General features: G+C 41.5%; 3 protein-coding genes and 1 long non-coding RNA gene across 7 annotated transcripts; 2 read left to right on the forward strand and 2 right to left on the reverse strand.

The window, feature by feature from the left end:
- Positions 1-365: 365 nt before the first annotated feature.
- Positions 366-26,621, reverse strand: CUL4B (cullin 4B). The gene is made up of 21 exons (XM_075107131.1): positions 26,529-26,621; positions 25,216-25,734; positions 22,358-22,473; positions 17,610-17,713; positions 16,615-16,684; positions 16,020-16,093; positions 14,868-15,030; positions 14,678-14,767; positions 14,306-14,388; positions 13,121-13,188; positions 11,906-12,024; positions 10,892-11,084; positions 9,675-9,779; positions 9,255-9,365; positions 8,430-8,515; positions 7,544-7,651; positions 7,161-7,274; positions 6,113-6,218; positions 5,853-6,025; positions 5,159-5,311; positions 366-3,952 (listed from the first exon to the last, which is right to left on the reverse strand). The coding sequence occupies exons 1-21, from the start codon at positions 26,539-26,541 to the stop codon at positions 3,857-3,859; spliced, it is 2,664 nt and encodes an 887-aa protein (XP_074963232.1). The 5' UTR covers positions 26,542-26,621; the 3' UTR covers positions 366-3,856.
- A 4,280-nt stretch (positions 26,622-30,901) lies between these two features.
- Positions 30,902-37,365, forward strand: MCTS1 (MCTS1 re-initiation and release factor). Its single transcript, XM_075107155.1, has 6 exons — positions 30,902-31,036; positions 31,722-31,874; positions 32,593-32,690; positions 33,768-33,901; positions 34,935-35,002; positions 37,141-37,365. Exons 1-6 carry the CDS (start codon positions 31,026-31,028, stop codon positions 37,220-37,222), a joined length of 546 nt encoding a protein of 181 aa, XP_074963256.1. The 5' UTR covers positions 30,902-31,025; the 3' UTR covers positions 37,223-37,365.
- Positions 37,366-39,929: 2,564 nt separating this feature from the next.
- C1GALT1C1 (C1GALT1 specific chaperone 1) lies at positions 39,930-42,199 on the reverse strand. 3 transcript variants are annotated; one of them, XM_075107152.1, is made up of 2 exons: positions 42,154-42,199; positions 39,930-41,647 (listed from the first exon to the last, which is right to left on the reverse strand). In XM_075107152.1, exon 2 carries the CDS (start codon positions 41,640-41,642, stop codon positions 40,686-40,688), a length of 957 nt encoding a protein of 318 aa, XP_074963253.1. In that variant the 5' UTR covers positions 41,643-41,647; positions 42,154-42,199; the 3' UTR covers positions 39,930-40,685. The 3 variants fall into 3 exon arrangements, with proteins under 3 accessions (XP_074963253.1, XP_074963252.1, XP_074963254.1); XM_075107151.1 differs by having other exon boundaries at positions 42,131-42,199; XM_075107153.1 differs by lacking the exon at positions 42,154-42,199 and adding an exon at positions 42,062-42,134.
- A 234-nt stretch (positions 42,200-42,433) lies between these two features.
- On the forward strand, positions 42,434-46,446 carry LOC142063414 (uncharacterized). Of its 2 annotated transcripts, none has more exons than XR_012662753.1 (4): positions 42,434-42,612; positions 43,226-43,342; positions 44,754-44,893; positions 45,428-46,446. It is a non-coding gene; the product is annotated as an uncharacterized LOC142063414 (long non-coding RNA). The 2 variants fall into 2 exon arrangements; XR_012662754.1 differs by lacking the exon at positions 42,434-42,612 and adding an exon at positions 42,858-42,927.
- The last annotated feature ends 97,335 nt before the right edge of the window (positions 46,447-143,781 follow it).

Raw genomic sequence — 143,781 nt, forward strand, 5'->3', positions numbered from 1 at the left:
GCACTGGGAGACAAGGAGTAAGGGTACAGCAGGAGAGTAGCTTCCTCTGCTAGTAACAAGCCACCACCTCTGGTATATTTGTACCATTTCTGGCACTTCTACATATTTAATCCTCATTCAGAGTTTGTGAGGATGCTTATCTCCTTCCCCTCCAATAACCTTGTAGAAGATTTAGTAAAAAAAATTCAGGAATGGAAGCCACTTAGAAAACTCAAGGGATTTTAATGACTGAAAGAACTAATTATTATATTTAAGTAGCAAACAAGTATTTTGCTATCAAAGCACAAGCTAAAGAACTTAAGCCACAAACATTAGTAAGCCCAACATACAGAACTTTGAGTAAGAAGGCATTTTACACACAAGAGTTTATCAACACAAAACTGTTTAATATTTATTAAATGACACAAAATACCTAGATAACAGACTCACTCTCTGAAAGGACATGTATTTACATTATTTACCAACTTAAGAAAGACTCTCTGTACCCATATCAGACTTATGAAACATAAAAAAAGGTTTTGCTGCTTTTTGCATCGAAGGATGCAACAGTGATACATGCCCTGTTTGCAAGTCTGCATAAACTGTAACTTTTTGATGCAGTGAAAAAGCACAATTTTCTATTCGGGTAGCCGAGTGAAGAGGCTTCTGAAAAGTAACAGGGTTAGTTTTTTTTTTCCCCCACTCCAGACATACTCTGAAGAACTGTTATACAAAAAGTATATTACATTTTTGAATGCTGCTGTACTCTTACAATTTTAGTGTAACATTTCAAAGAAAATATTCTTCCTACTATATGAAACTGCTAAAAAAAAAAGTGGTATTTGAACATTTCTTTAGATGCACTTTTTTTAAAAGAAAGCTTTAGGGCAAATGATATGTCTAGGAAAAAATAAAAGACTGACAAAAAAAAGCAGAGACCAAAATATGAAGGACAGCTAAAGCAACTTAACAGTTTGCTAGGGTTTGGTTTTTTTTTTATTAACTATTTACTTTGGCACCTTTGTGTAAACTATAGAACAAAACAACGTTTACAACACATTTGCAATTACAGCATTTAAACAAAATGGTCACTTTTTAAACCAGCCAAGACAAAAAAATAGTCCATTTATGGGTATAAAGATTAAAAAACCTAAAATATATATTTCTAAGAATAAACTGCAATTTCTTATGAACAAGGTGCTATAAACTGCATGCAAGAGTCAAGATTAAAAATGTGTGGCCAAACAGACAAGCTGTGTTATAGCCAGATGAGTTGTGGTCCAAGCCCACTTTAATTTTTTTCTTACAGAGATATATATGGCTCAATAGGCAGGCACATGATCCCAGCAAGAACTTGCAGTTTTACGGCTGGACGATAGATCTCGGCTGCAGCTTTGTCATTTACCAGGAATAAGCGGGACTTTAGCAGAAGAGATGAGCAAGTTCTTAGGGAAAGCCCATGAAGATACAAGAAGCCTTCTCCCCTCCTCTCTCTCACCCCCTCTCTCGGCCTAGCCAGGGTCCTCGGAGTCCATTCTTTGGGTTGCTTTAACTAGATTGCTGCTTAGGGTCTGCCTCAGATTGTGGAAGTCTGATGCAATTTGAGATTTGCTATATAGTATTTTCTGCATTTAACTGACTGAAATGGATGGGATAAAAATTAAATAAACCTTCAGACCTTTCAGGTTAGTTTGACTGAATGCAACACACTTGTCTGATGAGGGAGGATTGTACCAGAATAGGTATTTTAAACATATAGTGGAGTTAGATTTATATGCTACAACAGACTGAATGGAACCAGTTCAATACTGATATTCACCATCTCCTGTCTCCCAAAGAGTTATGTTTTATGCTACTTCTCCAAAACACCTTTTTAGAAGGAATCTTTTATTGGCTAAAGATACAAAACACATGCAAGAAAAAGGAACATTGAATGCAAAACACAGAAGGGCGTTTTTTTGGGGGACACACACACACACGTTCTTTCCTCCCCAGCGGATCTCTATTTGAACTAGTACTTAAAGATTTGCAGGAGCAGTCTTCAAGTTTCTTACCAGATAACTCTATTGTTAGTATTTTTCTTAAAGAGGCAAGGGTGGTCCTGGATGTCTACCAGTGGTTATGCTGCAATAGTGTCAAAGGGTAAGGAAGATTTTCTGCAGATCAAAGAGCTGTATGACAGTAGAGGATGACAGCAAATAATTTAGTAGGAGAAAACCACATCTGCTTCATCTGTCAGCTGAGGACTGCATATAAAAGAGCTTGAGAGAAAATACAGCTGGAGAAAATACGGAATTAAAACAGTAGGTCAAAAAAGCAGTAAGGATGGGATGTGTCAGATACAAAATACACACATACACACACACTCCCTCTCTCACACATGCACATCCCTGAACGTGGGATCACAGTGATAAAAGTTATAGATCATAGAGAGCCAAGTTACACTGCCAGTAAACAAAAGTAACATCTTGCTTTCAAGAAATATCTGGTATTCCCCAGGACTATCAGTGCCTGAAAGAGGATGAGGTTTTTCATTGTGCTCTGCAACACAGCTCATCATAGGTCTAAAGCCTGACTGGGTAAGGAAGAACTGTTACGTGGAGGAGTTACCTTTTCTGCTGACATCCCCCCCCCCCCCCCCCCCCAATATATTCCTGGCACATGCTGCTTCAGCCATTTAAAAAAAATGCATTTTGTTGAAACAAAGCTCTACATTCAAGTGACTTATTCTCCCATGTCGTATAAAGATGCAAAGAATGCTCTCTGGTCATCTAAGAAAATATATTTTAGATGCCTTGTAGCAATACTTAACTTGCTATATGAGAGGTAGGCTTCTGGGTTCTAGGAGGCCTGCCACATCTAGGGCCGAGTTCTTAAAGCTTTAAGTTAAAGCAATCCAAAGCAGGGCAGTCTTAGAAGAGCTGCCCTGTCTAAACCTTGAGGTTAGTTCAAGTTTAGAACGTTGCAAAGCAAAACAAGTATGAAAATCCATTTGTAATTTTTGTTCTTACAGCTTTGCCACGAGAACAGTGTGGCTTTTCATAGATACCTGTAAATAGATTTTCTTTTCTAGAGTATTGCTGCCAAGAGGTGAAGGCCTCCTACCCATGACTAGTAAAAACTGTCACTTTTTCCATTATGGCTGTTTTATGCTTATTATTCCCAAAGGTGAACAAAGGTCTTATAGGCAAGCCATGTAAATCTAATCTGAACTTGTTTTGTTGTAGCAATTATTTAAGAATGGTGTTTGTATATACAGTATATATGCCCACACTGCAAGCTTTATACATCGTTTTATATTGGTACCATTTTGTCTTAATTGCAACCAAGAATATTTTCCACTAGATCAGCAATAAGCATAGCTTGGCTTATTCCCCATATTCCCTCCCTCAGGGGAAAAATCCAAGTGTGGGCATCAACCAAACCAATGGTATGTTACTAACTGAAATGCATTCTGTACAGTAAATTAAAAGTTTGCATGCAGTTTATGCATTTTAAAGGCTATTTTCTTATATTAATTAACCTTCTGTTTCCATTTAAAGGTGTTAAAGACATCTGTCATATACCAAGGGACTCCTTTTCAGACCCAGAGACAAATGGAATCACAAAGACCAGGTACTTTCTTTCAGCTTTCTGCACATCCTACTAAATAACATGCAAAGAGTTCAACAGCATTCTTCTTAAAATGTAAATAGTACTCTTTAAATGGGCATGTTAACCACTGAAAGAAGTCCACTCTACTATACTTTTCCATTACACTGCTTTCATTCAATCATCGGTAGTATAAAAAGTCAATTAACAGGATCAACAGGCTAGTTTATCCACTGGCAACTGTGCATGACACCAAGTGTGCAGTAAAACAAAGGCCAACATATGTTTATGCAATATAGTTGTACTGATTCGGGTTTTCTTTATCTCTTTCCATGTAGTCCCTGTCAATTAAGGATTCTATTCTCTTCTTGAGGTCAGCAGGCTGTAAAATAAAGCAGATGTCAGCATTATTACTTTGCAGTCTATGTTTCTCAGTCTCAATGTTTCTCTTTCTTTCTACTTAAGGCAAATACCCATACTGTTTAAGGTGGCTGAGGAAACAGAAATCAATTTTTAAAAAATCCCTTGCAGACATCAGAAGCTTTGATGCTTTAACTTAGAGTTGATTGAAGAGAAAGTTACAAAATTAGCTGGTCGCCTGCAGCTAAGCATAGACTTTTACAGCAGGGAAAGATATTTGCTGCTGTTTTAACTGAACTCTGAAGAGCTGCAATTTGTGCATTACATGCCAGAGTGTTTCTATTTCTGACTTTTACTTGGTAAAAGATGGTACAAGTTTTGTTTTATCTTGACGTGAGTTGAGTTTGGCAACAGTTTGGGTGCCCTATGATTTTGTTGGGTGAAGGACTTTATCATGAGGCATTTTTACAGAAGAATGAGGAAAAGCACTTAAATCATCTGTTATAACCCTGCAGAGCCCAACTGCAGTTTATGCAATGCTTACAGGCCTGCTTGAACTTAACATGGTGACAAAACAGAAAAAGATGGCAGTACCTTTTATTTTATATTTCAATTGATAGAAACCACTGTATATTTGAATTCAAACAGATGCCTCACCGTCTATTTGAAAATCTATTTCCATTAGCACATAACAAGTAAGCTATTCATTCTATATAGCAACTGTGGGCTTCTTTAGCTTTGAGTCATTCACCAATAACTAGTTTTAATTCCATATATATGTGTGTATATATATATTAACCAATATAATCTGTCTGGTAAAGCCACTGTACATTTATTGGTTACTAATTGATTAAAAAAGTATAAACCAAATTAAGAATCAAAACCAATTCTGCATTACATATCTGAATCATTTTTCACTCATCCCCAAGAACGCATTGCCAGAACACTTAAATACAAGAACAACAGCGTAGGAGAACTAGCTTCACATTACTGCTAACACACTGTTCTGAAAGCCTTTGGTAGTAAGTTTTATTAACTTACTAAAAGCTGGAGGTAGTATTCAGATAAGTGAATGCAACTTGCACTTCAAAAATCCCTGAAAGTAAGTATTTGTCCTTCCTACTAGTAAAAAGATGCATGTTTTAGATAGAAGCACTGTTTAACTGAGGACATGCCAGGGAATATAAAAAGTAATAAAGTTTTACAAGAAGAAAAAGCAGTACTACACCTTAACTGGGAATTTGAGCTGGTTGTAGACCTCTGACACAAGCAGGTTATGACTCAGTGTCTTGCGCATCTTCATGATTCGTACAATTGCAGCGTCAATCTGGTATTGCCGGTCCTGGAATACTCTCTCTGTAGTGCTTGCCTGTTCCTCTACCTGAAGGATCCATTTAGAAAAGTTTTAACAAGAACACTAGAACTGTTAAAACAATTCTTCTTTGTATTTCTAAGATGATGCTCAGTGTAAGACAGTAAAATGTCTGCTGCCAAATGTTTGACATAAATCCCTTAAATATGAGGCTGATTATTAAAAAACCACTTGCACAAGAATTAAAATTTTTGCACAGATTTTTACATTGGATGGCTGTCAGGGAAAATTCAGTGTGAACTTGTTTCTATGTTCACAAACCATTCAGTAGAGCTCCGGGGAATGATCAAGGGTGAAAAGAACATTCATTAATTGGAACTTCTCTTAAACAACCTTAGAGACATCTAGCATCACTGGTGCCTAAGTTAGTATGGAAGCACACATTTAAGTCTGCATTGTTAGGTATGTGCTATCATCCAAATTATACGTGTAACTTTTACAAAGGTATCTGTATGTATGTTACAACTGAGAGGAAAAAAGCTTGTAAACAGGCAGGCAACAAGGTACTTAACCCAAGGACCTAAACCCCAGAGGATTAAAAAGAATATACCGTTTCTTTCATCTGAATTTGGTTGATCTTTATCCTGAAGAGCTTATGTCTGAAATCATCATTACATGTGAATTTATCACCGTCCTCCACATCTTTGCCTTTGGGGCTTTTAGTCAGTACTCTGGCTTTGCCACAAGCCAGAGATTGAAGTGTCCTTCTCAGCTCTCCGTCCTCTAAAGAAGAAATGAGTTGTTCAGGTTTGTTTTTTTTTTTTTTTTAATAAGAACACTTGGAAGTTATCAGCTGTTTTCAGTACCAACCTATCCCAGTGGCTTGCTTTATCTCCTCTAAACTGAACTCCTCTCCTTCATTAAACATGAGCAGCACCAGTGTCTGGAACAAGGAGACCTGAAGTTCTTTTTTGCCCTGTCACAAGGGAAATTAACAGACATCATTAGGCTGTTTTGGGGGGGGGGGGGGCTTTTTTTTTGGGAGGGGGAACAAGTCACACTTGTGTATCAATTATTTCACTTAAAGGATGCGATTGTTGTTTTATTCGTTTGGGAATGTGAAAGAATAGAAATTACTGGTCACCATGTGTTTAATATAAAATGTAGAATAAACTAGAGGTCAGAAGGCTAGACCATTATATCCAGTGACAACACTCACCCAAGATATGCATCAACTTACTCAAGACAAATCTCAAAGCACCGAGTGCTTAAAATGACAATTTGGGAGACCTTTAAGTCAAAGCCTAACACAAACATTAGTTTAAGAAACACAGTATTGGGAACTACAGGATCTTTGAAATAACCAAGTATGATAATACTTTGCTGAAAAACACAGCTGACATTTCTGTTCCAAGAGAAATTTTCTTGACATAGATCTTTGCCCATGAAGAAATACTGAAGAGGAATAACTGGAAGCCCTTTAAAAAAAGTTGTGTTCTTGTACAATCCAAAACTTCTCTATTTCAGTAGTGAAAAGGTTACTGTAAAGATGCTTAATGCTGTCAGATGAAGTAAGGTCATCTATGGAACATGGACCCCCTTTTTTTTCTCCCCAATATAAAAATTAGTGCCATTTTTAAGATGGAACTAAACACACTGGATATTTTTGCCAAGCAGTAACCATCAACCTCCCCGCCCCCGATACAGAAAACAGATGCATCTTCTTAGACCTTAATACAATTATTTAGGAAACTACCAACTCTGGAAATAATAGCAAGAGGTCAAAAGTTAAAAGTAATTGCAAACACAGTGCTAAGTTTTCCACCACAGTGCAAAAAAGCTTCCCCACATATCTCTAAGGTACAACGCAGGCTTGCAATAAGCAAAGCAGGAGGAATAAGAGAAACAATACACTCACCTCTTTAAATTCTGCTTTTAGTACACAGTGTCCTAGTGTTGACTGCCATTGAAGTTTCCTACCACTGTGTTTTCCTAAATAGAAGGTCTTGAAAATCTCCTGCAGTTTCACCATCTAAAAAAAACCCCAAAGAAACCCAAAAGACTAAAACACAATTTCTATTTTAAAAGCATCCTTCCCTCCTCCACAATCAAGTAAGCCTTAAATAAAGGCTTAGAAAAATAAAGGGAACTGCAAGAAAAGAAAACTAACTTTGTTTAAAAAAAAGACACTTCTGCATTTCTTTCTAGAGATGAATCGTATATTTAAAACCAAGTTGCGGTTGATATCAAGATGCGTTACTGATAGGCTGGTACTTGGTATCATACGTCTATATTCATTACCTCTGGGGGCAAATGGACCTCCATAGGCACGTAGGTTGGCCAATAACCCATAGTCAGAATATTCACTGTTAGTTCAATGTTGCCAGGTACATTCTGATTTTGCATATACTGCAGAAGAAAACAAAGTAAATGGAAATAAAGCAAAGTTTAAACATACTTCACTTAGAACCTAGAAGTTAGCTAGAAAATGCATTGTGAGAGCACAGACAAGTGACCTTATGATGACTTTGCTCTATTGACCGTGAGTTACATAAAATAAGGATAAGAAGCAGCATTTTTCTGAAGCTCTAAGGCACTTCCGTACAATAAGAAGCCAGCAAAAGAAGTGTTTTAGCAGGCTGAGGTGAAGATGTAGCCAATTATGTGTGAATGGAGGGAAGAATGTTAAAATTTGCTTGTAATCAGAACGTTACACAACTGCTGGAACTAATGGGCAAAAACTTACAATCCAGTACATCAGAATATAGTGGTGTTAAAATGTTTTACAAGTTTATAATTATTTAAAGAAAAAAAATTGCAGTAATAAAAGAGTCTTGTTTCAGGTTTTTTGCTTTGTTCTTCAGGAAAACCATTAGTAACTTAAGTAAGATTTTGAAAAGCACAGGCAGCACAAAATTAAGAAATAGATTCCAGCTGATTTTCAGTAGAGACACTTTTCCCAGTTGGGCTTTTGCCCACTCCTTTTGAAGGCAATAATCTACAAAGTCCTTTTCTCTGTAGTGAAAAACACATTACAGACAACTGGAATAATTCTAAAGGAGTTTAACTCAATTACAATAGAAATGTTCACAACTGAAGACGTCCTGCACCCTCTCAGTAGGCTTTGAGAATAACTCATTCAAAAAGCAAGTAAATGAAGGAGCCACGGTAGGTTTTCCTGCAGTACCTGTTTAAATTGTATCATTATGTCTTTCGAAAGCTCCATATCTTTAAACATTCCTTCAAGTTTGCTGGTGAAAGCAGCTCCACATTCTATAAAAGAAAATGTAAATCTTAAAAATTAATCCTGTTTATTTTCAAGAGCATAGAGTAATTATTCTAAATATCAGACTGTACTTTGAAGCAAGACTACCTATTTCAGCATACATTCTTACATAAAGACCTGGATTCTAATTAAGATACAGAATAAGGTTATAGACAAAGAGGGGGAAAATCTTTTCATGTGGCAGCTATTTTGCACCCCTATTATTTTTCCACGTGGACATGACTGTTCATCCTAGGACTCCATTGGCAACCTGTCACTTGGACAACAACTCTAATCCCTATCAGCTGCCTGCCAAACCATCTCTTGATGATAGAACAGGATCAAGTTCTAACTACTCTTACCACCCAAAGACTCCATCCTATGAAACAATAAAGACCAGACGAGAAGACTCTACCTGGCAGCTTCATGTTTCAAGACCTTACACGGAATGAATAAGAAGCAGAAGTCATCCTCAAGTTCTCTGAGCACATCACTGATTTATTCAGCAGCAAACCTCAACTCTACCCCGCAGGCCAAGACACACCGTGCACTTTTAAGTCTGTTTTTTTTGGTATTGCTGCTATAATTACGAAACTAAAAGCAAATGGGTCTTCTCAACACCCACCAGTCATTCAAGACTTGCATATGAGGTTTTTGCCCTCTGTGAAGGGGAAATACAAACAGCACTTCTGGGAAGGCCTGTTAAAAGAACTATTTTTAAAATAAAGCAAGCAGATAGATATTTACCATGTTTGAGTTTGGAAAGCATAGATTTTTCAGCATCTACTGATGCACTCTTCCCAACTAATAGTCTCTTTGCTAGATCTTTTTTATAAAAGGCCTCAAAGACGTCTTTTCCTGTAAGAGACGAGATTTGATGGTGATCACAAATCATTGTTTGTTTTAAACGAACACTGCCTACAAGAGGCCCAGTTCAAAGCTCTGTGAAGCTAACAAGGGCCCTCACATTAAGATTTCCACAGATTTTGAGTCAGGCCTTCTTACCAGCATTTTAAAACATGCAAACTAGTTAAACAGCACTATACCAGCAAAGTGCATCTGCAGAGATTGAACACCTGAAAATGCAGACAGGCTGCAAAAATTATTTCAAAGTACTGTTACGTTACTGATCAAAAATCTATCACCACAAAACACCCCAGTACTTACCATATATGAATCTAAATATGATCATAATTTTATCCAGCATTTTTTCAAGTTCTTCATCTGTAGCTTCTTTATTGCCTGCACGAAGCTTTGAATCTACATATTTAGCTAAAAGAGTGTTGAGGAATAAAAGGTTTAGCATATGCTTGGTATCACAATGAAACAATAATTTTTAATAAAAAAATATATCTAATATCGTGAAATCTTTTGGAAGAGTAAAGGATCCTGAAATTACCTTTAAATCAGTTTCACCACAACAAGCTTGATATATTTTCACAGAGGCTAGAGTTATAAAAACATTATAGCCTAACCTCTTTCTTCAGATAAGCAGTTACTGCATCTTAACTTTGTTAGGATACATAATGTTAAAAAAAGATGTTTGCCTATGTAAAAAATGCTGGGCCATATTATGATCTCAAAGTAAAGAGTTACTACTGCTATAGATTGACATGGCTATAGTAGAAGGAAATAGATGAGAATAAAAATATGTATACCAGTTATGTAAATGTGTTGACTATACTGCTGAACTTCTCCAGCAGATTACTGTTTGTTTTAATTTCAAATGGTTTGTTAAGCACATTACAGTTGGTGATTTAAAAAAAAAAAAAAAAAAAGGAGGGCAGAATGCATTACCTCACAAGCCTAACAGCACAACAGATTGCAAAGCAGGTATTATTCACCATGTGGGGAAATGATTATGGTATCCAAAGCGCAGAGAGCCAGGCTTGTAATGCACAAATCTGTAAATGATGTTCTTTGCAAACTACAGAGTCTCTGTCCCCATAACACAAGAGGTACAGTGCACCCTCCTCCCTTCACTTTTATTTATTAACACACAGATATCTACATAGACCCCCTAATGGCTCCATGCACCTGTGTTGGTGTCACAGTTATATGAACCTCTGAAAAAGTCAAATTATTAGCAGTACTTTCATCTCTGGACACCAGTCAATTGCTGGAATGCCTAAGCGCTAATGTTCCTCACTGTCCTATAGCCTAGCCAGTGAACTGATGAACAGAACTTGTTCTTAATGTTTAATGCTACCCTATCAAATAATTTACTTGCATAATAAGGCACAGTAGATCCCCAGTTTGACAATGTGTTGTGCACAATGTCTTTTAGTGCCTAATTCCACCACATCCCACCTGTAAGCTGCATCAGCAACTCCTTCTTGTCTCCCACCCAAATTCTCACATGGGAAGAAACTGAAGAAAAATACCTATGAGTTCAGCTGGCTTATTTGGTCTTTTGTTAATGAAGGTTTCAAAGGCTTCTTTCATGGCATTTACAAACTTCTCATTCTTGAGAAAGCAAACATCGATAATATGGTCAACTTTGTCCTTAAAATCAAGTAGTTCTTGGACCATAGTTTTGTCTTTTTCTGGATTAATTACTATGGTGCTACCAAATGCCTGCAAAACAAAAGATATCTTTCAGTTAGCCTGAATAATGAATTTAAATGACAAGACTTCTAAAAGCTGAAGTTAACTTTGTAATGTCTTGTCGCTGATATTCATATTAGTTCCACTAACAGGGTAGAAGTAATAGCATTATGAAATATGTACTATGCAATCATTCCTAGACCTCATATTGTTTCAAAAGCAATCTACGAATAAGTGAACAGATTAAAAAAATCTTTGTCTGAAGAAATGAACTTAAGCATGACAAAATTAACACATCCTTTCTAAATATCTATATCCTCAGGTTTTAGACAGGTAAAGCTCCCATTAAACATGATTTTATGTAACAGTACTCCATTACAAAGCTTTCCTTCACGACTACTTTCCGTGACAACATTTTCACTAAGTAGTAAGCTGAAACAGCTTCAGTGATACTCAAGTGCTTTTCAAACTTCAGTTGGTTGATAACTTAAGCTACCACTCATTCTGACAAGAAATTTTAGCAGGGAGAGGACACAAACGTTCTGCCATTACCAGAATGTCTATTGGAGAAATATAGTTGTCCCCCAAACTAGCTGACAAAGATAAAAACTCCAAATTTATTTGGAGTTCAATAATTCAACTGAGCATTGAATATTTTCTTTGATAGGGCTAGAACAGTTACTGCACTTTTCCTCGTACAGTTTCCAAAGCTGACCATTAAATATACGTTTACAAGCAAGTAGTCTTTAATTTTTACAAAATGCAATAGTTTATAAAGATGACTCAAATATCTCTGTATAAACCCCATTGATACAATAGTGGTATCTCTTCCAGAGTTCTTGAAATAGTACCTTTATGTACTCAATCCAGTGTTGCAATAGAACCTGTACTCCACCTCTCACACGACTGAACAACTGATACAGAAGAGACAGGTCTTGAATTCGGTTTTCATCAAGAAGGTGGTTTAAACCTGCAAATGAGAAAATTTCAATAGATATTAAAAACAGAGTAATCCAAAGAAAGTGCAGCATATTATTACAGTAAGGGACCTCTTCAAACCTAGTATTGTTTATGAAGAAATTAGGGGTGGATTTTTTTTTAAACTACCAAATTTAACAGTGAAACACAGAATGGCTACCTGAACTGGCTCGAACCTTAAAAATCCTGCTAACGCACCGGCTATCTTAGGCTACAAGTACATGACATACTTATCAAAACACCTTTGCTTAGTTCTGCTTTACTATTCCCTAGATTTGAAAAGTTTACGCTCTACTGATCTGCAGGAAAGGTTCCCCGGCAAGACAGAGCTCTGAGTCCCAATTCCAGCTGTAAAATAAATTTTACAGATGTTTGAAGGCAGGAAGCTTCAAGAAATATCTTCACCTTCCACTTGCTGGCAAAGGCCTGATGCTCCACAGCAAGGTTCTAAGAAAGTAGATGGGTAAATATTGCAAACTTTATACTCCTCTAATAAAGAGTCTGTAACAGATGTGCAGGAAGATGCTCACATACCTGTTTCATCCAGAATCTGGCTAGAAAGGACTTGATAATTTTATTATTCAACTCTTGCTGCACCCACAGCTATTTCCAGACTATCCCTCAGAGCAACAGAGGGTCACTTGACTCCAGATAGACTGTTGCAGAACTGAGGTAACATACTTCATTATCCAAATTATACTAAATACTTAGAACAAGCTGCTTTTTGCAAGCAGTGAGTAATTGTTGTTTCCCCTATTGTAGCCATAATTCAAAGGCTACTCCTTTACTTCTGAGTCTTCAAAATGCTATTTAACACACTGAACTCAGGAGTCCCCTATTCTAGTTTTCCTTTTGCTTTGCTGTGTATCTAAGGACAGCATGCGTCTCCTTACCTCTGACAAGGAGAATGGCACTTGCCCTCTTGCAAAATGGTCAATGCTATTTCATGAACTGAGTAGCAAAGGGCATTAAAGAATGATGTATCTTGTGTCCTCCCCCAGCACCTGAATGTCACTTTCTTTTTCAGCACAGGAATTGAAAGCCCCGAAGCAGTAATTAGAAACATTTCTATAAAGAAGAAAGATTACCTTTCTGAAGAATGGCTGTTAAATGTTCACCTAGAAGTTGCTTTTCTACAGTAGCAATTAGTGGCTTCCTATAGAAAAAATGTTTAGAATTACTTTTCCTTTTTCCATTATTGACAGTTTTAAATCTTTTTCGAGATTGTGTTAACTATGCTTGTCACCGGGAGCTCTAATTATCTGTGGCCAAGGACCTAAAATGATTATACACATATTTAGCCTTTTTCCTCCCAGTAAGCAATTTTTTTCTGTTTGCTGACTGAGGATTTAATTCACACAAGCAGCCTGTTGTACATGATCTCTGTGCAGCGGGACAATGATTCCACCAGTGAAGAACTTGGGCAAAAGTTAGTCAAAGCATATACCTTCTCTTGCTTTGTGGGAGGAGATTCATGTCTTGGGAGACAAACCAAGAAGAAAAAACACACACCTCACAAGTCAAGAGGTATTAAAACAAAATGGGGAGTTGGCCACTAATAATGGTGTGGAAGAAGGAAGCCACTAAACAAGCTAAATGTTTTTAACAGCTGAAGGAGGAAGGAAAAAAAAAAGTATGGTGGTAGCAATAAAACACCTTCCTCTCCGAGAGATCCTCTGTACTTGCTCTTTAAGAAGTTGCTACCACTTGCCTGAAGAGTTTCGTTATATTAGTGACCTACATTTTCTCTCAGACATAACAGCTGTGGCTTTATGTTAGGAGAAATGTTCTATCCTACTAGTCATGATCTCCACTTGATTGTATTTGAGGAAATCCTGCCTCTAAGCAGAAAAGACTGAAGAGTGACATTAGTCAATAATTTCCCAGACTCCATAAAGAATATGCAAATATTTTAATGTAAATATTCAGAGCCTTTAGCTTGAGAATTCTCTATCCGGGGTCTTATCTTTTTCAGGTAGGACAACAGCTGATTAATTGCATTTCAGCAAGAAAGAGACGTTTGGACTGGGGGTGGCAGCCTGTTTTTCTCCGACAAAATGCCAACAACATATATGTCAAAATAACTAGTGGCTTAAAAGAAAAGGATATTAGCTGTGTGAGCCAAGACAGTGCTTCACTGTAAATAAGGAATTGTGGGAAGTGAGAAGCAGTTGATGGTCAGTCAATAACTGAAATAAATTGTAGCTATTCGATAGCCCTCAACAGAAGAGCTGAACAGCTAACAATACCAATCAAAGAGAGATTGCACTTACTGTGTGCTCTGATCTAAGTAAGTGATTATCCTGTCTGCTTCTTCTTCCAAGCGCTTGTTGACATGGTGAAGATATTCTGGAACCTGAAAATGCCAGAGTATTTTTGTATGTTTGTTTTTTTTTTTTAAAAAACAAGCAGAAAAAAGCCCCAAAACAATACTGGTCTGACAGCAGCAGCAGCTCCAGTTTTAAACAGAAATCATTAGTGCTGTGACTGAAAGCAACTGCATGTGAATTTGCTTTTTCAGAGTACTATCAAACGTAAAGGTCACATTATTGTCCTGTATGCTGGCTAAGGTAGCAGAATAGTTTCTCTCCCTGACAAATGCTTCATCACTAGGTGTAACAAATATTGTTAAACATTCAGAATACCTCTCGTTCTTGCATAAGCCTCTGTCCCTCTGCTGCATAGAGGCGGTTAGTCTCTTCCAAGAATCTATGTTCAAAAGAGTCTTGATAAATCTAGGGGAACAACACAATAGTGGTCAAGGATAAAGCTTACTGAGCACTAGATAAGAATCTGAGCTGTTTATTGGTTTAAAGGTGAAACAAGTTTACTCACCTGCAAGTCAGAAAGCATGCTTAGAAGGCTTCGCAGTAAACTCCTATCAATAGCCTCACCATTTCTTTCCCTCTCAATCAGCAGAAGAATGCCATCAATAGTTTTGTTCTGAACCTTCTGATCACTGATTATATGAGTTCTGAACAGTTCTAGCCCCATATCCCTAAAAAGAAAGACTGTTCAATAAATTGCAGAAAAAACCCTCAAATATTCTCTATTAATAAAATTTGATCTAATCAAAGAAAGGCCAATACATACTAACATTCTTTAAATTCCTCATTCCTCTGCCCCCAAATCACTCAAGACCAATACACACAAACACTAAAATAAATCATCACAAAGCATCGACAGTAAGCTACAGATTTTAAAGACCAAAACATGTATTTTTTCCTAAATAGCCACCTAACTTCTGCAGCATCTTTATTTTTCACTTGGTTGGTAGGATGATGGAAACTGCCTTCACAAGAAAAGGATAATGTCATCCTGGGTCCCAATTGCATGGTTGAGCTGTTGGACAATATTCTTTTTTGTCCGTCACTTCCTAATCTGTAATTCTTAGGCAGAGTTTAGAAGAACTCAGTGATGTGGAAGACAAGGATCTCTGCTTTGGGCATCCCAGTTAAAGCCTTCTGTGGATTTGAAACTGTAGGTCTGGACACTTCTAGGAAAAGCCAGGCCCTCCATCCACCACTCTTTCAGTCTCTGGCAAAGTAATTCAGGTAGAGTCAAAGGCACTGTAGTACATTTGCTAATTATGAAAATATTGGCAGGGGCACGAGGGACGGGTGGGTGCTGTGTTAAAGTCCAAAAGAGAGTAACTTGCTTTTTTTAGGTAACTTTCCTTCAAAATACTTGCAGAACTTCGAACACAATGCCTCACACTTCAGTTGTTGAACAGGCCCTTTCCTTTTACTGTGCAAACTGGAGGCTGATATCTACCTAGCTGTAATTTGCTATTACAGCTATTCTAGGAGAATCCTGGAATTCACGGCAAATAAATTAAAAGTGAAATCTCCCTTTGCAACATGCATGTATGCATTCACCATCTAATTTACAGGTCACTGTAAAGGTTATATTAAAAAGCTCTGAAAATCAGCAAGATATATACAATAATTTAAATATGTCCAATAATTTTATTCTTTGTGCCCTTACCAAATAGATGGCAGCATTGAATTCTGAAGTACGTAAGTTCGATCCAAGAACAAAAAGATACTTCTAATCATAATCTGTTACAAGAAGGAATAAAAAAAAAGCCACAATCACTTTACTCCTGAAATCGAAGAGCAGCACAAATTATGTTCAACAACAACAAAAAAAATCCCACTGACAGATTTCAGGTAGCGCTTTCTTAGACAGCATTGATTTGTTTAAAACATTCTGCCAATCTCAGTGAGATGATGATGCAACATTTAGCATCTTTCTGTATAAAAGAATAGGTCCTTTCATAATAGGTATAAAAGGAGAAAGGTCTGCATTGAAACAACAGTTAGGAGTTGGGTGTGTGCATGGGGGTGTTTGTGTGCCTGTGTCCAAGATCAGACCAATGTGTCAAGAAACACACTACAGAAAATATTTTCAGGGTTCAATTTCTAACCAAGTAGATACTGTTGTATGTCATGAAGAAGCCTTATATAAATTTAAGACAACATTTCAGAAGCACAGCATGTTTGCAAAGTAACAAAGTTAAGCAAAACATAGGCTGACTAGGCAACTGGTTTTCTTTAAAAAAAAGAGTTAAAAAACTTACCATTTGTCTGCAGTGATCTTGCCAACATTTGTCTATTTTCTTTAGAAAAAGGACACTATCCAATGAATCCATGAAGAAATTATTAAGAAAATTATGATTAAGAGGTCATGTTAGCAATGAAATGAATGACTTTTTTTTAAAGACACTTAACAGAGAGCATGAACTCACCTACTCCCGAAAAGAACCAGTTAACTTCTTGCAACACCTTTATTTTTATTTTTTAATGAGGGTCCTTGTATTAATAATGAGAAATAAAAATTATTTGAATGATTAAAAAAGGGATCTAAATATTTTGAATGTTTTTTCTAATCCCCCATTCCTGGGGAGTAGAACAAACATACATATCCCCACACCTGAAAAACCAACAAGCCACAATACATGTAAGAGCCCACCGCTACACAGATACTATAATTTCAGCTCATGATAGGAGAGAACCTTAAGAGATAAATTTTGTTCTTGAAATTCAACTTGTATTCAGTTCACTGCACAGTTCTGGTACTAATTAATATCCACTTAACAGGATCTCGATCTGATGCAACTCAAAACTTTTGAAACTGAAACATTTTGATCCTCAGAACCACTAACATTTTACCCTGCCAGACCACTAGCACTTTTCAAAACGAAAACAAGAACTACTTTTTGGAAGACCTTTGTTTACCTGAGCATGGCAAGATCAGCACATAAACAAGGCTGAAGTGATACAGCCAATACAGCCTTTTTAAGCCTTGCTCTAAGTCCAATATGAACTTCTGTAAGATGTCAGTGTTTCACAAATACCACTGAAACTTTCTCACAAACTTTGCAAATGGTTAGACATAAGGAATCAGTAGTGTTCTCTGAGGTCCCACAAAAAAAAAAAGAAAACAGACTAAATTATGCAAAAACTAGGAATTCAGATTACCACAGCCTACTGTCACGAACTAGTCAAAGAAATCCATCACTACACACTGGCAGGTAAAAACGTTTTGGCTTGTCAACAGCTAAAAAAAGGATATTCTCTGAATTGGTGAATTTGTGCTTTAATGTGGTCTTCACAGATCTGTCTCAATTGTTTGTACAAGTTTGCAGAAATCTTGTAGGAGCAGAGATTTTCAACAGCCTGAAGTAAAGAGAAATAGATACTAAGAAATTTGTTTATATTCTTATATGTGTTTTTACAAGGAAAAGGGGGGAAAACCCCCAAAACAACCATGGAATAATTCTGCTTCTCACTCAAAAATCTACCTGCTTTTAATTGTAGCATAATTAACAGCTGCATGCAAAACACCAGAGAGAGACATAGCATTATATATGGCACTATAATGGTAGTAAGAGACAAAGGAAGGCCATGCCCTGAACAACTTAGTTTATTAATTTCAGATGGAGTATCAATTTCTCATAAGGAACTGCAGGACTTGAATCTCTAAGAAGAGGGATCTCAGTTTAATATGTTCCAGCAGCTTGCTGGGTTTCATACTTCAAAGCAGACACTTAAGGTCTTAATTTTATTAACTGCTGTGCTCGGCAAGTCACACCGATATTAGCGGAAAGTCACTGCTAGTGTTATTTCCTTTTGCAGTTCTTTCCTTGATTAAGCTTCCTTCATACCCAAAAGTACATGCGTATATGTGTTTTTATATATCCATCAACCCCTTGCCTGAATAAGTTTAGTTATAATCCTGAACAATTTTTAGTATCATGACTACATTCCAGATGTTTACAGTGACAAATCTCAGATTTCTAAATTATAGTCAAGTATTAGAAGAATTGTCCCTGTGCTTCACAGCAAGAAGTGAAAAGAAGTTTAATGGGGGCATATCTTGGAGACTGATCAAGCAAACAAGCATTCTTAAGTCCGTAAGTGTGACTCAAGACACTTCAAAGCAACTGAGCAACTTTATCTCTTTGTGATTGGTGAAAGACACAACATGATTATTCTGTAAAGTGTCTGTAGAAGCTAGAGAGGGCGTATACGTGACTTTCAACCAATGCCTCTTGATTTTATTTAATGGAAAATACTTCAGTTGCCAGTACAACCAACTCATAGGCAAAAAGTACTGGAAGATCAAGTTTGTTCCCCAGCAACCGCAGGCAACCATGCATGGACAGCGTAGTTCAGAAGTACACAGAGCAGATTACTCCACTACACTGAAGTCCGCCAGAATATTTCCCAAAAGTCCAAGTAGAAGCCACCAGCAAATAGTAAGCAGCCACCACTAAAAGCACAGCAACAATCACAACAGCTAAACAAGGAGTTCCTCGGTTTATCCTAGAATATAAACAGTACTCATTCTCAGAATCAACAGTAAACAACTTCTAGAGCAAGTACACTACAGCTAATACTGGCTCTAGGACATGGAGTTTAAAAAAAAACCACAAAAAACAAGCCACCACAAAACTCAAAACCCCACAACAAAAATATTCTACAGAACAATACCAAAAGAAAACCAAACCTGTACAAGCCTACTGTCAGAAACAAACAGGTACAGCGAATGAGTGTGCCAATTAAGATTAAAACAGGTCTGAATGAAGATTATTAGGAAAGCCAGAATTATCACTTAAGTGTACATATATCTTAATATTTGGAAATAGCAACCAATTAAACTTCCAACCTTAACATTTAAGAAGCCCCAAACAAATGCAATGATGTGATAGGAAAACCTGTTCAACAGTTCACTGTTCAGAACAGGTTACGGACACTGCTCAACTATTCTGGTACTGTACCCACAGGGTCAGGCCCTAAAGGAAACAGCAGCAAAACAGGAAATAAGCACTAATTTGATTTCAGAAGAGAAAGGAGATTGAAAACACTAAGCTTGAAGAGCCTTATTAGACCTTCAGCAAGTGCAATAAATGGTCTGTTCCTGTTCTCCCACTTCCTTCAGAGAAGCCAACTGAGAGCTGGGCAGACGAATGTTTTAGAACTTGCTGGTCACCTGCATAACCACAGTTAACCTTGCTGCTACCTACCAGCCTAGGACACCAGCAGCCATTTTGCTGTACTTCTGGTCAGTTCATCCATCTCAACTACCAACATTTTAATTAACTGCTATCAAAACAAGTACTATTTAACCATGCTGCTCCAAATTCTTAAAAGAATTGGCCTTTGCACTGTAGATGGACAAATGCATACCATTAACTCTTAATACATGTTAACTATTTCATTAATACAGACTTTTATGTAGTGTTGATGTAAAGCTGCGCTTTTGCACTTATGTATCAGAAACTTTAAAGCGTTAAACATGTCTGCTAGCATCGAGTGTTTGAACATCAAGTGCAAAACTCCTGCATCTTCATTGAAACATCCATAGAAATATTTTAAATGTAATTTGTGAATTCTGCTAAAGTGAACTTTCTAAGCGCATGAATACAAAACCTTTTAATAATTTTTGCCCTGTGGAACATAACACCGCTACTGCAATTTATGCTTTACAAATTTAATTACTGATGTTACACAACAATAATCGTAACATATCAAAAATTACCAACCCCTTTAGGGGCTCTAGATCACACAATTATCTTGTTCTGAATTAGCGGAATAAAGCTTGCTGATCAGGGAATCTGTGCCGCGAAGGTGGTCAGAACATCCGAAGGCAAAGCCTCATATTTCCTTCATGTAACATATATTCTGGGGTGTTGTGGTTTTTTTGTTTGTTTGCTTTTGGGTTTTTTTTTTTTTTTAATTGCAGCAGCCACACCTGGGTTTGTGTACTGGGCAAAGGCAGGAAAAAGAACTGAACACAGCTCTGATGAGAAAAAAATCAGAACTTTCCACAACTATTTAACTCTGATTTAAAAAAAATTAACTAGAGGTCTGGTACCAAAGATCTAGATCTCTATTTTCTGGTACTAACCTAAGGAAAGTTATTCTAATAAAGAAGCTTTCAATCTTGTTGCACTCAAAGATGTGTATCCTTTCTCTTGCTGGGGAGGAACAAAGCTAGTAGGAAGCTAGCATCCCACAAAGAAATAAAAGCCTCGAATGTTCGCTCAGTGGGATTTTCCAACACAGGCAAGAGTTAAACCAAACCCAAGAGGTTTGACTCCTTTAAAAAAGCTAGTATCTTATTTTGAGGTGTGCGGCAGAACTTTTGCAGGCTCTTTTGCAACTCCCCTCTATGCTTGGATAATGGTGTCTGCCAATGCATATTTAGCCTCAGATCCATTTACCAAACAGCTGTTCAGAAATGACATTAGTTTAGTTAGCATTTGAAAACACTAGTGATTCCTATTATTATTTTTAAATCAAGACATTTGGTTTTAGATTTATTAAAAAAGAAAAATTTCATACTGGATTGCACTGTTTCAGTGGAAAGTAAGTTATTGCAATGTTAAAACTGAGTTTTAGAAGAAAAAAGTGTATTTTTAGTTTGCTGATCACAAGCAATATTAAATTAAGCTGTGGTAAGAGTAAGCAGGAATTTAAGTGATAACTGAAGCAGAAGCAAGGCTTTCAATAGAACTTTGTATTTCTAAACAATTTTGGATATCCTTCAAGTATTTAATTATTTGCTCTGCTGTTCAGTCTAGAGAAAGTAATTTCCAATATCAGCCAATACAGTGGACTGTAATTTGTTATTAGTTTCACCAAGTTTTGCAAAGTAACCATATTATTATTAGTTTAACAATACTATATATTATCCTGACAAACTCTTTAAAAAGCTATTTTTAGACTAACTGAACATTATAACGAGCTTAACTGGACTGAGGAACTTGGCCCATGAGGTTCTTGGTTCCATGAGCAATGACAATTTTTCCTTCCCGTAATCTGTCCCCAAACCCTGTACATACAGGATTTTTTGCCCCAACTTTTCACAGAAAGTCATATCCAAACACAACTTTTATTGAGAAGGGGAGGGCAGGGGAAAAAGGGACACCAAGAAAAGATGGAGAGAAGGCTATATGCACACAGAGGAACAAATCAAACAAACTAGGTAATAAAGGCTTTAAAAGTAGAGTAAAAAGTGCTTTTTAATACCTAGCTAAAGCTAGTACTGTTGCTAGGCCGCTAAAACCGCAAGGACCACAATGTTAGTAGGGAAAAGGTGAGGAGGGGCAGAAGTCTCCCTAATGTATTCAGCTGAAAAAGCAGAAGTGGAGGTTATTAAAAAAGTTAGGAAATGCAGTTCAAGTCTGATCACTTCCTAAAACATTTAGGGCAAAACAATCAGAGCTGTTGCTGGGAACAAGTTTTGATTCTCAGTTGTTAGAATAGACATAATGCTGAATGATAAAAGATTAGTCAAACCAAAATAATACAATTAATGAAGAAAAATGGTATGCTATTTACGTTTAAGAAGAAGTTTCAGTTTTCAAATGATTTATCATCCTCTATCACAAACAGATATTGCCTTCAGAAAAAGGATTATATTTTAATATAAATAGTCTTTTTCTTACCTAGACACCAACATTTTAGGATTTTACATTTCTCCTTTAGCAGCTACACACCACAAACCCCAAAACAGTAAAGGGAATACAGCTTCTTGCCTTACTTAATTCTTGCCAACTTTTGCAATGGAAACCATACCATGGATTATGTTGTGGCAAGTAAAAACAAATTTCCAAGTTCAATGTTAGGCCTTGTGAAATTTTTACTGATGATATAAAAATTTGAGAAACTATTTGATGAAAAGTTTTTCAATGGCAAGAGCAGCTATCAAGCAAAATGTTATATTCTTACCACTGGCTCAAATGCGTTTTAAGCAAAAAAATTCAACAGCAAAACAAACCCCCCTACCCCATTACTTGTACTTAAAGCGCTTACCTGATAGAGCTCCTCTAAATTGTACTTAATTGAAGTACTGTTCTGGATAGCTTCTACAGCTTCTTTCAGTTTTTGCCAGGTTTCATCTGTGTAGTTTTCAGGCAATTTGGGTTTATCTTTAAAAGAAATGATACAGAGTTTGAGAAAGTGTTTAGGAAAATCAGAACATTACCTTTTATGGAAATGAAAAAGGTAGCTTTGAGAGGAAAGAGGTATGGGCTGATGCTCTAGATTTTAATTCATACTTACATGAAAAGAAAGCATTAGTGTAAAAGCAGTATCTTATTTACACCTGAAATAGTAACACATTGTAAGAACACAGCATTGCTCTTCACATACAGATCACAGCATCTGTAGCCCAAACTGTATGTGTGATTTATAAAAAATCACAATAATGGGTCTGAGCAGCTGAAAAGAGGATAAAAGGCTAAAAACCAGCAAGAATGATCCTCATCTTCATTACACACTTTTTCACTAGCAGGACAGCAAAGCTAAAGAAAGTGAACATAAAAGCCAAAAATGATGGATTAAAAGATAAAGTTGCATATAGCTTATTTTTGTAATTTACTGCTCATTAACTCTACTCTATTAGCAGCTGGAAAGAAACCCTTAAGAAACATGCATGGAAATACTGTAATTATAATACAGGCTTTACGGTTGCAAGGAAAGCCTTCCTATTTTAAAGTAATCCATTTATGTCTCTCTTGGCTTTGGCCAGTGCACATTTGTTAGAGTTAAGCCCTCTTTTAATGTTCAAATAGCTCAACCTTTGCAGATTTGACTCTTTCTGTTATTTTTTTCAGACTCTTATCTATAGATGCCCCTGCTATACAGCATCTTCAACAAGACTAAAGCATTTACAACGGGCTACGAAAGATTTCCCCAAATCACATCCTCAGAATACCAGGACTATTTAAAAATTCTGTGTTCTCATAACTAGCCAAAATGACTGTTTCTGTTCTAATAAGTGCATTCCCAAATGGAGATGGAAGGAGGAGAAAAATTAGGGAGGAAGTCACATGCATGTCCATGCCACCAACAGGTGAAACTGGCCCAGAGTTTATACTCCGTTGAATTTTACATATCTAAAGGTAAAAAACAAATTGTAAAGCTGTATAATATCTCTAGAAATAACAAACAGAAGTATTTTTTTATCCTCCCAAGCATTCCCCTACAATGTTCCAACATGACCTGTATTGTAAGAATCTAGTGAGACAACTAACTACAAGTGAGACTTGCCCGTTTTCACTAGCAATTAATGAATGTGCTACTCAGCAGTAAATACCAAGATTCTGGATTTGAGAAAGTTATTTACATTGTAAAGTATGTTACTGCTATCATGCTAAGATAAACACAGTAATCTTAAGATTATTATTCAGTTTTGCATCTGAGAGTAAATAAAAAGCAAAGCTGGCAGCTCCTTGAGACATCCTTTTTAGGCCAGTGATACAAATACCAATCCGTAAGCAACGATGATCACAGCACCATGCAATCCATGACATTTAATGTATATTTTAAACATAAAAAGTTGACTTCCCTTAAAGATAACAGTATACAAGGAACAGAAGAGTGGCACTTATTTCTCACTATCATGCATCATAAGCATAAATTTTAAAATAATCAGTCAAATTAAGTGATGACGACATGATGGGTGGGGAACATTTTTGAGAATTAGAAGGACCTTAAAGCAAAAAGTTACACTGTGATCCTGAATTGCTGTAAAACATTACAGTGGCTAAAATAATCCTAATCCTTACCTCCTGTGATATGTCTATAGGACATACATATCAATTATGCATCTAGAAATTAATTTTTATTTCAGTAATATCTTTTACCCCTCCCCCCAACACGTCGGGAAAAAGACAAACCACTCAAGAGAGCAAGCTATTAGACTATTTTAGAAGATAGCAGGAGGCAGGAAAAAAGAAAATCCCTCGATTTCCCCATCTTGGGGGGGGGGGGGGCGGGAAGGAGGGGGGACAGGGGGCAGGAAGTGATAGAATTGTAGCTAAACTTTCTTTCTACACATATTTGTATTTCTGTTTACTAGAAAATGAAGCAGCATCACAGCATAAAAGTTCCATTTCTCTGCTTCGGTTGGTCTCTAGGAACAACACTCGAGGATCTCAAAAGCATCTTTTGAGAGATTTTATAAAATAACATAAATTTGTGAAGTGAGAGCATGTTAAGACAGAGAAAAGACATTAAGGAGTTAAATAATAAAAATTACAGCAAGGGTATTGCAAGGAAACCACTCAGCAGAAATCCGAACTACCTACTTTAAAGACAAGTAGGGAAACCAGAAAGGAAATCCGCCATAATAGCCTGATAATCACCTTAGTTTCAACATTTAAAACTAAGCACAGGCAGATTAACCTATAAACAGACAACGCGGACAGAGGCAAGTCACACCATATAAATTCAGGCCCAATTTAAAAAGACACTTTCTGTGAAAAGGCTTATCATGAACTGAACTAAAATATATACTAAGCCCTGAATCACAATAACTAGGAAATAGACCTCAAACGTTGAAAGTTTGAAGAAAGCTGATTTACACACTTATGCAGTAAAACCTTCTGTCTAACGTACAAGTTCAGTTCTTCTCAACAGACAGAGTGAAAGGAGTCTGAAAAATAATCCCAAGCAGCAAAGCGCAGCTCAAGATGTGTACATGACTGGGCAAGTATGCATCATAAAACATTATTCCCCCTTTACGTAAGCATAGAAAGGTTTGCCACAGAAAACCATTTCCTGTAAAACTTGGAGCTATTTGAAAGCCAGTTAGTTTTCATGTTGAAAACAAAACAAAAAGTTGAGCGTCATCTCCCCATAGGTTGTGACAAATATTGGCCTGTTACCTTTAAAGTTCTTGATCACTAATTTCTTAGCAGAGCCAGGTTTACTGTTGGCGAAACTGGAAACAGTAGAGGAGGCAGCTTTGGTCAGGCCATTTGCATGGTGCCCCACAGCCACTGACGAAATTAAAAGGCTTTTATTTTTGAGCTGTTGTTGGTGCTGCTGTTGAGAAGAGGCAGCAGGAGAGGAGGAGGAAGAAGACTCTTCAGCCATCTTCACATCGAGTCCAATAAAATCCACGGAGTCCTCAAAACGCAGCTTCTTCTGGAGGTGATGGTTAGAGGAGGCAACCCCTGAGGAGGAGCACGAGGAGGTGGTGATGATGGAGGAAGATGACGATGAGGTGTTTTTGGAAGGAGAAGAGGCGCAGGAAGAAATGGAATCAAATTCTTCTCTTTCTGAATTGCTGTTGCTGCTGTTATTTAACTTTCTCTTCTTGCAGGAGGCGCTGCTGCTGGTATTACCATCAGTGGCAGGTCTGACCTCCTGGGCTGCAGCTGGGGGGTTGGGGGAAGAGAAACCTGTGGGAAACATGAACACACAGAAGTGAACAGGCTGAGGGGCATCAAATCCTTGTGGTGTGACAAAGAGAGAGAGAGAGTTTTAGAGTCGGTCTGTTTGGTGTCTCTGGGGGGGTTGTCTTTCAACTCCTCTCTCTCATCAGTGGAGTCCTTCAGTATTCCCTCTCCTTCGCTTTCTTCTTTCTCGGAGGAATCGCTTTGTCTCCTCTTCCCCTTTTCTTTATTACTTTGTTTCTTCGCGCAATTTGTCTCTGCTTTCCTGCTTTTACTCCTTTCTCAGCGGAGCGTCTCCGTTCCTGCCTCTCGCCACCCACTAGTTTCTTTCAATTCTTCTCTCCGACACCAGTCCTTCCCCACAGTTGCCCGCTCCTCCAGCTTCTCCTTCCGCTCCCCTCCTACTCCGGCCGCCTCGTCTCCGCCGAGCAGCAGCGGGGAAGGCTGAGCGCGGCTCCCTCACGCCTCGGCTCCGGCCCCTGGCCCCACACACGCCTCCCGCTCCCTCGCCGCCGCCCGACCCGCTCTCCCGCCGCGGCCCCGCTCTCCTCGGCCTCCCGCCTCCCCCCTCTCTGCCTCCCGCTCTCGCTCCCTGAGGGGGGACGGCCCGGCCCGGGGCTTGTTATTGTCAATACACGGCAGAGAGGGAGCCTAAAGATGGCGGTACATCCGCTCGCCGTGCATGCTGGGGCGCGGCCTCCCGGAAGCGCGGCCGGGCAAGCCCGGCCCGCTGGGCCCCACCCCCGGTGCGGCGGGTCCCGCCGACGTCCCCCGCTCCTTCCCGCTACCCTCCGACCTACCGGAAGTGATCATTCTTGCCGCCCGCTCCTAACGGGCGCCGTCCTTAACTCCCCCCTACGCGCGCCGGCGCAGGGCGCGTGGTGCGGGAAGGGGGCGTGGCCGCCACCCTCCGCGTGGCGGGAGCGCGGAGGGGCGGGGCTAGGGGCGGGGCCCGGGCAGGGGGGCGCCGGAACTGTCCCTCGTCGCGGCTCGTACCGGCAGGGCGGCGGGAGCGCAGCCGCCCTCCGCGGCCGGTGCTGGTGCAGGCCCCGCCGGGACGCCCGGAAGGCCAAGTCCGACTTTGCGCTTGCCGGCTGAGGTAAACGTGGTGTAAAACCGGGTTTAACTGGACTCAGATGCGCCGCTCTGGGCCGGCTGTCGAGCCGAAGGCTTGGGCCCGTTACCTTATTTGGGAACGGTCTTCCTTAGATTGATTTGTAAACAGTCATTCACTGACAACTTTTTAATATGACTTTAATATATATGGACTTTCATTGGGCTCAAGTCTAGTGCTTGGACTTTTTTTCTTGGTTTGGGTTTTTTTTCCCTTTTTTTGGGTTGGTTTTGTTTTTTTTTCTTGTGTTTTTTGTTTTTTTCGTTGTTTTTCTTCCCTTTTTTTTGGATTTGGTTGTTGTCTTTTTTTTCCCTTTTTAAACATTCGGAAGCAAAACCAGAAATCGTGGCCCTACAGTGGCTCCTTTTTGATGCTGGTGTATCTGTTACCAAAGGAAATGTGCAGTCTCCACGGGCACCATTAGGATTCCATCACTGTTGAGAAATAGCAGCAGAAACAGTAACAAAACAAGCGACAAGTTTTTCTTCCAGAAGAGACTCTCCAAGGACTTCAGCCAAGAGCTTACACCTGCCTCCCTGACAGCGCAGCTCCTCGGGGAAGGCTGTTGGCACTTCTGTGTTTGATAGAAAAAGATAATGCTAACTTGTCTTGACAGAAACTGTGGCCCAGATTGATACGAATGTAATTATACTGAGGTTTTTCTGGAGTGTGTTTTCTGTCCGAGTAACTGCCAGGTAGCTCCTGAGGCCTGAAACCTAATGCTACTCTGGTGTAGAAAAGTAGTTTTTCCAGATTAAAAAAACCCAGAGCTTCAGTCTGTTTTTGACTGGCTTTAGATCAGATTGTGTAGTTCCCAAGCACTGGGAAGCTACCTTCCAAATCAAATGCAACAGAAATAAACAGGTTTGCTAAGTAAATAAAAATTATATGATTATGCTGTCAAGTTCTCCCCTGTTCCCAGTAACTGTCATGTTCACTTAAGCCAAATTCGGTAAGAGGTGTAGAGATGTAAGAGATCTTACATTTCTGCAGAGCCTTGATTTGGATTTATAATGGAGGAGATGTAAGTGTTCCGTTTCTTGGAGAAGCAGGAGGGTTATCCTGTCCATGTAGTCATTCTGGTGGGGAAGAGTCGGTGGCTGTGTCCCACCAGTCAGGATACGCAGCTCCAGACCGGTCATGGTCTGGGATATGTGGGAGAGCAGGTGAAGGTGAGGTGAAGCGCTGGGGACCTGGGAGGAAGCCAGGTACGATAGATTTTGCCCTTTTCCCACTGAAACATACGGTGGGAAGCGATTCCAAATCCTTTCTATTTAGCGTATGATCCTGAAGGGTGGTTTCGGAGCTGGAGGGTTTGTAAAGCCATTTGCTGTATGTGCTTCTTGCTTTGGTGGTTTTACCCAGGTACCATGCTTTTAAAATTCTGTTACTTCACAGTGACACTGCAACCATAGCAAAGACTTTTTGTGATGAGGCTGAACAATAATGACAGCTATATTACAAAATTCCAGTCTAGGTGCTTGGAATCTTCTTCAAAAATCTTCTGTACAAGCAAATTTAGATTGGGCAAGCAGTTAGCTGGCCTTGGAAGTCATTGTAGCTACACCAGCAAAAAGCATTTGGAAGAGAAGACAGAGATGTTGAGACTCAAGGTTAGCTCCGCCCTGAAGGCAGCCAGTGGTGCCCGTGCTTTCAGGTAGCAGAAGAATGGAGATAAGAGCTTCCTGTTAATGAAAAGCCATTCCTGAAAATTAGGAGCAAATCTTGCTGTTTGAGGCTAGTGTGGAAGCGGTGATTCGGATGTTTTCAGTGAGATGTGCCATGTTTATCGGGAGTCACTGAGGGTAAAAGTTTACGTTCGAGGTGAGAGTATGATGAATTTTTCACTACAGTTTTTAAAAATGTGAGCACACCTGCAAGGATTGTTTACTTGGCAAAGTGTTATTTAATAGAAGTTATTCTGAGGAGCACAAAAAAATGTGTGGAATAGTTTGTCAGTTTGATAAACTCCTGTTCTCACTTTCTAATCTGGGCATGTGCAATGTTGCTGTGTTTCAGTTAAAATCAAATTCCTGATTATAGCTTAGTATTTTTAGTGATGCCACAAAGTTGGTGGAGGTGGTGTTCATAAGTTAAATGCCTGAAGATTTATATAATGCCATAGTTCATTTGTATCCTTTTAAAAAGTTACTAGTGTGTTCCTTACTCTCTGTTTCACTATTTGAATAAATGATACCACGTGTAAAGACTTGATTTTACTTTGTGTGACTGATGTAACTCTGTAATATTTAATTCGTTGTTACAGTAGTGAAGCTGATTAATTTATTCTGTATGGAAAAAAGAGCTTGGTAGTTAGCATAAATGATGACTTGGTCTTTTATGTCCTCTCCCTTCTCTCCTTTATGCTAGTGGTAACATTTCCATTACCCTAAAAAGAAATAGGGCAGTCGCCCATACATGGGCTTCTCTAGCAGCTACCTGCCTAAAAATGATGCCTGCCTGCTCTTCAAAGAGTGAAGAAGCAGCATAGTGAATTCCCTCTATCTATGTTTGTCTATTAATATCCACAATTACTGCAGTCATCACCAAGCAAAACCTAATTTGATTTTAATAAACACCATGTAGCATAATAGTCTTCAGCAGAACCCATCTCTCTCTCTGGCAGTTGAGATCGTCACTGGAAGCAGGTTTCTTCTGCTCCTTCTCCACCTTGAAGGACATGGCACCGTCACCTCTGACCGATTCCCTGGCTGACTCAAGCATTTGACAAGAAACCCAACTTTTTTCATTATCCCATAGACAGGATCTTGTGTCCTGTTCTGAAACTGGGGGGCAGGTAGCATCTGCTTTGCTTATTAGAAGGTTGCCACATTTTTCCTTGTGAGACATATTTTGTATTTAAATGATGTTAGCAGTTACTGGCACTTTTTCTTTCAAAGGATTTACATTAACGAAAAGCGATGGATTACTTGGGAAAACAGCGCCATATCTGCAAGTAACAAGCACCTGGTTCTTGTGAAAGCTTGAGGAAGCCATGCATGTGCCTTGGGCGGAATGGCCCACGGCAGGAGGGCGTCCAGCGGAGCCCAACACCCTGCCATCTCTTGCCCCATGCCTTGGCCGTACTTGTGCTGTGGCTGATGGGTTTCCATGTGTGCCTTGGGAAGCTACAGGGAAAGCTGCCTGCCTCAGTGTGAATGCTTTGAACTGCTGTGATGATGGACAGCAAAGTGACCCTGAGCCAGCACCGTGCCCTTGGGGCCAAGTAAGCCAATGGTGTCCTGGGGTGCATTAAAAGGAGTGTGGCCAGCAGGGCGAGGGAGGTTATCCTCCCCCTCTACTCTGCCCTAGTGAGGCCACATCTGGAGTGCTGTGTCCAGTTTTGGGCTCCCCACTTCCAGACAGACAGGGAAATACTGGAGAGGGTCCAGCAGAGAGCAGTGGAGATGATCAGGGGACTGGAGCATCTCCCTTAGGAGGAAAGGCTGAGGAGACCCTGGTTTGTTCAGCCTGGAGAAGGCTGAGGGTGGCTCTTATAAATGCTTATGAATATCTAGAGGGTGGGTGTCAAGAGGATGGGGCCAGACTCTTTTAAGTGGTGCCCAATGCCAGGCCAAGGGTCAACGGGCACAAGTTGGAACACAGGAAGTTCTACCTGAATATGAGAAAAAACCCCTTTGCTGTGCGGGTGCCAGAGCAGGGGCACAGGCTGCCCAGAGAGGCTGTGGGGTCCCTTCCCTGGAGACATTCACACCCTGCCTGGACGCGGTCCTGTGCCCCTGCTCTGGGGGTGCCTGCTCAAGCAGGGGGTTGGATGAAGTGATCTCCAGTGGTCCCTTCCAGCCCCTGCCGTTCTGTGATTCTGGGAATCTTAAGAAAGGACCGATTTTAAGGTTGGCGCTTCCCCTCGCTGGCGGTTTCGTAGGCCGGAGCGAAGCCACGCTCTTCCGAACGAGGGAACGGCGATCCTGGGTCAAATCGTGGGGCCGACGGTGGGACGGGCTCCGTCCCGGCCGCCGCTTGTGCGCATGCGTCGGGGCGCCACCCCGCCCTCGCCCCGGTGCCGCTGGGCGCGTTCCGTTGTCACGGAGCGGCGCGACAGGCCGTAAAGCTCGCGGCGCTTCCGGTTTGGCGTGGAGGGGTGGTCCGGGAGCCTCGTGTGAGGGAGCGCGGAGGCCCCGGGTGCCCCCGCCGCCGCCCCCCGGCGCCCGCTGCCCCCAGGATGTTCAAGAAGTGAGTGGGGCCCAACCCGCCCGCTCCTGGGCTCGGGGGGCGGCTGGAGGGTGGGGAAGGAGGGGGGCCGGGGCGGACCCGGTGCCCCCCGCCTCGGCCCTGGGCCTCGGCACTGCCCTCCTGGGCTCAGCGTTGCGCCCGCGGGGCCGGGCCCTGCTCCGGGGGCCGGGGCTAGGGCAGGGCGGGCTGGCCTCACCTGGGCTGCTCGGGCACTTGCTTGTTTAAGCCAAAAAAAAAAAAACCCAAAAAATCTAAAGAGCGAGCTGAGTCATGAAGTTGTCTGAACTCAGGGGTGGGACAAAGCACAGCTCGTACTGTAAAGGTGAAGAGCTTTCCTGAGCGCATCTGCACGGGGCTGTTGGCGTTACCAGTAAAGCCTGCCAGGCGGATGGGATAACGCTGTGCGCCAAGGTGCGTCCGTGAGGCTAAAAACGTGTTTCATGGACGTACGCAAAGTTCAGGCACAGAGGCAGCCTGCTGGTGGGCGCCTCCCTGTCTTCCCCGGCCCGGTGTTCCCGGGGACAAATTCAAGCCTCGTGACATCCTAGATTTGAGGGTTGGACGGATGCAGTGCTGCTGAGGTGTTACAGAGAATTTATAGGCGTTTCTGAAGAATGCTGCTGAGGTGTGGCGTCTGTGGGGCAGAAAATTGTGCGTTTCTGAAATACTCTCACTCACTTGACAGATTTGATGAAAAGGAGAATGTATCAAACTGCATCCAGCTGAAGACTTCAGTTATTAAAGGTATTAAGAATCAGCTGATAGACCAGTTTCCTGTTATTGAACCATGGCTAAACCAAATTATGCCAAAGAAAGACCCAGTCAAAATAGTAAGATGGTAAGTTCCTTTTCTCTTAACCCTGGCTTCCGAGGAGATAGGATTGCGTCCTTTATAAGTTAATTTTGTATAGTAGATGAACCTGGTGGTTTTGAAAAGTGTTTATAATTTCTTAACAGATAATAGCCTATGATATGGCCAAACCAGAAAGTTTGCATTTGCTTGTCCCGTTCTTGAAGGGGTGCTAGGAGGATGTTTGAGGAAAACAAAAATGTTGCCTGGTAGTGAATGTGCAACATACTCGAGGGCTCTCCATGGATCAGGCTGTTGTTGGAGGGAAGCATTCAGCTTCATGGATATGGAAGCTCAAACTTGCTTTGATAGTTCCCAGTAGTTTTGGTTTTTTTTTTACTATTTTTGGGCTTCCATATATTTTATGGGTTATTGTCTTTTTTTTTTTTTTAGTAGAGGGTAGTATGTTTTTGCCGATTCCTTCTCCTTTTCCACTCTTTCTATTGCATTTTAAAAAAGCCAGAGAAATACAGTTTGTGAGCAGCTTGATGCTTGTAGATTTTTTTTTTTTAAAGGGGAAGGAAGTGTGCAGGCCAGTGTTGAAGAACAAGCCATAAAAAAAATTTTTAGTTTTAAATTTTCTTGCTAATTGGCTGTCTTAATTCTCAGATGACAAGATAGACCAGAATCTGTGAAGTGAAATATTTCATTTAAACTATAAAAGGGTTAAGTGTCTGTTGGAATAATTTTTTTTTTAATCTTGCAGTCATGAACACATAGAAATCCTCACTGTGAATGGGGAGTTGCTGTTCTTCAGACAGAGAGAAGGGATTTTTTACCCGACACTAAGGTTGCTTCACAAATGTAAGTGTCCTGAGGATGGTGGTAGTAGGGGGAGAGGGGCAAGCACTTGATGCCACAGGACTTCTGTAGAACTGAACTAAAAAGAACATACTACTTTCTATGCATATATCTATTGCAGAATAGATCCTAAAGATATATTATACTGTCTCAACTGTAATTTATTGCTTTGCTATTTCAGGTGCCTATATGGATTGCTTCACCCATAATTGTTATAATGCTATATGTTAAGCAATCTAAACTTTGATTTCTAAGAATTAAGTTGTGTAAAGCTCTGCAAAAAAACCTTGAGAGATATTTCCCTAGGGCAGAGATCTAAATTTCCTGTTGTTAGTCCCTATCTTTGTTCTTTCGAGTCCTCCTTTAAATCCCTTTTGCTCCCTTGTAAATACTTGTAGGTTCTTACTAGAAAAATATTCTTTAATTATGAGTTTAATGATGTAATGTATGTTTGTCGCCCATAAGAATTTATATTGCATACTTTCTCCTTTTTACAACTTATCCTCTTGCATTATTTTTCTTCCTCTCACTGTACTGCTTGATTTTGTTACTCTGATTTGGAGGAGCATGAGTGTCCCTAAAAATGTTATTCGGTCAAATCTCAGTGTTTGAAATACTTCAGGAAGGTTGAAGGATGTCTTGGAGAGCTGGCAGCCTTTATGAATTTTGTCCACCTTTACCTTTTTTGTCCTGTTAACATTAAACTGTTCTTTTTCATGTAAGAGGTTGTACATGTAATTTGAGGGATTTAAGACCTCAGTATATGGGCACTTGCGTGATTGATTTCTCTGGGGCAACTTCTTAAAATTGTTACTCAGTGTGTGGGCATATGAGTACGCAGGAGGTGTAGAACTAGTGTTGGATTATCCTTTGGTTCTCAGACAAAGGATGTGGTCTGGAGGAACAGCACTTGTGTCCTTTCGGGACAGTACAGTCCAGCAGGAGTTCTGGGAATTGTTTCTCAAACTTCTTACCCATAGTGCACTATGTATCTAATTGTCCCTAAACTGACTTGATAATGAGTTTTTCATGTTGTCATCTTACTGTGTTAACGGTAATGCTGTATCTTTCCCCTCCTAGACCCATTTATTCTACCACATCAGCAGGTTGATAAAGGCGCCATTAAATTTGTACTAAGCGGAGCTAATATAATGTGCCCTGGCCTGACGTCTCCTGGAGCAAAGCTTTACCCTGCTGCCGTTGATACAGTTGTTGTATCCTTCTTTAACTGTGAATTACTGCTTGCTGTGAGATGAGTTAAATTTCTGTACTTGTGTTCTCAGCTGATTGTAATCTGAATTACTTTGGATTTTAATGGTATAAAGAGCTGCAGAGGTTCAGATATTATTTGGCAAGGTTAAAGTTGTTAAATTTTTTTACTTACTGTGATATTCCAAACCAAATAACTATTCCTGCTGTGCTGTTGGCTGGGATGCTCTTCCATTAATCTAATCAATAAGTGGAGCTCCTTTGTGATTTTTATGCAGAACTGTAAAATTAGATGAGGTGCAGTATAGTTTGTCCCCTGTCTCCTATAACTAAAGGAGATCCAAGGTTGGTTAAGAAGAATTTGCTCCTGTTCCTAGGGAATTTGGAAAGATGTTTAGGATCAGCTTTGCTGTAGTCAGGACTTGCTCTGTGTATCTGATAAAATTAGCATATGTAAAATGAGGACAGTATGCTAATTCACTCCTGCTTATTATTACTGAGAAAGGACCCCTGAGCAAATACAGCATTAATAATACCAAGCTGTGCTGCTTTTGTTGTTTGTTAGGTGCTGTAGGAAAAGATCAGCAGTTAGCATCACATGTTGCTAAGCTTTGAGAAGGACATGTCTGATTTCAGTACTTCTGGTTTTTGGGATGTTAGTGTCTCAATTCTGCTGTACCTTGGAATCTAAAATGGCCCCAAAATGTGTGCAGTTTTGTTCAGAAAGGATGAGGCCGTCATCTCTGTGTTAGGCACAAAGGAGGAAATGGAGTGTAGTGCTGGGAGATCTCTTTTTGTAATTGCTGTTCCAAGTTCATAAGTACATGCTTTGTTCTACACACTGATTCAATTGTTAAATGCAGTGCATTGTTTTGCTTATCTTTAAGAGCTAGCGCTCTAGAATTACTGAAAGGGTAACAGTTAAACAAGGGATTTTGAAACTTCTTGGAAAGCTGTTTCCTCACGTTGCTTTTACTTTTCTGAAACTGGTTTGTTTTTTTTAAAAAAATAATCGTTTTCCTTAGCGGTAATTTGTAGGCAATAATGGCAGAGGGAAAACAACATGCATTATGTGTGGGAGTAATGAAGATGTCAGCTGAGGACATGTAAGTGTTTTAAAAATTGAAATATAACCTGTACCATGTTATTCCTATGTTAGTTTGGAATATAAGCACCACTGTCAAGGTTACTGCAGCACTGTTGCAGCGTATGTCGTTCAAGTACAGAATTTCTTAAGATTTCATTTTGTTGATTAATATTCGGGGAAGGAAGGAGAGTCAGGGAGTATCTTTGCTACTTAACTGTTTACCAAATGGAATCAAATAGTTCTTTTCGTTTGAACATGGGTTTTAAGATGCACAACATTAGTACTACTGCTGAATGTTAGTACTTGTTGTTCTCTGATCATACTTTCTCAAAGATCTTGCTGGACAAAGAAATACTCATATTGAGTACTTACTACCTGGGCTGGGCAAGAGATGTAATTTGGATTTGAAGGGACTGAAAACGTTGAAGTGATTTTTGTCTGCAGGGACAGCAGAGACTAAAGCCCTGCTGGTACTTGGTTGACCAGCTGGCCTTCCCACTGTGGCTTTCTCTTTGTCTTTACCTTGTGCCCACATGCAGCATTCCTTCTTGATGTGCTTGCTGGCTTAGCTGAGCTTCTTGTGAAATGTAGAGGTCTGTTCAGGGGATAAACATCAACTGAAAACTATTTGAGAAGGAAGTGAGACAGAAAATGGAAATGGATGTTAGTTGTTCTTAGCATTCAGATAGTGCTAAATTGTAAGTAGCTAAACTGTTCTGTCATTTTAAGTCCTGTAATATCTTACAGCAGGAGGTAAGAACCGCCCAGCAGGTTTAGGCTGTGTTTGTTCCAGCCCTGTCTAGGCCTTCTGTGAGTGAGGAAGCTGATTTTCATGAAAACAAGTTGCTCTTTCTTGTGGGGATAATTCTCTGCAGGATCATGTTCTGTACTGTGTTGCTCTGCGGACCTAAGTCACAATGGTAGCACAAGGGAAAGAGGTGGGAATGTGTTACAGAGGACAGTGACAGAGTGGGACTGCAGCAACCTGGATTTGGACCTGCTGTAGCTGACGAGGAATTATATTCCTCAGGATTCTTTGTAGTGCCTTCAGAAGTCTCCAAGAGTAGATGGAAAGAACAGCTACTTTTGTCCCAGTCATACATCTGCAGTGATCTGCTGTGATTGCTGCAAACCAAGATTATCTTATTCCTAATCCTCACTTCAAGTTCAGCAGCCTTGCAGCTGAATATAGTGCTCCTCTGAGAAGCAGCATGAACTGGAGAGGAAAATGAAATGATACTGATCTATGCAGCCTGTTAGCATGATTTTTTGTGTGATGTTGTTTAAACCGGAAAACTGTGAAACAGTATGATATCAGTCACTTGGTGTGATTATGATACATGATGTGTAATGCAATTAGCACAGCATTATTTTCCTTCCTGATTACTTTTGGACAAGTTGTATAAGTAATGGAACGCTTAGTGTAAATACACTAACTTATATTCTCCAGGGGAATGAAAATTATCAGTCCTAGATCGATGAGATTTGTTTATTGTGACAAAACTAGATTTTTTTCCATGGAATAACGTACTGGAAAAAAGAACATCAGTCCAATGCAGACATACAAACCAATCCTTTTTTTAAAGGATTGCGTGACGCAAAAAATACAGGATTGTATGTCTGTAATATGCTGCATGTCCTTGGCATATGAATTTAGAATTTATAACTCTTACTAAGTGGGTAGATGTCCCGCAACTAGCAGCGAAGCAGCTCACCTGCATTTGACTGTGTCAGTGGCACACTTGGAACCAGAATTTGTCACATTCCACGTTCCAGCCAGGTTATACCACCTCCTGTGCTGGAGGGAGAGGGTCACAACTGCTGTGCTACTTTGACAAAGAAATGCTAAAATTAAGGAAAGTAACAAAAGTGTTGTCTGAAGAACTACCTCCCACAAAGAAGTAGTTAAAAATATTGTGGAAGGTTGTTGACAAAATGTGGAAGGCAAATATTGTCCTCTTATCATTGAGCACTGTGGGTACATGTAATAACAAATACTGTTTCTTGTCCACCTGCTTTTGAAGGTTATGACTCTGGGTGATAGCTTCTCTGCTTCCAGTTGACAAATGTTGCATTTTCTACTTCAAATATTGTATTTTGTACTGCTTGAACACTTAACCTAGCTAATACTTCTGTGCCTTTTTCCTTCTTCTACAGTGAGAAGGTCAACAAAGGGATTGGTATCGAAAATATCCACTATTTAAATGATGGCCTTTGGCATATGAAGACATACAAGTGAAACAAAAGGAACTGTGTTACTCCAAAGGAATGCACTTAGATTAAATGTGGACTGCTTTGTAATTCCTTGTTTTTAACGTGACTGAATGTACAAATTATTTTGTTCTGTGGCTATGCTAAATAAATCAAGTGAATGCGAAAGTATCGTTAGGCTACAATAGTTTTCTAGATTTCTTTTTCTTACAGTTCTTTTGTCTTAAACACAAGTCTTCAGTGACTGAAGATATCTGATGGAAACATCCTGCATGGACTGTGAGTAGACTATTTCAGACAAAAAGGAGGAAAAAGCCAAGAAATGTTTACATTTTTGCACTCTTCTTTTAAAAGAGTAATATAAAGTGTATGTGAAACGTAATTAATACGGTTTATAAAACCTCTGAAACATTTCAGATTTTTTCTTCTGATTAACATCTTGTAAGTCTACCTGTTTCTTGAATGTGGAGAAGTCATTTTTTTGACATTTATTTTTTAACTTAATTTATTAACAGCATTAACTTCAGTATTTTACTTCAAGATTTTCTTTTGAATATCCATTTATCTGTATAGGATTTATGAACTTAAACTGGTATGTGGACTAGAAATTCCTCTATGCTAGTTCATATCTGAAGAATATATATATATATATATGTTCAAATTTCTACCTGCCAACACTGTTTGATACGACTCTCCTTATAGTGGAGTTTATAGTAGTGGTGGGCATACCCCAAATGGAGCGTGTGCCAGCTTGGTGCCTGATGCTTTACTCCGTTTGCCTTCTTATTTTAGGAGCAGAAACAAAATCACTGTTTATAAAAGGCACGATAGCAAAACAATGTTATCAGTGTAGCCAGGAGCAGCTTCTTCAGGTGGAACTTCAAAGGAGTTCTCAGCTTGTGCACACTGCCATGTGTATGTACATCTACAGAACAGGTTAAAGAGCACCGTGTGTTCGTCGGGGTAATCCAACTTCGTTCAGCGACGCATACCCAACCCAAAGCTGTGGCTATGGAGAACAGCCTGTGCCATGGGATCATTTAATAAACTAAGGAAAGTTTAAGATCTACCACTCGTAACTCTGTCTCTGGAAGCATTTATTAATATTTCAAGTCTCTGTTCTAACACCTGTCTTTTACAATGGCAGAATGTAATTTTGTATGCAAGTGCCTTGTCTTGGTGCTGTTCTGCATGTTTGTTTCCCCACCCCGGGACCTTTACAGGAGATAGTGGCAGAGGTGTTCTCCATCGGATTCTAAAGTCACACTAAGACATGGGAGATGCAGTGTGTTACCTAATAATGTGCAACGTCTAAGTTTTTCCTGTAAAACTATTTACAAGGGCGTACTTTTGAAAATGACAAGGTAAATCTGAAACTGATGTAGGAAGACAAAGGTGAAGGTGATTATTACAGCAGTGTAACAGAAGAAAGTGTGGTCAAACCTCAGACCTTAACTTCAGAATGCATTTTAATGCATCTTAAAGACTCTCGTATAAATGGACTAATTTCTTGTTAATGTGATGGGGAATCGGTTTGTGCTTCAGTGGTTCTTTTTTGCATAAAATAAGCTTGTCTTTTGAGTTCTGTGGCTTGCTTTTTTCCCCTTCCATCTTGTCTCCCCCTGTTGTGTTACAGTACCTCTCATATCTGTGATAAATGAAATGTATTCTGGTTTGGATTGCTAGCTCCCATTTTTCTTCCTCGACTTGCCCTGTGACTGCTGTTGTTGCAGCAGGGTCAGAGCTCTCTTTGATATCAGAGACACCACTGAAATCAAAATTATACTTTCTTCGTCTGGCTTTGTCAATATTCCCAACTGTGGATCTAACATTTTATAAATGATTCTGTAAGAAGATGCAAGTTAAATCGTGCTTAAATTAATTTGTATACCAATTTAGCAAAAAGTTGTCAAAATACTAAAGTTTTATCTAAGTTTTGGCAGAAATTGTGTACGTTTGTCTTGCTATGTCAGCTGAGGTCTGAACTGGAGGAGGAGAATGCGCAGAAGGCGAGACAAGGTGCACCTTCTGAAAGCTGAGCTGCACTAGCTTGCTTGGGGCTCTGAGCAGCTGTCTTGCCGTTCTTGTCAACAATGGAGGACCTGTTGCTTGAAACAAAAAAAGATGTGGATATTCCCATCAGCTCTGAAGCAGCTGTTTCAGTTCCCCACCTGTCCCCTTGCAGCTCAGGATAGGATTAGATATTACAAATGCTCTATTAAAGAAAGGTGAGATAACATACTCTCTTCTCAGGTCTTTTATGGATATCCTAGTACCACCACAGCCTGTGATAGTCATAGGTGTAGCAGACAGATGTAGTACCTTAAGTCTTGAAACATGCAGGTCGGCTCAGTGAATTCTAAATGGAGTAAATATTGAAGTGCTGTTTATTCCCACTTGCTAAGACAGGAAGGGAGTGTGATCTGGTGGTACCTTGTATAAAACTGATTTCAAGTGTGCACAATCTTTAAAACACACACACCCCCCAAAAACAAAACACCCCAAACAACCCAACCCACTGCACACCACCACCCCCAAACCGTGGAGTTCTGCATATTGCTTTGTTGTGCCTGTAACCAATTCTGCATAACATTCAAAGACAGGCTGGGGCTGTGGACATGTGTTGGGCTTTCTGCATCCTGGTGTTAAAAATACCCGTAAATACATCTACACTACATTTGTATTGACAGTTAACCAACTTATTCCTTGTCTTTGCTATTAACACCACTAACAACTGAAAAATAATACTGGACTTTTATTCTAATACACTCTATAGATGAAGTGACATTTAAAATGAGAAATTATTCTTGTGCTAACAGGCTACCTGACCATGTTAATACTTACTCAGATAATGTTTGTTCTTTTGTCTGCTTAAATACATCAGTCCAAAGGTCATTTAATATTATTCTGCTGCAACTTCCTAACAGATCTCTTATCAGTTTGCTTCCTGCCAATTAATTACTGGGTTAGGAGGATGTACATAAAGCGACAGGTGCTGGACACGCAGCATAGCTTAGGCTTTTCTGTAGTTCAGTGTAAAGAAGTAGCTTAAAGTTAGTCTTTGAGACTGAATCTGTTGTCAGTTTTATTGGTACATCTTAGAAAGATATAAAGACATTCTAGAAATGCCTGGAAGGATTGAAAGAATCAAAGTCTTGCAAAAATATATTTGTAACAGTAGGCTAAAGTTAATTTGAATTTTCATTAATAAATACTTACATGTACAAACCCCCCATATAAACTTAATTTCCTTTTATCATAAACATTAACTTCTTTTTCATTTCAGCACTGTCAAAAGCCAGAAGCATTTCTGTATAAAAGATTTAGAAAAAAGTTCTCCTTCCACTTTTAAAATTAAGAGCTTCACCAAGCCTCAATGTGCAAAAAAAATTGTACACCAGTACCACCAGATACAAAATCGAATCTGTCAGTACAAATGCGTGTCATGAAAAAAGCTGACTCCATGGTTCCAGGTCTTCTCTGAAGAGGCATCAGTCATTGTCCGAGCCCGCAGGCGGAAGGAAGATAAGTGCATCGTTGTATGTGTGGCCATAGGGTCTCAGCCTGTAAACGCCGTACATCATCACGTGCATGTGGTTTGGGGCCAGTCCGCTGAACGTGATGGCCGTGTCAGAGCAGCAGCCGTCCACCACCTGCTGAGGGTGAGTAGACATTGCTTCCTTAATGAGAGCACCGACTGATTTAGTGTTAAAGACGTCTTTTCCTTCTGAATCTTCTGCGTTTTCGGCAAACACTCCTGTATACTTCAGGCAGATGGCTAGCTGTTTATCCTCAGCAAGCTTCCAGATCATGCCTCCTTGCTCTGGACACTTGTCAGAGTCTTCAAGAACATGGGAGAGTCGTCTTAGTGATTCGATGCTTAAGACAATTCCTCCCTCACCATCTACATACTCAAGGTCACCAGATTTCACAGTATGGCCTATATAAAAAGGCTGCGAGGGGTCTTTTTTCAGTAAGAAATACTTGAGATTTTCAATAATAGCAAATGTTGTTGGGTATGCAAGAAAGAACCAGTTGAATTCATCTTTGTAGCGTTCATATGTTATCTTGTAAGCTTTTCTCATCATCACCCACATATCATTTGTGTTGAGGGTTACAGAATCAAACACTTTGACGTTTTCAGAGCTGTAGAATTCTGCCTTGTCGCAGTGCTTGCTCCACGTCTCTCTCGCCGCAGCCCAGTGCCCCAGATCTTTTGGTTTCACAAGGACGATACAATAAACGCGGATGCTTTTACTGAGCTCCACACGTTCACCTTCCGAAAGGTTTAAGACATCTTCTTTGTTGGGAGCCTGGATGTGATGGTGCTCGTGGTGATGCGCTTTGGTCCCATGGCCCACCTTTATGTGTCCGAGAAGTGTCACCAACATGCAGAAGGCTCCTCCCAGCACCACACCCTTCACGAAGGAGCTGCTTTCGGAAATCATTTTTCCTAGAAAGGAGACACACTGTAAGAGCTTACAGGAATAAGAAGAGTATGTATAGTCTATGGATAATATGTAGGGTTTTAAGACGTTCCTCAATTTCTAAATCCGGCTGCAGTTCCCTTAACCTATGCATCAGGATGGTGAAAAGGAGATGGCACACGGAACATTCCTCATCTTGGCTCTCGTTACCGGTAACGGTACAACGGACCCCGCGAGGGGTGTGTGTGCGCCTTGTACCCCGGTCCCGCTCCACCGCCGAGATCGCAAGGCCCCCGCCCGGCCCCTGCCCCGCAGCACCGAGACGCCGCGGTGCCGGCCGCCTCCCGGCCCGTGTGCGGCGGCAGAGCCCGACCGTCCCGCTCCGGGACCCTGCCCGTGGCGCGGCCTGGCCCACCCGACGCACCGGGGGGAAGCCTTACAACCGCGGAGGCCGGTGCCATGACCCGCAGCACTGCAGGACCCGCTCCCGCCCATCCGCCGCCGCTTACCGGTGCCGCCCGCGCCCGGGTACCTGCAGCCCCGCCCCGCCCCGGAAGCGTTTCGCCCCGCCCCTTCCTTTTCCCCGCCGGAAGCGGTCGGCGGGGCCCTTCTAGGCACCGCCCGCCGGTCGCTCGCTGGCACGGACGCCATCTCGCGGTGTGGTCCCGGCCCCGCCGTCGCCCCCTCCCCCTTCACGGCGCCCTGTCCCTTTGGAGGTCTCTCCCCGCGCCCTGCCTTGGCGGCAGCGGCTCCGCACGGCGGCGGGCGTCCCGTCGGGGCAGGAGGGCGGCGCAGGGCGCCGTCGCGGGGCGGGGGGGGAGGGCCTGCCTTGGCCGGGCCGGTGGGGGCAGGAGCGCCGTGCCGGCGGAGCCCGGTTGGCGGCATGTTTGTTCCCTGCATCCATCCGAACCTCTCTTTGTGAGCCTATCTGCGTGACTAACGGGGAAAGCAGTTAAAGTTCAGCGCAAACGCGCCGCTTTTAAGTTCGCAGGTGTGTGAGCGGGGACGGGATGGCGACGGAAAGTTAGAACCGGCCTTGACTCACACCCGGGATCAAACCTGCTGACGCCGTTTCATACGCTGCCCTAAGTTTCCCGACCGACACAATGGTGCTGGAAGCGCGTTTCACTTGTCTTCCCCCAGCACGGAGCGCGAAGCCCGCACAAGATCAGTTAATATTCAGAGAGTAAAGCCGAAACATTTTTCTACTGCTGTAACTCTTTCTTTCCTTTAGTAGTAATTATTCCTGAGCCCCAGGTGGAAAGAAGTGTGTCAGAATCACTTTCTACACATCATCTCTCAAGAGGTTAGGATTGACATCTGATTTGAAGGAGCGTCACTGAACTATGGTTTTTCTCCCTTTTTCTAACAGCCTCTTGGAAAAAAAACGGGGGGTTTACATGTTTTATCTCTTTATTATCTGATTATAGCGTACCCTTAGGCCAACATAGTGTTTAGGATAAAGTCCTGCATAGGTTTCCCTATATTGTAAGGTATGCCCTGGTTGGCTGAACTTAGTGGGGTTTTTTTAAGTCCATTTAGAGCTGAGCTGCTCTGGATTCTCTAACAGCTGGCTGGTTATTCAGGTATGATTTTTCTTTTAGGCTTGTGGCTGTACTGCAGACATCAAAGCTTAATGATGTTATCTTTGGCAAAAAGATCTGTTCGAACATTGATTGCTTGACTCTTCTGGGCCTGGGGAACCATTGCCAGTGGTTCAGGTAAAAATGTTACAAAATAGTGATCTTGGTTGGATCAGTGTATGTCCAGAAGGGACCAGTGAATGTCCATTCAGTGGAACTAAAACGTAATTACACACTGTGATAGGAAAATATTGTCAGTCTGTATGCTTGGGTAGTTCTGTTACTACACTAAGGGAATATCACTCATCCTATCTTTTCCCACCTGGATGCTTTTAAGGTATAACTAGGTGGACACTCAGGTTGTTATCACATACCAGAGACTGGAGGTAATTTTAAAGTTTGTGTTACATATCTCCTGTTTGCAGAATGAATTGTGGCTTTCAGGGCTTCAGCAGTTGCTTGATCATGTACTTCAGAGAGATTTGAATGAGTTGCGACTCACTGCTTCAGCTGATGCTTCAACAAATTGTTTTCCTGCTTGACTTCAGTGAGGTTCTTTCCAAGGCTCTGACAGAATGACTAATGTAGCTATAGATCTTGGCTGTCACTTTAATATATTTTCAACATTGCTTTTATCTAGCAGCAGATCAGTGAAGAGAAAGTTTAAGCAGCATGTAAAGCATGTTATAAACCTGAAGAGACTTTTCTGGCTTCTGTGTTGCTTGAAAGTGTTGCTTGGCGCTAAAAGGACTAAAATGGCATATTAATGCATAAGATCTCACAACAGCCGTTGTTAAGTATTCTGGAGCTATATTAGAGCTCATTTAGACACACACGTACTCCTGTAACTCTCCATCTCAAATTACTACAAGAAACTCTTTAAGAACTGCAGGAGATAAGTGTTTCAAGTAAGTCTGCCATGGGCTGGGAACCAGTCAAAAGTCATAACCAAGGAAGGGCCAGCCTTAAGATGGAAGTTAAGTGAGGAAAGCCAAGGGAGATGCTGAGTCACACGGGAGGAATGAACCAGAAGAGCCGGCTTCTCTAAGATCACTGCAAATGGCTGTGCATTCATTTTGTGTTAAAACATAGTCCCTGTATGCACGCAGAATACCGGCCAGATTTCAGCTTTGAGTACTGACTTGCTGTCCATTGAGATGTTCTTTAGCTGCTCCTTCCCCCCTTACTTGCTACCGATCATTTGTAGTATTTCCACCATGCTCTCAAACAGTAGCAGCTTTTGAAACACACAGACCTGTACCAGGATCTAAACTGCTGACAGAGCTGAAGAGCTCCACGGCTAGTTGCTTGTCTTGATGGACAGCTGATCCCCTGCTGTGTTCTGTTTGTCTTTCCTTGCTGGTTGCAGCTGCATTTGCCTTCTGATGCTCTTTCTTGCCTCCAAGGAAAGAGATCAAACATTGTGTTCTCATCGTGTGGTCCAAAATGTCCATGAGAGATTGGCTATTATCAAAACATATTTGATAGGAACTTTGTTCCAATTAATGTGAAATGTTTCAGCTGACATATGAGTTGTCATCTTTTACAGTGACTGCTTGTTAATGATCAGAAGTGAATGTCCACTCTCTTGGAAACAGGCTCATCTGTCTCTCTGTTACGTAAGTGTGCAGCGGAGAGGCTGAGCCAGGGCAGTGCAGTAACATTCTGAGCGGGTAGCCAAAGCTAGAGGTGAGCTATCGCAAACGTTTCTGGGCAGTTAAAACACCAGTTGTGCTATTGGCCATATAGAAACAGCCCCCTATGAGAAGACACTGTTGAAATTACGAGAAATGCAAAGGTGTGGTTGGACTGGGACAGCTGACCTTGCTGTCACATCACCCATATATTTATAATGCTGAAACTATTGGAAAACACACAAGTTTCTACTTGTCTACCTGACTCTATCAGAAGAGGGGCTCAAGTGTGGTCTGAAAGCTAAAAATTCTCATCTTGAATAGCTGAGGCTCCCACTGAAGCCAGCAGAGACAGTGCAGGAAAAGGGCTTTTATGAAGAGGCCACCTGTTACTGATCTGTTACATACCTGATACTTCCATTGTTTCATTCAGCCTGTAAAGCACATAATTGAACAAATGTGTCTGCTGGGGTCTTCAATCCTATTGTTGGAAAAGGTTTGGGAATCCCTGTTCCAAAGTCATAAAACAGTGAAGTGGAGATTCTCGTTCTCAGGTTGGTAAAGCTGAATTTCTTCATTCACTTCACAGGCAGCTGCTCAGCTCAGCATCTCTTCTGGAGGAGGATGGATTCTGGAGCCAAACTTTAGCCACCTCTTCTGAAAATTTTGCCCTGCATCCTCTTCACTTTAGCTTCACGGTCAAAAACTGGAATCTGGAAAGACATGGACTCTTTGTAGGTCATGTGCATCTTGAGCAAATGTGCGCAGCCAGATAGGACACCAAGACCTTGTCACGGGTGGGCGCTGGACAAAGGAAGAAAGTTTTAAAGCCAACAAGAGAGTGTTATAATTTTAGTGCTAATTTCAAATCTCAGGTTGAAGTATTTACCTCTGAAAAAGTGTTCTCTCCAGTTGTTGGACAAGACGCTGGAATTACAGGATGAACTTATATAGCCCACATTTTGTAGGAGATAATGCATAATACGATCTTTTAGCCTTGAAATCTATTAAATTGATTAACTATGTTAATAGTTTTAAATCACTTTTCTCTCCTTTTTCATCCATGCGCACTGTCAAGGAAGGGCTTGGCATTGAAATAGCCATTATTTAAATGATGCCCTCAGCACAGGAAGATACATGAGAAGCAAAAGATGCGTGACTCCAAAAGAACTTACCAACTTCGGACCGCTTTATAATTTCTTTGGTTTTTTATGTGTGTAGCTGAACGCAAAACCCATCTTATTCTCTGGCTATGCTAAATCAATCAAGTGAATGCTAATGTTGTGCTAGCTCCAGCAATTCAGCTGGAATTGAACTAGCAGAGACAATGCCCAGAGCTGAGCTGACATCATTGTGAATGGCTCTGATGCACAAATACAACAGAAGGAGAAAAGGAACTAGCCATTTTAATGTCAACTCTCTTAGAAGTACAGGATAAAAAGAATCATCATTGATCAAATAGAAACAGACAGGGAAAAAAAAGGCAGAGATGGAGAAATCTTATTTTTCAAGCTCCCAAAGGAAAAAAATAGTGGAGATGAAAATAGAATTCTATCAGAAAGAATAGGTTCTTAATAGTCCTTTAAAATAAAGTTCATGAAACAGTGATGAAGTGATTTTGCTGCATCTTTAAGGAGCTTGCTTTTGTCAGTCTGAGGTTATTTGTAGAAGGGCCTCTGCAGAAAATTATAGTTTCAAATTATGATTTTCAGGCTCAAATTGCGTAGGTAAGAAGCACCGTTGTGAGCAGCAGTGACAAAGACAGCCCCATGGCACACAGACAAGCCAGAAGGGGAACCTTGCTCTTCGAGCACTGCCTTGTGGAGCCCGAGCAGAGGACTAGGTCTGTTTTGGTTTACAGGGGTTCTGGTCAGTGTCTGAGAAAATCTTTAGACATTGCCCCGGTTTGGTTACCTGCAACCTGGAGACACACAAAAGCTTCTGGCATGGTATTTATTGTAAAAGGGACTATGATGAGTAAATAGCTATTGTTACTAGATGGAAAGATCTGTGAAGTTCTGTTGATGTTAGCCCACTAAGGGAAGAGGAAGGATGGAAGTCGCAGAGCATTTGACAGGCCTGATCATCAGTAGTTTCCATGAGATTCTTTCTTGTACCAGATATTGACATCCCTTAATTTCACCAAGGAAACGGAGGTTTTGAAGTATCAGATTCTCCAAGCAGACCTTTGCTTTCCTATACTGATATTGAAATAGGAGAATCCTGAGCTGTATGTGCAGAGGCAAAACAAAAAAGTCTGGTAGATATGTGTTTGCAACAAACTGAAATTATTAACGAAGTTAAAGCAGCAGCTCAGAGCTGTGTACTGCAAGTGTAAATCTGTGATTTAGCAGAGAGATGTACCATTAACATTATATGTCAGGTCCTGGTATGGGAAGGAACTGCTTCATCTTTACCTGCTAGCTGAAGACCCATGAAAGAGCGAGGTTGTTCTGTGTAGGAGGGGATGCTGTCACTCTGGCACTGTGATCAGCTGTAGAAGCTTTGTGCTCTCTGGTGAAACAGGGATGTAAGCAGTGCTAATAGCGTGGGCATGTGAGCAGGGGGTAGCATAGACTGCAGGCAAAAGAGGAGAGTGCATAGGGTCTGAGATTGCTGCGTTTGAGATTAGTGGATGTGTCAGATTTTAGCCTCTTTCAAACAGACGTTGACAGTGGTGTATTGTCTCACAGGGGCTCAGTTTGGCCAGTCCTAGCGAGCTGTCTGATTTCTTTATTTGGTTTGTAAATAGTGGGCTGTATTTAGACTCCTGATTTTCACAGCCTTCTGTTACTGGAGCTACTGTGCTGCAGTCTTTAGCAGAGGCAATGCTGTCGACAACTAAACCACAGTGCTCCTGTGCTCTGCCTTTTTTTGGCCTTTAGCATATACAAAAATGCAAAGGTGCCACTGCTCCTTTGCACTATGGTAATATCTATAGTGTGCCAGAGGCTTAATCGTATGGGAGGTGGCACCGGGAGAAAGGCACCTGGGGGATCCCTGACCCTACAATGCTCAGTGTTGCCCCTGGCTCCCTTGGTGGCAGGGAGCAAGCCGCTGTCACTGCTGCTTTGGGCAGCGGCTACAGATAAGATGTCACATTTCCCAATTCCCGAGGGAAAGAGGTGCCAGGCGGTAAATACAGTGGGGTCTGTTGAGGGGCAAGGGTGGGGATGGTATGTGCTGCATCTTTTCTTCCCTCATTCCTATAGAGCTTCCATGTACTTTATACTCTCTATGGGGGACTTATTTTTTTTAATATGTGCAATATCTAGCATGCTCATAATTCTGAGAGTATCAAATACTTTCAAATGTTGATATGCTGATACATGGATAATGGTGCCCTAGTTACCACTCATATCTGAACATCTACCTTAAGGTAAGAATAAAGCAGTAGATGATTGTTACATCCTCTTTCATCTGGGCTTAATTTTGGTATCTCATTATACTGAGGAATTTTTCTTGAGAAAAGAATTACACAGGTTTGGGTCAGTTATATCAGCACAAGGGGCTGTGAAGCTGCTATGAAGGAATAGAAAAATCCCTTTAGGGGTGTGAATTGTCAGTGATGTACAGTATCTATTCACACTCTAAAAGATTGAATTAAAAGTGATAATTATGTGCTGTTTTTGCTGCTTAAGTGGTTTAATGCCATTATGACTGTGCTACTTAATGGAAAAGCTCAGAATTAGACTAGCATGGGAATACTAAAAATTTTAATGGATTTCTGCTCAAGTCATTCTTCCTATTAGGAAACAAACCCACCAAAATGTATAACTAGGTCTTTGGATTCAATTATTAATCCTCTCTCCTAATTTGAAGAGCAAAATTAGCACTTAACAGCAGTTCTCTGAAATAGAATTTTAACGATACTAGTCATCTTGTAGTTGAACGTGATTTTTCCTGATCAGAACAAAGTTAGATTCTCAGTGCTGAATCAGTTTTAATTATTAATCTTAAGCAGTTAAAAAATATAGTGTCAACAGCATGTCTTGAACATCTGTCAAAGAAGCTGTCAGAATTGTTTGCAGTGGGTTCTCATGTGTTACCTGGCTTCTCTGCATGCGGAAAAGGCTTTTGGAACGTGGTAACTGGAATGGGATTGTAGAAATAATGTATAGGAAGAGAACTACACCATATACTTGGAAGGATTCTTATGGGCTGATCCTGACATTTTATAGTTCTAAACCAAATCTGATGGGCTGCTTCATAATGCGATGCTGCCTCCCCAAGGAAATTTGCAGTAGTTTAGGTGAAGTGCTTGTTTTGACGATGAAATGAGAAAAGGAAACAGGTAGAAGACTGAACAGTTATGGGTCATACTTTCACAGGCTGGTGCTCAATACCTCAAATCCATTTGAGGTATTGAGGTGGTGTAACTTGTGCTCCTTGAACGTGGATGGAGGTATTCATGGTTTAGAGGGAGGTGCTATTGGTTATAACTGCTACTGCAAATTCAAAATCAGAAATAATCTCTTGTAGAAGCTCTGCAAAACTTCTCTAGGAGGAATACAGATAAAGGTGGGAAGACCAAGTTCAAAAAACCCTTCCCTTCTCATGATTAGCTGCATATTTCCAGCTGTTTGTGCATCTGATTATTTACATTCCTCTGAAGACTATATAAGCTATATAAACTCAGGGGATAATTTTCCTCTGTGGTGTTAACTACCAAAGCTGCTTTGTTCCCAGTGTCTCATGACAACTGTGCTTTTTGATTACTATTCTGGAAAACTAAAGTTAGCAATTATTCTACAGAATGCATGTTATTTGGGACAGTGGGAATTTGCCAGGAGCAACTTCCTGACACATCTGAAAACCAAGTCACCTCTTAAGGCCAGCCCTTTCTCCCTGCTAGTGTTTTGTTGCTTTATACAATGTGAGTCAAGTTTATACTGACCAAGAGGCTTGTTTGGCCTGTTAGTAGTAGTAAACCTCTGGGCATTCATGGCAGAATACCCAGTGTTACAGCTTGCCAATCTGTTTAGATTACTGCATATTTTTCCTTTTCCATGTATAGATATTTTGTTTTGCCTCTCCCCATGCTTTAATTACAAATGAAAAAATGGAACAGACTCGTATGTTCCCAAGGCCTTTCTGATGGAAGCATAGGGATCTTCCATCAGAATACAATCTTTACAGTTGTACTCTGTTTTCCTGACTTACAGTAGGACAACAGAGTCTTACAACTATGAACAAATCCTGTGAGGTTGAATTTCTTTTCCTTTGAAATTGAGAAATCTATACAAGTTGGCAGAAATGCTCATATACAAATTAATGTCTTGAAAGGCTGACTCTGAGGTTCACAGTTGCTGTTGGGATCAACGGAAATATTGCTGCTTCATTTTCTGCTATGATCCCAAATTGTCTGTCAGCAGTAGCTAGGCTAATTGTGGGAGTTTTCCGGTGTTTCTTCTGGTTGGAAGTCCATCAGGAATGCCACCAGGATCAACATTAATATAGCTCTTAATACTGCTCCCACCCTCAGTTTGAAGTGAAAGGGAAGTTGGAGTGCAGGATCAAGCCCTTAATTTGTAACTTACATTTGATTTGAAGCTCAGTGTCCAAGGTCAAGCTAAAAGGGTAACAGAATCACTCAGGTCTGTGAACAACTCATCATGTTAGACAGAAAGCAATTTGGTCCAAGGCGTAACGTGTTGGAAGATTGCCACTTCCTTTCTCTTTCAGTACTGTTGCGCATTCTCACTCTTGTAAACAGTCTCTTCATCTGTTTCTGTGGGTATCTGGGCTTCCTTCCTGAAACCTTCCCAAATTCAAACTGCATTTGGCGATAATTTTGTATTTATGTTTGATGCAAAAACTTTCAAAGGAGCTTCACAGACACTAATCAGGGTAAAAATGCAAATCTAAAATCTGTCTTATTCTAATGTTTCCTTTGGAAACCATTTAATTTCTTACAAGCACACTTTGGCAGATGATGTGGCCCTTATAGTAATAAATCACAGGAACATAAGACACTACTTCACTGCAGCTGCAACATGGCTAGTTAGGATCCTATTCAAGAAAAAGGCTTAGGCAGTGTATTTTCTTTCCTATACTCTGCTGTACCATTTCTCCCCCTTATAGATCAAGTGAAAAGACTCTCAGAATGCTCTTATAATTGTCTCCTTAGAGTTATAATCTGCAAATGCTTTTTTTCTAAAAGATAAAAATACCCAAATCTTAATGGAGCCTTTCTAAATGGCACATCATTAACTCTCCAACCTCCTTCACGGTTTTGTAAATCTCTTTAATAAGGGTGAGAAGAAGCTTAGAGAGGTCTCTTTGATTAAAGGTTTGACCTGGAATTACTTTGAATTTGTATTATGGAGTCAGCAGGTTTACTGTGGTAGTCTTAACAGAGAATCTTTTGAAGTACTTTGCAGGTAGAGCTGTAAAGACAGTAAGTATTATATAAAACTTGCTAAAAACGCAGCAGAACCAGTTAAGCGTCGGGGCACTATGTTGAAAAGCCATATCCGTAGAGCACTGGGAACAAGCTACCTTGCTAGTTTAAAGCCTGAATTTGCAAGTCTTGTGAGTGGGATTATATGGCAGAATTTCAAGAAATGGAGGCTGGATTCAGTGATCCATGAGGTCCCTTCAGTCCTATGCCCAGGGTTCCTGCAAGATTGTAATCACTGAAAAATAACTACTAAGGAACGACTCAAATCAACAAGAATAGGACAGTGAGTTTCACCAGACTTAATATGCTCAGTGCTTCATTGCCATGCCTGACTTGGCCCAGAGGAAGCGACCAAGGACACAAAAGCTGGTGAGGCCTTTTAACCCCACTAATTTTGAGTCTTATGGGTACAAGTTTCTTACGTGATGTTCCCCTCAAGGTTACCTAGCTCTCTGCTAGCAGATTTGCTGTATTTGTTAGTGGTGGCCCTATAATTCTGATCAATGGAAATGCTTCTCTGTAGGATGGGTAGCCTTGCTTCTCCCTGCTATATTCTCCCTGCTATAACTTTTTGTAGGATCTCTAAAGCTTCAGCAAAAGTTTCAGTATGGGGCAGTGAGTCTACACTGGATTTATTGTATAATGTTTAATGTCTGACTTCAGGAGTATTTAGGAGCAGAACCATCCAACATCTACAGTACTCATGATATGTTAGAGTCTCAGAAAGGACATTTGGCAATGTCCTTTTTCTTTACTTTTTGCTTTCATGGTTGGACTTCTTGGCATGAATATACTGACAACATGCCTGTAACTGCCAACTAAGGACAGGAAAGTGCAGCGTACAGAAATCAGCTTTGCAGTCTAGGTAGCCTTTGCTTTGCAGAGGCTGCTTGCTAGGCCCATATGTCACACATATGTCACATATGTCACATATGTCACACCCATATGTCACAGCATGATGGAGCATACCTTGTACGTAGACAAATTTGCAAGACCTGTAGCAGAGCCATAATGTTGACAATACCATTATGAGGTCAATAAGGAAGGTCAATCTTAATTTCCCTTGCTTGCCTGTTCTTCCTGGTTTTCATACTCTGCAGAAATGCAAAAAGTGTATGTAGAGCAACAAGTATGTGCATATTTGAGCTACCCATTCACTGCATGATGACAGGTGGTGTCAGCTGAACTTCCCACAAAAGCAACACCATCTCACTAGCAGTGATGATATTTTTCAACCTTTCAGACCGGGTGTCAGGACTTTCCCTCCCAGCTGCACTCAGCCCGTGCTGCTCTGCTTTTGCCAAGGAGTCAGGACATGTTTTTGGAGACATGTCTTGTGCTGGAGGTAGGGGTGTGAAGCAGCCCGAGGGAGCACTGGTACTCCTATTGTCTCTCCCACCTACCCAAGGTACAGGACATGCCGTCCAGAGCAGCTCTTCACCCTGACACACAAGCAGCTCCACACTGGCAATTTGCTGGGCAGAGAGGGAAGCACTGCTGGTGGGGAAGAGGAAAAGATTAAGAAGAGAGGAGGGTGTTTTTCCTCTCCTAACTGCAAGAGCAGAAAGGCTGTTCAAAGAGGACCCAGATCTGTAGAAGGGAAGCAGGGAGGACCCCCAGAAGGGGTAGGCAGAGCAGAGATGGTGAAAAATAGGACATGAAAGTAGCACTGCAGAAGAAAGCTCTTTTAGCCTTAAAGAAAAATGAAAAGCCTTTGTGGCTCCTGAAGGAAAACCTTTTCAGTGACTGTGGGTAGGGTTTTTTGTCATTTCTCAGGCAGTGTTAAGAAAGACGACTTCTCTTGCTCTGATAAAATGTTCTTTCCCCCCTGCAATATAGCATTAAAGACATTGCAAGTGAATTATTAGGCTCTTGTGTATGACACATGTGCATCCTACCCCGGAACTTGGTGGCTGAATGTAGACAGATTTCTCTGCAAGATGTTCAATGGTTTTAATCCCTCCTGAGGTCGATGACAGAGGAGGCTTCAGCTCTTATCAGAAGCCCTTAGCATTCTCTTAGAATAAGCCCCATTTCTACAGACTTTGGGGAAACTGAGTGGTTACCTGTTTAGTCTGATGAGGTGGCAGCAAGACTGAAATACTGTTGAGGGGAGCATTGCTGCCAGAGTTGCTTGAACAAGAAAAATATCCAAGGTGATCCCAGAAGTAGCTGGTGTTCAAAGCACAGCTCAGGTGGGTACATCCAACACATCTGATGGGACAGGGCAGAGGACATGGTAGAGCACTAGCAGTGCTGCTGCATTCAGAGAGCAGTGCCAGACACACTGTAGGCTTCCTGAATGCCTCAGAGGTTTTGGATATTTGAAGTTTTGTTACTGTTCCTTTTGAAGAAAGGTGGTAGATACAAATTCCTTAAAGAGCAGTGGCATAGTACCTGCGTCCCTATGTGGCCAAATAGGATGGTTCAACAGCAAGTTGAACAAAGTAAAGCATTTCACTGATTTTGCTGTAGTTCTGAGATGCATTTCCATTATGGCTCCCCAGCAATCTGCATGCATCCTCCTGGAGAGAGAGAAGTGATTATTCGTGCCTGTGACAGCCTAGCCATTTCTGGAAATAATGCTGCAGTATTTAAGTCTGCTGAAATGCTGGATGACAGGAGCCAGGACAAAACCTTAGTCTCTGTGCAGTGCTGATGTAACTAGTGGGATGGTCTGATGGTAATGAGATGAAAGGGCTCCAGGTCACTGTTGGCCTTTGTCTCCATAGGGAATGCTGTCCTTCACCCTGGGTTTGATCCTGCTCCAATTAATATGATGCAAAAATGCCCACAACTTTTCTATTATAATATATATTTCTATAAAGAAAGATCAGATCCTTAGTGTTTGTTGCTGAAGTACGGGGTGCTGCTTGTGCGGTGTCTTCACAAACATCAGCAAGAGCAGAAGACGGTCACATCTTATTAGGAAAAATTCAATGTCTGGAGAAATGTATATTCTGTGACTTACGCTCGAAATCCCTAACGTATTTCTTGTGTGGACCAGCCGAAGGCTGCTCAAGCCATCCTGTAGCCCCCAGCTACCTGAGAGATCAGGCCTTTGTAAGAAGGAATATGTGGACCCATGGATGTGGCACCGCTGCAGGGCATTACGAGTGTATGATGGCAGACTGGGGCTAAGCATGCGCTGCTTTTCCCATGCTGCACACAGGGGAGAGCGCTTGTCCTAAGCTTTTATTTTTGTTATGGAGTGTCAAAACAGTAGCAGTGTAGCTAAAGGACTAGTGCTGAGGCAAGTCCAGCTGCTGTCCACGTGAGGGGATTATTCACCCCTTCCCTGTTTTAGGCACATAATTTTTTGGTCTTCTGAATCACCACCTCTGTTGGAACCACCCCCTTCTTTCACCTTGTATTCTCCTGGGGGGAAGGAATACAAGCTGCTGTATTTGGATACTGTGTTGAAAACCAAAGCAGACTCTGTGTGTGCCCCTTCATGCACACAAAGCTGGAATAAGAAAAATAAAAATATTACCTTCTATTCCTTGAAACTCTGACATCTGTCTCCTATTCTCTGATTTTCATACTATGCCATTTCCTCATCTATTTTACTGGGTGCGTAGGAGCCTTTATTGCTTCCAGTATTTAGATAGAATGAAAACTATTGCTTAAATGAATAGCTCCTGAAATTGTTTCCTTGCTGGGAATTGTTAATATGCCATATAGATTCAACTCATGTATCTGAGCTAATATTGCACCCAGAATTGCTAAAACTATTTCTTTTGAACCCTTAACCCTTTATTGGATAGGAGGGGATGATTTTTTTTCTTTTAGTAGCTGAGGTTTCAAATGTGTACGTGCTGCAATCATTCAAGATGTCGCATTTAGGCCTCTTCTTCTCCCGGAGTGTTATATATCTTACTCTCTCACCAAGGATCTCAGGATGTTTTGCAAAGTTACTCTCAATTCCGATGTGAGGAAACAGAGGCATAAGAAATACTAAAATGTCTCTTGCAGAGCTGAGAATAGAGCTGCCCTCTGGCTTCCTAGGACACCGGGCAAGCCTCTTCACCTCCCTGTGCTGGTGGTCCAGAAACCTGTGTTGCTTAGGAATACATCTCTCCCCAGCGCTCAGAGGTCAGTGGGAAATTCAGCAGGAACTAGCTGGAGTAGCCAGTGTCAGGAGAGTTAGAAAAGGCTGAAATGAAAATGTGGAGTAAGGACAAGAGATAGCAGTTGATAGAGATTTGAAGGCAAGTGGTTGTAAGTGGTTGACAAGTGCTCTCTCAGCCTACTGCAAATGCAGAATTAAACATACTGGCTTTAATCACCATCCTCAAGCCTTTCTGATGTTTACCTGCTACATGCAAGGAAATAGTCACTCTGTCTCAGCTGACAAATGGTAGTTCATTAGGATATGGTAATTTCATTGCTTGTGATTGTCTTTCTGTGCTCTTAGTATCTGAGAAAGAAGAGTATTCTAAATCGTAAGGGAAATAATCTGTCCTGATTTATGCCACCAAAAAAAAAACCAACCCCAAAAAACCAAAAAACCCAGAGGAAGATTAATTCCAAGAAACAAAAGTGTCTATTAACATAAATGACTGTTAGCTATAGTGAGCATTAAACTTAAATGTATCTATTCTCTCCATGTGGCGCCACAGTTTTTAGCGTAGAGGCTTGAGTGCTACATTAAGCTGAATGAGGAATAGTGGAAGCTTTATAGCTCAGCTAGGCATTGAAATGATACTGGTTCGGAAAGCTTGACAGATGAGACAGGCTTGAGAAAAATAGGTGAATCAAAGCTGTAGTTAGAAAACCAACTCAGCCCCATTACACCCATTTCTCCTATGGTTTAGTAACGATACTTCTGTTGATTTACTTGCCTCACCTTGTCTCAGGAGATGAGATCTATAACAATGGTAGAGAGCTCCCTTTTGAACTTACATGAACTCGCTCAACAAGGGGATTAAAATTGGATTTCAGCTTAGTAGCTGTCACGTTGTCTAGCATCAGAAAGCGTGTTGCTAGCACGATAGATACCTTGCCTGGTGTATTCCTGTGTGTCCTTGAGTATTAATGTGCCACATAGATGCCTCTTGCTTTTAGGGCAGGGTTGCTCAGACTGCAGCTTGAAGGCCTGTTGTGGCTGAGACCACTCCTCTGTGAGCTGTTCTCAGACCAAATGGGCTGTGCTGGTACCAGCCCGCTCCTACCCTCTGCCTTCGCTGTGTGACTGCCATCTCAGCCGTGGGAGGACAGTGCTGTGCATTTGCAGTCGCTGTTCTGCGTGCTGGCAGGCAGCCACAGAATTTGCGCCTGTCTGCACTACTTCAGCTCTGCAGTAAGCCCAGCACGTTTTCCTCAGCTAAAGAAGCTACCTTTCTGCATCTGCAGAGCGAAGCACATTTGCTTAGGAGGTGTCAGGGCTGTGTGTATGTACAGTCAGCCCAGCATGGGGGAGGAGATGTCACTGTGGTCTCTGGCCCTTATCAGGCTGAAACTAGGGAACTGACCCAGCTAACCGAGATGGGGTAGTTGTGTCCATGCTGCAAGGTGGAACACTCTTGTAATGGGGCTTTGCATGGTGGGCTCTGTTCCTTGCATTTACATTGTTCCAATGTGTTGCACTCACGCTGTGGCTGATGAGTACTGAGTCAGGCTTGAGGGATTATTGCCCAGTTGCAGTGCTATCAGTGATGTTAAAAGAAATGGGAAAAGCAACTAAAGTACTTGAAATAAGCAGATGCAATAATGCAACACTAATCGAGACAATGCCAAAAGAAGTGGTGACATCCACAATCAGCCAACCTCTATTTTTAAGGGGGAGGGAGTCAAAACGTTTCGCAGATCTCTTCTGGAAAGGATGCTGGAGAGGCAAGGATATGAAGGTGTTGGTACAAGGAAGTTAAGGTCTGGTAGAAGAATCTGAACCCTACTGCAGCTGATAACAGACAGCTATTGGAGGAAACGGAATGCTGGGGAGTGTTTCTGATCTGATGAAATAGATCCTTCCTTCAGGATTGTGGAGGCAAGCAGGGCAGTGACTGCCTCCTCCTCTGGGTGCTATAGAATCTTCAGCTAGATGGGTTTAGAGGGGAAGCTGTACAAGGAGTGGCCAAACTCCCTTCGTTTGTTCAGCCTGGAGCAGAGGAGGCTGAGGGCAGCCCTCATCACGGTCTGCAGCTTCCTCACACGGGAGGAGGAGGGGCAGGCGCTGATCTCTGCTCTCTGGTCACCAACGACAGGACCTGAGGGAATGGCAGGGAGATGTGCCAGGGGAGGGTTAGGTTGGGTATTAGGAAAAGGTTCTTCCTCTGGAGGGTGGTGGAGCCCTGGAACAGGCTCCCCAGGGAGGCATCACAGCACCAGCCTGGCGATATTCCAAGCACTTGGACAAGGCCCTCAGAGACATGGTGTGAGTTTGGGGATGTCCTGTGCAGGGACAGGAGTTGGACTCGATGATTCTTGAGGGTCCCTTCCAACTCAGGACATTCTGTGATTCTGTGGTTACCTTAGTTGTCAATCCTGGACCAAATAAGAGGCCTGATTTTTTTTTTTAATCTGAAGTGTCCTTTGTCTTCATATGAAAGACATGTGAGAATAGCCCTTGAAGTATTATCTTGGAAGATAACTATTTCTAATAACATTTTCAGAAAGGAATAGAGTTTTACTCTATCTGCCAAAGATCCTAGCACCAGCCCTTGCTTGTTTATTACTGTTGGAATACTGAATCAGAGTAAATAAAAGCTCAGATCATTTGGTAGTTCAACATCATCCTGATAGAGAAAAAACTAGATGAGGCTGCAGAAGAGATAGCAGTGTTGCTATCAGAAAGCACCTCAAAGCAGACTATACATCTTCACCACAGCTGGCAGAACTTAAGGAACAGAAGTTCCTTGGCTTGAAGGTGGTCGCTATAGTACTGAAACATAGAAAAGTATGGTAGAAAACAGACGGCCAAACAGTATATTCATGAGGCTATTCTATCCTTTGTACCAGCAGTTCTCTGGATTGGACGTAGCTGATTCTGAGAGCTGTTTGCTTCTGATTCTCTCCACTGGAAGATAAAGTAGATTTGTGGAAGAGTTGCTACTGGATCTGCTTTTAGATAGACTTAGAAATTTAAGAAAATGAAACTTTTCCTTAAATTGAGGTGGAAAGGCTAATGTGCTGGGAGATTGCTTGCTAAAGCTGAGTTGCTTTCCATCTGACAGACTGGTCAGTCTTGATTGTGTTTGTTTTTAAGCAAACATCTTTCTGAAGGGGCAAAGTAAAATAAGACCCAGCCAGCTTCACTTCAGTAAGAAGAGTGCTGCTTTTCCCAAGCTTGCAGTCAACACCATCTCTTGTTCTCAGCCAGCCTCAAGGGCTGGATTAGTACACCGTTACAAGTCTTTACAACATACAGGCAAAGCAGACCCCAGAGGAGCTGACTGTGTTTTCAGAGAGAAAGAACTGTCTGAAAACTTCATCCTTTGCTAAGGTGTAATGCCTGCTGTATTTTAACTCCAGTTGCTCTTCAAGCACACATCTAAACTCTTGCCAGTAAGAGATCTTGTAAACCATTTCATTCTGACTGCTTGATATCTGCTGTTGAAAGACTGGTGATAAAATCCCATACATTAAATGACACTGGAAATCTAGCAGCAGGGTACAGAATAAACTGCAGTGTTGTATGCATATGGCTCTTGGCACAATATTGGTCTTGGTCTATGAGGAGGATTCCCACAAAGTAAATTTAAAAAATGCACAAAATTTCCCTATGCAAAGCATTTATTCTACCTCTGTCAGCTCTGCAGCACTTTCTAAAAGACCCCAAACCAGATCTGTACATGGCACTGGTGAACAAAAGCAAATGGGGCGAGACCTCTTATTAAAGAAAACACTGGCTCTGTTAAGCCTTTGCTTTAGTGCTTGACTGCAAAATAGATAAAAGGTTTGGGAGTAAAAGAAATGTTTTCCCATTTGTCTGCTTTTTCCTGTATGATCACTAGAGGCAGAAGTGCATGCCAGATCCACCCTTCAGAGTGGTGAGGCACAAACAGGTAAGGGCTAACTCCTAGTTAGTGCTTCTGTCCCTTCTGAAGGAGACTATACTGCTGTACTGCAGGAAGGGAAGAACTCCTCCTGCTCCGAAGGACCGGTGCTACTCCTCCCATTTCCTAATCATGCGATTAGAAAGAGCTAGTATTGGACTACAGTCCCTGAGCCTGGCCTCTACATCTTGGAATGATGGCTTGGAAGCGGAAAGGAGCAGGGCTGGTTTCCTTGCTGTAAGACATTTCTCTTAACTCTAGAGGCCGAGTTGCAAGTTGCATAGATAGAGGGGCTGTGTGTGACAAAGGATGACTGTTGGTGGGGCTGTACAAGGGTTTGGCAAGCAGCTCCTACAGCAATTAACCTGGGGTCCTGCTGGCTCCCACTGGTCTGGTTTGCTCTGGGTGCATTGGGGGGGTGGTAGAAATTATTTTAAGAACAAAAGTAAAATTTTTGTAATGGACCACATGTTTGATGTAGAGCCTACACAGGTCACTCAGTAAAGCTGAAATAACATAATGAGCCTTAACCCTTAACAGCTTCATGGTTCAGTAGCAGCTCTGGAAATGAAAATCTGCCTTTTTGACTTCTAGTGAGTGCCAGGCAGCATGCTGTGTGCTCCTGCAGCACCCTAGTACCAGAACAAGTGCTCTTTGGGGTGTTAGGCAGTGAAGAGGATGGGTAGGAAACCACCCTTGGCCCTTGCTTCCTTTCTTCTTGCCAGATCAAACAAGTGATCCTGAGGCTTGGGAACACTGTACAGAAAATAGCAGGTGTGTATGGGTCAAACCTAACTATTCTAGATGGAGTGGGGACTATCATGTGTTTGACTCATTTCCTCCCTTCCTTCCTTCCTTCCTTCCTTCCTTCCTTCCTTCCTTCCTTCCTTCCTTCCTTCCTTCCTTCCTTCCTTCCTTCCTTCCTTCCTTCCTTCCTTCCTTCCTTCCTTCCTTCCTTCCTTCCTTCCTTCCTTCCTTCCTTCCTTCCTCCCTCCCTTCCTTCCTCCCTTCCTTCCTCCCTTCCTCCCTCCCTTCCTCCCTCCCTTCCTCCCTTCCTTCCTTCCTTCCTTCCTTCCTTCCTTCCTCCCTTCCTTCCTCCCTTCCCTCCTTCCCTCCTTCCTTCCTTCCTTCCTTCCTTCCTTCCTTCCTTCCTTCCTTCCTTCCTTCCTTCCTTCCTTCCTTCCTTCCTTCCTTCCTTCCTTCCTTCCTTCCTTCCTTCCTTCCTTCCTTCCTTCCTTCCTTCCTTCCTTCCTTCCTTCCTTCCTCCCTCCCTCCCTCCCTCCCTTCCTCCCTCCCCCTCCCCTCCCTTCCTCCCTTCCTCCCTTTCCTCCCTTCCCCTCCTCTTTTCCTACAGATGGGTCATTTTGTTTCGACTCCAGATATACTGTCATCTATTTCTGAACAGAGATGTTTGTTTTTATAGCTGGGAGCTGAGGCTTTTTGTAGAAGATGAGTTAAAAAGTGCTTAATTAGGAGGGTGGAGAGCAGCTTGAAATGAAACCTACACCTTCCCAGTGAGAGTGACATTGTGCTTCTCGGCTGTAGAGGCTGTATTGATTAATTCACGCTGCCTTGAAATGCTGTTGTGCCAGTTACCTCAGCTCTAGCAAATGATGCTCTTATAATGAAGCGGAAAGGGTTTGAAATAATGAGACACAAAAATAATCACTGTGGTGGCCAACAGAAAACTCATCTTCTTAAAAAATGTACAAAGTGCCTTTTCCCGCGTGGCTGGTCAGCGCCGTGGTAGGGTGGCACATCATAGCGACTGCTCTGCTTTCTTCCGTCTGAGATGGTGGGGAGAAGGCAATTTCTGAAATGAAAATGGGAATGCAGTGGAGGTACTTAAACTACTCCAGACTCCTTGATCGATGTGATGAGTAAACTCAGGCAAGGAGCAGTATATCAGAAATGCATACAGATTGTGCTCTGCTTGAAGAGGGATGAGAAGGGACCCCTCCCTTATGCCCCAAAAATCACACACCAAAACCAAGCCCAAAATACCTTTCAGGCTATTTCTTGGCTGTTTTGAAAGCAAGTAATCTAGCATGAATCTAGCTCTAATAGGCTGTTTTCTAAGAAGAAACCAAGTAACTTGATATTAGTGGAATGGTACCATGGGCACCTCTATTTTGTGGCATATTTGTTGTAGGAAGAAACTGGGGGGAGAGGAAAAACAGGAAGGAGACTCTTGCCCTTGACAATATTCTGGTTGTCTATAGAAAATAAGTTTGTGATTGAAAATATTTTTTTGAACAGAATGCGAGAGGATCAAAACTATTTTATCACACCCTGTGAATAAAGGGGGTGAAGGAAGTGTGTTTAACTACAAAGATTTAATTGCCTTTGCAACAGCACTTCCTGTAGCAGCAGAAATTGTCAGCTGCTAGCCAGAATTATTTGCTTTTATATAAAAGAGACAAAAACATCTCTACCACTTTAATGGTTCTCAGCATTTATGTATCATCCTCTATTTCATACCCACCAAGTACTTCTACAAGCTCTGAGTAACTTCAGCTGGCAAAATACCAAAAAGGAGTTAGTAATATTTGCTTCTTAAAAATGGGATGGTCTCAAGCACAGTTAATTGTGAACTGTAATCCTCAGAGCTGTTGCCTTCTTATAGTGCCCTTTGAAGACAAGGGTAGCTGGAGAAGCTTCTTGTAGGAGAGGACACAACCGGATTAGGTGGGGTATGGTGCTGTGCTGACACAGGTACGGCCTTCATCAGTGGAGTTACTGGGCTGAGAGCAGGGGTAGGAGACTTCGCCTCTGCCTGTACCTGCATTTTCCAGAAAGCCCTAAATGACTTACCAGGAATAGAAACCAGGTCTGCATGGTGGTAATGATCTTTCTGCTCTCTGTGTGTATTTCTGAGATGAATACATGCTAAAACTAATCTAGTAGCCATAAAAATCAGTAAAAATTACCCTGCTTGAAATAAAAATGTCAGACCCACTTGTGATTATTTAAGAGGAAAAAGTCATCATGTGTTGCATTAGAGATGAGGTCTGTGCGGAAGAGATTTTAGGAGATTCTGTATTCTCTCTCAGTGCAGCACTGATGGCTACGCTGGAGCACAGCTACTTAAAATAATAGTTTGATGACTTCATTAAATTGTAAGTTTCTCCAATACAAAGTGTAGTCCAGAGAGAAGGTTTTTTTAGTATACTCTTATAAAGTCAACAGCCCATCCCTTCCTGATGTATATCCTCGACTGTGGGAACAAATGGTGCTGCAACTAGTCTGAATCCCATCCTTGTTCAAGAAGGCAAAGTATTTCTCAAAAAAAAAAAAAAAAAAAGGATTATTTGTCTAAACTTTTCTGTGTAACCTGAATTAGAGAACTGTGGATTTGGGTCCCAATGTAATATGGATGCAATTGCAAAAATCAATGAATAAAACAGAGCCCAGAAGAGAATTATATTTAACAGGAGACAGAAAATCAAAACAGATTCCAAACAAATTAGAAATTAAGACTGCAGTAGCTTGAGCTGAGTTTGCCTTATGGGGGAAAGCTTATTAATGTAACTAAGGTGATTTTTTTTGCCAGAACTCCCTATCAGTAGCGTTTGCCATGTCATATCTCTGTTCTGTGACTTAATACAGTGATACCGGTAGCAGATCAACAACAGTAAAATGACAAGAAGATAATTAAAGCTTTACTTTACAACATGTTTGAACTTAAACATATTGGAACGTGCTGATACAGATTCTGAGCACCTGAGCTGTAGCAATATCACAGAACAGAAGTAATATACCTTTTAGTCTAGAGAAATATCCTGTATTTCCCAGATCTAATAAAGTATATTGGATCCTTAATTTGTTTTAGAAAAAGATCCAAGTGCTTTGCATTTGTTTAACCTAATCCAATATTAACCATTTCTAAAATGAAAGGGCTCTGTCTTGCACATCACACGGAGAAAGATCTACCAAATATGTAGCTTTTGGAAGACAATGGTCACTTGTGTTTATAATAGTAGCCAGAACAATGAGAAGACCACACACTTTCATATAAGTTTATGTAGTTTAAAATAACTGGAAGTCTTATAACTATTCACTAGCTAAAATATCTGTAGGAAGAGAAGGTTCAGGGGAGACACTATTGCTGTCTGCAACTGCCTGATCGGAGAACAAGGAGGAGACAGAGCCAAACTCTTCTCACAGGTACAGAGGGATGGGATGAGAGGCAATGGGTGCAAGCTGGAACATAGGAAATTCTGGTCATTATAAGGAAAATCTTGTTTACTGCAATGGTGCCTAGAGAGGCTGTGGGATCTCTGTCTTTGGAGGTGTTCAAGCCTCAGCCGGACAGGTCCTGGAGCAACGTGCTCTAATTGACCCTGCTCTGAGCAGGACCTCAGGAGGGCCCTTCCAACCCAAATTATTCTGTGACAATATAATTTTTGAGACTGGAACTGGGCTTTTAACTCTTGAACTAATGTTTATCTATTAGTACTAATATAGACATAATTTCTTTACTGTCTGTAGCAGCTGAAATGACTTGAAGGCATTTGACTTAACAGTATGTATAGGAAAATCATTTGCACCTGGGTCAGTATGTGTCAGGCTGTTTTTCATGAAGTCTGGAGGTAAAGAAACAACCATGGGACCGTTTCTGTATTTCCCAGTGTCAACGTAGTTGAAAATAATGGGAGTCAGAATTGCTGACATATGGTGCTGAAAAATGATAGTTGGAAAGATAAAACTGTTCTAATATTAAAAAAAAAAAAAGAAAAAAGCAAAAAAAAGGAACTAATTCAGGATATGGCAGCATGATATGAAGTTGTTTATGTGTCAATGCTATGGTAAGAGTAAGAACAACTTAGATGTTACAGATCGGCAGTGGAATGTATTTTACCCTGACTTTAGACTGGATTCCAGTACAGATCCAGGTGTTTCTCCAGTGCTTTTCTTCAGGTAACCTGTGCTGTAATGGCAAGTGTTTTACGGACTGCTCTGTTCCTATGCCTAGTTCTGCTGCTCACCTTGCGATCCTGTACCGTTTCTGGGTGCTAGCGTCAATTACTGAAGAGCGTGTGCTTTATCTTTACTGTCTGAGATTGTTTTCTGTCTGAAGCAGGTGAAGGAGGTCTGCTGGTTATTTACAGCTGTCCAGTAGTCCATTACTTGTCTGGGTACCTGAGGTTCATAAGTCCATTTGGATGGATAGTTAAGAATGTATTTAGTGCACTTAAGCACCACTGTGCGTTTTCTGCCTTGAGTTACTGCAGCATTCTTTAAGCCTCCTCTTTGTTTAATTCATCTTGCAAAATAAAATGTTTAATGAGCCCCACTCATGATTTTCCAACTGTCTGGCTGGCTGCGAACTCTCATTTCCAAGAGGATATATTAATGGTGCTGTTATATCTTGATCATGTTGATGTTAATGCATGTATGTGCTGTTTCTGCCTTGTTCCCACATAATTACAAGCCTCTGTTTGGCAAATTAGGATATGTTTGCTTTTTTGATTATGAAAGTTCTAAGAAATTTTTGCATGCTTGGTAGGACATAACTTATGAAAAGAGCTAGTTTAGAGGAGAAGCCCAGCAGTAGATTCTTAGCATTTCCCTAATACTTTTCTCTGCTGGGCAGAAAGCAGTTTGTGAATGCTAATGAAATCAGCTTTGCATTACCCCAGTGAAGTAGCTATGCATTATTCCTATGAGAAGATGGAGACACAGCATGATTAAGTGACCTGTCTGAATTCATATGGCTGCTGGGATTCCAGCATTTGCTCAGGTGTTGGCTTTCAGCACTAGACCCAAGGGCCAAACTGGGATACAGTACAGGCTTGGTAAAGCAGTATTTTTTTTTTCTTTTGGAAACTTCTATTTTGTGTCCTAAAAAATAAGCTCTTGTTTAAACTAAAATGTCTCTGCTCTTTATGGTTGGGAATTTAATCTTCAAGACACAAAGTCCACGTAAACAATGCCATATTCCTGCAGTCAGCTTGAAATAATAAATATTGGAGAGAAATGGACTGCAGGTGTTTCTTCCATGATGAGTTAGTTCAGAAGTTTGTCATGAAGACTTGGATGATGCCAATGAACTGTTTTTCCTCTAGTCAAATGAGACAAGAAGGGAGCAGGGTGGGTGCCTTAATGTGCTAGAAGAGACTGTACACATTGCATCTTCTCGCATCAGAGGGAATGGATGTTGGGTTGTATGCGAATCCCCATTTCTTTCCACTCTGATCCCTGCCTTGGTCACAAAGGGAGAAGCTGTCCCTTAGAGCTGATCAGTGGTGCCCCATTGTTCCAATTCACCTGGTAGAAGCCTTCATTTAATGATTTTTTTTTTTGATGAGCCTTCCGACGTCCCTTCATAGCTCTGGCATTGTCGGGACTGCATGCTTCAGACTAGCTTCTTCTACTGTAGCATTTAAAAGGAGCCACCTTAGTATAGTCTGTCTTATTGTATACTGCTGATTATTTTTTGCTAAAGTTGTTTTAGTAGTTGTTGTAGTTTTACTACTATAACATTATAGTAATATTTGTCTGTATGGTCTTCAGAATTTTTAAGCTTCTTTGGAGGAACTGGGAAAGTTGGAAAGAGTTAGCTATGGAGGGCCCAAGCCCTTTCTTGATGTACTCAAGCACTCCAATATTTAAACTGAAATAGAGTCAGTGAATCTGGTCAGGCAGCTTTGTTGACACATGGGGATGGGAATATGTACAGGGATCTGTTGGCTAGGTCCATGTGCATTCAGGAAAGCTGCTGAGATCATCCACTGGGTGAAACAAAGCCACTCTCTTGGAATCAGTGGTGCTGCAGCTGCTTTACCAGTGCTGAATCCCAGCCAGCTTCAGCGCTGATACTCCTTTATGTGCTACCCTACAGAGAACGGCGTAAATTAGAGCCTGTGCAAGGAGGCCAATAAACAGTTTAATTTAGTAGTTGATAAGTACTCCTGATTCCCATGATCCGGCAGGATCTAATTCTCTAAGCACCTGTGTCAGTGGTATTTCTATTAACCCTCAGCTCACTAGCAGTGTTGCTGCACCTAGTAACTTGGGACTCTAGCAGCAGAGAGGTACTTGTGATCTCAGATATTTTTGAGTGGACAGAAGCAATTGGTTGAATGAGAGGCTAGATTGTAATGCAAAACGGTCTAGTGTGTGCTAAGCCCAGCATGAGAAGTGCAAGCATACTTAAAAGAACCGTCACGCCAGCAAATAGCAATAGGAGTCTGGATAATGCTGGATGGCCTGCCGTGGGACAAGGAGAGACAGTAGCCAGTCTCTTTCATTTGGTGCTGTTGTCCCCTGTGCTGACAGCAGGGTCCCTACAACCGAAATCTGAAACTGAGATGCTTTGGGAAGGATTTCTGTCTACCCAGACAAGGGGAAAGTAAACAACTTTTGTCAGAGTTAATAAAGTAGCTGTTTTAGGTCATTACTGGGGTGGTGCTCTGCAGTTTCTTGTCTCAGGACAGGAGTGCAGGTAGTGATCAGAGCCGGTGGCCCAGTGGCCCAGTGTCTGGCACGCCAGCTTCATCCATCCTGGATCTTGGGCTTCCAGGTGGCTGCACACTGTTCCACTGCCCTTCCACCTCACTAAGTCCAGTAGCTTTTGCATGAAACCGTGCCTGGAGCAGCCTGTCAATTACTGTTCATCTAAAAATGGTATTAACAGGCAAGCATGTGCTTGTGCTTGTATGTGCGTGCGTGCTGGGAACTGGAGAGTAAACAGTCCAACACTAGCCTTTGATTTAGGCTTTGGGGACTTTGGGAGGTACAAGCCTCCACTAAATGTGCTTTTTGTGACGGATAAGCAGTGAGATGCATTTGTATTGCAACTATTATGGTACGTGATAGAGGCTGGGGACAGTACTAAATTTTTTCCTTGAAAGGCAGCAAGTTCCAAGTTGCACAGAAAGAGCTGGGAAACTTATGAATAATCTTTTATGGATGTGAGTTTGTTTGTGGCATAAGCGTCTCCTCCTCTTGCCTGGTCTGCTGACCTTAAAATATTAGGTCAGTTTTTGAAGCCTCAACTAATGAGGACATGTGCACACAAAAGCATTTGACAGAAATCAGGTCATGTCAGTCTTCTCACTATTGTAAAAAAAAACAACCCCAAACCAACACCTTAGTAATATTAGTGAAAATTGATTTTTTTGTGTGTGCGTATGGCAGAAGGGAGGCAAAGAGTACTTTGCTGTCTTAACAGCCTCACCCCTGGCAGAATCAGTTAAAATGGGAAGTTATTGCAGCATGAAGATCAGAGCAAAGACTCTGACAGAGTACAGCTGGTTCAAATCAGCTTTGATTAATCCATCATCTATGATTGAAAATTGGTGGTGTAAAGTTGTCAAGGTCACTGCATACAGGACAAAGCTGATGGTGGTTATTCCTTGAGGGGCTGGGCTTTCAGCCACATTTACACCAAGCCCTAAATAATATTAAAAAATGAAGGGAGGCAGTGGTGCCTAGCAAGGGCTTATTCCCTTCTTTCTGAATTTACTTGGGCTTAGATCCTCAAGAAGGCAGATATGGGACAAGCTACTAGTTTTAGGGCCTGCAAGTCCAAAGTTAAAATCCTTGTAACTGTATTAACCCTGGAGGAGCCCATGTCTTCAGGTGTATTTGGCTTTTGGTACTCAAGTGCCACAGGTGTTTTAAATTCTGCTGCCTGGCTCACAGAGAGGTAAATCACACCTGTGCTGGGTAGCCCAGTCTCTAGCTGGGGCTGTAGTCTCCCTGTGCTTCCCAGAAGGAGGTCTCTCTGCACTTGTCTTGATTGTGGCTGCTGATCTAATAGGTATTTGTTAGGGCATATGTAGGAGAGTAGGCTCTCTGTTGCCCTGTAGAGGGGGAGGTGGTATTATGGGAGGACTAATGTTGTTTCCTTCCCTCCTTTATTTAGGAAGATTTGATCTATCTTCTGGGTGAGCACTCTGACTGCTTGACTGTGTGCCCTTTGGAGAGAGGAACAGCTGGCTGCTGAGAGAAGAAAGGGTGAGTATGATGATTTTGTTCTGCGATTTGGGGATATTGGGAGAGGGAGGAACTGGGAATCCTAAATTATATAAAATAGCAATAAATCAGGGGAGGAGGGAAGGATTGCAAGGTTGTTTTCCTCTGCTAGTGTATCTTGGGTACTGTGCTCCTCTCTGGTCTGTGACTGTGTAACTATTCAACACCAAGTAGATCTGCCTTAGTTTGTATGGGTGCAAGCATTGCTTTCTCCCCTTTGTCCCAAGTAGCCTGTTGCTAGAGCATCCTCCCTGGAGCAGTGTGCTTGAGTTTCCTCTGGTAAGGAGGGACCTGAACTTGTGTCTTTCTGTGTGCTTGATCCTGGGGTTAGATAGACTTCTTTATAGCAAAGCTTAAAGATAGCATGTTCCCAGTGTATCTGTAACTGCTATTTGTTGGCCAGCTTTTGTGTGTCAGCAGAGAATGTGTTGCAGGTAGCAATGGCAGCTGAGGGAAAGGTATTGGTTAGTACAGAGAAGGGAGGGGGGGAAAGGAGGGGTGGTGGTTCAAAGATATTTCTTTTTGTTCAAAAAGTTCAGGAGACTTTTCAAGGTATGTGGGGAGGTGCATCTCTGCTGCTGAAAGAGAAAGCACTTTGGAGAAATGAGCTTTCTGTACTCTCAGCACTTCCCGCTGACAACTTTAAGAGGCTCCTGTTGTGTTCTTGGGAATTGCCATTAATTACCACTGGAGTCAGGCTCATAACAATAGAGAGCCTTGAACATCACAGATAACTAATAAACCACAGAGGAAAGAATGCAGGAGGGAGTGGTGGTGTTATTTTTCTTTTGGGCTCCATGCTGAGTAGTGACACTGGTCCTAGTGTGCGTTACAAGTGGGTTATGATTCAGCTGAAGCCTTAAAGGGCTCCGTGTTAGTGAATGGGCCTTTGTGGTTCCCCTTCTGCAGCGCACCGTGGTGTTTGTATGGCGCACAGGGACGCTGGGAGTGTAATTCAGATGCCACAGACTCCTTTTCACAACACTAAAACATGGGCAGCTCCAAAACTCTGCTGAGACATTTTGTGGCTGCAGCTCTCATTTCTTCTAGAAACACAGGACTGTAATTAGTTGAGCCCTGTTTTTCTGATAACTGCTTAAACCTTAATGTCCTGAAAAATATGGTGTATTTCTATCAAAAAAGGAACGCTTATGGTCCATATTTCCATAGATCCTCATCTGTAAGGAGAAATGGTTCATTACATGGAATAAATTTCCTCAATGTTTTTGAGTACTTATTTGCTTTAATAGAATCATTAGTGCCATAATTAATTATAACAAAAATGCTGACTAACCAGAAAAATGAACAGCCCAAGACCTGCAAAGCCTATCTATAATGCTGCTACGTACTTTATAAGCAAGGAGATCCTTCCTTTTGCATTTATTTTGAAAGCTGGTCTCATGTTAATAAGGTGAAGGCTTCCTTTAAACAAGGCTTTAGGACAGTCAGATCTTGCTGAACTTGTAATTGCTGTTTGCTGGCAGGGTCAACAACTCTTCAGCTCTCAACAGAATACTGAATGGTTGCAAAACTATGCTATCCAAATACAGCTGCAAATATATTGCCTTCTACCTTTGCTCCACCCGCACATCATAACTAGCGAAGGGAGAAAAACTGTGGAACAAGAAGGTTCCTAAATGATAGACGTCAATAATTTAACCAATTATAATTTATTTATTCTTTCATTACTCATTGCAGTGTGGCTAAAATGAATGCTGTTGTGTTTTGCTCTCTTCTAGCAATATTGCCATAAGAGGAGGTTTCTTTTTTTATTCCTGCAGGTTCAGTGCATCTACAGGCAACAATTTATCACAGCAGAATGAACCAGTGTAGGCAAAGAATGGCAGGCTGAGAATTGGTCTGCCTACAAAAACCATAGGCAGACAATCTCTAGAGGGTTCAGGACACAGGGGGAAAATGTGCTTTTAGTTAGATAAGTAATTACTCACACTGGCCATTTGGAGTTTTATAGTGTGTTATTTTTCTTTTTAATCTAGAAGATAGCTGACCTAAGGTTTGTACCTAATTCTGAGGAGAACCTGTATAGTTTGCATTCTTCTCCTTGGAAGTGGCTACTGAGCTCAAAACTTGTCACCATAACAATTGCCATCAAGGAGAGGCAATGTGGCTTGCAGAAGTTTCTGTACTCATTAGACAGTCTGTTCATTACAGCTTAGTACTGAGTAAAATCTAATTTAGTTTGCGTCAGAAGCTAGATACTTTAACAAAAGAAAGAAACCTGAAGTTAAGGTGTTATTCAGGATGTTCAGGTTTCCGTAAGCCATTGTAATAATACTGCGTAGAGGGTTTACAAAAGCACAGGCCCCATTGTTGATATACTAACTAATGCTGTTGTAAAATAACTTAGGCTGGGAGGGACTTCTGGGGGTCATCTTTTCAGAGGTGCCCTGCTCGAAGCAGGGCCAGCTTGGATCAGGCTGCTCAGAGTTTTGTCCAGTTGAGTTTTAAATATCTCCAAGGATAAAGCTTCCCCACCCACCTGGCCACTGTCCTTGTGTTTGATCACCTGCATGGTGGGGGAAAAAATTAAACTAATGCAAATACCTAATCAGAATTTCAAGCACTGCTTTCAATTTGGTGTTGTCTGCAAACTTGATGGCAATGTTGTCTAGGTCATTTTAAAAAGACTTTAAATAGCATTGACTCTACTATCTCTCTGAGGGATGTTGCTAGTGGTACCAGCTGGACTTGCTACTGTTGATCACAAGTTTGGGGTTTTTCACTTAAGCCAGTTATGCTGTATTTATAGGATTATGATAGTAGCTGATGACTTACACATTTCACTGCGTTGCACGTAGCATGCCTGGATGTACTTCCTCTCTTGTTGGCTAATATGCCCCATTCCCTCCCCATTTTAAAAAAGAAAAGCAAATGAAGTGTTGTGACTAGTGTGCCACTTATGAGCCGTGCAATTACAACTGGTATTGATATATCTTGAGTGCAGCCTCTGGAGTTCAGTAGTGCTGGCCTGAAGAGCAGTTTCCCTTTCTTTCCTCCTTTGCAGAGCACCCATGAGAACGTGCCGTTCTGTGTGTTGCATGGCTTGTACTTCAGGAGCAGGAGACCCTCAGCACTTCGAGCTTTCATTGATTTGGGCGTAAAGTGTCACTAGGCTGCCGCTTTGTTGTGTGTACAGCACCAAGTGGGTCAGGGTGAGTGTTGGATAGGTGTGAGGCAGGCAGTGTGCCTGGAATATCAGCAGTAATATCCACCATAGCTCTCATTGTTTTGACTCATTGCCTTGACTGTCTTCTACCTGAGTTCAACTAGAAATGATGGCCGTAGGGCTAGTGTTGGTTCTAGAGCAGGATTTAGGAATAGCTTGTGTTAGCAGTAATGTACTTAGAAGTGGAGATTACTTAGCTCCTGTTAATGTGAAGCATAATTTTGAATACCAGGTGCCCTACCCCGGTGGTGGGTTATCAATTTGAGTGTCAGGGAGCAGCGAGGGCAGATTGCTCTGCAAGGGCAGGTGAGCTGGGGCCAAGGATGATGCTGAGCCTGAGCTTACAGACACCTCCCAAACCAAGGGTGAGTGGCCCTGGCTAACACCTCTCCTGTACCTCTCTTCTGCTGTGACTCTTCCCAGCAGTTGGATCCCAGGTGCTGGATCAGAGCAGGCCTTGAGCAGCCACACTCTGCCAGGGAGAGGTGGCAGAGCATCTTGGTGCACTTGGACCCTTGCGTTACAGCAGGAGAGATGAACCTCTTTAATTTGTACATCTGATACCTTGTAGGTACTACTGAAGATTAACAGTAAGGCTTGTTGTTTTATAGTGTGGGGTGTTTTCTTATAACTGATAAAGGGAATTAGGACCTGAAACTTAATGTGTTTTATCTAGCAATTTAATCAGCTGTGAGACTGGCTGTGCAAAACAGGTCATAGGCTGTTCATGAAGATTCCTCTGATACATGTGAGACCTGGGGTATATTGACAGCAGACAGAAATGAAAGGAAAGTTTGTGTATTTCAGCTACAGACTTGACAGAAGGTAAATTAGAAAGCAGTAAAAGTCAGCTGAGTGTGATGTCTAGACTATATTATATTATGGGAACCTTATTTCCAGATTAATATAATGCAAAAGAGAGGGGATAGTATTTACAAATTGAGACACTCAAATCCATAGCTGTGTGTCCCTGACTTGGGAGCATGACCATCTGTTTGCAAGTGTCAGCTTTTATTGTACTCCATCTTCCTTGCTGCTCAGAAAAATGACTTGTTAATTAACAAGGAAAACCTTCCAGGATATAATAAATATTGGGACTTTTCTTTAAACCTTTTTGGCTTTACTGAGATCTGTCCTGTCTTCATATGGCCAGCTCTTAACAGATGATGGTACATTTCATAAATAGTTGTCATATCCCCTGTGATCTTACCTACTCTGCTCAGGAGAATGGCAGCCTGTTTGGAAAGCAGGTGGCTTTAAGTCATGGTTCTGGTGCTCTGCTGGCCAAGCGGCAGGGCATCTCTTGTGCTTTTACTGCTTTCCCACTATTTTTCCTTGCCACGATGTCTTTATACTGGCTAAAAATGCTATGTTTGTTGCATTGCAAGCGGTTGTGTGGTCGTACTTTCCATTCCAACTGTCTCCTCTTTGTTCTATGCAATTACTATTCACAAATTCAATGTGCTACTTATTTGCTCTTCCAGATGCTTCAGTGGAAGTGTTATATAAAATGGAGTCTAATGTTAATCCCTGTCGAAGCTCACTTATAAATGCCTTTCTTCTTCAAAAGACTGCTGCCCAACATTGCTCTCTGCCTATGATTTCCAGTTAACTTTCAAACCATCTGACAGTGCTTCTGTCCAAACTAATTTGATTCAAACATTTTAGAGATTTTGTGAGGCAATGTAGTGGATGTTTGATGAAAGTTGAAATATTGCATCTCTGTGTTCTCTTCAGCTACTGTGTTTTGTAATTTGGTCGAACAAAGCAATCAGTCTTCCTTGGCCCAATTTGTTTTATTGGTGATAGTGCCATTGCAAGCAACAGCACACAGTGTGGGATTTTCATTGTGGATTGAAGCAGCAATATTTCGGTGACAGTTACCAGGGTTGCTATAATTTCTGCGTAGACAGACAGGCATTACAATGCAGGTGATGAAAACACAGAAGACGCATAGATGACAGAAATGCAGCCCTCTGCACTCTGTCAGGAGGAAAAGTGCTGTGTTGGTTCTGTTCCACAGTTGCCATGCAGATGCTAAGGTGGTGATACTGTGGCTCAGCACACATCCTCAGCCTCTGTATAGGCTCTTTCTGCCCATTTCTCTCCCCTGGGCATTTCATGTGCCAGTCTCTGGTCTCTGACTCGAGCTCCAGGTGCCACGCTAATGCATGCATTAAAGCACTTTTCCTAGGCAAAGAGGGCCAAAGGGGACTCTTCAGAGTTGTCTGAAAGGGCTGCGCTTCTGCAGGGCTAACAGGAATTGTCTGACTGAAAAGTAATGGCATAAGAAATTAGCGACTAAAATGCAAGATGCAACAACTTTGCAAAACCTAGTTAAGGGAGCTTGTTCTCCCTGGTTGGAATACAGTCAGAATTATAACAAACCTTGGCAAATGTCAATTCTCTAGTGCTCCTGCTCCCTGCCAGCACAGTAACGTGCTGCAGCAGGTTCTGTACTGCAACAACTGGCTCCGTTGCTGCCCGTGTAGCTTTGTGTCTTCCCAGCTAGCCTGTGAGCCATTTTTCGGAGAAACCCGTAGCTCTGAGAGTGCCCATTAGACCTGCTATGTATCCTTAGCTTCTGTGGCCTTCAGCATTAGCACAAGGGAAACGAAGAACATGCGTTTATAGTTGACTAAACGCTTAAAGCTAGGAAGAGCCCTCCTGTGTGGAAATGCTGCAAGAGGAAAGCTTTTGAATGTTATCTGCAGCTCCTAGACTGAGAAAGGGTGAGAGGAGAATTAGGTTGAGGCCAGCAGCATTCTGCTGTGCAGCCAGAGTGTGCAGGGTGCTGCTAGTGTCCAGTTGGTGCCACGTGCCAGCATGCTCTCTGCTTTCCTGGCAGTACTGCTGTGCTGACCAAGCTTCCCTTAATGGCCCTTGCATTTGGAAACTTGTCTAAAAACACTTGCTGTCGCAGCTGTTCAATGTGGTGCTTCACAGCAATGGCCAGGCTGGAGCTCTGTGCATGTGCCTGAAACGTTTCCTGCTGGGGCACAAAGCAAACTGCTTTTAGTGGTGTGGGGAATCACAGCACTGCTGAGGTGGTGTGCTAAAAGAATGTGTATGTTGGGTTTTAACTCCCTTGAAAGACAAGGATTCCTGCTTGTGCCTTGTGTGTGTGCTGCATAACAACCTGCCTGTTTGCAGCCAGCAATTTGCTGCAAGAGGACCTACATCATAAGCAGAATTTGTGTCTGCAGTTGAGGGGTGTATTGATTTTGTGCACTGTATTGCTCTTCATCTCTTTGGGGGTCAGGATCATTACAGCTGTGCTGAGAGCTCCTGATTTCTTCCCCTTGTCCCTTAACTGGCTAAAATAACCTAATATGCACAGTTTTCTGGAAAATTGGGAAATAGTGTGGAAAAAATAGCATGTGCTCAGAAGCGTGTCACCCAAATAAATGAAATGGGTAATGTTGCCCTGAGCAAATAGGATTTATAGCTATTTCAATATGTGGGTGTGGGAAAAAATACAGACAAGTGTAATAAAAGAAATATTGGTTGTTTTTTCAAGCAATCACTGTATAAAATATTGTCCTTGGGACAGAAAAGTTACCTTGATGTTGAAATAATGCACTCAGCCTCTGCCTGTCAGTGTTATATCAAAGCCTTAGTAAATTTTTCATTCCCCTAGGCATTATTTTACAGCTATTGTCCTCCATACCAAACTCCATTCATAACATGTATTTATAGCTGGAGTGATCTTTGAGATTCTTTGTAATATATAAAAATGAGGAAGCTGCCACAAAATGGCTTTTGGTTTCCTCTGAGACTTGCAAAATAGATGTTAAAAGCAAATGATTTAAAACAGCAATTTTATTAAAAATGTATTATTGCCATTTGTAGCTTTCACAGTTATTCTCCAGAACTACCCCAGGCTTCCAAGGATGAAGTGTGAAGCTTTGAATCCACAGCTTTGTTTTTAGTTTATTTTAAGCTTTGAGGCAACAAATCTGCTGGACCAAATTTGTGCCAGACTTATGCCAGCAGGGCTTCTGGTTCAGTCTGTCTCTATTTTTTTTTTTAGCTTTTGTTTCGTTTCAGTGGGAGACAGTCAAGGCAGAGAGAAACTAAGGACTAGTTATATTCAGGTACTTCGTTGTGTAGATCAATACCCAGGTGGATTTACAAATGTCTAACGAGGTGTTTCCTTGCTATTGGCTTTGGGAGTGAGCGACCTACTTAGGCCTGCCTGAAAGCTCTAGTAAATACCTAAGTACCATTTGGGAAAATCACCCATGGGCCACATATACTTTTCCAAATAGCACAGAGGCTGGGACGGAGCAGGAATTTCCAGCTGGTGCCTTCCTCTGTTTGGAGGCCAGGCTGTGGAGCTTTGCTTTGCTGATCTGGGGTCAGCATTTGCATATCGATATATGTCTCATCTAGCCTTTTACTTGCTTCCAAATGACCAGCATGTACTGGGCTGTGTTTCACTGGTCAGTCTGTTAAAGTGGTAAAAGTGATGGTGTTTAATGAAGACTGATTAAATAGGCCAGATGATGCAGTCAGCAATTAAGATACATCGTTCAAGATAAAGATCATGAATCTCTGAAAGAAGTAGGAATCTACCCAAGGTTATCAGTAAAAGGAGTGGTCAGGACTTGCACTGTTAAGTTCCCAAAGCGGCAGGAGAAGGCTGACTTTTAGCAAAATACACCTCCGTTTGAGGTGTAGGATACTTGGCAAATGGGGAACACATTGGTAAAGATGAATAATAGCTTTGAAAATTTTAAGGTTTCAGTGTTTATTATGTACCTGTGCTGGTCCGTATGCACAAATGAATTATTTCATGCAGAGAGAGTTCTTGAGCCAGAGATGAAACAGGCCTTCATCAGTGGTAGAGAAAAAGGGTTTCCTTAATCGAGAAGAACTGCAAGTAATAATGTTGTCTCCTGCCTTTGCTGGAAGCATGTGGGGTTGGGGTGAAAGCGTTGCTGTCCCACGCACCTCTCCTTTGCACGCCAGCATGAAGAACATCTGAGAAAGGTTCATCTTCGCAGGCTGCGGGAGAAAGGTTTTATGCAGTGTTTGGCTTTATGTTGGTTTAGGTAGCTCACTTTTCCTTCCTCTCTAACTATTCAAGAGCAAGACAAAATATAAGTGAAGGAAAGACTTTGACAGTTGAGTATAACCTATTGATTAAGTTGACATTTATGTCAGCAGTAGTGGAAGAAATTCAGCTCAAGTCAGAGGGTAATGTTTGTGCTGCAAACCCTGCTTTGTGAGCTTATTTAGTGAGAGAAAACTTTTTTTTTCTCTTGACAAACAATGATCTTCATTGCTACATTATGGCACCAAGAAATTACATCATAAATTGCTACATTTGTCATTAAAACTGTTAGGCATTTTTTTTAAATGTAAGCCTTCATAAACAAAATAAAATAGAGACATTAAAGCAGGTGGGATATACTTCAAGGTACTGACTAGATCACAGTTCTTCTGCCTCCTGTTTTTATTATTCTTCACTTCTGATAATAGCTTCTTTAGAGGAGGTTTTAAAAATGGATTGTCCATGATGTTCTTCAGTGTCAGATATAAATAAAGGAAAACTGCTGCACGTTATTTTGTTGAAAGCTTCTTGTAGAGCTATGTAATCAGAGCAATTATAACTTCGCCTGTAGTTTGTCTTGTGGGTTTGCTGTGCATACCAATTAAATCAGTCAAGAATTGAACATAATTGCCTGGCCTCCTTGTACATCTGGAAACTTGCTCAGAGTGTAGTGGTTTCTAAGGCTGACTCCCCTGGATCCTACATTATTTATGAAAGCAGTTTTCTTATCCCTTCAAATCTATTTTGAGGGTGTGTTTGCTTTTTTTTTTCTGCATTTCTCAGTTCTTCGGTATATGGATCACAGTCAGTGGTGAATGATGTACATCTGAAAAGCCCAGAGCTACTGCTCTTGAAGGAAGGAAGTGAGAGGAAAAAGGCAGTGGAAGCTGGCCAGAGGAGGGGACAAAAAAGGATGGTCTGCCTGGAGAAGCTGCAGAGCTCAAGACTTCCTGGAAAAGCTTAGTATTCCATCTGAGACTGCTGGCATGGGTACATGTACTTGGATTGGGAGGAATAAGACTTGGTGTCTTCAGACAGTAACTTACTCTCTGCTTTTCTCCCTTCAACCTGTTGACCATCCTAATTTTGTGAGTGCTGTCATAATCCTCTGAATCTCAGCATAATGCTGCACACAGACTGTATATCTTCCCATTTGTGCGTGTTAGCTTGGTCCTTCTTTGGACACATTTCCTTTGCCAAAAAAAAAAAATAATTTACATGCTCTCTTGGAAGCACAGTCTGTGTCATGCTCCACAGAACGGTAACTCCAATGTCCAAACGATTCACCTTAAAAAAGTGTTATTTCCCTTGTACTCTCAGGGTTTCCATTTTGATGCTAGGGAATTGGCTACTGAGCTTCAGACTGGAAGCTGCCTTCTCAGGTTGCACCTCCTGGCCACCTGCCCCGTGCTCCAACTGTCCCCATGTGCACCAGAGCACCTTGACAGATAGCATGCCAGCATCCATAGGGTGATGGCTGGTGATGGATGGGCAGTCTGAGTAATGGAGTAAATTCAGTTTTGAAAGGGATGCTTCAGGCTCTTGGTGATTATAAAATGTAATGACAGAAAAAATAAGGGAAGCCAGAATTGCATTATTGAAGGAATATTTACTTCTGAACAGAAAGCCTGAATTATTCAAGCAAACAAACAAAAATCCTGCAAAAAACAAAAAAACCCCACAACAAAAAAAACAAACCCCCAAACAAACAACACCACTTCAAAACCCACCAAAAAACCCCCACAAAAAAAAAAACCAAGAAAACCACCAAACCAAACAGAAGAATGAATGATTGTGGGCTGCAAGGAGTTCCCCATGTTCCTATCCTCTACTCTAGCACTGAGGTTGTAGGAGTAATGGAGAAAATGAGTGTCTCTGCATGTAAAATACTTATGTTATAGAATTGATTAATGATAAAGGACAAAGTCTCTCAAGAATGATTCCAATCTTGTGATATGGTAGCCAGTGAACACTGAAGTTGCCATTCATCAAGTTGATTGCTATGACTCTCAAAACAGTGGAACTTCTGCATTTTTAAATAGATAATCGATTAGTTGATTTGGCAGATTATAAACACAGCTATATTTCTGCTGGGGAGAGTGGGAATGAGTGTCTTGTTTGGTTATCTTATGAGACCTGCAAGTAGATTTCTAATCTCTTAATTCTCTTATCTTCAGTTTTATTTCCTGATTGTGGCAATTTGTTCAATAGACTATCTGAGGAAAAAATTATTTAGGTCTCAAAATGGTGGAATGGGGAAGAGCAGTTGACTTTTTTAATCATAGAAATTAATTTGATATATATTGCAGCATATGGGGATTTTGAATAACATAGTACAGTCTCTTTACTGCCAAGTGTTTTTATTTTGCTATATTGAATACTAAATACTCAAAAACTGGTTACAGTATTGCATAGGTTTTGGATGATACAGCTACAGCTCATAACACACTTATGACCTGATTATGGCTCGAAATCTAAGCAGAATCATAAAATGATGAATAACCTTAGAAATATGTAATACTTCTGCAGTTTTTCAGCCTTCAGTAATGATCAGTAGGACCAGATAATATATTGGGAAAAATAGCACATATTAGTGGGTAGGGCTTGAGGAGGAGTTAGGAGTCTTCATGTTTCTGACTGACTTCCTATTTATAAACTGTATCTTTCAGGTGTCATTCGGTCTGGGTTGTTGATGTGGTCAGTCCTCTGTACTGAAGAAAGGTGTGATGTTTCATGTGTATGTTGTCTGAGGAATCTCTTTATTGCCATTAGTAAATTCAAGAATATGCTCGAATATAAGGGATAGAGAACTCGTCTTTCAAATGGATGCAAAGATGAATGTCTGAGTCATTACATATTCCAGGGACATTTGGTAAATTTAGGGATGCAAGTGTGTTTGCTCATAACAAATTTCAAAATCATACTTAAGAAAATAATCCCTGTAAAATACTGTTGCTTTATGGTGTTTAATTGGATTTGATATGTTTATTTTATGTAATATAATAACTTAATTACTTTTACTATGAGAGGTGTTCTGAAAAGGATTTTATTTATATAAAATACTAGTGTGAGGAGAAACCAGGGAAAATGTCAGTGAACTTTCTCAGCAGATGGGGAGAGAAGAAAACCTGTGATATACAGAGGGCAGCCAGTGAGGGGAAACTACAAAATGGACTCTGAGGTGGTGAGGAAGGGTTGGTGACTTGATCCAAGGAAGACGTCTACTTGGCAGATGGCCTGTGCCCTGGGATTAACCTCTTGTAGTCAATGGAAACTCTAAAAATTGTTGCAACCTCAAAGATGTCTTTTGACTACATGTAGCAGTCATGGTGATGATAGTAATAGGGAGTACTACTGCCAAATGTGCCTGCCATTGTCTTTTAAATCCACATAAGAACTAGCAGATGAGTTTCCATTATCATGCCATTGGTTTACTGAAACTAAATGTTTAATTGAGATAGAGAAGCTATTAATGATCCATATGAATATATTAAAATACTAAGCTTTTGATGGCACTGTTAAAAAATAATTGGTCTTTTTTATACTAGGCCAAGTTAAGACTCCAATATTAGCAAAATTTTGGAGATCACTGTTGCACTTGGTGAGGTGAGCTCTAGCAGTTGTGCCTGTTGGGTGCCGCTGGTGGGAACTGGGGGGCTGTTCTGGGCAGCTCCACCAGGCAGCCCTGGGGCCACTTCCCGGGGAGAGTGGGAAGGGCTTGGGAATCTATAGAGCTCCAGTAATCTCAGTGTTTGTCTCCTGGAGTTTCAGAAAAACAATAATAGATACATTTGGTTTAAAACATTAAAAAAATGTATCCTACAGCATGCAGGCAAAGCTGGATTTTTTTTTCTCATGGCTGTTGAGCTCTGTATTTAATAAATGCTATTAGAAGAACAGTGGGATGTGAAATATCCTGTTGAGTCTTAATAGAAGTGTTATCAATCTGCTGGCAGATCATAGTGGTATGTTAATACAGTGGCTGGGATAGTTTTTGCCACACCTGTTACAAGCTTGACTATACCATCATGGGTGATGTTGCCTTCTGGGATGGTACCCTGACTACTGAGTAGACCCTTGTGCTGGATTTATGTGCTTCTAAACTTAAGTGTAGAGTGTTTCTCAGATACCCTAAGCACAAGACCCTGCCTGGCAGCCCTTCTTATGACTTGTTTTTGGGGACCAAGCCTAATGTGCTTTCCCTAAAGTATTCCCAGTGACAATAGCTTTCCTATGCATTAGATCTGTACGTGCTCTGACTGATAATGTAACCCCCAAGAGCATGCTAAAGGAAGCAATATGGAGAGACTAATAGAGCTGCTATATCAATCATTCTCTAACAAATAACAGAAGATGCATATATCTGGGCCAAATAAAGAAAGCTGCTGCATGTGTAGCAGAGGTGAATCTCCACAAGTGTGCGTTATCCACGTGAACAATCTGTGCTCTTGAAGTATCTCAGGGAGCTTATCCTAGATCTCACCCTCCAGCTCAGTCTTTTAATTTCTTTTGTTGCTAAAATAGTTGTCTTTGTTAACCAACATGCTATTCACAAATTCGATTTTTAACACCCTGTCTCTCTCCCCACCCTTCTGCTTTCAGTAGCATTCCTCCATTCACAGAACAGGACAGTTTTCTCTGGGGTCCAGGTACTGCTTCCTGAATCGCTGCAGTATTGGGGCTAGTCCAGTTAGCTGCATATCGTTGCTCCTGTCCAGCTGAGGGTGAAGTACCAGCCTTGGGAGGAAATAGCTTGCTTGGCATATGCTGAGGTACTTGGTAATAAGTCTTGCAGATGAAATGGAATTGTTAGCAGGATTTTTACCGGTAATGTTGCACCTCATTGATATGATCTGTGAAAGGACATGTTTCCTACTCCTTTGACTACTTTTTGAAGTGATACGGGAGGTGTCCATGGAGGTGCCCAGCACTGGGCAGGTGAAAAGCCCAGGGATGGGAGGAAGCCTTGTTAGTGTTAGGAAATTAAGAACCAATCAACAGAGCTGGACAAAATATGAGGGAAAAAATGAACTGTGATATAAATATAAGGCTTGAAGAACAAGTGTATGGACAATGTTGGCCAAGCTACAAATGTCCCCACAAAAAAAAAACCAATGAACCCTCTGACACTATTTCCCACCCCACCCCCGCGATCCAGCCCCACACTCAAGTGAGAGTGGAGATGCCTGCAGCGCATCCTGAGGCAGCTTGAGAATTTTTTTCTCTAAATATCAAGGCCTTTAACAAAATGTAATAAGATAATATAAACAATAGTCCTTTACCTAGCATGATTTGCTGACCTTTAGAGATTATGAAAACAATTATAATTTATGGCAACATTGGGGAAAATTCAGTTTCTAAGATCTCCTGTGAGCTTGTGTTAATTTCTGATTGAAAACTGATATTTTTGAACACACTCAATTTTTGGCAACTGTATTTGATTGACCCGCCCATTAAACTTGAAATGTAATAAAACACAAGTAGTTTGGGGCCTTTTGTCTTCTATAAACTACCTGCAAATGCTTTGCAACAAAAGCTGAAATGCCTCTTACTGGTAAGTTGGAAAACTGCTTTTTCTGGGGGAAGATGGAGAGTAGCATCAATTCTTTTGCAAGGTAAAACACTACATCCTATCTTTTTTCCTTGTTTCCATTAATGGGAACGAGTGTTTTTATGTATGACTTGATACGTTGGAAAAAATGGGAAGGGATGCAATAACAGGCTTGAGATCGCTAGTTGTGAGCAATTCGAGCTCTATAATGGTCTCTTGAAACTTACTTTGTGTATATGTTTGCTGAAGAGCAATAGTGTTGTATAATTATGACTATAAAAGTGTAAAACCTGCCATCCCTCTGAATAAATTATAGTGATATATAAACATCGAGATACATGTTTTGTTTCTTTGAGTGATGATAGAGGTAGTCCAGGGATTTGCAGTTAAGAGTTTTCCTCCTCTAATGCTTTGATTGCACTCCCTATCTACTGGCCTTAGCTGACAGTTTTTTGTTTTCAAGGAGAAGCTCTGAAAAATAGCTTTCTCTGTGAGATGATATGGTTTTGTATTAATAGTGAAAAGAACCTTGCCTTTCAGCTAGTGTTCTAGTGAGTTGCGTTATTTAATAAACTGAACCCAGCACAAATTTTTAAAGAACCAATACTTAAATAAACAAAACAGATGGCTGATTTTCATCCAAAGTGCTCCATCACTGGTAGTTTAAAAGCAGTCATCTGCTGTTCTTGCAAACCAGAAGTCTTGCATAAAACCTTTTCAAAGCTACCATAATTGGATTTTACAGGCAGCTATTTGCATCATCCTTCATTTCACATGTGGTATGCTTAGCTCCCCCTGTTTGAGGGTGAAAGGATGGGGAGGCTAAGGAACTACGGTCTTCAGGACTTTGCAGAAATGACTTCTCTTGAGGGTTTCTTTCAGTGGGAGAGGATTCGTACATGGAGACTGGGGAGTAAGGGGATCGAGGCTGGCAGTTGGGGTGAGAAACGATAATGTATTCTAAAAAAATTTGGAAGAAATGCCTTTTTAAAATTTGGTTTCTCTTTGCTTTCATCTTTCCAGTCTGTGATATTTTAGGTACGATACAAGGAAAATTAGTTAATTATTTTGTGAGGCAAAGATCTGAAAGCAGACTAAAATTTGAGCCCTATTCTGCATTCCTATTTTGAATTAATCCTGAAATACAGCACAAACAACCTGGTCTGTCTTGCTGATCTCAGGACCTGGTGTGCCCAATCCCCAGGACAACAGGTGGGAGCAACCCCGAAGCAAGGTTTAGGATTGCACCCCTGAACAACAGGAGCTGTGTAGCAAAGGTCACGGAAATGTTACATGTGTAATTATGACAGAATGGGAGAATACAGTTGTATTTCAGTGGCTTTACAGTCTTCTGCAGATCACGTCTTAACAATGCTTGCCTTGTGAACCCAGGACTCTGCAGCCATTTGCCTGGGAGCCTTCCTAACACCCCTGCTAATCACTTCTTACCATCCAAGGACTGCTGCCACATAATCCAGCTCAGATGTTACAGTGACTGGTATATAGGACAAAACCCACACAGAGCACAGTGGATGCTAACTGAATTGCAATGTTGGGATATGTGGGTGGACAGGATATAATCATCTTGGGTAACAACTGGCAAGACCTTTGGTTGTAAGAGCAAAAACCATGAATGAAAATCATTTAACTTGTGAGATGGAGTTTTCAGGCAAGGTGTTTATGAACCCAGATCTATCATCAGGTAATAAAAGTAGGATAACTGGATAAATGATGGTGAGCCCTGACAGAGGTTGCAAGTTTAAGTACTTCTGAGAAAGGGAAGAGCTGCCTCTAAACTGAAACACCTAGATATTTTTGATGCTGGTTGACCTGACTGTGACTTGCTCCACCAAGAGTGCAAATCGTCAAGAGAGCAATAGTTGTCCTGCAGCTAATCAGTGATCATAAGGGTAATGTGCAATAGCATCGTTACAGAGTAGCCTGGGATTACATGCATGAGAAGAGGCTGGTAAAAGAGGATTTCCTGACTGTTAGTCAGGAAAATCCAGTCCACCAACTGAGAGGAAATTAAGGTAATAAAACCCCCTCTGACTAGCAGGCAAGAGCAAAAACAATAAAGCTGAAGGCCTGAGAGCTGCATTTTTAATAGTACCTTACCTAATGACATGAATATTCCCTGAGAATAGATGAGTGCCCTCCAAATCAGCAGAAGTAAAGAGCTTAAGCTCTTATAGAATCATAGAATCAGAATCATTTAGTTTGGAAAAGATCTTTAAGATCAGAGTCCAACTGTAAACCATAGCACTGTTAAGTCCAATGCTAAACCATGCCCCTAAGTGCCACATCTACATGCTTTTTTTGAACACCTCCAAGGATGGTGACTCAACCACTTCCCTGGGCAGCCTGTTCCAGAGCCTGACAACCCTTTTGGTGGAGACATTTTTCCTAATGTCCAATCTAAACTCCTCTGGTTCAACTTGAGGCCATTTCGTTTTGTCCTATTACTTCTTACTTGGGAGAAGAGACCTACAGCTTCCTTTCAGGTGGTTGTAGATGTTGATAAGGTCTCCCCTTAGCTGTCTTTTCTCTAAGCTAAACAACCCCAGTTCCCTCAGCTGCTCCTCGTGAGACTTGTTCTCCAGACCCTTCACCAACTTCATTGCCCTTCTCTGGCCATGCTCCAGCACATCAATGTCGTCTCATAGTAAGAGGCCCCTTGTAACAACAGCTTTACGTCATTCTCTTCATCCACCCATCCATGTGTTTTTCTTCTCACTTGGCCTTCATGCTTATCTTTTATGTTGTGTTTCCACATAAGAACTAGTTTTGTCCTTTTCAGATAGGAAATACAGACTCTAATACATGAGGTGGGTTTTGTTCCCTTTCCCTGATAGTAACTGTAATTTTTGTGAGTGTACCCCTCTGTATGTGGCAGGGGTACCTTAACTGTTCCCCCCTGCTGTGTGTGCTGAGATTTCTCTTCAGGAGAACACTAAAGAGAGCATAATAAAGGTACCTCAGGTCACTTTGAAGGAAGTGGATCTTTGAGGATTTAAAATTATTCTTGATGCAGCTGATCCCTTCAACGTGAGTGGGCATTGACTAATAAAATCAATCTTATAGTGCGTGGATGAAGAGACGGCTTGAGTGCGTGTAGACTGTGGATGAGCAGCAGTACGGTGTCAGCTACTGGAGTTCAGCAGGAGTGAATTTCTGAGGTGTGTGATCCTTCCAGTAGTGTGCTGGAGTGACAGGGCAAAGGCTGGGGGAACAGCAGCCAGTGCTCTGAGAGTGGAGTGAGGATAGTGCACAGGGTGAGCTCACGTAGCCTGGGAGTAGTTGTTGCCCTAGACTTCCTAGAGCTTTATTTTTCCTGGATACTTTAAAAATTAGAGAGCTTGCTCTGTAGCAGTTAGAACAGAAGACATGTGGCTGGGAAGGATTTGTGCAGATCCATACATCTGATCTCACCTGAGGAAAATTCAAGGCCAAACTAATGTTAATCCTCTAATTTAAATGTTCACTCTGGCTGTACATGTCTTTTTTTCTTTAGTGTGAAATGTTGTTAAACTTAGAGCTGTCATCCAGTTTTGTTTGGCAGTATGTGGCTCGGGTACTATATAAGTTATCAAATTAACTTTTTTCCCTTTTAGTTGCAATTACTGCTCTAATTAATAGTGTAATTAAAAACCCCACTGCCCATTGGGAGCAGTAGAAACTGCAAGGTGTTTCCTCCTCTTGTCAGAATGAGAGCACAGAGCAAACTTCAGCTGAAATTATGACTGTTCAAGTGGCATTGAAAAACCAAGCCTGTCTTTGAGTTCTGTGTTTATTTCCTGCCTCCTGACAGCAGTATTGTTCTTCTGCATGTGTCTATCCTTTCATTGTTAATAACAAATGGTATTCTGGCAGCTCTGATGTCACGGCATAATCCTTAATCTGCACAGCGAGTTTTGCACCCGTTAATTACGAATGGGACGTGGCTACTGGGGCATGAGTATGGGGCAATGCTTTCCAAAGGGTGCCGGTGACTCTGTTGGATCCTACTCTTGAGACAATCTTTTTCCCAAGACACGACTGTAGATGTCAGTGTTTAACTAGCGCAGCCTTACTGACTGCCCTACTGTGTTAATTTAAGTCAACATTTGATTCTGGCTTTTCACTGCAATGGGAAAAATGTGCTTTCCAAACTGGGACTTGGTATTTGAAAAGAGCGGTCTCCTTCAGTGAAATGGTGCTTGATTTAAAAGCCTTTTTTTCCTCATTCATAATGAAATTACCTCTGTGACCTTGTATCTTTCCACCAAAAAAACCCACCCTGAATTACAGACTTGTAAATATGTGCTGTTGTTTTGAAGCTCTTTTTTAATGTGTCAGCATGCCCTACAGTATTGCCAAATGGTATTCATGAGAAGCATAGAATAGTTCTGCATGTTTTTCAGTATCTCCTGAGTTTGTAAATAAGTGATTTTACCAAGAACTTGTATAGTTTAATTAGTATGTTTCTTAATGGGCAACTGAAGATATTGAAGGCTCCTATTGACAGCGGAAGACTGTAACAATAGAACATGGCAATCTTCGTACAATATATGCTGGGTTTAGCATCTTTAATTGTATAATCTCATTAAGTCCTGTTTTTTGTTAAGCCTGACTTGAAGGGCACCGAGCATTTTAATTAGACTCCTTTTTGCCAATCCCAAAATATCTTTTGAAGATGAAGGTGGGGTAAAATTATCACATTTTGGATCATCTGCTGAACTGTGGAGTTGAATTTTGTGTTATGTGAATCTGCTGGTTAAAACAAATGTAACAAGTATATATTGTTTCCAAATTGGGTATGCTGTGTGTATTACAGTATGAAACACAGTTAACTTATACGCCTGTGTCTGCCTTTCAGGATAACAGGCTTGCATATTATAATGGGCTTCCAGGCAACTGCATCCATCACTACCCAGTGAAATCTTTCAGCTAATAGAACAATGTGCAAATAGGACTTGAATTCAATGCGCTGTGACTGTCCAGTGCCAGATATAAAACCTGCAGAGTGCTTGTTGCTACATGGTTGTTTTAGAGTGCTGCTTCAGTGTTCTAGTTAAGACTTAAACAGGTGAATAATACCAGCTCCAGTTGTAATCAAAAGAGATGAGGGATTTCAATAAAAATCAAAGGGAAGATTTTTTTCTGTGAAAGAAATAAGATGGTAATCTTCTGGATAAGAAACTCTAGAAATGTTATAGGTAGGACTGGTAGGGCAGTCCTTTAACCTGTCTTGGTATTTCTGTGCTGGGGGGATGGGGGTGGCAAAAAAAAGAATCAATCTGGTTGCAATTTTTGTGTCAGTGTTCCTAGCTGAGGAAAATTTGGCCTGGCTGTGCTCTCAAACATTGCAAAATTCCAGCTGAGACAGGACTTTGCCACCTGTGTCCTGTCCAATGTCCCCAGCTATTGCAGGATGGGGAATGCTGGCTGAGTCTTGCCTCCCTCGAGAATGTCACTTTGCTCTCCAGAGACCTGTGCCTTGGGTGTGGAAGTGGTGGCTGTTGGCTTTGCATTCACGGGGACAGGAGTGAAGAAAATGAGACCGGAGAGCCTGCAGGAGACTGAGAGTTGGAAGTGGAGAGAATTAGAATGAATGTATTGGTGAGAGCTGCTTCCAGTGGAGAGCATAAATGCTACTTAACAAGAACCTGAATTGATCTCTTCTGGAATATTGTGTACAGTTCTAATGACCCATGTCCAAGCAAAATAAACTGGTGCAAAGAAAGTTTGCTAGTGTGATAAGGAAAATAGAGGGCTAGCTTTGAGAGGAGACTAGAAGAGGTTGGCTTGCTTGCTCAGCAGAGTATAAGGAAGGCCAAGAGGGGATATGTTTGCCTATATATGTACCAAGGAGATAAATATCAGGCAGGGAGAAGGCTCTAGCTGGAGGCCAGCTAAAACTTGGTTCCTAGTGAAGGGTGTGGCTGGCATGAGGACGAGGGGTTTTAAAAAAAACTTACTCTTTTGCTGGCTGTGAAAGTGAAGGCTGTGGTGCTGCTGTCTGGTGCCTGGTGCTTGGAGTGGTGGGACTGTTGAAGGTGGTGATTAATCAGCAAAGGACTGGCAAATGAAGGGTCCCATAATCCCTCAGAGCAAGTTTCAGGGGAAGGGAGCAGGCCAGCACTTTGGCCAGGCTGGTTATGATGCACAAGGACCTTCCAGTCTCTGACAAATGGGAATCTTATGACTTGATCCTGCACACATGTTTCTGTAAATATTTGTGGGCTTCAAGACAGCTTGCCACAGGCAGGAGTGTTTGTCCATGTAGGTGTCAGACTAAAGCTTGTCCAGAACCTTTTAACAGGAAGATTTTTTTTTTTCAATGTTTACTTCATGGCAGCCTGCCATTTCTAATTAAATTTAAACTTTGTGGGTTTTCTGGAGTATGGGAAAGCTTTGGGGTAAAGCTTGGAAATAACAGTCCAGTTGTTAAGGCACTGATTTGGCATGCTTACAGGTTCAGTTCTCAATCTGCCTGAACTGGACTTGAGAATTTTAACTTGGCATCTTTTATCTTTGGATGGGTGTATTTAGTCCCAGTGGAGTTCTTCCTATTTTTCCTCTCTCCTAATGAGTTAAAATTTTTTTTTTAGGAAATGTATGTGTAGACCTGTGTTGGAAATGGGGATATCCTAACCAGGGTCTTTTAGGAAAGTGTGTTACAGGCAGGAACTGAGAACAGTGTGTGCTTTGGGAGCTGTGCAGCTGGATTTTCCTAGAGACCAGGTGATTATTAAAGGCTCTCAGGCTCCCACATCTATCTCCATTAATGTGAGGTGCAGAAGGGTGCAGATTGTTTCCATATCATGCAAGGTTGTATGTGTTTACTTAAAGGAGAAGGCAGTTGTTGGTGGATTTGCTGGATTAGCTAGTCTCTGAGATCCTTCAAGGTCAGTTCAAATGTCACTGTACTAGTTGGACAAAAAGCTGTATTTCAGAATTTATCAAAAACTTTACAGCATGCAGTGGGAAACAGGAACTTTTGCTGGCTGTTTAGATAACTTCAGAGGTTAATTTCTATTCTTCCTTCACTTTTTTAATTCAAATGCATGCTAGGAAATGTCACTTACATCAGTAAAAGTCTGTTGACATTTATTAATGTAAAACTCATAATTAAATCTGTTAACAGAAGAGATTTGTTATCATTTATATACCTTTATGGAAATATTTAGCCATGAAAGAATAAACTTGTAGGGCCTGGTCTTGCTGCCAAATGCGGGCAGCTCAAGGATTTCTAAAGCAGATGCCTGTCTTTCAGAATGGACCATAGAAAACCCATGGGCTTTTAACAGTGTGCAGAGGCTGTTCTCTTTCCATGCCACTAATTGCCAATAATTTAACTGGAATGGCTTTACCCTGGGAGAGGGCTGTCTGCACACAGACACTAAGCTCTGCCTGCACCAAGATTCTGTCACTGGGAGCCCTTTTAAATTGAAAGCTGACTTAGAGCTTTGTACAGAGCAGCTCCCAGGGGAAATGCTTCACAGCAAAGAGAACAACCAAGAGAAAAGGCTTCCCTCTGGGAAGATTTTCTGGATTGTATCCAAGCTTTGGACCACTGTAGATCCTGTTCCCTATAGGAAGCATGTGTCCAACTTTCCATGTTGGACTGAGATTTAATTTTAGCCTTAGGTTGAGGGTCTTGTGTACTTCAGCGCCTTGTGGAATTGATCTTTTTACTTCATAAAGACATTGCTGAAATAACTGTATTGCTGGAAGATATATCTCGATCCAAAACCACAGACTGCATCCTGTTTGCATTGAAGAATTTTTTCTGCATTTGTGAATCATCTGTGAGAGATGGTTGTGATTCAGCACCTCCTACAATCAAACCTGGTCAGGTCTCCATTTGCACGATCTCCATGGCTCTCATGCAGCTGAAAAAGGATCTCCTCTGCTGGGATCCGAGAGTTACTGTAACCCAGGAGAAATTTGTTGTGAGTCAAAATCTGTGCCTCCCAGGAGAACTTGGAGGCTCAGGAATCCCATTAGCTCTGTACTTTTCTTGTCTCTTGCGAGAATTGGTATCCAAAGTTCAGGCAGGCTGCATATTTTGTAAGCATTTGCAGCAGGGAGAGCAATTGCTCTCTACACTAGCATTTTTAGCTTGGATTAACAGTGTGGTTTTGAAACTTATCTCCAAACTGTCCTTGCTTAGAGCATCTTTGTTTGCATCATGGGGCAGTCTTGTAGTATATAACCTGGACTACTTCTGTATGAAACTGGACTGCAGAATGCAATCTAGGATTGTATCTAGTATGCTCCAATGACCAATGGGCATGTTGGTCTGCAGGACCCAACTATATTTGGTCTGAAGGGGAATCTCTCAGAAATGTGCATAATGCAAATATTGGATCTTTAGCACCACCTGTTTTACTCTGTATATCTGCTTCCACTGTGCTGAGCTACTCTTCAGAGTAGATACATAACTTGCACCCTTCAGGGCTGATGGCAAAGAACCTCTTTGAGCTAGGAATGCATTCAATGTCAAGAAGATAATCCAATGGAATACAAGAAGATTTTCAGTAGACAGCCATTCTTTATAACTCCGTGATTCACAGTTAAGACTTGGATATAGCTTGGTATTACTGACATAAGTTATGCTGCTTCACTGCCTGTAACTCGACGTAGGACCTTAATACTTCTTTAATTTGCCTGACTTAAAAAACCCCACCAAACACTCCAACAAACCTAACTTGATTTTGGAGCAGTCCCAATACAAACAGTACAAAAAGTTGTCATGGGAAGCCAGACATTTTAACTGGCGAGATGCTCAGTGAAAGGCAGACACGGACATCTCTAATGAAATGGAAATGCAGTCATGCTGAAGCACTTGCAGAAGGGTGCTTCCCTTCTGCTGACATACAGGTCTTCAGGTAGGGTTGCACTCTTCTTGAAATTAGTGATGGAATTTTTCTGGATCCCACTGAACAAGGCTCACGTATCTGTCAGCCTTTGCCTGACACAAGGCTGTGTTGCAGGGAAAGTAAAACCTTTGCCCAGGTCTCCATATGTTGCATATAGACTTGAATACTTTCCACAAATGTACTGTCCACCTTCCCTAGTTTAGATATTTTGTTTGTTTTAATTTTAGCAACGCTGAATGTTCCTGGGGACAGCGGAAACTGGCGACATACTGATTTGAGGCTTTGTGCTGCACTACTAAATGAAATAGTATCTCATGATCTGCTAGTGGCTACAGCAGGGGGAAATCTTGTGACTCACTGAATTTGTATGTGGCAAGGTCTGAATTATGATTCCTATCAGTTTATGTGGGGCTTAGGGTTGTTCTGGGCAGAGTATAACCTTTAACTTGTTTTAAATCATGTCAAATCCCTAGGGTCTGGGGAGAATAGGTGGGATTGTGTAATTGCAGAGTATTAAATCCTCAGGCAGGGTTAGTTCAGAATATGAAAACTCAATTACTTGTTCCGGCAATTACTGAGATATCACAGGCTTTCATGCTGCACACCACACAGTTTAAGAGTCAGATTCAAAGTTTGCAGCATGCTACAGCCTTAGTCATCCTAACTCACATCCAGCAGGCTGTAAGAACAGCCCTGTTTTCATTAACTGGCATAGTTTGCATTAGCATCTACCTGTAGTACCGAGATCTGAACCACAGAGGTTGCATAATGTGACACTCATAACAGAATGACCTCGTGTTTAGACCAAAGCAATTCATTGCATGCTGTAGCTTATTCCCACGTGTTTGTGTATATATTGAGTCAGCAGTGGGAGCTGTTGCAGAACAGGGCTATATGTGGTTCCAGTGTTTAATATGTCAACTTTGAGGCTTCTCTGTGGAAGGCTTGGTTGCATGGGAATTTTTAAAGGCTTCTTAGGAAAGCTTTTTTCAGTGTTTGAAGTCAGTGTTCAGAACACCTAGAAACAACATGGCTAATTCTCAGGGGTTATAAAGGATGGCAGTAGGATACTCAGCAGAATGCAACAGTTTAGCGTACAGGGTACCACCCAAGTGGGAGCTGTAAGATCTAGTTGCAAACTTTTCATTAATATGGACACCCACATGACCTCGGGCAACTTCTGCTCCTTGCTTCTGTTTCTTTTCCTATCTTTTCTGCTTCCACTGTCAGTATAGGGTGCTTTTCTGGTGAGAATTGGCTGTTTTGTGGGCTCTAGTAGGAGGAGAATTTGCTTGTGGTTTGTGCCTCTGGATGCTTCTGCAATCTAAGTGGAAATAAAAGCTTTCACAGAGCAGCATAGTTATCTTTCTAACATCCAGTTAGCTCTTTTACAGAACATTCAAGACGAGCCTCTGAGCACCTGTCTGGGAAGCGGTGGGCATGTTAAAACCTAGGAGACTGAAAAAGGTTTAAAGGGATAACCAGTGTACAGGCCATAGAGGGGCATAAGACATTTTTGTATGAGTTAAATTAAACTGTAGTGGTCTTTTCAACTTATTTGTTGAAATAGCTGAAATTTGTTGAATAGCTGATGGAGTCCCTTTTTAAGCTCCCCATGCTCTCTTGTGGCTAACTACCCACTTAAGGCCAGGGCTAAATTTGGCCCTCTGTGTTACATGGCAAAAGGGGACAATTGGTCTGCAAGTGAATTGCCCAATGTTAATTTCTAGGGGGGAGTTTCTAGTTTGACTGAGAGCTTTTCAGGGCTTCATAGCTTTGCTGCTGTATTCCCTGGTAGCAATTGGGCTTGCCTCGTAGGGGCATTGCGAAGCTTAATGATTGTCAGGTTCTCCTCCACAAAAGATCCTTGGGCAAAAGGCAGTTTGAGTACAATGCATATTTTCAGAATGGCTTCAACCTTTTGCAGTTTGGATGACAGCATGTTGAATGAGAATCTCTGTGACTGACAGTAGGGGAGTGCCTGCAAGCAGTTCTTTCTTGTTATATGCATTTTGAGTTTTCTAATCATCTGCTGGAGTATAATCAGTCCCAAAGGCAGGCAGAAGAGCCTCTGAACTCATCGTCCTCTTTTCTTTTAGTGTTCAGGTACTGCCTGTCGCAACAAGTATGCTCAAATGTCTTGGCACATATTGTGCCAGTTCTTAGCTGCTTCTGCAGTGAAATACTTCATCCTGAGAAGGTGACAGCTGCCGTGGCATGCAGGCTGTCTATTTAAACCATCCTCTTCCAGGTACCTCTGCCCTCCAAGTGGCTCAATAGATGTTTGGTTTTAGGTTGTTTATCTGCAGTAAGGAAGCTGTGCACTTGTTTGGGTCATCCTCACCCCGCAGATTTTGCTAGCGGGGGAAGATCTTGCTTCTGAAATTCTTCTCTCTGAATCCAAAGGACAATTTGCCCTTTTCAAGTGATAGGGACAGGCCTGAAATACAGCCTTAACCTGACTTACGTTCCTGGGTCAACTCTGTGGTAAGCAGGACAGCATGATGCAAAGCAGTGTTGACTTGACTTCGCGTAACATTTTTGTCTCGGCTAAGCCTGGACAGTACTCTTGAAATATTCACGTAAAATCTCCTCAGCTTTCTAAAGAACTGGAACAATAACATTAGGAGTTAAGCTAGTGGACAACTTTTAGAGATCTGATGCTGACTTCCATAAAAAGAACTGCTAATTACAGAAATAATGTGTTGATTTGACTCTGTAGACAGTAATTTCATGTGGCTTGCCCCTAGCTACCTTAGACTTTTTTCCCCTGCGTTGGACACATATTTGATAAATATTATTAGACCTGCTTGCAGTAATCCTTAGGGGTGTGTAGTCTTTCTTTCCATGAGATCAATAACACTTTTCTACTAAAGAGCTTTTTTGAAGGATAGTTATTCCAAATCTGGTACGCCCAGTATAAAACCCTGTAACTGTTAATTAAAACAGATTGAGGTTTGCACCTTCTGTTATATAGTCATATTTGGAATGGTAGAAAATAAGAAGTTCTGTAGAAAGCTTTTTGCTCAGGCATCACAAATGTTCTCACCAGCCACTGATTTCCAGAGTGATACAAGATACCTGTTTTCCTCTATGTTTGTAGCTGGCAATAGATGTGGTATGTGTCAGAAATCATTAATGTCCTAATGACTGCTGTGGTGATTGAGAACAAATGCTGATATAATCAGAGTGCAGGATGATGTGCATGCAGAAAGGTCCAGTTTAGGCATGACTGAACTGTTAATCATTTGAATGCATTCAGGTGCTTCTGAGGTCGTTGCTGGTCATTGGCCAGTAATACTGTAGTAGCAATGATAATAATGGAAAACATGGTATGTAGGGGCAAGAGTTATCAACTCACCAGGTTACTGTCACAGTAATTCTCTCCAGAAGCTCCCTACTTCATTTTTTTCCCCTCAAAGTCTCTGATCATGTAAGCTAGTAATGTATATGCATGAAAAGGATTGCTGCAAAATATCCTTTCCTGAAGACTTTTGTTTGGAAAACTTTCTGTTAATCAAACTTGAAAAGCAGGTTTGCAGTGTTACCTCATGTGTAGTACTTGAAAGAAAATAGATTTCTACTTTTTTTTTTTAGTACCAGTCTAAATGGAGGTAACTAGTTCCTGGTCAATATGCATATTCTCCAGAACTTGGGGTACTTAAAGTCCCTCAATTTCCAGTGGCTGTTTCTTGGGGGCTCTAACAAAGTACAGTGGCTGGCAGAAGAGCATGAGGAATATGGTTTCTGGGAGGCTTGGCCACAAGAGAGGCAGCCTGCAGTGGTACAGTCTCTAGCAAAAGCACTGTGATATAACTGGTATTCTGGAGGCTGAACAGAAGCGTAGAATTGTTTCACACTGTCCTGCATTAAGAAAGCTTCGTTTCATGGCAAAGTTAGAATCCTGAACTATTTCCCCTCTAATGGATTGTCCCTTCAGTTTTCAGCTTTCTGAGAATTTTTTGAGAGTTTAACTATTTTGACATAGTTGTTCTTGCTGATAAATGGGGTTTGAGTCTAGGAGTTTACCATGAAGCTGCAGGAAAGAGAAATCATTAATTCACATAACTTTCTGATCCATCTCTAGCCCTTGGAAACAATCCCCAGACCTCAGAAGGTCACGCGTGGCATAGGCAGTCTGGTAGTCTTTGCTTTCTGTCATTCTCTAATACTAAGAGTTAGAAACTCAGGCTGAGTAATTTTTCTTTTATTCAACTTTCCCCTCTAAAAGAGGGTGGTAAGTCTGTTAAAAGTAACACAATATTATTTCTCAGTGGCTTTACCACTTCACTGGTTGCATAGTTTTTTTTTGGTGCAAGTACTTATTGTAAAATCTCTTCCTTTCAACAGTACTCTGCTCTTACCCTTAGCATTTCTCTACCGTGTTTTTTTTAAAACAGGTCATCAAAATGTTCATACTATTATCTTTGCATGTTTTAGGGACCTGTAGTGTATCCTCCTGCGTCCAATTTGTGTGTTTCTCTATCGCTGCAAGGAAGTAACTTCTAAGGTTAACTGCAAAGGCTGTTGGTGAAATGAAATTTTGCATGGTGGAAAAGGAAGCACCTTATCAAGAGGCACTGCAAGGATTGAGGTAGTTAGTGTGGAGTGCCTAATAGTGCAAGCACAGCTTGACAGGTAGAATGGTCCTGCAAAAATATATTATGTAGGGCCTAACCCTGTGAATTGCAGGCTTTTCTTTGTAATAGTAAATGGAAATGGGGAATGTTCAGCATAGGTTAGGACTGAGCCCTGACTGTCACAAATGAATTCTTTAAACAAATTAAATATTTGGAAGACTTGCGATTTTGCATCTTTGTTTTTTTTCCCACCCATTTGAATTGATGATGGGTTATTTGGTTTCATGCAAAAATAACTACAGAAAGTTTTCAGAGCGTTCAATAAATGCTAGTTCTGCTTTCCATACATGCACTCATTAAATGCTTTTGTCTCTAAAATGTTTGTAATAGCTTGATTTCTATGCACTGCTCATATTACGCTTTTTTTACCAGAGTTAAGCTTCTACCTACTGCAGGGATTAAAAAAAAGGCAAGCAAAAAGGCATTTTCAGAGTTGTATAGAATGCCCCCAGATAAAGGGCAGGAAAAAACCAGCAGAGCAAACGTTCCTTCCTTGCCTGTGCACAGAGGAAGAACTCATGCTGACCTGTTTGATTGTTTTCCTTGTCTTGTTAGCTGTAGCGTGTGATAAGAACAACACAAAGCTCTTGTTTCACTTGTATACCCCATTCTGGTATCGCTGGTCTTGTGGGTGAATAGATTTTGGGATGCACTCTATGGGCCATGGCCTATACGCAGATGAGCGGGGTGTGAAGCTGGGTGGCACCCTGCTGTTGTCAGCTCGCAGCTGGACACATACCCCAGCAGATGCTTCGTATTCACTTCTGGAAGCAACAGCAGCTGGAAAGTTGATTTCTTGTTTCCTGTTTGGAGATTTTTTCCAGCATAAGACTATTTCTGGGTGACATAAAGGCAGCGCAGCTGAATGCGTGCAGGGAGCTCTCCTGCTTGCTGGCCCTGGGCATGCAGAGGGGAGAGCGGGGATGGGAAGAGTGTGACTGGAAGGCTGTTGTACTCAGAGTCCAGGCTATCGGAATAGCCCTTGAAGGTCTCTGAAGCTGAAGCAACTTGGTCAGATAGTAAATCCTTTAGGCTGTTAGGATTTTGGCCTGATGCAATTTTTCTTTGCTAAAACTGAACATAGCATTTTTATTTTTTTCCCTGCATGAGAAACGAGTTTGGACATACTTTTCTTGAGCATGGGGATCATTGGCTTATGTTGTTTGTAATAATTTTACTTGCTGAAGAGACATCTGCCCTGATGCCTGCGGTATTTTTTTCACTTAGTGAAGTGATACTGGGGGCTTGTGGGTGTGAGGGCTGTGTATCGTAAAGGACTATGGTGGTGTTCAGCACAGAGGTGTAGTCTATGAGGAAAGAGCACCCTGCTTGTCCTCTTCGTCCTCCTTTATATAAGAACTCTCTCCTATAAAGAAAGCAAATTGCAGAGGACCTAGACAAACCTGTCTTGCTCTTAGTAACATTTTTATCTTGCTCCTGGTGACCACCATGAAGGGGGAGATACACATCCTTGTAGTTACATAGCATGTCTGAGGTGTCTGATGGCATAGACCAATGAGCAGAATGTATGGTGACATGGGGCAGCCCCTTGAGTTGTGATAAATCTGTGACTTTCCAGCCTAGAGAGAGGCCAGGGTAGTTTTTTTCCCAGAAAAGCTGTGCACTTGTACAGGCACCATATGGCAGTTGCCTTCAAGCTTTTGCCTTGACATTGCCAACTGAGGGCAACTTTGTTAGTACTTAATGTACCCCTGGCCTTTGTGGGTGTTAAAATAAAAAAAAAAGGCCTAATTTGTGGAGATTGTGCACTTAAACATCAGAGGAGGTTACTGGTCTCAGCTACTTGTATTTATTTGGTGGTAAGCTCTTTCTTCGCAACCACGGCTGTGTCATGGAGGTGGAAGGGGGTTTGCAGTGTCTTGCTGCTTCTGAGTGTCTGGCTGCAGTGCACAGTTCAGCCAGTCCTTCCCCCACTGCTACAGTTCGTATCTCACAGCAGCTACTCTGCTGCGAGACCTGCATGCAACTCCCTCTGTTTAATCTGCATTCAGAGCCTTCCCCAAGACAGTACTTTGCCACTGAACAAAAAATAAAGATGATGTTTACCAGACTCTATAGTTTGCCCAGAGCTGCCGTTTACAGAACAATATTATTAATAGGTTTTTAAATGGTAAAAGCAGCATTTGTGTGCCTGGTGCCCTGACTTTGCTACCTGAATTTTGGGAAGCAAAATCAGACACCAAATATTGTTAGTTCTTTAAATATGACCACCTCAACAAAGTTTATTTTCACAGACACTGTTGAAGATGGATGGTGCTTCGCAATCTTTTGGTTCAGGTATTACAATTATTACTTTGAGAAACATGGGCATGCAGAAGCCATGGGGGAGCCTGGTGTCTGTGAGCTATGCTGGAAGGGCTTCATTCTGTGCCTTTTGTTAAGCACCTGCAAGTTCAGTGCTAACTTCCCTTTCCAGCACCCAAGGACTGTGTATACTTATCTTAGAGCAGAAATACAGCTTGCAGTGAACTAGCTTTTCCCTGTCCTGTATGTCCCTATACCTTTGGGACAAACTCCTCTCTGCTGCAAACTTTTCATGCTGAGAAGTCTGTCTAGGGATGACTCAGTGTGTGCATAATAAAAAGGTTAAAAGGGGTAAATGTTGCAAACTGGCTTCAGCCTTCTTTTGAGTTCTGGCCTTCAGCATGAAAGGCTGCCTCATGAAACACCACCTCCTGACTTGTTCCAGCATCCATCCTTGCACATGGTTACCGTGCCCTGTTGATGCAGTACTGAATTTCTTCAATGTCCAATGTATTTGCTTAGTGCTCTGCGAGGGCCAGTGCTGCACAAGAAATTCTGCTCTGACACCAGCAGTCCTTAGTGAAATAAGGATTTAAATCTGGGGCTCCCAGTAGGATAGTGCCCAAACTGTGCATATTTTCTTCCTTGCTGTGCCTCCAAATCCAGCTTTCACAGCACCACAGGTGTTTAATTATTCCTTGGTCATTGCTGACCTCAGTAGTTGTCTGGAAAACTTCTGAAAGAAAAAAGTATCTTTAAGGAGTTTAAAAAAAGTGCTTTCATTAATTATTCATTTCTCCAAGCCTCAGGGACTTCACTACCTCTTCCTTAAGAGCCTGTTGGGGATGAGTGAGGTTTTTGGGACTGTTTTAGCTTACATTGTCCCTCAGGCCCTTGTGACGTAAAGGAGGGTGCAAACATCCTGCTGTTGGGTGTTGGAATGGGTAATGTTGAAAATGCAGTTTTTAACAGGAGACAGTGCTGTTTTATGAAGGAAACATGGTATTGGAAATGTTTCTGAGCTCTTCTTGACTCAGTGATAATGGAGAGTCATTTGATCTAGGTTCAGAGACTGAGTAGTAAAACAGGTAAATGTCTCTTAGTGTAGACGTAAGTTCCTAAAATACACATCTCCTGAGGGATGTTTTTGTCTATAACAAATACTAAATAGCATACTAGCTTAACAACATCTTAATATGCTGTTCTCCTGACTGACTAAGCTCTGTGTCTTTTCCCCACTGTTGAAGTCAGGAAATTTAAACTTTATACATAAGAATCATAGAGTGGTTTGGATTGGAAGGCACCTTTAGAGGTCATCTAGTCCAACCCCCCTGCAGTGAGCAGGGACATCCTTAACTACATCAGGTTGCTCAGAGCCCCGTCCAACCTGACCTGGAATGTTTCCAGGGATGGGGCCCCCACAACCTCTCTGGGCAACCTGGGCCGGTGTTTCACCACCTTCACTGTAAAAATTTTTTTCCTTATATCCAGTCTAAATCTACCTTCCTTCAGTTTAAAACCATTACCCCTTGTCCTGTCACAAGATATATATATATATATATATATATGCTTTTTCTTTCTGAAAGGGTTTGTTGTGAGATAGTTGTGATACTAAAAGTGGTAGGAAGTTTTTGATTGTGATTACAGCATTGCTTTAATCTTTTTTTTCTGGAGGTGAATGTAGAAAAGCAACCTATTCCTTACAGTGTAGCCATGTTTCACTTAGTGTGGTGGGATTTTGACCTCTGATTGCTGTGGATCACTGATCTGCTGTACTGAGATGCCTCCTGAGGCTTCAAATGAGAATGGCTGATGAGACTTCACTGGTGAAGAAGAGTAACTGAATCCCTATGGTAGCATTAATTACTGCCTGGAGCAACTCAAGAGAGGGCAGAGAGGAGCTGGCATGTTACTGAAACGTTTCTGTTGTAGCTCAATTTCTGTGGAACTAACAGAAGAATATAGTCCTCTTTACATAACATCTCATTGTTTACTCCTGATTAGGAAGGCTCATGCTAAAATGACAGTTTATTTTCATATTTACTTTTCATTTTCCTATTCTTGAATTGCTTTAGATTTGTCATGCCTTTTAGGGATATTTTAAATGTAAGCACTCGTGTCAAAGGAAAAGAATGTGTTATTATATATGCAGTTGTTTTCATATGTTTCTGGCAATGCATGACAAATACATTGGAGAGGTCCTCTGTGCTCAGTAGTGGTGATTTGTGCAATTTGTTCTTAGAGGAATTTAATCCTTAATTTCTCTTCAGTAGTAGTTGAATATCAACTGTACTTAAATATCCTGAAGATCCAATGGAACAGAGATCCCCAAAGAGCTATGTCATTATTTATGCTCTTAAAAATAGCAGAGTCCTTGTTTAATGCCCGCTAGCTGCACCAAATCATGAGAAGTCATCATGTTCACTGAGGTGCTGACAGGATGAGGGCTCAGTCTTTATTTTGGAAGATCTATTTCTGGTTTAAAAAAAAAAAAGCCATATATTTGAAATGGTTTGTGGGGAATAAATGCCATAGTCTCCATTTAGAGCTAATCCATTTGACACACATGGCGTGTTCCAGGCTAACCAAAGACTGTAGATATTTGTGCCAATCTTCAGCTCACTGCTGAAGTCTTTCTCCTGGTCGCGCACCAAAGCAAACCTGCGACCTGCTCCAGGGTACCTTAGTGCTTTTGGCAGACTGCAAGAGGGTATGATGATGTTCTCTGATATGGGAAAAACTGCTCCCAAAACAGGCCCCTCTGTGGAGACTCAAAATCCCTCAGTGTGACACAGATGATAATACTTTGCACTTACATTGCACTGTACATGTTCAGTGTTGTACAAACATTAGCTATAATTAATCTTCACAACACCCCTGTGGGGAAGATCGGTATTATTCCTGTGACAGCGCTGGCAACTATCACAGGTGGGCTACCACTGCCTGGTTATTGTAGTCTTTATGCAGAGATCCTCAGAAGCTGGTAATTTAATTTGTAGCAGGATGTAATCAGAAATGTACTAAATATCTCTAGTCCCTATTTTTTGTGTGTCTTTTTAATCATGTGGCATCTTTGAACTTGGGTGGCCCTAGGACTGTGAATTGGTTATGTTCCTTTCCTGCTAATAGTTTCTGGGCTGATACAGTCTGCACCCTGTGTTACCCCTCTGCAGCCCACCCTCCCCTTGTGGTACCAAAAAAGTGTTAAACAGAAAACTAAAATATCTGTTGTATAGAGTCACGAACAGTGGTGATGTCCAGGTTTAGGTGGTGTTCTGGAGATGTTTCTGTATGAACTTAACATTATTTCTATATACCATATAGGTTTTAAGATTTACTTTGATAACTAAATACTTATGCTATTATAACTTCACACCAGGGTACTTAACCAAATTCTAAGCAACCCAGAGAAACAATGATCATCCTCCCAGTGATGCATCTGACCTGCACTCAGCCTTTTGCACCCCAACGTTCATGGTAGTTCTTGCTGTAGGTAGCCAGTTGTCCTTAGCAGCATATCATAGAATCATTAAGGCTGAAAAAGACCTCTAAGATCAAGTCCAACCAGCAGCCCAACACCCCCAGGCCTCCTACCCATGTCCCAAAGTGCCATGTCTACATCTTTTTTTTTTTTTAATGCCTCCAGGGATGGTGACTCCACCACCTCTCTGGGCAGCCTGTTCCAATGCCTGACAACTCTTTTGGTGAAGACAGTTTTCCTAATATTCAATCTAAACCTCCCCTGATGCAACTTGAGGCCATTTCCTCCTGTCCTATTGCTTCTTACTTGGGAGAAGAGACTGACACCCACCTCACCACAACGTCCCTTCAGGTAGTTGCAGAGAGCGATAAGGTCTCCTGTCAGCCTCCTCTTCTCCAGACGAAACCACCCCAGCTCCCTCAGCTGCTCCTCATAAGACCTGCTCTCCAGATGCTTCCCTACCTCCATTGCCCTTCTCTGGACACACTCCAGCACCTCAGTGTCCTTGTGCTGAGGGGCCCAAAACTGAACACAGGATTTGAGGTGTGGCCTCACCAGTGCCGAGCACAGGGGCACGATCATTGCCCTACTGCTGGCCACACCAGTGCTGAGACAAGCCAGGATGCTTTTGGCCTTCTTGGTCACCTGGACACGCTGCTGGGTCATGTTCAGTCAGCTGTCAGCCAGCACCTCCAGATCCTTCTCTGCTGGGCAGCTTTCCAGCCACTCTTCCCCGAGCCTGTAGCATTGCATGGGGTTATTGTGACCCAAGTGTAGGACCTGACACTTGGCCTTGTCGAGCCCCATACAGTTGACCTTGGCCCATCGATCCAGCCTGTCCAGATCCCTCTCTAGAGCCTTCCCACCCTTGAGCAGATGAACACTCCTGCCCAACTTGGTGTTGTCTGCAAACTTATCTGAGGGTGCACTCAGTCACCTCATCCAGATCATTGATAAAGATATTAAACAAGAATGGCCCTAAAACAGCCCTGGGGAACACCACATGTGACCAGCTGCCAACTGGATTTAGCCCCACTCACCACAACTCTCTGGGCCTGACCATGCAGCTGGTTTTTTTTACCCAGTGAAGAGTACACCTGTCTAAGCCATAGGCCTCCAGCTTGTCTAGGAGGGTGCTGTAGGAGCCAGTGTCAAAAGCTTTGCTAAAGTGCAGGCAGAGACAACACCCACAGCCTTTCCCTCATCCACTAGGTGGGTCACCTGGTCATAGAAGGAGATCAGGTAGGTCAAGCAGGACCTACCTTTCATGAAGCCGTGCTGGCTGGTCCTGATGCCCTGGTTGTCCTGCACTTGCCTGGTGAGCTCACTCAAGATGAACCACTCCATAATCTTCCCTGGTACTGAGGTCAGGCTGATATTTCTATATGGTTCATTCAGGGTACCTACGTGGTGTGCTTCACAAAGGTGTCTTCTTATTATGGGGCAAATTTATTTTAGAGTTGTGTTTTCAGCTCCTGCAGTTTAATCATGAATCTATTTTGGACTTACTGCCTATGGGTAAGAAACACAAAGGTATTGTGGTGTGGTGTCTTTTTTTAAAACTTTGTGCAGAAAATATTTAAAACTCATTTGAAAAAAAGTTGAAAATCCTCAAGAGGTTAAAAAACGTGCCTCTAAAAATCTGAAATTAAAAAGGAATTTTCAGGATCTCTTTTTTTCGTTGGAGGAGAGACACTTTGCCTTAGAGATTTTGTTTTGGTGCACTGAACAAGAACAGAGCTTTTGGCATTGGGAAGCTCAGTATTTCCTGCCTGTTCCCAACTTGGGAATATGCCCGCTTCCTGCTGCGAAGAGCTGGGGTTACATAATGCTCAGCCTTTACGTGGGCTGTTGTTGTTCCCTTTATTCACATTTGCTGAGGACACTGAGATTACCAGAAGAATATTAACGTATATAATATAGTGGTCAAAACAATATATTTGGTGTTTAGGGTTGGAAGAGGAGTGTGTTTTATACCAAGTAATCCTGCAGATTGAAGTGGAGGTTCCTGGTGTTTAGCAGAACCAGGACCAAGTTTTAGAATGAACTTGAAAATGTGAAGCTGTGTCAAGATTTATGTTTTAAGAGTGGAGTAGTTCAACGGGGAAGTTCTTACTGTAAAGACTTTTTATCATAAGAGCTCCTTATTCTCATTACGGTTCCTGCCCAGGTTTTAACACACTGGGCCGTATCCTCATGTTGAATGGTGTGCAATGCTCACTTTCATTCTGATCCACCTGAGGAAGAGTGTTTACATACAGATATGTGTCAATGAGTGCTGTTTCTATTGATATATCTACCTTAATAATGCAGGATTTTCAGAATCTTAGTGGCTTTAATCTAGTTTCTGCTGGTGTCACTCTTATGGCTCAAAATGAGCTTTAAAAGTGGCTTTGTCATAAAGACAATAATAGAGGGTAAAGACCAATTGCTTGTGCAAGAATGCTGCTTGTGCATGTTATTGGATCATTATATTTGCACTCAAATTAATGCAAGGATGTAAGGTGGGGTCTTTTGATCCTGCACTGTTGATTTGTATGTGCGAAGGCATGCATGCACTTGTGTACTCTTCCCATGCATGAGTCTGTCGTCTGCCTCTGAAGCTACTATGGATTTTGAAGATGGTAGTTTGTGGGGTGTGTTGTGTGGGTTTTTTTTTTTCTTCCCCTCTCACTTGCACAAATGTTTGGATGCTTGTTTCAGCTGGCTCCTTTTTTTTTTTGGTAATGTCTCCTTGGTGGCTTTGGAGATCTTGCATGAAAGAGGAGGAAGTGCTAACTGAGCTCTTCATCCAAATCAAAGTTATTTGGAAGAGTCTGTTTCTTTTAACAAATTGTGTAAATGAGAAAGAGGCCCAAAGGAAAAGACTCTGGCTAGAAGCAGAAGAAAAACATGAGCCTGACTGTAGAAGAGGGAAAGTAACTAAAATATTTATCTCTACTAGGTTGGAGAACAACATATGTTAGGCAGGCTTGACTTTTTCCAGGCATAAACTTTACTGTGACATGCTCTGCTACACACAGCAACAAACACTCCCTAAAGCAGAACATCAGATGGAGCATTCAGTAAGCACAGGGTTGCGGATGCAGGATGGTGTTTGTATAAAAAGAAGCTGGCATTTGTCAGAAGCTGTGGCAAATATGCCATTATTTTTTATTTTCTACACAACCTGTGAGATATCAGACATGTTCTAATGAGATTTTGAAATACCAAGCTTATAAATATTGATAGGGAAAGTTTGTTCTCATTCATGGAGAGAGATGGCATTTTGCAATTATACAGCTTCGCTCGTGTGAACTGTATTGCAATTTGTTCTTCTGTCTCCTTCACAGAAGAAACTGTTCAGAGTTACAGTTCAATATCTGTTTTCAATCAACCTTTTTTGCCACCTGTATTTCCTAGTTGATGAGATATTTTAAAATTGCCTGTTGTTCAGAGGATGCTGAACAGGGAGATTTCAAAGGCTTGTGTGCAAAACTTAGGAGGTGTCAGCGGTTGTTTTCTGTTAGAAGACCAGGAAAGATGGTCCCAATTTGTCATTTTAAAGAAAATTATGTATTTTTAACCAAAGCTTCTAAAAAAGTGACCTGTTAATTTTTTTTTTACAAAAGTTCTTTTATTTCGAGGTTTTATGGACAAATTCTGTGCAATATCCTATGGGAGAAGTCATGGCACATTCCAGATATTACATGTTATGTAAAACACTGCTGTAACCCAGTAGTGTGCTATGGTTATTGTATCATTTGTGGTGACAACACAGGAGGTTTTGCATCAGTCTTCAGATCATCACAGTAAAACCCATCAGAAGTTTCCAGCTCTTATTTAACTTCAGACTTAAAGCAAAACAAAAAACCAAATCCCACAAAACCCAAAGAAACCAACACAAAACTCTGATTTCCTGGCTGATAGCCCTGCTGGTGTTATTTCATCAGATGGGATTAATTTTGAAGTCTGTGAATATAAAACTTGGACTGCCTTTCATTATGGAGATGTGAGTGCGTCTCCTGAAGTCTGACTGGCGCATTGATTTGCAGCCAATATGTGACTGCAGCAATTGCTTTTCATTTTTTCAGCCTTCACTGAGATACTGTTGCTACTGCATCTAGCCAACGTCCTCTGAACGACGGCCGACGGGTACATAGCCTCTTGTATGCTGCATAAGCCGTGTACACAAACTTATGCTGCTTGTTTAGTGTCTTCGAAGCTGAAAACAATGCTTTTGAATCTGATTTGAAATAAAAGGTATATCAAGCAAATGCTTCCTGGGAAAAATGACTGACCTTGGCTACTTACATATAACCCTAGATAGGGGAACTGAGCTTTGTATTCCCTGTTTTGAAACATATACAGTAAAACTGTACAATAGCAGAGTGGGTTGTAGTATACCTCACACCCAGAAGGACATTGGTAAGGGCATGGAGGGCTGTTCAAGCTGGCTGCTGCTTGACTGTCTGTAGTGCTGCCCCCGGGTTTTGATCTTGCAGAGCTGCTGGGCAGCAAGGTCTGTGTGCTCTAGTGTCGCGTCCTGAGCATTGCTCAGGACCCTGCTGCTCTTCTCTGCCCTTCTGCACTTGCTTGACTTGGTCTTTCTTCTCTACTGCATGGAAACCCTATTTCTGTTTATTTGGGGAGCCCCCCTTTCAGGGGTCCTTGCGTGGTCCAACAGGCCAACACCATCATGGGGACTGGCTACCCTTTCAAGATAGAACAGAAAGGGGAGAATCCTTTTCAGAGGTACTGCTTTCTCGTGCTGGGCACAGGTTTCTTGCCTGGTGTTCTTGCCTGGTGTTGTATTCTTAGATCTGTTGACTGAAATTTTCTATGATTATGACTTCAGTCTTTGTTCTCTAAATAGGAAATAGGGATAGGCCATGCAGTGAATTGATCAAAGCTGCTTTAATAGTACATTTTCTGTCAAATATGCATACCCATAGCAGAGCTGTATTCAAACCAAATACAGTTAAGATTTTATTGGTATGCAGTAAGAGCATGTAAATATATAAGATATTGAAGTAAAATTACAGCCTGAAGTTCTTGCCCTCAGAATTATGCAGGCATTGATTTTTCAGTATATATTGCAGTTCTTTCAAGCAGAACTATAATATATTTACTTACTATCTGGTAGAAGGGCTTGTGAAATCACTTGCTTCTGGGAGCATGAACCTATATCAGAAATGAGCCAGGATCAAACACAAGCAAAAACCCAGGTCTCTCTAAGTGCCTGAAGCGATACTGTTCTAGGCTGTGATTTGGCAAAAGAAGCAGGGTCATCCCACTTAAGCGGTCGTATTTGAGCCCCTGTAGAAATAGGTACCTTGCTGCAGGAGGAGATGGCTCTTCAGGTGCTTCTTTTTTCCTTAGATGATAGCGTTGAGACTAGATGACATATTCGTCCTGTCATTCTGCCTAGAGACTTTTCTGGAGGTGAAGTGAGCAGCCTCATGCAACTGCCAGGGGTGAATATCACAGCTGTGTTGCAGAGGAAAAATCCTTGTGGAAGGAATGAGGCAGAGGAAGATGAGACTCACCTCCCCAGCTTAGCAGAGCATATCTGCTGGGTCACTGAAATACGAGGTGAGGTTAAAGCAACACGAACTTAGAAATTGTTTTTATGATGTGCAAACTGTGTTGATAAATGTACTGTGAGGGAGAAACCTGTGGTGGATGGGAGTTCCTCTGGGCTCCATGCCAACCAAACGTCATATGGCTGCGGCAGGTACAATGCTGAAACTGTACTAACAAATTCTGGCAAGAGGCTGAACAAATGCTTTTTGGCAAGAATCTAGAGAACTTGGATTCAGCAATGAATGAATGGATTGTATATGTTTTGGCCCTCTTGGACCTATGCTGTATCAAGTGGACATCCCCTGGATATTTTCCTGGGCTCTAGTGTATTGGTTTGGGATGAGCTTTCCCTGGAATAGTTTTCCTACCCCTGTGCAAGGCAGCACAGGATGGTGGAACAATTGTGTGGCAAGAGTTTTGCCCACCTGTGGCTCGTTAAACTGGCACAGTGGGTCTTACAAGAACAGATTCTTTCTTTTGTGTATAGTGAAATTGCTTCTCTAGGCAATTAAACACAAATATCAACGTTCTTAATTTTTTTTTCCTGTGTGTTGGCAACTGTGTGCCGTGTGTGTCTGTCCCTTCTTCATCCCTTCTGTCCCCATTACAGCTGCATTTCACTGGTGGCTGTGGTGACCTGCGGCATGTTCACTTCAAGGGTGTGTTCCCTGCTTTGAACTGTCCTTTGTGGCAGTAGTGGTTCTTTATGTAGGCAACTTCAGTATCAGGCCCAAGACTTTTAAGAAGCCTTCAGATTCACTGAATGAAAGTGTGAAGTGTAATTAGCTTGAATTTAGAGTAGACTTTAGTCCCCTTGAAGTAAATGCGTGTAAAACTTACTTTTAGCTTTTGATGGAGAAAAGACCGTGATGTTCAGTCATGGATGTAAAACTCATCAATGTTTCAGGCCAGTGCTGTGGTTTGTGGTGGTATAGATAAATGTCAAATGCAAAGCTCTACCTGGTAAAAGCAGCAGCAGCGGGGAGCTGTCTGTACTTTATAAGTCGCTTAGTATAAAGAGAGCTTTTCCAGCAGGCTGTGATAAGACTGCAGTCTTGGGATGTTCCCCTAACATGCTGCAGCATGTATGGAAAAGTTAAAGGCTTTATATTGTGTGAAATGTTAGTAGAATATATGAAAAGTTAGTAGATATCTGTAGTGAGTGTTTTCTGTTGATATTAAGGGGCAGTGACTAGGGCAGAATATGTACTAAAAAGCATTATGCTACCTCATCAGTGAAGGTTGCAAACATAGATTTCTCATTGAAATGCGATGTTACAGTACTACACTTCAAGGACACATGCAGATGTGTAGTTACCTGTGAAGATTTTTCACAAGTTGATGCATTAGCTACCTTGTATTTGTTCAAGGACAATTTGTGTGTAGAGAGAGGAACTTGAACAGCCCCAGGCGGTGCTTTTATAATTCAAAATTAGAAGGACCCCATTTTTCATAATTAGGGAGAAAAGCAGGAGCAGCTGACTGACTTTTTGTTATTAAAGAATAACTGAATATTCCTAGCAGATATGTGAACATGAACATGAATTATGCTTTGGGATTGTTAGTAATAAGGTAGTGAATCTTTCCTATTATTGCAGAAGATATTTCCCTAGAATTGTTTGCTTACTTGCAGTGCAGTTGCTGTATTCTAGGACAAGAAAAATTAACGTTGCATATCACTGTTTTCTCCCCATGTTTTTGTAGCCAATTACAACTCACAAATTCATAAATTCTGATGGATTTTTGTAGAATACAAATGGAATAGGCAGATCACCTGCTTATTTTTGCTACTGTTATTAACACCGCATCCCATGAAGACCAACACAAAGGAATGGAAAATCAATTTAACAATAACTCCTACTAAAATTGGGCAGCAAAGTTGTTGGACAGTAGGGAAGGAGAGGGAAAAATATTAGTACGTGTATTGAATGATTCCTTAAGGAATGGTGTCCTTAGTGAGGTCTTTCCTACCTTTCTCTTTGTGAGGTAAATCTGCCTGGTTTTGAATTTCAAGATTAAACTGCTACCGTTTGGTTTAAATAACAAAACCAATTTGAAATCCCCCAATGACTGTGCAGGCCACACTTCAAAACTGTTTCCTGACAGAGCTTCCTGGCATCATGTCTGTGCTGGATCCAAGAGCAGTTTAAATATTCTTGAATGCCTAGCTCAGATGTAGAGAAACAGAGCTGCAGTGTGCTGGAAGAGAGTTGAGCTCTAACCGCTGATGGTGCTAGATCTGCAGCTTGCGGGAGGGTGTGCACAGATGCAGCGTGGTTTTCCTGGTCCACACCATACAGTAAAGCTGCCAGGAGCAGTTTCTTTTGCTCATTTAGAGTTCTTCAGTGACTCTTGCGTTAGCAAAACTGTTTTGTCCACCACACACTGACCTGTTACTTCTTGCTGCCCAGGATCTGGTTGTCTCCTCCATGAGTTTTCATCAAGAGTGTTGCTTTGCCAAAGGTTAATTCTTCACCAGCCACTTCAAAATTGCATTGTGTGGTCTGAGTTGGACAGAGCGTGTTTTGCAGATGGGTGATTGAGAGGACAATCTTGCTGGCCTGGTACAGGGTATTTCAGTTACTAACACAGTATCTATTCGGTATTTGTGCTCTTTGCTCTGATTTTGAGAAGTCCCATGCAGGGATTCTTTTGGTTGCATCCCCTGAGAGGATTTGACATGCTGCTCTTCCCATCAGAGCATTTCTGCTATGGGAATAAGCATCTGTAAGCCATCAGGTGGGTGCGTCCATTAAGGACACTCCTAATGTAGCACAAGAAGCATGTATGTTCTCTACTGCCTCAGGGTCGGTTTCATAATCATGAGATTTGGTTTTATCCAGGTGAAGCTGTTGTAAAGCAGGATTAGATTTTTGGTATTTACATTCCTACGTTGGACTGTGTTTTAATTTCTTTTGAATGTCATCACTAAGATGCTATCACTAAGCATAATATCTCAATTCGCTGCACACCACAGGCCAAAATATGAATTATAAGTACATTTTAATTCTTGTTTAACCCCGTTTATCAAGCAACAGTTTTGTAGGTGGATAATACAGATAATACAGCTGGGAAGAAAATGTTACCATCATACTGGCTGCTGGGGCAAGTTTGCAGCGCAACATGCTCCATGTGCATAGAGGACTGAGGGAGGTTGAAAAATATATGTATGTCATGTTGAGGTAATGAGGCTGTAATCTGCTGGATACTTTATGGCAGTTAATTTTCACTCCTACTTTCTGATTATTGATACTGAGGCTTTGATCAGATGTATTTTCTTATTGTGTTCATCACGTATTATGTAAATGTATTCATTTACATGTTTGTAATATTCACGTATTCAGCATGTATTCAACTGGATTTAAAGCTCGTAAATAATAACAAATAGGCCTTCATCACTTTTTGCTTAGGTAGGGATAGGAAAGGCAAATTTCTAAGGTAAAACAGCTTCTGAAGAGGGACTCATATTGAATAGATTTAGGTAATACAAGAAAGGGGTAAAATATCTTTTTTCAAGAATGAAACATACAAAAGAGGGCAAGATCATTCTAAGAGGAGTTTGTGGCCATGTTCATTCGTGGGTTGCTGCTGTAACCAGTCCCTATGACTGTATAATTTTGGTAGTTTAACCAACCACTGGCTGTGAAGACGACAGTGCAACTAGGCTGGCATCAGGATGATCTCAGCAAAAGCTGGCATAGTTGCTGACTGGAGCAGCAGTTGAAATTGGCTTTACATTTATACTTTGACAAAAAAGAATCTGTCTATGCTGTTTGATTTGCATGGTGACTAGGATGTTGTCCAGGACTGGCATGGACACACTTCATCTGTGAGCACTGGCAAGCTCTTGTGTGTGAAAGGGAGAGGAGTTTCGTCCTCTCTGAGGAGAGCTTTTGCCTGCTCTGTGTGTCAGGGTTGCTCTGCACATGGGCACCATCAGTGCGCTCATCTGCAGCGCAGTCCTTGCCCTGGCTCCTGGCTGGAACAGGTGAGTGCTATGGAGTGTGCAAGTAAGGGAGTAAAGGGTCATGGTATAATTTTTCTGGAGTACTTCATCGGGGGCATAGCACAGGTGGGGGACCTAAGAAGGAGTAGGACCATCATTTGGGTAAAATCAAGTGGATGACAGCTCACTTCCGTGCCTGGAGCCAGAGGGTGGGAAGTGATGGGAGGGGGAGTAGCATGCCAAAGCTGCAATATGGGGAGAGGCACTGGTAGGGATCACGCTGTTCAGAGCGAGGGGCAGGCTGCAGCTGTGAGAGCTTTGGTCCGGTTGGAGGCTTTCCTGATTTTCCTCAAAGAGATGGTATCGGAAGGGAAACTGAGTTGGGGCGTTCTGAGGGAAACTAAGGTGGCCTGGCATGAACCTGAGGGGAGAGACTGTGTGGGTACTGCTGTCTCCTCTGCCTTCAGGTTATTGGAAGTATTAGCATAGCTCCCCCTTTAGCATGTTGGGTAGAAACAATCCCTTTAGCTGATTCCCCCTGCCTCACTAGATGCTTTGAGTCTGTATTGCTCATCCTTCCATTTTCACTGGTAAGAGGAGTAAAAAGGCTTGGTCTTGCCTGAGCTCATGCTGTATATGTACAGGCTTGCTGCAGCACACTCACCATCTTAAAGCTTCCTTGCAGTGCTGTTAGCAAAAGTATTCCCTGAGTGTATCATTTCCTTGCATAAATGACTGTTCCTTGCTTTGGTTTGTCTCTTAACATGAAGGCTTTCTTGTTGCTGCTTCTTCTGGAAGAATAAAGTTATTTTCCTTTCATATTGCTAAAATTGTGTTCTCTCTGTCTCTGCAGAGCTGTGTCCCACTCAGGTGGGAGCTGACAATCCCTGCTACCTTGCTGGCATTTGATATAAATAGATTCTGAAAAGGTGAGGCAGGTTCAGCAGTTGGAGATAAGGACAGCGAAGGGAACTCAGCCAGGATGAAATGATGATGTTGCATGACTGAGAATTTCTTGCTGTAGCAGTTATTGGCTGTGAAACGGTGAGAGTTGACAAGTATCGCATGGCATCTCTTATAGAGGAGATTTCCTAGAGATCTTTGGACAGATTTGGCTTTGCTTTTCACTGCCTGTTTAGGTAAAGAAAATTTGAAAATGGAGAAAGGGAATAATCGTGCTGATATTTTTTTTTTCCTCCTGAATACTGTTGATGAACTGTTATATTAATTTCACCAGAAGGAGAAATAAGTAATTGGTTTGGGCAGGTTTACAGCTTTACTGCTATTTTCTGATGCCTGCCTTGTATAATCTTAAATGATTGTTTAGGTTTATATTAATAATGTGACAATTCTGTCTGATTAGTTTGATGCATTGGAAATATAGCAGCTACAAACAGATTGGAAGGATAAAATAGAGGGTGCACCTGGTCATTGCAGGAGACTAGTAATAAAAGTGAACGTGTACTTGTTGCCTTTTATTTCAGATCCATTGCGGAGCATGAATACTTCCACACAGGTCTTATTTTTCCATTTAGCACAGCAGTTTGTCTCTGACTGTGGCCCAAAGAAGATGCCTAGGGAAAGAATCCATGGAACAAAGCAAATATCCTCCAGTCTTCTGCCTATTGCAAATACTCTCAGCAACCAGCAGTTTAGATTTTTGACCCTCTGGGAATGCAGAGCGTCCTTAATATATCTTAAGGAACCTGACATATTAAATCATGCTTTGGTTCACATAAAATGATTATGTTGGGGAGTGAGCCATCCAATTAGAAAATGGGCTCCAGGAAGGGATATTAGAAGTTGCGACATTCTCAGTCAAAGCTGGGGAAAGCAGGCTAATGTTTAGCAGATGGGGATGACAGATAAACAATAGCTGAAGTCTTTGAGAAATGAAAAAAACTTAAAAACCTCTATTAAGGGACTGGGTGGCTCAAAGTGCGGTAATAATGTGTCATTTGCCTGTTCAGATTCAATATAGACCTGCAAGAATGCTGTTTTCTCTGCTCGTGGCTGTTACCTAGCTGATAATGCTGCTGGACTCAGTATTGTGTATAGCTTGCTGAATATTCATTTGTTTTGTGTATGAATGAATTCTCTACTTTGTTAGAATGATGGATTATATTCAGTACAGATGGGACTGGTGTTGGCCAGGGTCCCCTCTCGTTAGCTCAGTGAGGAAATTCCCATTTATTTCAGTGGAAGCACACTTATGCCAGTGCTGGAGGGCCTTTGAAAGCTGACTTTGGCCCATGGCCACTTGCACGGCAAAGGTAGGCTTTTGTGCCAAGGCAGCAGCATGTTAAGTGTTTGCACTGTTTATGGATAAGACTTGGGTGCAAAGATACTAAACCCTCAATCCTTGTTAACGTCATTTTTTTCACTCATGACACTGGAATTTGGCATATTTCTATCCTCTATAAATGTTGCACAAAAGCACGTGGCATTGCATGGTCTGTGATGTTAGTTACCCCTTGTAGGGTGCAAAGTATTAGTGACAGTAACTTCTGGTTTTCTAACACATAAAAAACTCCCAATGCTTTGTGACACACAATAATGCTGTCCAGAAACCCTGTTCTATCTTGAAAACAGGATTGTCTAAGAAGAGCAGAGGAACGGAATTGCTTGGGAACTTGCTAGTGTTGGTACTGTGTGGTCTTTATCCATCTTTTGTTCTGTGTAGCTACTTTGCACTAAACCTGTACAGCTAAATCAGCCAAGATCTGTAACAGAAACTCCCCAGAACCCAGGAATATTGTGATATGTAGTTCTTGGCTTAAGGTCTTGATTTAGCTGTTTAATTGGGTAGGAATGAACTGTGATCTTCTGTACATCTTAATCCAGAGTTACCAGTATCTAGGAGTGTTGATTTGAGTCCCCTTTCCTGTTAGAACTGTGAAGTTTGAGTAAATATTTTGCTTCATGCATTTTGTCATAGGGGAATGTGGTTAGACACTGTCCTCTGGCTGCAATCTCAGATACTCAGTATCGAGATGGGAACTGTTTAATGGGCTTTTGCTACAAATCCCAAGCCCTTTCTTCCTGACATTCACTAACTGAGATTCTATTTTATAAGTGACTTTACTGGATGATGGACACTATGTTTTGAGGTCTCACGGCTGAGACCAAGGCTGTGCAATTTCTTCCCTAATTTAAATCTTCTCTAGATCATGTCAGTCTGAGGAGTTCCTGGCTGAGACTGGGCTCTGTCAGATTCTGTCTTGTACAAGAAAGTGGCTGAAAAAAAATTAGTACAGAGAAGGACAGAAAATGTAGTCAGATCTTCCTTTCTTGCTCGTCTTCCCACCCTGCTGTTTGGAGAGGGGTATATGACCCAGGACTACCTACAGTTGTCTAGAAGAAAGTGAATTCTTTCTCCTGTAGTCGATTCTACTTTCAACCAAGGAACATTTTTTTTTTTTTTGGTGGGGAGGGGAGCAGGGTCAGATGAACCTAAATGTGGTGGGTGTTCTTCAAGTGACAGCTATCTCATTTAGGTGGTAGGTTGACTGGTTCTTTACAAGCTTGTAGAAGTTTGGTGCTGGTTCTGCTCTTGATTTTGTTCCCAAATATTTGGATCATCTGGTAGTTAAGTGAGCATGAGATCCTGAGTGATAGAGCCACTGAACTCTCACAACTTGGAATTGACTCTGTGTTTCCTTCAGCAATTATGAAAGAATTGGTTTCCTGTGGGAGATCAGATATCTTTGCAGAGCTCAATTTGGATTTTCCAATATGTCAGGTGTTTGTGCAGCAATACGTAAGGTAAAGAGATATCTCTATAGATTGCTTAAGGTATTCTGGTAGTTGCTTTTGGAGGAGGGAAATACTTGGTGGAATATAGGACGTACTGACTTGGTAAAGAACAAAAAGCTCGTATCTCTCTTTCCCAGCCTCTTGCATTCCAGATACCTGAGCATGGGCTGAATAGATGAATCCCAGAGCTTATGACTCAACACCATCATTTAAGCTCATAGAAGCACATTCCAAAAATACATTGAAAAATAAAGCTCTTCAGCTGCTCTTTTCTAGCAGTAGATAACGAGGCTTCCTGTGATATAGCACTAGTTATTGTGTAGTGATTTAGTAAGCATTTTAAGAATCCATTTATTCAGGGCTAGAGTTAGATGTTTCTGTCCTGAGCAGCATCTTTTTTGTTGAATCCAGGCGCTGCTGACAGCAGGGGGGTACTTAGAGACTGCATGACTAATTCAGTGGTTTTATGTGAACAGTAAATATTTTTGCTTCAGCATTCATAGGGAGGAAGCTCCTATACATGTATATTGCTAATTCTAGTAATGATTTTTATTAATTAGCTGGTCAGTGGTGATATGTCTTTCCCAGTTTACCTGACCTGGAGCCTTTTACAAGCTCCTCTTACTGTCGTCTGTGAAACTCTTCTATCTGGGGCTGATTGTCTCCGCCTGCCAGTTGCTGTGTTTCAGTGAATCACTCCTCTGAGGAGATTGCTCCACACCTCTGCTTCTTATCAAATTGCCTTCTGAGCCCTCACACCGAAATGCAATTGGTTATGCTTCATTATCTCATTCAATAGAAATTCAGTCTCCTGAAGACTGCAATTAAGTTTCCTCTTTGTCTGAAAGACACAGAATTTAACTGCAATCTTGTTGGTCTTCTCTGAAGCAGGGGAAGGAGGAGAAGGCAGAAAAACACTGAACCAAACCAGAGAGCCAGCACACTCTGACAGACTGGGTTTTTTTAATTTGGTAACTTTGATTTCTTCTGTGTAACTTGGCTCTGGAACCTGGGAGAGCTGTGGATGAGACAGCTTGCCCCACAGTGAGGGAGGCAGGTGGGGCTGGTGGTTACAGCCCAGCCTGCAGCCACAAGGCTTTAGTGACTTTAGGCTACTCAGTTATCTTCAAGGCCTGATGCTTTGGCCCACATAATTCCTGCTGCCTTGTACCACCTCCAAACTCTATTCGTTAAGCAAATTCCTTGTATTTATCATTCTTTGACTTTATTAGAGGGGGCCATATAAGTATCATGTTTTCTGGCAGTAAGGATAAAGATCTGATCATAAGCTACAAAAGTAGTTCAGGCAGTCATAACTGGATGTATTTATCATTGCCCAAATGGAGGGTATATAGTTTATTGACAGTAAAAGAAATCCCTACTTTACTGTCCAGAATCCTTTTCCTGTCTTAAGATGAGCTAAATGCATGAGAGAGGTCTCTAGCCTTAATTTCTGATGCTTGAACTCCTGGTGAGACAAGGGCTGTAACTAGTAGTGGAAGGAATGACTCAGCAGTAGGAATACTTGGCCAGTCCTTTTTTTCTGTAGACTGGAAGACAGAGCAGGAGATGCCTTAAGTTTTGTGCAAAACTAGTTGTTCTGCAAAAGTCAAAAAATCTGGATCTGCAAGTTTTAGCTGCTCCTGGTCCCAACAGCTGTCCCTCTTAGTTGTTAATTTTTCAGTTCTGCCTCATTCTGCCCACTGTCCCCAGGCTTGCTGAGTTATTCCATGCCACTGGTGTGAGCTCAGTGGATTTTTCAAAGTGATGGCTTTATTTTTTCTCTGCTCTTCATAGTCCTGCCAGACTGCCCTGCAGCAAAATGCATTTCAGGTATGAGCTCTCCCCACTCCCTCTAGGAATAAGTCACTGCTTCATTTCTCATCTGTAAAAGGGAAGCAATAGCTTCCTCTGTCTCATGTGATATAGGAATAGAAAGTTCATTTGTAGGTATGGGATGTTGGGACTCTATAGACACAAAGATGTCTAGGTTTTTAGGAGAGCTGTAGATGTTTATCATCAAAGGCATTTCCTTTCTCTATTTTTTTTTTCTGTAGGGTAGTCCTGTAAAAATCATTTACTAGTCTACTATTTTGGCAGAGAAAACCAACACTGTTAAGAGAAAAAAACAGTATGAAGAACAGCCCTCCCCCCCCAACTTAGGAACTGTGGCTATTAGCTTCTGTTGGATGAAGATGAATAGTAGCTTGTACTTCCCAGCAGTAATAAGAATAAACGGTTTTCCTAGGCAGTTTAAGTTCAGCCAATTCTACCAAGATATAGTGTAATGTGGTGGCCTCACTACTTCTTAAACAACCTCCCCAAATCCCCCCAAACAACAGACATATTGGTGTTTCTGCCTGTTTTCTGTGGCTGGGGAGAGAAGGTGAAGCTCCAGGAAGCTATGGTATGCTTCCCTCCCCATTCCCACCATCTTCACTTGGGCTCAGCTGTAATACTCCCCTGCTGACTGATGCCACTTTCTTTCCTCTCTGGTCTCTCCTCTCCCCATCCTCTCTAAGATGGGAGCTGCGCTGTGGAGCTTTCGGTCTGGCTCATGACTTTGTAGATGGGTAAAGCTGGGCACAGCTGACTTGCCCAATAAAAGCAAACTGAGTCATTGCCGTCAGAGGTAAGATTCAGAAGCAAGGGACAGAAATACAGCTTGACCATGGGATGAAAGATGTGAAGGTGATTTCTAAAAGCTCCTAGAAAGCTGTGTTCAACGGGGTCTGGAGCTGGAGGACTTACCTAACAGTGGTGGTGGCATCAGGCTGGTGGCTGGTCACCACTGGGATTCCCGAGGGCTCAATTTCAGGGCCAGTCCTCTTTAATTTTTTATAAATGATCTGGATGCAGGAATCAAATGTACATTGTGTAAGTTTGTCAATGATACTAAACTCGGAGGAGCTGTGGACAACCTTGAGGGTAGAGAGGCCTTAGAGAGAGATCTGGATAGGCTAGAGAACTGGGCACACACCAACTGCATGAAATTTAACAAGAGCAAGTGTGAGATTCTTGACTTGGGATGGGGTAATCCTGGTTATACATACAAATTGTGGGGTGAGAGGCTGGAGACCAGCCCCATGGAAAGAGATCTGGAAGTTTGGGTTGGTGGCAAGTTGAATAGGAGTCAACAGTGTGCCTTGGCGGCCAAAAGGGCAAACCAGGTCCTGTGGTGCAACAAGGACAGCATAGCTGGCTGGTCAAGGGAAGTGATTGTCCCACTCTGCACTCCACTGGTTTGGCCCCACCTCAAGTATTGTGCGCAGTTTGGGGTGCCTTGATGTAAGAATGACATCAAACTATTAGAGTATGTCCAGAGGAGGGTGACCAAGGTAGTGAAAGGCCTTGAGGGCAAAACTTCTGAGAAGCAGCTGAAGTGGAGAAGAGAAGGCTGAGGGGCAAACTCATTGCAGTCTACAACTTCCTCAAGGGAGATAGCAGAAGTTGGGGGGTGTGCTGGTCTCTTCTGGTGACCAGCAATGGGACATGAGGAAATGGAATGAAGCTGCGTCAGGGGATGGTCAGATTGTACTTTAGGGAAAGGTTCTTCACTGAGAGGGTGGTTGGTCACTGGAACAGGCTCCCCAGGGAAGTGGTCATAGCACCAGGCCTGTCAGAGTTCAAGGAGTGCCTGGATGATGGTCTTAGCCAGTTTAGTTTTCTGTAGTCCTGTGAGGAACAGGGAGTTGGACTTTGATCCTTATAGATCCCTTCCAACTTGAGATATATTATGATACTATGCTTTCCTTGCTTACAGTGTCCTTGCTGAAGTTCAGGTCTAGCTTAAGTAGCAGTCAGCTAGTTTGTTCTCAAGATATTTAGATCATGTTGGTTATTTCTGTACATGGCAACGATGATATTACCTGATAGATTTCATCACTGCTAAGTGGTTCTCTTTAGACTAGGCTTTTCTCAGCCTTTTGTAGCCACCTCAGATTGTGACATATCTTTAGATTCCTGGGGGAAAAAATCTCAGATGTAATAATCCTTTGTCTCTTACATGGCCAGAAGTATCACCTACCTGAAGATGGAATGTGGCAGATGTGAATTTATCAGTTCAGGCATCTTCCCTAGTGAAAACAGCAAAATCACTTTTTTTATTGCAAGGTTGCTGATGTACGTCAGCATTAAGTGGTGTCTCTTGCTTTTCTAGGTTTGTCTGCTCCAGAGGTTCTCCCACTGTTCACTTTGTGTCTGTGTTGCTAGAGAAGCTAGGAAAGCCCTTCCAACAGACCTTGGGGCCCCAAGTGTACAATGAGCCCCAGCCACCTATTGCTGTCAGTCTGAATGTCTTGGTCTTTCCTGCAGTCTCTCCTTATTACCTGACCCTTTCGCAGATGAGGACCTGATTACAGAGAGAACTTTTGAAGTTTATCTCCTTCATTTTAGTTGACTTGAAGGGGAGTTAGATGTTTGTATCTAATGCAAGACTATGTGCTGAGATGTCTTGTTCAATGCTTTGCAGAGATCTGTGTTGGAGCAGGGCATTAAGCAAGTTCCTACTGGTGGCTTCACAGTGGATCATCCTTTCTCTCTGAAGAGGCTGTTCAGTCATGCAGGCTGTCTCTGGCCCTTGATGAGCTATTTTCTGTATTGACTTTGTTCTTGTAGAGCCAATTTTTGACTTTCTGGTTTTTGCTACTGCTTGCCCTCTGCCCTGGTTAAATTGCTGATGCATCAACAGGCTTATGGGAGGGGGTTGGGAAGCTCTTTCATCTTTTGTTATGCTGTACTGTAGAGCAGAGTGTAGACAGATAGTCTTGCATGCAGAGCTCAACCATTTAACATCCACATTGTGGAGAGCCAGATTAAAGGGAGTTCACTTTTAAGATGTGAGCGATAACTGGGGACATCTTCTCACAGCATTTTCCTTGCTCTGTTGTTAGATTCCTCTGGGTTCTCCTGTTGTTGACAGCGTGCCCCTGGGTCTCATCACCTGCTTCCATTAACATGTCTTTATTTCTTTTTCTAGATCACCAGTAAAGATTGCAAAAATACAGTCTGGTTTTTGGCAGATTTCTTGCCTTACCCTAGTGTGCTCTTCCTTGACAGATTGGGGCTTTAACTTGTAATGCTATCCTTTTTTTTTTTAATAATGTTACAGGCAACTGTCAGTAATCTTATGTCCCAGCTGTTCTTTGTTTTGAGAGTAAAATTTGAGAGATGTTGTGCAGAAACCAAATATATTCCAGCTGCTTCTGTAATAATAAACAAGTACTTTTGTGACTAGCAGAACTAATGAAAACTCATTTCCTATGGCTTTGAGTCTCATGGTTGATTGGTTTTTTAACTAAATTATTCTAAAGCTACAGTAGTGAGGTAGAGCTTTATAAGACAGAGAATTCACAAAAAGTGGGGATGAGCTGGGGGGAGAGAATTTTGGTCACGGGAAGAGCTTTAACTGAGCTCTGGAGGATTCATAGCAGCATAAAATTGTGAATAAGAAGTGGAATTTCTCATGTCTGGTAACTGCAAAGTTTGAGAGTGCCCTTTGATAAGGGCAGTCAAAGTGAGTCTTTCCCATGAAGGTTTCTTGATGATTAATAAGGACTGAGTTCACACTGATGTTTTAATTTCTCTATTCACCATAACATCTTTTTTCCTCTACAGGATTGTGTGTTTCTCATTAAATTTGAGGGATTTAATAACCTCTGTCCAAGTGGATTGCCATCAACAAATAGGTTTACATGCGGTTGTGGCAGAGTCAGAAAGACACACGTGCACAAAGATTGTGCTTTCACATAGACCTCCAAACCAACTGGCATAATTTAGAGGAAGGTTATGTGGTCTTTGGTCAATGCAGAGCTGTTCTAAAGCAGACATTTCTTGGGGAATGTATGTGTTGGGGAACTTCAGATCAGAGTCTGACCTGATACCCAGCTCATCTCATGCTTTGCTGTTACTTTTCACTAAGGCTGCTCTCTGCTCATCTTTCCAAACTTCTGCTTGAGTGTTCTTATTCCTTGTACAGTCTCTTAGTTTCAGCACTTCCACTCACAGTGTAACCACTCAGAGTCAAGGACATGCTTGTTGGAAAGGCAGCGGAATCTTGTCTAAAAGAAGTGGAACATAGTCCTGTGGACTGAGAGTCTGTGTAAAACCTCCCATATTGTCTTTTGAGGAAGATCTTTGATTTGCTGAAATATTGGGGCACTAATCGAACACTGTTTATTCTCCATGTCTAAAGTGAAGGCCACAAACTAATGTTTAGTTGACTTTTTTCTCCATTAGCCTTTAGTATGTTTGTCTAATACTTCAAGCCCGTTTTCCACATACCTTTTTTATTTTTTCTTCCTTGGCTTCTCAGTGATACCTGTCAGCGGTTACTTGCATGAAGAATTTGCTACCTGAGCTGCTTGGGCGATGAAAAGCACATTGGTTTTCGTGAAAGAGCAGCTAAGAAATAAAAAATAAAATCTGAAAATACTGATATAAAAAAATCTCAAAATCCTAGCTGCCCCAGGGATTGAAATACCCTGAAATCCCAGGGAGAGTTAAAATGCAGCACAAAATGTGCGAGTATGTCTTCCTTAACAGCAGGCAAGCTAGTGACCAGTGATGCTGGTGCTGTTTTTATTCCCTCCAGCAATTTGTGTTTTGGGGTTCTTTTTTCTGTGCATCATATGAAAAGCATTGACTTTGAGTCTCTTACCTCAAGACAGTGTGAAGTGTTATATAAACATCTTGGAGTGCCTTTTAATATCTTCTGAAAGGATTCTGGGCTCCCTGGCAGACATGCTTTGGCAGTCTGGCACCATATTTATTCAAGATAAAGAAATTGTTTCATGTAGTGGCCAGTGAAAACACTTTTTTCTTTGTTTGGCCTGAATTATCATTGCTTTGTGCTTAGCCAGGTGGGAACAGTACTTTTTACAGTTACAGATAATTACAGATGGATGTGATCTGTTTCCTATATTGAATCAAGCCACAGATGGTGTGAGGGAGACAGTAGATAAAGTGAGGCTGTGTCTGTGGCATTTCTAACAGGATTCCAGCTGTTGTTTGAGGTTGTAACAGATAAAGTTCATCCCTGTATTTAAAAGTGACTGATGGATACATCCTGTGATCTCTGTGGGCTCTAACTTTAACCTGGAAGTACATGGAGTCGGTCTCCCTTAAATACCTAGAACTGTGAAGATACTTGAGCATTGAAGTGCTGCATTAGGTACTCAGCTCCAGAATTTAGCATTTTAAAATCCTTGCCCAGCTTCTTCCTAACTGTGGAGGTGGCAGTGTTTCCTTGGGTGAAGAAATTCCTTTGGCTATTAGTTTCTGCTTTCCTACTGGCAGAGCCAGAAGTACTGAGGTCTTGACGCTGCTGCATAGTTAGGAATGTAACTTGCATCTTACTCCGTAACAGTCCATCCCAGCCCAGCTTGTATATAAAGCTCAGGCTTTCCCCCACTTGCTAATACAGCGCCTTGTGTGGCAATGCTTGCTCTGACTTATCGTCCTAGGGAATATTGAGTTATTGCATGTGAAGTGGGACAGCTTTAGCACCTCAGATTGAGTGAGAGTGTGTTGTTAGCATTGGTATCAGAACTGCCCTGTGTCTGCACACAACTCTTAAGCAGTTATCTGGTGCCTTGGGTCACAGTTAAGTAATCTGCTTGGGAACAAGAACAACTCCCTCTTTAGAAAGTTTGTAATCTTATTCTTAACTTTTTTTTGTTTTCCTTCTTCCTCTTAGTCGTCCAGCTCCCCTCCTACGCTGCATTGCCCTGCACTTGACTTAGCCTGTCTGTGTACCTGTGTAAACCCCGGTGCGCTGGTTTATTTTCAACAGTTGCCTCCTGTCTGTACGAATGCTTCCAGACAGCGTCTGATGGTTGCTTGTGGTGAGTTCACACCCACTCTGGCTGTGATTCTCCCATACTCTGACTTCCATGGGGATCTCTTCAGACGTTCAGGATATGATTACTCTTTTCAAGAGCTGCACCCCCAGCACCTTTTAAGGGAAATCATTGCTGTCATGTGTGGTAAAGGGCATCCTTTACCTCCTGCGATGCTTTGGAGACCCTTTCTTGCTTGTCATTAATGTTTGCTTTCTTTTCTTACTGATTTTCTTCCAAGATGTATCTGCCTGGATTCCTCGTGTGTCCAAAAGGTTACATTCAACTGATGACAAAACACCACCTTGCGCTTTTGGAGGGAATTTCTGCTACCTTTTCAGTCTTCAGAAATACCTGGACAATTTAATCACTTTCATCACTTGTTAGCTATATCCCCACAATGACAAAGTACTGCAGATCAGTACTTTGTAATCAGAAAGCAAGTTGCTTAACAAAGGTAGAAAATGAATGGTGGCAAACTAGTGGATGACAGAGAGAAACTCTAGGAGTTTTAGTTTGACCCTTTCTTCTTGTCCAAAGTCTTCTGTTGTTTCTGGTGGGTGACCACAGCAAGGGCAAGCATTATGGGATTGTTTTCTTATTACACCCTGCGGTTTATTCAGACGACCACAGCACTGGGTAGCTGCAGTCACTTTAGAGGTGGGGACTTGACCCTAGCATAACCATGTACGTATATGAATATGTATACACTTCTGTTCAATGCACTCCTTCTGTTCCACAAACAGCAGTCAAGAGATCAGTGTGACACTTCTGTATGCTTAAGTATAAGAACATGATTAATCAGTCTTAATGTTTAAGATCATAGAACAGTCTCACGTAAGGCTTGGCAAACCAGATGGTGTATTGCTCTCATAGGTCGTATTGCCACTTCTTGGGAGCTCACATTATTTTAAAGAACACTTCTTTGTCCTTTAGGCAACAGATTTTTAACTGAAGCAAACACTAGCTAATGTATATATATATATTTTTTAATGGTACCCTCTCAGATGGTTGGTCTGTTCAGTCTCTTTAGCAAAAGTAGCTTTATGAAAGGTGCTTAGTCACCCTTTGTAGTACTGAGTCGTGAATGATGAAGTTTTTGGCAAGCTGTGAGGGGTGCCACAATTGATACTGAGAAACTCTTGCCATGGACCAGCACAGACATGTTAATTTTGATTTATTTGTAACTTGGGGATGAGGGGGAATTCAATGTTTGCCAAAGAGAAAGAACAGAATCAATAGGGAAAGATATTTGCTTTTCAAGCCTAGTGAGAGGGTATTAAAACATGAGTAAAAAAAAAAAGAAAAAGCTATAAAAATGTCTTGACAGTGTAATTTTAATCTTAAAATTGCCAAAGCGTACAAGTGGATTATAATGTTTTGCAAAAATGGAGAAATGATTGATGACTTGGATTTTGAGTAACTTTTTGAGGTAGGGCATGGAGAATTGGGTAAATACATTTTACAGTGACAACCCATTGCTATCCTTTTTTTCTTTGTATTTTATCTCTATGGGATGTTTTTCTCCAAGAAGGAAAGACAGATTGGTGTTAGGCAAAGAGAAGTTCATCAAAAGAATTAAAGCCTAGGGCAGGCAGAGAGAAAGGTTTATGTGAGGTTGGGAGAGACCCAGCAGAGTGGAAGAAAAGAAAAAGATGAAGCGACATGCACATGCATTGTAAGAAAAGTATTCTGGGTGGCAAATTTGTTAGTTCCATTTCCACATGGTAGAAGGTGATCCAGAGTTAGGTAGGTTTTCCCACATTCCTCAGAGCCCTACGAAGTCTCTTTTCATTCTTGGAATCACATCCCCTCAACGAGTATGAGTGGAAAAAATTTCTTTTTAGAAGCTTTGCACCTTTTTAGAAATAGCACAATATATGTGCCTTACAAAGGTCTGGGCGTGCTGTTCCTTAATATCCCTATGTTTGCTGCTCTGGATTAGCTTTCTTTCTCCGGTGTTTTCCCTGCTCACTGGCAGGTTTAGTACCAAAGAACCCCATTGCTGTTACTCTGATGCAATTTGTTGTGAAAACTGTAAATTCGAAGTATTAAATTGATTTATCTCTGGGTTCTTGATCAGGGAATGGAGCACCTAATTATGGAAAACAGACCACATCCATCCCCTTGGAACGGGTCTGAGAAATGCAGCATGAAATCTTTTATTATTGGTTGTCTTGCAAGATTTTCAGCTGCTTTCAGCTTCCCAGCGCACATAGTGTGGAAACACTTGTGAGCTACATGGATGTTTCACCTGTGTTTCCTGTTGAGAAGCAATAAGCAACAGTCCTGCTGGCAATAACAACGCCTGGTCTGCAGGAAGAAGGCATTAATGGCAGTCACATCTGAAAGAGCTGGTTAAAGCAGATGGATGTGATAGCCCTTCCTACTTCAGCCGGCATGGATGGAGGCCATTTCACCCTACACGTGATGGTGGAAATATTACGAAGTTACTGCTTCAGGCCTGGGGACGTATACAGGAATGCTAATTAAATTAGACTGAGAGGACTGATGGCAGCAGCTTGGGGAGTGAATTCTGCCTGACTACAGCTAACGATGGGGAAGCTCTGAGAGGTGAGTACAGCCCTGTGAGGAGGTAGAGATGGAGCTTTTTCTGGGGCATGGGGCTCGTGGCAAAGACTGAGCGAGATAACTGAGCTAGGAAGAAGTTGGTTATTCTCATTTGTTGTGTTCATGCAAATGGGATTTTGTAGGTTCTTTGTTAATTGCAAAGAAACTCTTCACTTGCGTATAATCTATCCTTGCACTGAAACGCAAGAAACTCGGAAGACCCTGAGTGCTTACTGAATGAGTAATCAGTTTCTTAGCTTTTTGCATCTTGAAAATGATTTACAGTCTAGGCCTCTCAATCTCATTTCAAACACATGATGCAAATCTCTGCATTGTGTGATGGAAGTGGGATTCAGAGGAGAGGGGAAGCTTATGGAGATGTTTCTTTACATTTTATGTGGAGCCATGGATAGGTAGAGGAAGTGGAACAGTTTCTGTGCCACATAAAGACTGCAAATAGGATATCAGAAGTTTCTTCCTGAGGCCTAAGACCCACAGAAGAGTCTCTGGAGAGGAATGCAGACCTTCCTATATTCTTTCCACATCTCTGCTCCTCTGCTCACTGTATGAGGCACTTTGGAACGGAGGTTTAGGCCTTGAATGAGTTCACAAAGAACTACTGTGCTGTCTAGGTAATACTAACTGCACGAGCTACTAAGAAATGAGTTTGTTTCTGTTCTAGCACTGAGAACCACTCAACAAATTTTTTTTCATATCTGAACCAGAAATCTAAAATGCTAATGGCAGGAATAAGCTCCTGTAAGTTGTACAGTTGGCTCCTGTGGAACCAATGTTCCTGGGATAAAATGGAGTATTACATCATGCCTTTTCCCCATATACTGTGGTTTCCAAACATTGATGGATAATTGCCAAAATTAGGGAGTTGGTGAGTCCAGAAGATCAATAAAAAGCATGTGTTGAAAGTGCAAATAGAAAAAGAATGTATCATAGCAATTTTATACAGTTCTAATGTTGATAGTCTGGAGACCTTTAACACAGAGACTAAAATAGCTTTTAATAATTTTAATCAACTTCATTTCTAAAGAATGCTCTAGTCATGAATAAGTCTTTGCTGAGGATTGGAACTGTTCAGAAGGTTTTGTCATCCTTTAATTAGTCTTGATAATGAGGCCTCATTTTAGAGGAAAACTTAATTTAATGGCCTTGGTATTGAATGACCTTGATGTGGGTAGGATGCTTGTCTATATGTGTGTAGGAAATGCAAATAATGGAGACTGTTTTGGCTCACAGCCTGTGAGCATCAGTAAGGTACTGGATGTTACTTTAAATTTGCTTGCTTTGCAGGTCAGATTGAAGGATGCCTGAGACAAGCAATAAATTTTTTTCCTGCCGTTGGGAGGTTGAACCTGCTGATTAATGCACCTCTCACTTTTTTCAACTGCTTGAATTCACCCTCCCTTTGAATTTTCTTTGTGGTGCTAGAGGCTTCCAAGATTTTTTTCCCCCTAAATAAATGCCAAATGAGGGCTATGACTCATCAGAGTCTGATAATTGAATCCAAACATGTAATTTATTTTAACTACAGTAGTTTTGAATGTGCTGCACAAAATTTCTGTAACATGTTGCTCGTGAAAGCAAGATTGCACTTGAAATAGTAAGGGCAATTGTTAATGTTTGCCCTACTTTGTTGGACAAATGCTAAAATGTATTTATAACTGTATGTATTGGTATTTGTAATAGAAAGGTATGGGTGTTTTTCAGCTTAAGCTTATTTTTTTGTGTGCGTTTTCTCTTAGGTTTAAGATCTCAGCTGTAATTTATTTTAGCATTTGCTCCATGTTACATCTTTCTTTGCAGTCCTAAACTAGCCCTTAGCCACCTGATATGAATTGCTTTTTCAAACTTGATGAAGGCCTGGGCCAGAGCATACAACAGCAGCAACTGGAACAGGTTTGAATTGTAGAGAAAGCTCTTTATTGCATCCTGATGATAGTCTAATTTGTGAGAACATAAAGCAAGCTGCTAATTTACTGTGAGAGCAGCCTGAGAACTTAGTACCTGCGGCACTGGGAATACCAAGTTTTTATACCTAGTCTTGCTATTAGTTTGCTGGATGGTGCATGAGTCACTTTATTCTCTTGAATCTGCTTCCTCATCTCTAAACAGAGGATGACTGCCATCTGAAGCTTGGTGATCTACTGAAGGAAAGCTTTCTTCTAGAAAACTATTGTCAAAGTTTTAATTAGGCATTGCAATGAAAGTGGTAGTAAGCAAAATGTGAACGGCCTCCTAAAACTGAGCAAAAATAGTGGCAATGTGGGTGTGTCTGTGGGAGAAGGATGGGAAGTAGGAGGGAAACAGCTGGAACTATCCCGATCATGTCTATGTTCTTCTGTTTAAAGGGAGGATTACCACTTGTGGCACAGCTCCGATCATTACAGAGCTACTGGGCCTTCGCTAATTTTTCCCAGCTAAGGATAGCCTTGTATCTACCCTGTGTTTTGCTTTGCTTGAAACTGACTTTGTGCCTGTACTTTATTGCACTGGAAGACCAGAGCAAGCAGCTGGGACTCAGGGCAGAAAGTGCTGCTTGACATACCATTGGGATGAGTATGAACTCATCTGGGTCTCACTTGGCCTATTTACAAAATGGATGTAATACTGGCTTGTGAGAACACCTTGTGCTTCAGTTTGATCTATAGGAAGAATGTTTCTGTGCAGTTTGGCAGAGCTTAGTTCAGACGCAGAAGACCTGTAGCTATGCCTGGGTAGAGAGGTTTGCTGACTCAAGTGCTGAATAAGGATGGCTTCTGATTGATGGATTCTGTGATTGCACATTATTTAGTTTTGACCACTCCTCAAAGTAAGCTTATGAGGCAATATTAGCATTTGTGGTGAGTAAAATGGGCCTCAGGCAAAGGCCAAGGTCAGAGATGTACAGGGTTGATTGCTTGCTCTGGTGCCTGGTGTGAGGCCTTGAACATGTCTTCTGTGTTCTCAGTGGCTTCGAGTCTGAAACTGGGTTAGGGTTTAAACTGAAGTCAGCAGAGCACCTAAGCATCCACCCGATGCACTGAGAACTTTCTATGCCTGTTACATCTTCATGTTAGGTATGTGCTTTTGCTCTGTTTAACCAGAGCCTGTAATACCCGAGCCTTTACCATAATTCACTGCATTTCCAAGTGCATAATCATACATGTCACACCAGAAGCCAGTGGGCAATGTAGTGTTAAATTTTGCCTGTTAAGATTACTCTTACGTTCTGTTTCTCTAAACAGAAGGTACTTTTCTGCCCCACTGAAGCATGGCTGACATAGCTTTCAGCTGCTGGCACATGGAGATGCTTTGCTGAAGAACAGGCAGATAGAGCTAGGGAGGAGGGATAAAATTTGGGTACAATTAAAACTGTCCAGGTTGTACCTTTTTTTTAAGAACATGAGCTTTTGCTTTTGTATATACTTGCATGCTTCCTGGCTGTGGATGAATACTGATTAAACTTCTGCCATTATGCATTTGAGCCGCACCTGTGTTGATAGGCAGCAGAGGTATGTACAGTTATAAAGAATATAACATTGCATTTCACCAGCTGAGAGTCAGGACCCTTTCCTATGCATTCATTCTTCCTGATCCTTCTTGATAGAGAAGAAAAGTGGGGAGAAAAAGAGAAACTTACGTAATGACCAGCCAAACTAGAGCATATGTTAGGCACTGCACATGTGCTACGTGTCTGTTCTCACAGCATTTGTCTTATTGATACACACTGTTACATGCTTAGACCACTGCCTTTGAATTTGTGCAATGGAGCAACAACAATAAAGTATTTTTGGTTAGTGCTATTTTGGTGCACTATATATTTGCTTCTACTGTAGCATGTTTTGCTCATATTCTAAATATTGTAAAGTTAAAATGAATCCTTTTAAGCACCATAATTTATGGACACAAAGATTAAAATTTTGGTCCCTGCATATCCATAGCCTTAGATTTATGAACTCATAAAACACTGTTGTTTTTGTGATATGAATCTGATTGTGGGTTTTTCAGACATAATGCATAAATGGAATACAATCTTTCCCAATGACATCAGCTCTCTGGAAACCTATAAAATCGTTCTTGTGTTTAACTGACTTTACACTACTGCTGTGTAAAATTAGAATTTTATGAAGATGAATAGGAAACTTACAGATCACGTAAGGCCCTTTGGAGCTGCCATGCAAGCAGTTTACAACAGAAATGCAAAGAGCTTGATGATCTTGAGCCTTCCAGTCTGCTCTTTGCTCCATGGATTATCATGATGGTTCATTTACACTTACTTTGACAACAGTACCTGCCACTGATAAAGAGGCAAGTGTCTAGGTTTGAGGGGGAGCATTTGAATAACAGCAACATTGTATTTATAAAAATTGTCCCTTGGGGGCAGAGCATGGCTGCAGATCAGCAAAACCCAGTTTACTTCTTGTAATCCATTACTGTTAATTTGTTGTTCTCTTTAGGAGCCTTCAGCTGGCCAAATGAGAAATTATTTCTCTTGCCTGTGTATGGAGCCCTCTGAACTCCAAAATGTCAAAGGGAACAATAAAAATGGAAGGGGAAGGGGGAACCACCCCAACCTTGCTTTTGAAGTCTGCAGCTCAGCCTCTGCATTGGAAGGGCAGCTCTGGAGCTACTGCCTCCTGCTCATCTCAGTTAAGGAAAAATAGTCTGTTAAAGTGAAACCATGACAAGATATTCAGTATTTTTCTAAGCTCATTAGACAGCAAGGTGGAGGGAATCCCGATGAAGCTGATCATAGTGGAAGGCTGAGTCGCAAGTCAGGGAGCTCAGTCTGCAAGGAAGTAGGACAGTGGAGGAATTGATCCTGTAGCATTGCGAATAGCCTGGTCACCATAACTGCTGCAGAGAAGGGAATTCAGAATGCAGAAGATGGGAAAGAGAAACACAAGCCTTTTAAAAATCAAGGAGAAACCCTTACTGGATGTATTGTTAGATGTCTGTACAAGGAACAAGACCTGTCTTTAAAGATGATGGCCTCTGTCAAAATAGCATTCGTGTTCATAATACCAACACTCTTCTCAACCAGATATCCCACTGGCATGGGAATTGATTACAGGCTGCATCCCTAGTGGTCTGCGACTTCAGGGACCTAAGAGAAAAGGCAACTGTTTCCATATGAATAATCATTCTCTTATGCACCCTGTCCATGTGCAGTCCATTTGGATAAAGCTGTTTGCTCCCTGTCTAACCCAGCTTGAGTTGATGCAGACAACTTCACAGGATGACGATCCTGATGCTTCTTTTCTGATCTCTTTCCTCTTGCATCTCCTTTCGTGCAACTTGCTATTTAGAGCAGAGGACTGTAACCTTTTATGTTCAGTATATGTACTGAATGCCAACAGCTAAAGGAAGGGAGGCTGCCTGCTGAGGAGAAGCTGAGAAACAGGTTAGGTGGTCTGCAGTAAGAAACGAGCTGCATCGTGCATGTGTTACAGCCCTGATATGTTTATGGGTGTTAGTTCCAGACTGTCAGTAGTGTAGGTAGTCCAGGTTAGCCAGGTCAGTAGCAAGAGTACTGCTGGTTGTGCATGGTATGCACTAGAAGATGGGACTGGAGCACAACATGGCCCCTAAAAGCTACAGGAGAATCAGGGTAGCTGTGACTGGGGGAAAGAAAGTTTGCCAACAACCAATTCTAATGACTTATTTTCTCTGTCTCTTCAGAGAGTCCCATAAAAGGCATGATTACCTTGAGTGTGTGGATTCCAGCCACAACTGGCTTTGGCTGTAACACTGCAATAACTTCAAGTTTTTGGTGTTGTATCTGTAAAGTTTCTATTTCAAAAATTCTGGTATGTTCCAAACTACTTCATGGAGGTGAGCTCAAAGCTTGCAGGTTTCATTACTTGGTGCTTTCTGTATGACGGGGAACAGCAGTACTTCCCTTTGGAAAGAGGTTCTAAAGCTTCTTTGAGTGAGCCAGGGACAGATGGGGATAGAAGCAAGATGATCTCTATCACTTCTGGTATGTTTTAAACCGTGGACTATATAATTGTTTGGGATCATCTGACTGAACATCTTCTGTTGGTCCATCTGGTCTCTCCTTGCCTCATGATGGACTGGGTGACAGTTTTTGGATCAGCCTTCGCAGTAATCTCCTCGTGCTCTGAGCATTTGTGAAGCCTCTCTTTTGGTTTTTATTTTTTGTTAATTTGGCACAATGTTCAGTGTGCCTTTTTTACTCTGTAGTCTATAGAATTTCCTCTGCTTCAGTTTTAAGCCTGTTTGTTTTTCTGGGGTGATGACTAAACTGGTGGTCATAGATTCTTCTTGTATTTAGTGATACTGTACCCATGACATGACTACTATTTTGTAGCTCCATAATAATTAGAAAGAAGTAAATTCCACATTTCATGAGAAAGGATGGAAATTCCTAGGGTTTTGGTTTCCCCCACCCCTTAACAAAATGTTTTCTTGTACAGAATTTAGTAATGTTTCTGCAAGCTAGGCTGCAGTTTCATAGGTTTCTTGATGTGTGAATTCCTTTTTAAGTTTCAAAGTCTGAGAAATTCTTGATTCATTTACTTTACATCTTGCTCTGCTGTAGGTGGGAGGTTTATGGTTAGGATGTGAAGTTCTCTAGATCAAGCAGTGGAGACTGATGCAGGTGAAACACTCTGCACAGTGCATAGATGCCTAATTTACTGGAAAAGTGAAAACTGCAGGAGCAGAGTTCTCTCCTGCTATATTTGCAGTGGTACAGGATGGCAGAATATCTGATGGTAGTTGTTACGGTGGAGGCCAACTGTATAGGTTAGGCAAACAAATAAAAAAATTATTTCAGGCCTTCTCCTTAAACCCTAACATTTTATCCTAATGAATTATATTGTTACGCGACCATTGTGAACAAACATAAATACCTAAAAAAAGAAAAAACTTGCTGAAACTTGAATCTAAGGTTGCTTATTGATGGACTCGTCTCATTGATGTATGGACGTAACACACACGTAAATACAGGATGCAATGCTGTTTCACAAATAACATGGCTTTCTACTTTCTAATTTCTCTTTGTTCTAGGTGCTAAGCCAAGTCTGTGAAAGTCATTTATATCTGCAGTGTGTAGAATCTACTATCAATTAAACTGAACAAAGCAAGTATTTGCTGCCTTCTGTGAGAATAAAGCAAGTGTCTTGTGTTCTCAGCCAAATTAGCTTTATAGTTTAACTGCCTTTTCCCCTGGATTGTACCTTGTAAACTGCTGAAATGAATTGACAGAAAAAAATAAAAAGGGTGAGGTATTCAGTGAGGTCTTTTCTTGGTATAGTGGCTATAACTCTGACGATAGTCAGCAGCGCAGTCTTTAATCACCGAGTGTGCTCTGCTCGGAGCCTGGCTGTGAGAGGGGTGCTGCATCGAAGCGCAGGGGCACAGTCTGTCGTCATTGGCTGCTGCTTGCAGAGCTCTGCAGATGGTGTTTGCTTTCCCTATACCTTCCTCATCTTACAAGGCTGATCTGGAATGCATAGAAGACTTGGGTGACCTGGAAAGAGATGCTCTATACCTCCTCAGATAGGCAATTCTGCATCTGAGCAAATAAAACAGGGAGAAAGTTTCTTTTTCCTTGTGGCTGTCCATGGCAAGGCACAGTGAGGTTTTCCAATGCTGAGTCTCCTCTGTTTCTGCACAGATTTGCTCTTGGGTAGGAGTACCTGAAGCTCCTGTTGGTGGTGGCCATTAGGTATGACAAAACTCTTACCAGCCCCCTCAGGTCTGGACTGGACAGTCATGTTCACTTGTGAAGACAAAAACCACTGAGTACTACTGAATACGTGCGTCAGGATCTGAAAGTTTGAGGGAGAACTGGGGGAGGCATTAGCCATTTTTATCCTGTTTTAACTTCCCTGTGGCCTCTGCTTATGGCCAATGTTAGGACAGAGGAAGGATGAACATTTGACTGAACCCCATATGGCTGCTCTCATGTTGTAGTTTCACGTGTAACTCTGGAAGCCTGAAGCCTTGTCTGCTTCGGAAAGCCAGGCATCCAGTGTTTTCTCTTGGTGGTATATGTATGAGCCCAACAGATTTCATAACAAGTGGGAGCTTGTTGGCTGTTTGGGGTCTATGCTGCTAATGATCAGCTGCAGCCTTGAACTGCTCCCTCACAACAGGCTTCTTTTCCATCTGGTTTCGTGGCCCTGAGCCGAACAGCTTCATCAGACCCTCCTTGCCGTTTGTCAGTGCACCCTGAATGGGAAGGAGCAGCTGTGTGGTGCTTTCCTGCGTGGGGCTGCCTCCTGGTTTTGGCTTTTCTGGAAGCACTGGCAGGAATTTCTCCTAGACATCAGCTGTCGTGGGGTTAGATGCTCCTGGACACAAAAAAACTTGCAAAGCTGAAAAGGTCACGTGTGATGGACCACACTGATCCTGGAAGTTCTGACTTACAGGCAGTAAGAGAGATGAGCTGTCCTTGTTACCACAGAATGTATCTTTGTCAAATAAAAGGCAGTGTGTGGGTTGTTGTTGTTGTGGGGTTTTTTTGGGTGGTGGGTTTTTTTTTGATGGTGTGGTGTGTCGGAGCAGGCACAAAGGTGTCTCCGTTATCCCCAGGGAGTTGTTCTTTTTCTCCCCAACCTGCCCCCCCTTCCCAAAAGCTTTTGGCTGGTATTTTCTCTGAGACGAAAAAGCACTTGTTCAAATAATCCTGCTTCTCTAGTGTGTTGCAGGCATCGAGGCTGCTGTCACAGGCTATTCTCTGCAGTCCCAGCAGCACTAATGAGAGGTGCATGTGCTGTTTGATGCGGCATTTTATCCCTTCTGCCTGCCCTGCCTGGGGGGCTGTTCATTGTATTGCAGTGCTGTTTTTACGTAAGGTATTGCATCAGGCAGTGCAAGGGATGTGGTGCTGAATTTAAACAGCTGGAGGTTGTGTTGTGTGCTTTTCAGGCAGACTAGAAATAGCCACTGGCTTTTTTCTCCTTTTCGCTATGATTCTGCCTGTCCTAAGTGTTATGGCCGTCATATATTTCCAGCAGAGGCTGTTGAGTTAGTAGCCAGCTTTTCAGTGTGGTATTTTACCTGCAAGTCTACTGGAGTTTGGTTTGTTTTTTATCTCTACTGTACTCCGATGTGTTTTTTAGCAGGACATATTCTACCCATTTGACATACTCAAACACTCTGGTCATGGTTGGTTTTGATTGTTTTGCTAAGTTTCATGGAGGGCAAAGAAAAGAGAAGGTGTAAAGTTCTGCCTTGGGCGCACCACAGCTGCAGAGGGCGAGTTTATTGGGTCATTTTCCTCAGTTCTCTGTAAGGAAGCGATGTTAGGGTTTGTCATGCTGGTAAAGCAGTGTTTCACAGATGATTGCTCAGAGCTAACTTCCCTAGTGCTACTCTCCGTTGCAGGAATCTTGGTGAACTACTCTTATATATGTTCAGGCACCGTGTGCATCCTTTGTTTCTGGGGAAGTGAGGGATTGCCAAAGCTTTACACAGATGGCTCTGCATGCAAGTCCGTAGAACCAGCTGTGTCCTAGCTCATCCCTTTTTAATGACTGCTTCAAACTTGCCTCAAAGCTGCATTTATATAGGATGACCTTTTGGCTGGCATTTATACCCATTTCTCTCTTACGTCAAATTCTCCTTTTTTCCTGGTAGGCTGCTGCTCTTTTTAATTTCATAGTATATATTTATTTTAAATGTTGTTTTACAGTTGGTAGAGATGAAGGTATGGTTTAAAATGAAAGGTATTGTGTTATCCTTATGCAGAAGGTTAACCTTCATACAACACTTTCTTTTGTGATCTGTTTATAAGCAAAATCACCCTAGAGGGTAAAAAATGCATATCTGATAAGCTGTCATTTGGAACAGTTGGTTGCTAGTGCTGCTAATATGAAAATAAGTAATTCTAAGGCAGACTTGGTACTTGAATATGGTAAGAGCTTAGAAATTAATTGCCCTGAACTGCATCGTTACTGATCTGCATCAGGTCACGTTTGCACACATTATTTCCTGTCTCGTGCCTGTATTGCTTTCACTTTCTGGACTGCGCAAGAAAGGTCTTGACAGAAACCGATGCTCGGAACTCATCTATCAACCAAGAATATATTAAAACAGAGATGGATGTAACCTTTTCTGCATGTCCATCGGCCTTGTGAAAAGTAAGCATGGGGATGCAGGTAGGCAGCAGGAAAGCTTATGTCTTGGTAATGACACAGTGCTGCCTACAACGCAGACCCTGTGGCAAGTAGGGGGTTGAAGAGGAGCAAAGAGCAGCCTGCAACATAGGTAGTGAAGCCATTAGAAGTGAGAGATATACTGGGGAGTTTTTCACAACTTCCCAGTGCCCTTATCCCTTAAGATGGCTAGAATCACTTTCTACCATGCACATATGCTTCATCTTACTGATTTTGGTCACAGATTGTTCCATATACATTAATGCTATTTCTCCAAATTATTATTTCTCCTACTATATTTGATATCTGAGAATTTCTGTTCCAGGAGCAGTATATGTAAATGAGGAAATTATCTGAGATGCAGATTACATGCATGAATGTATACAGTATATCTGAAGTCTGCAGCACATACATCTCTAACTGGGGCAAGAGATTTGGGGAGAGGATTTTGCCTCCAAGGCAGAAAACAATTCAAACTCCCCAAGTGCATCAAGGGCCATTTTGCACCCCTATCTCTATGTCAGTATTTGTGGGGTATCTTGTCCAAATGGGGTTGTTCCATTTATATCCATGATGGTCCTTTCATGCTTGTTCAAGTTACGTGTAGGACAGACCACCCTGTTACGTGTGGCTGCGCCCAGGTGAGTCTGCATCATGGCTGGACATGCCTATGGTCAGTGGTGCCTGGTTAAGGACAACACTCAGCTGAGACTTTTGGGGTTGTGCAGAAGAAACTGAGCCAAGCTGGTACCTATATGGGATCTGGAAAATGGGCTGAAAACATAATTTCATTTTTATCTCCAGAATTCGGAGCTCTTCCCATTTGCCTCTGCGTCACTTTTGAGTAAGATTAAAACAACCAGCTGGGTTTCACCATCTCCCTGAAAGTAAACAAATAAAGCAAAACTCCCTGATACAAGAGTAATACTATTTCACATACTGTAGAAGAGGAATATTGCTTCTCTATGTGATTGGCTCAGGTTTTGAGCATAGGGTAGCTTGCAAATGTGTATATTTTCATTGTATGTCATCTCATGAATCTCAGGACTCTATTTCAGCAGTACCTTCAGAGAAAGCAATTCAACATATATGACCTCCTAAAGTCTTGGGGAGATTTTGGAAACTCTCTTTATATTGTCTCTCTGTAAACCAGCTATCTCTTGGCATTTTGTGAGAATGTGAACTCTCTATCAATTTTTCATCTAGGTATTTTTATTAGGTTTTTTTCTAATAACTTTTTGATTAAGGCTTCTTGGCAACAAGTTGACCATTTCAAGATTTGCTACTACGTTGCTATGTTTGGCAGGTAAGTATCACACTGGTGCTCACTTACGTTCAAATAAAACCATAAAATATTTTTGTTACACACCTTTTCAAAGAATTAGGGATGTTTGGGCCTGTAGGTGGACTCTGTGTTCTTGCCACATATGCTTTTACTGGTCAGTGGGTTTTTCTCAAATGGTTCAGACAATGTCCCTCTTCTCTGAATTATGCTGTTGTACGGTTCTTCCACGCTAAGCTCTGATTTATTAGGGAGTGTGTGTGAAATGTGCTAATTCATCCATAATGACATGAAGAAAACAAATTAGTACCAGAAACATTAATTTAACACCAACAAACTGTCTGCTTTGAGTTGGGACTTCTGTTGACGAGATGAGGGCTGCTGTTGATGTGACATAACAGCCAGTTATCAAACCAGTCAGTAGATGTTTGTTTCAGGATTGCCATTACATAGTTTTTTGAAATGGCACTTAAAACCAATGTTGAAAATAAGAAATAATTTATTGATAGGACCTTCCTAGTCCTCGCTCTACCAACATATTACTGCTGCTAATGCAACTTATTTGTAATTATAGCGAGGAATTTTGTTCTTTATCCTTTCTCTTTGGGGGTGTGTGTGGAATACTACTTCTCAATTTGTGCTGTGTTCTGTTCTTATAAAAGGCTGCCTCTTACCTCTTTGACAACAGTACGGCAACGGAACACTTTGAATTTTTTTTGGTATGTCTACCTATCTTCAGGTAGGCCACATATTTTATTTTGCTCAGGAATTTAGAGTCTAAAGATAAATTGTTGTATTCATGATTAGGAATATGTAGCTGCTATGATAAATTTCTCATGTCTGGCTCTTACTGCTGTTTTTTAATAATCTTTAATATTATTCTTCTTTTTACTGGAAATTCTGCAATACTTATACAGCTTATTTCTTATGCTATTGGGATAAATACAGTGCATCTCTAAATGAATTTCTGTTTCATGTTGTTCTTCCAGATAGTATGCAACTTGTTTTGTGTATTAAAAATGCAATACTAACGATTCTAAACAGCATTAGTATTCTCTTCACCTGGAGTGAAGTGTCTAATGGCATGAAAATAAACAAAACAGATGATGTATCCTCAATTCCTATTAATGACTGAATTGGACTTCCTGATGTTGCAAGTATGGCCCTATACTTTGTACAGGGGTTCTGAACTTCCTGATGAGGCAGGCAGGGTTTTGATGAGCTTTGCCTGACTTGCATTTCAGCGCTATGGTGAAAAATAGGAGTTGACTAGGAGAACTTAACTCAGCACTGCAAGCATAGCAAATAAAAATGAAAAGCTGTTACTGAAATGGAAGTAGGATGGGCAAATGGTCTTTCTGATGTGAAACCAGGCTTAAGAAAATGACAAAAATACCTGTTGCTACCTAGGTCTGTATTTTTTGGTAACCAAGAAACTTGTGCCTCTACCCCTAGTCTGGCACAGTTTTATTATGTTTTAGCTGCAACTGAAGGTTTGTATGTCTGCTAGTGTGGTGTATTTCAAAGCAATTTTTTCTCCTTTAAATGTGATTCAGTGACTTAGAGAAAATATTTTTGCAGACTGCTTCCTATGTTGGTAATGGAAAGTAAATGCACAGTGAATAAAATTTCTTACTAGCAAGAGTCATGAAGAAAACAATTTTTTTATACATTATGAGCAAGTTCTGTTCTGCATAGTAAGAAATTGTGTAATGGACTTCTGTTCCCTCGCCCGTCTTAATCTGTCCTGGGTCTTATGTAACTATAACCTAATTTCTAACAGTTTTTATACTTAAACCATTGGCTCAAGTTCTGCTGACCAGTCTCAACCTCTGCAGTTGGAGCTGTTCTTTGTGTAAGTAAATTAAAACTTTGTGGGAATGACACTGAACCTTGTAGTTTGTCATGCACTTGACTATATGTAATGACTTATCTTTGTATCTTGCCTGCAATAAATGTTTAGTTATAAAAGTAATGCAGCTCTAAAGGAGTCCTGTCCCTGCGAGGCAGTGATAATTAGGGATTATATCGCTTACTGGGTTGTGCGAGACGTACATTCAAACCTCTGGCTTGGACCAGTCACAGCAGAAACGTAACCAAGCATTTTCTGAGGTATAAGGAGTGTCTGAGTCAAGTCTCAGCTTTATGCAGTCACTAGTCTCTCCCTTCTTTAGAATTGAGTGATTTGAGTGATTAATCTGGGACCTCACTGTCTTCACTCCAGAAATTGCTTTTAAATCCCTCCTTTCCCCACTTTCCCTCACTTACTGTGTGGGATTGCCCTGATAATCAGTCTGACAGATACAGGCTGCCTGAATGACCATCCCCAGCTCCCCCAGTTGCCAAACTGGCAGCAATGGCAGGGCCCTTTGCCAGGTGAGAGTGTGTTTGGTCACCTGTTTCCCTGCTGTGCTGGGTCAAACCCAGCATCCAGCAGCAGCAGGCTCTGCCCACTGAGCAGAGCAGTGCTGCACATGCGATCCCATCTTTTCCCAGTCTTGAGTTTGTACCAGTCAGTCAGGTATGGTTATTTATTTTTTTGCTTCCACACGCAGCAGTCAGCCTGTGTGGCTCTGGTGCTCTAATCAGCACCTTTGGGGTCTGGGTGCTGTCATTTCAGCCAAAGCAGCGCACTGATTACTGAGGTTGGTGTGGGAGAGAGGAACAAATCCCCCTGGCTTGGAATCTGCTTGGACAGAGAAATAACCATTCAACTTTATCACGTAGCAGCACTGTTCCCACTACCCTATTTGCCTCTGAGTTGTTTCTAGCAACTGGAGACAAAGAGCAGGCTAAAATAATAGTGATATTCAAATAGAGGCTCGATAAATTTTACTGGGAGTGAATAGTGACAAATGTAAACAATCATATTTGTGGAGGTTAAGATAACTGAAGCCCAGTCTCATCAGCTAGCTTTTGAGATGATCTCTGTAGGAGTTGCATGAGAACTTTCCACTAGTTGCATCATTTCACATGTAGTAGGTGTACGATGGGGACTGTTTTTTTCTCCTTTCTGATGCAGTCATTACCTGGAGCTATCAGGTGAAAACTACTGTTGACCTGCCTTCTGTACCCCAGTATGGATGATCACATATTCCTTTGGGCGAGCCGGTTTCCCTAAGTGAGGATAGGGGAAGATGATCACTCGCTCCTACCAGGCACAACAAAAGCAAGAGGTACCATGTCCCTGCAGGCAAATTTGACTTGAAAGAGATAACAATGAAGAATCGCACAGAAACTATTTAGCTCCAGTGCTTTTTGCCTGCAGCTGAATTGAAAACAAGGCAATGACATGATCTTGCGTTGTCAATACAGAATTTAGGAGAAGCTGCTCACAAATGTGTTTTCTGAACTTCTTTTTTTGTGGTTTTTTTTTGGGAGTGGGAGACACCTGACACCCCCCCCCCCCCCCCCCCATCATCTTATGTATCTACAGTCTCCTCTGGTTTTGTTTGCACTACTGTTTTTATACTTGCTAAATAGTCATTTAAAAGAAACATCATTAGATATTCATAGGTGCTCTAGCTGGTTTGGTGGAGATGTCGCAGTGGCCGTGACCCATTGCCAAGGATGGCTCATGTCTCAGTCTTGCAGCTCTAGAGACAAGTGACGATTAATGGTAGGGCTTGACACAGAGAGGAGATAAGGCTTAGTGGAGGTCAGTGACTTTTAGGATTGATATCAAAGTTGTAGTAAAGCTGGTTATGTTACAGTGATCTTTGCCCACCCCTTGCTCCTGCTAAAATAAAAGAGGAAAAGGCAGACTTAAGCTGACTGAAAAATTTCACAAATTTGTGCCGATTTGTAGGGTTTATTTTTTTCATAGTCAATCTTGCTGTGTGAGTTCTGGGAAAAGAGAAAATATTTTTTGTCATATTCTAAAACACAAGCCAAACCCTCAAACTTATTTTGTTTCAGTTAAAAACCAAACCAAAGCCACCAAAAAATCCCCAACAAAACATGCCCCCGCCCCCCCCACCCCTGCAAACATTTCCCCCCCTTCCCCCACTTAAGACTAGTTAGTGATGTTTCCCTTTCCTCTCTTCAGTTTATGAAGAGGGTTAAAGTAGGTTTTTAATGCTATATTTGGATATGCTTGTGAAGCTTTTTGCCAATCACTTGAAAAATTGCAATTTAGGTATTTCTTTATTAGTAATAAAGGCTTGAAAGGTATCCATGTTTCATTATGTCCATCTAAAACTCTTTGGGGCATACCTACTCACTATCAACAGTTTCAGGGGAGTTGTGCACCCTTCCCAAGTCATTGGGGTATTCAGCTGAAGCAGGCTGCCAGGCTGAATGAGTCTGGTCTTTCCCGGTCATGTCTTGTCTTGTTTTGAAGTTATATCTTGTTTCTAAAAACTTCTTTAGAGTGATTAAAAATTCCATAACGTTTTGAAATTTCAGGTCAGTGGCCAGAAGTGAGTGGGAGAGGAGGTTGCCGAGCAGAATAGGGGCCAGGAGATTATCTTGAATGGTGCCAGTGTGTGACCGGCTTATGAGCAACTTAAGCTCAGCAGAGGTTGAATTGCCCTTAAGCATGTTTGTACAGCTCAGACTGAGAGTAGCCCCATGGCAGGAGCTCTTTCTTGTATGCCTCAAAGTGTTTTTAAGTTAGGTTCGGAGTCTGTAGCACTGTGGTGGAAAGGAGTCCTAAAGTTATAATTAAAATTCTAATCAATACAGTACCTGCTGGCTGGCCAGCATTAAGGTTGCGTTAGCATTGCTAAGGATGGTTAGGGAGTAGCTGCAGTTGGAGAAATCAATGCCTTGCTAGGAGCATGCAGGTGTACGGCGATGGTGCATGCCCTGGACTAACAAGGGTCTGTAGCAAAGCCAAGAACGTGTGCCTCATGTGCAGGTAGTATGGCAGATGCTCCTTTCTGGGGGGACTCCAAGTGCTGAGCAGGTGATGATGAGGATTGCTGGGCCAGAGAGGAGACCTTATTTGTTGCTTCTGTTGGAGCCCAAATCAAGTCTGCTGTGTCCCTCACTGTGCTGGAGCAGAGGTTTGGATCGGCTGTGGGGCTGAGCACCTCTGCTTCCCTCCCATCCCAGCGGTAGAAGAGTGGCATTAACTCTGCAATTACATTGCTGACAGCAATAAATTCTGAGCTGTTTTGTTCCAATAGGATTATAATGACACATTATCTTATTACAGTAGTGCTAATCTTTCAAAGACATTTTCAATGGGAAATTAAATTGGAAGGAAGTTGTAGAAGTACAGCAAACGGTTGTCCTTGTGGACCTCAGTAATGCTCGTAGCATTACCAGGGCTGGAGGGTCTAGCCTGCACTTGAAGATTTCCCTGCCACATGAAAGCTGATGCTTATACCTTTACACCATTGCAACCCACATACAAAGTTTTCTCTAAATGCTTCTAGAGGAGGTGGAGAAAATACAGTTAAGACAGTGATGCCTGAATGGCAGTGCAAAGGCAACTGGCTTAGGAAGAGGTGGAAAATCACCAGTCCTAAGGTCTTACGATGTAGTTAATAATGTTTCAAATGACTTATTTTGCTACAGGAATAGTGAGAATAAAAGTAGCTCATTGTAAAAGTTATTTCTCAACTAGACTGCCCTTTTAACCGATGGGAGGTAATGTCTCTGCCTTGAAGAAAAAACTTGAAATAGTTTACCTCTGCTGATCTCTAGTGCTGTCTTCCACTTTTTGGTGGAATATAAAGCATTTCTGTTCTTATTCATTTCTTTAGATGGGCAGCTTTTGTGTAAAGGGTGAGCTTGGATGAATACTCATTTTTGAAGTTGTGGAATCATATCCTGTTTGAGAGAGAAGACAATGCTGTGGAAATGAAAAATGAGTTTGTGTAAAAAGTTATCTTTCCTCCAAGATACTACGGAAATAGTGTTTCACAGTAGGGTTTATTACTTTTCCCTAAGATATATAGACAAGTCTTATCAATTTAATGCAGCTATTGGACTTACAGAGGAATAACATCACTTCCAAAGTTGCAGATAATATTGAGCAGATCTTAGAGAGTCAGAGAACTTTGATTTGCGCGTTCAGCTTTGGCCTTTGTTTGTCTCTTGGCTTGTCAAGAGCTTTTTTAATAATTATTTTAGTAATTCTGATTTTCTGTTCACTAAAGTATAGCTAATACAGGTTATATCCTTTTAAACGTAGTTTTCTCCCCAGTGAAATACCAGCCTAATTAAATGCAAACGGCAAAAGGGAGAAGCAGGAATTATCTCATTGGATATTTGAATGCACTTAATGGGTATTATACAGGTACCTGTTTAGCCCAGGAGTTGTGTTTTTTCTTGGAAGATGAAGATAAATTTCGCCACTGAATGAAAATTTAAAATCTTAAAGGTAAACTTGAAAAGTCTGTGGGAAAATAGTTTTTTGGAGATTTATAGAATCTAAAACTTTAGACTGATCTCTTCCCATTCCAGGACTACAATAAAAATAATTTCATTCTGCTTTCTTGAATGAAAAGGATAAAAGCTCAACCCCTTTTCCTTCCTTGTCCTTGGTATTAGCATTGCCTCACTGTATTTAATGAATGTCATCTTCCTGGGTGTAATAATTTCTGAGAGGGAGAATAATCTTTGGAAAGCCTAAGAAAAAAAAAAATCGAAGGAGACAAGATAATTACAAGGACTGCTACTATATGATGATATGGAGGTACACACATTCTCTGCTTGAAGTGAAAAATCTAGGCATAATCAAGAGCTCATGCATAAACTCCTACGCATCCAGATGAAGTCAGAATTGAGCCTGCTCTTGCGAGTGGCAGTGGTTATTTAGGGTGGAAAGATATTACTGCCAGTAGTGCTGGAAACATCTCTGCTAAAAGTCATAAGGCCATCTTTTACATTTTGATTTGAATGCAGCAAATTCCAAATGTCAACTTCTAAAAACATTGGCAGTAAATTGAGCATCGCCTTTGTTAACTATAAGGAAGAACATTACTGTTTCAAACATGCAAATTGATAAGCACGAAAAGAGTCTTTTACATCTACCTTGAAATTGTTGATCTGCGGCTGCATGGCTGATGCCTTTGAGAAGCACAAATGATTAGAACAGTAACGTTTGTCTCGATCGCTCTGTATTTAGTAATAAGAGTCTCATGGGTATTCAGCCACATGGCTGAATGCAAATTGTGAATCCTAGAAATACAGTACATGAAACCAATCAAAATGCAGTGTCTATCTACTTTCTTACCGTAATGTAAATAACATTCCTGTGCCAGCTCAAGGAGAGCGCCTGAAGGTATCCGTAGTAAAAAATGAAATCCTTGTCAGGTGTGCCTTGCAGGGCTTTCATAGTATGACTTACTACTCAGCACTAATAAGAGATGGGGCAGCTATTAGTCCAAAATTGCTCATATGAAGTGAAACAGCAAAACCTCATTTTATACCTTGACCTTTCTGGTCCTAATCACTGCTGCAGGGCAGAAGTTAC

This window comes from Phalacrocorax aristotelis, chromosome 11 (genome assembly GCF_949628215.1).
Source record: "Phalacrocorax aristotelis chromosome 11, bGulAri2.1, whole genome shotgun sequence".
Classification (NCBI taxonomy): Eukaryota; Metazoa; Chordata; class Aves; order Suliformes; family Phalacrocoracidae; genus Phalacrocorax; species Phalacrocorax aristotelis.

Bases quoted from the DNA above. Each gene is read 5' to 3' on its own strand.
- CUL4B (XM_075107131.1), bottom strand. The intron at 11,085-11,905 runs GTACTATTTCAA...TTTGTTTTGCAG, and splicing joins ACTGGATTGAGTACATAAAG to GCATTTGGTAGCACCATAGT. The intron at 5,312-5,852 runs GTATATTCTTTT...TGGATCCTTCAG, and splicing joins AAATTCAGATGAAAGAAACG to GTAGAGGAACAGGCAAGCAC.
- MCTS1 (XM_075107155.1), top strand. The intron at 31,875-32,592 runs GTAAGTTCCTTT...TTAATCTTGCAG, and splicing joins CCAGTCAAAATAGTAAGATG to TCATGAACACATAGAAATCC. The intron at 33,902-34,934 runs GTATCCTTCTTT...GGTAATTTGTAG, and splicing joins CTGCCGTTGATACAGTTGTT to GCAATAATGGCAGAGGGAAA.
- C1GALT1C1 (XM_075107152.1), bottom strand. From the start codon at position 41,642: ATGATTTCCGAAAGCAGCTCCTTCGTGAAGGGTGTGGTGCTGGGAGGA.